The 120,322-nt window shown below is 35.1% G+C and overlaps 18 protein-coding genes, 1 non-coding gene and 1 pseudogene across 30 annotated transcripts in view; 12 read left to right on the top strand and 8 right to left on the bottom strand.

Moving 5' to 3' along the window:
* Nucleotides 1-5,860, top strand: part of LOC105156450 (ASC1-like protein) — a 14,759-nt gene extending 8,899 nt beyond the window's left edge. Inside the window, exons 3-9 of one of the 2 annotated variants that reach the window (XR_002286603.1) lie at nt 2-161; nt 1,627-1,856; nt 3,343-3,498; nt 3,737-3,922; nt 4,523-4,707; nt 5,266-5,348; nt 5,482-5,860. Coding sequence is in view for 1 of the 2 variants with exons in the window: in XM_020691987.1 (XP_020547646.1) it covers nt 24-161; nt 1,627-1,856; nt 3,343-3,498; nt 3,737-3,922; nt 4,523-4,707; nt 5,266-5,297 (927 nt within the window). In the remaining variant the exon portion in view is untranslated. The remainder of the gene's footprint in view (nt 1; nt 162-1,626; nt 1,857-3,342; nt 3,499-3,736; nt 3,923-4,522; nt 4,708-5,265; nt 5,349-5,481) is intronic. The other variant, XM_020691987.1, reaches the window with a different exon arrangement.
* Nucleotides 10,029-17,573, top strand: LOC105156449 (uridine-cytidine kinase C). 6 transcript variants are annotated; one of them, XM_020691771.1, is made up of 12 exons: nt 10,029-10,369; nt 11,622-11,977; nt 12,708-12,822; nt 13,297-13,492; nt 13,577-13,690; nt 13,928-14,101; nt 14,474-14,668; nt 15,508-15,630; nt 15,700-15,818; nt 16,546-16,648; nt 16,748-17,020; nt 17,118-17,573. In XM_020691771.1, the coding sequence occupies exons 1-12, from the start codon at nt 10,293-10,295 to the stop codon at nt 17,337-17,339; spliced, it is 2,067 nt and encodes a 688-aa protein (XP_020547430.1). In that variant the 5' UTR covers nt 10,029-10,292; the 3' UTR covers nt 17,340-17,573. The 6 variants fall into 6 exon arrangements, with proteins under 6 accessions (XP_020547430.1, XP_011070877.1, XP_011070878.1 ...); XM_011072575.2 differs by having other exon boundaries at nt 11,619-11,977; XM_011072576.2 differs by having other exon boundaries at nt 10,029-10,374.
* LOC105156448 (protein NSP-INTERACTING KINASE 2-like) lies at nt 18,030-21,582 on the bottom strand. Its single transcript, XM_011072573.2, has 11 exons — nt 21,152-21,582; nt 20,894-21,023; nt 20,717-20,788; nt 20,488-20,631; nt 20,306-20,377; nt 20,151-20,210; nt 19,962-20,059; nt 19,619-19,768; nt 19,177-19,518; nt 18,709-19,088; nt 18,030-18,623 (listed from the first exon to the last, which is right to left on the bottom strand). The coding sequence occupies exons 1-11, from the start codon at nt 21,252-21,254 to the stop codon at nt 18,303-18,305; spliced, it is 1,872 nt and encodes a 623-aa protein (XP_011070875.1). The 5' UTR covers nt 21,255-21,582; the 3' UTR covers nt 18,030-18,302.
* On the bottom strand, nt 30,505-33,386 carry LOC105156447 (S-adenosylmethionine decarboxylase proenzyme). Of its 2 annotated transcripts, XM_020691518.1 has the most exons (4): nt 33,216-33,386; nt 33,071-33,134; nt 31,989-32,138; nt 30,505-31,904 (listed from the first exon to the last, which is right to left on the bottom strand). In XM_020691518.1, the coding sequence occupies exon 4, from the start codon at nt 31,727-31,729 to the stop codon at nt 30,653-30,655; it is 1,077 nt and encodes a 358-aa protein (XP_020547177.1). In that variant the 5' UTR covers nt 31,730-31,904; nt 31,989-32,138; nt 33,071-33,134; nt 33,216-33,386; the 3' UTR covers nt 30,505-30,652. The 2 variants fall into 2 exon arrangements, with proteins under 2 accessions (XP_020547177.1, XP_011070874.1); XM_011072572.2 differs by having other exon boundaries at nt 33,071-33,386.
* On the top strand, nt 36,828-49,321 carry LOC105156445 (choline/ethanolaminephosphotransferase 1-like). Of its 3 annotated transcripts, none has more exons than XM_011072569.2 (20): nt 36,828-36,978; nt 37,237-37,485; nt 38,575-38,584; nt 38,670-38,720; nt 39,162-39,239; nt 39,503-39,578; nt 39,690-39,712; nt 39,795-39,895; nt 40,350-40,444; nt 40,562-40,630; nt 40,945-41,014; nt 41,463-41,526; nt 41,612-41,652; nt 41,731-41,815; nt 42,181-42,243; nt 42,595-42,653; nt 42,785-42,837; nt 43,001-43,073; nt 48,747-48,795; nt 48,927-49,321. In XM_011072569.2, exons 2-19 carry the CDS (start codon nt 37,349-37,351, stop codon nt 48,766-48,768), a joined length of 1,170 nt encoding a protein of 389 aa, XP_011070871.1. In that variant the 5' UTR covers nt 36,828-36,978; nt 37,237-37,348; the 3' UTR covers nt 48,769-48,795; nt 48,927-49,321. The 3 variants fall into 3 exon arrangements, with proteins under 3 accessions (XP_011070871.1, XP_011070873.1, XP_011070872.1); XM_011072571.2 differs by having other exon boundaries at nt 48,747-48,807; XM_011072570.2 differs by lacking the exon at nt 36,828-36,978 and adding an exon at nt 37,057-37,076.
* On the bottom strand, nt 50,300-54,451 carry LOC105156747 (subtilisin-like protease SBT4.4). Its single transcript, XM_020691958.1, has 10 exons — nt 54,371-54,451; nt 53,759-53,850; nt 53,588-53,679; nt 53,168-53,414; nt 52,360-52,882; nt 51,988-52,085; nt 51,700-51,912; nt 51,512-51,623; nt 51,214-51,427; nt 50,300-51,040 (listed from the first exon to the last, which is right to left on the bottom strand). The coding sequence occupies exons 1-10, from the start codon at nt 54,449-54,451 to the stop codon at nt 50,496-50,498; spliced, it is 2,217 nt and encodes a 738-aa protein (XP_020547617.1). The 3' UTR covers nt 50,300-50,495.
* Nucleotides 59,128-60,783, top strand: LOC105156444. Its single transcript, XM_011072568.2, has one exon. The coding sequence runs from the start codon at nt 59,600-59,602 to the stop codon at nt 60,572-60,574; it is 975 nt and encodes a 324-aa protein (XP_011070870.1). The 5' UTR covers nt 59,128-59,599; the 3' UTR covers nt 60,575-60,783.
* Nucleotides 61,396-63,258, top strand: LOC105156443. Its single transcript, XM_011072567.2, has 2 exons — nt 61,396-61,852; nt 62,220-63,258. The coding sequence occupies exons 1-2, from the start codon at nt 61,536-61,538 to the stop codon at nt 63,088-63,090; spliced, it is 1,188 nt and encodes a 395-aa protein (XP_011070869.1). The 5' UTR covers nt 61,396-61,535; the 3' UTR covers nt 63,091-63,258.
* On the top strand, nt 63,778-64,820 carry LOC105156746. The gene is made up of 2 exons (XM_020692090.1): nt 63,778-64,124; nt 64,744-64,820. The coding sequence occupies exons 1-2, from the start codon at nt 63,814-63,816 to the stop codon at nt 64,781-64,783; spliced, it is 351 nt and encodes a 116-aa protein (XP_020547749.1). The 5' UTR covers nt 63,778-63,813; the 3' UTR covers nt 64,784-64,820.
* LOC110011279 lies at nt 64,322-65,746 on the top strand (annotated as a pseudogene).
* Nucleotides 66,639-67,070, bottom strand: LOC105156745 (E3 ubiquitin-protein ligase RHA2B-like). Its single transcript, XM_011072963.1, has one exon. The coding sequence runs from the start codon at nt 67,068-67,070 to the stop codon at nt 66,639-66,641; it is 432 nt and encodes a 143-aa protein (XP_011071265.1).
* Nucleotides 71,637-76,490, top strand: LOC105156442 (HD domain-containing protein C4G3.17). Of its 2 annotated transcripts, XM_011072565.2 has the most exons (8): nt 71,640-72,042; nt 73,224-73,348; nt 73,574-73,611; nt 74,756-74,866; nt 74,952-75,031; nt 75,665-75,701; nt 76,045-76,086; nt 76,176-76,490. In XM_011072565.2, exons 1-8 carry the CDS (start codon nt 71,758-71,760, stop codon nt 76,259-76,261), a joined length of 804 nt encoding a protein of 267 aa, XP_011070867.1. In that variant the 5' UTR covers nt 71,640-71,757; the 3' UTR covers nt 76,262-76,490. The 2 variants fall into 2 exon arrangements, with proteins under 2 accessions (XP_020547807.1, XP_011070867.1); XM_020692148.1 differs by lacking the exon at nt 76,045-76,086 and having other exon boundaries at nt 71,637-72,042.
* TRNAR-UCU lies at nt 74,397-74,469 on the bottom strand. The gene has a single exon. It is a non-coding gene; the product is annotated as a tRNA-Arg (tRNA).
* Nucleotides 78,411-84,614, top strand: LOC105156441 (proline-rich receptor-like protein kinase PERK9). Of its 2 annotated transcripts, none has more exons than XM_011072564.2 (8): nt 78,411-80,363; nt 80,460-80,813; nt 80,961-81,047; nt 81,684-81,754; nt 81,824-81,900; nt 82,010-82,157; nt 83,579-83,740; nt 84,101-84,614. In XM_011072564.2, exons 1-8 carry the CDS (start codon nt 79,562-79,564, stop codon nt 84,320-84,322), a joined length of 1,923 nt encoding a protein of 640 aa, XP_011070866.1. In that variant the 5' UTR covers nt 78,411-79,561; the 3' UTR covers nt 84,323-84,614. The 2 variants fall into 2 exon arrangements, with proteins under 2 accessions (XP_011070866.1, XP_011070865.1); XM_011072563.2 differs by having other exon boundaries at nt 80,460-80,870.
* Nucleotides 86,992-89,048, top strand: LOC105156440 (probable calcium-binding protein CML15). Its single transcript, XM_011072562.2, has 2 exons — nt 86,992-87,734; nt 87,950-89,048. The coding sequence occupies exon 1, from the start codon at nt 87,229-87,231 to the stop codon at nt 87,712-87,714; it is 486 nt and encodes a 161-aa protein (XP_011070864.1). The 5' UTR covers nt 86,992-87,228; the 3' UTR covers nt 87,715-87,734; nt 87,950-89,048.
* Nucleotides 88,838-96,041, bottom strand: LOC105156439 (putative phospholipid-transporting ATPase 9). Its single transcript, XM_011072560.2, has 11 exons — nt 94,447-96,041; nt 92,466-93,808; nt 92,001-92,111; nt 91,612-91,888; nt 91,431-91,519; nt 91,237-91,345; nt 90,763-90,966; nt 90,532-90,657; nt 90,335-90,433; nt 89,946-90,137; nt 88,838-89,760 (listed from the first exon to the last, which is right to left on the bottom strand). The coding sequence occupies exons 1-11, from the start codon at nt 94,837-94,839 to the stop codon at nt 89,131-89,133; spliced, it is 3,573 nt and encodes a 1,190-aa protein (XP_011070862.1). The 5' UTR covers nt 94,840-96,041; the 3' UTR covers nt 88,838-89,130.
* Nucleotides 106,819-112,723, top strand: LOC105156438 (tRNA(adenine(34)) deaminase, chloroplastic). Its single transcript, XM_011072559.2, has 4 exons — nt 106,819-110,353; nt 110,428-110,515; nt 111,008-111,135; nt 112,268-112,723. The coding sequence occupies exons 1-4, from the start codon at nt 106,968-106,970 to the stop codon at nt 112,539-112,541; spliced, it is 3,876 nt and encodes a 1,291-aa protein (XP_011070861.1). The 5' UTR covers nt 106,819-106,967; the 3' UTR covers nt 112,542-112,723.
* Nucleotides 114,348-115,661, top strand: LOC105156435 (lysine-rich arabinogalactan protein 19). Its single transcript, XM_011072556.2, has 2 exons — nt 114,348-115,271; nt 115,359-115,661. The coding sequence occupies exons 1-2, from the start codon at nt 114,594-114,596 to the stop codon at nt 115,461-115,463; spliced, it is 783 nt and encodes a 260-aa protein (XP_011070858.1). The 5' UTR covers nt 114,348-114,593; the 3' UTR covers nt 115,464-115,661.
* Nucleotides 115,567-118,311, bottom strand: LOC105156436. The gene is made up of 4 exons (XM_011072557.2): nt 117,998-118,311; nt 117,624-117,756; nt 116,588-116,716; nt 115,567-115,815 (listed from the first exon to the last, which is right to left on the bottom strand). Exons 1-4 carry the CDS (start codon nt 118,192-118,194, stop codon nt 115,708-115,710), a joined length of 567 nt encoding a protein of 188 aa, XP_011070859.1. The 5' UTR covers nt 118,195-118,311; the 3' UTR covers nt 115,567-115,707.
* Nucleotides 118,876-120,322, bottom strand: part of LOC105156743 (SUPPRESSOR OF ABI3-5) — a 9,409-nt gene continuing 7,962 nt past the window's right edge. The window contains exons 16-18 of the mRNA XM_020691957.1: nt 120,043-120,306; nt 119,547-119,731; nt 118,876-119,218 (exon numbers count right to left, since the gene is read on the bottom strand). Coding sequence (XP_020547616.1) covers nt 119,036-119,218; nt 119,547-119,731; nt 120,043-120,306 — 632 coding nt within the window. The 3' untranslated portion in view covers nt 118,876-119,035. The remainder of the gene's footprint in view (nt 119,219-119,546; nt 119,732-120,042; nt 120,307-120,322) is intronic.

The raw sequence follows: 120,322 nt of genomic DNA, 5'->3' as shown, positions 1-120,322 counted from the left end.
ATTATATTTAAAAGTTATTGGAGATGGGTTTTCTTGAATTGATGAATTCCGAGGCCTGGGAGCAGGAATCCTACCCACACTATCAAGATTTGGTTGTACTTCCTTTTTTCGCTCTATTTTTCCCCACAGTTCGATTTTTGCTCGACAGATTCGTCTTCCAGGTATTTCTTCCCAAGCATATTGTGCTGTTTCTTGAATTTGATGGCTTTTCGTATCTCGTAATACATCGCCTGATGCGTTTTTCTTGAACTTCTTAAGTGGCCCCTTTTGGATTTCATGCTTTTCTGTGATGGGTTTGTGTTACTTTCATGACTTTGTGCATTGTATGTGTAATTGAAGCAAGTGAAAGTTTTCAGCTTTTATAAGAACGTGGGATATTGGATTTTAGTCTCTGCTGAATGTTCTTTGCTGGTCAACAAGCTTCAGCTAATTGTGGGATTAGGTGCCCGCGAGGCCCCCCACCCAAAAAAGAAAAAGAAAAAGGAACAAAGATTTTCAAAAGTGATGCTGGAAGTGTAGGTTCAGATGTTGGGTGTATCTTGATGTTAAGGTTTAGTGACTATGGAGTTTCCAAAGTTTAAAGTTTAGAGGTTCTAGAGCTTCCATGGTCGGAATTAGATTATTGGTTATACTAGAGAGTAAGGAGGAATGAAGGTAATATTATATGTGGTATAGAGGGAAGCCTCTGCCTCGAAAGTGGAGAGATAGGCGAAATTTGAAGTCTTCTATGATTCATTATGTTGAGATTCTTAAACATAGTAGAGATGAACTATTATCTGCATCAAGTTTCGTGATATAGCGTTATGGAAGCTTACTTAAGCAGTTTTGGTGCTTGAAATGTCTCATGAAGCTTGCTCTCTTCATTTCTTTATGAGAGGCTAAAGAGTCTTTACTTAGATTCTAATGATCCTCCTTACGCATCTACTTGTCTTCCGTGTCATTTTGCAGCATTCGATTTTTCTAACAAACTTGTCTATCTTCATTTGTTTTGTTAATTAGCAGTGTAAATGATCTCCTGTAGCCTCATGCGGTGTTCATTTCTTTGGCTTAGTTCTAGATTGCTGCATGCATGTCATAGGTGAAATGACATCATGCCTATGTGCCCACTGTTATTTGAAATTGTTGCTTACATCTCCAATCTTTTTAAACACTCTGGAGTAGCTTGAAGCAGACTTGCATAGAATCAAGGCACAACGCCACTTGTTGGACAAGTTTTAGTGAATGTTCAGTAAACTATTATGTCAGTCTACCAAGTTTAAGAAAACAAATGCATTTTCCCATTGATCCTCTGCTGTTTCTCATTTGTTAATGACACAACCCCACCCAGACCTTAAAAGTGACAATCTTCAATGAAATTTACATAGTATGTCCAGTTGAAATTTATTAAATTGGTAACCCTTTTTTAATAACTAAACACCAACAATTATGAGCATGTGTTTCTTATTTATCTGCCTGAGTAAAATCATTGACTAAACTTCTGTTTCCATTCTCAGAATTATTTCTCATGTTATCATACAACTGAAAAGTATTTCTGATCCTAAAATACTCTATAAGTTAAACTTTGGAATTTTTTCTCCCTTGTTTTCAAGAACTTCTGCTCAATTTAGATGGATTTATATTTTGCAGAGAGCTGGAAGGCGATTAATATTTGGAAAGGGAACGCATGTGGTGGCAAATGAGACTGAAGAGCAGAAAAAGAAGTTGGGCAAGTTCAAGGAGTCAGCATGGAAATGCATTTACTATCTTTCAGCTGAGGTATTGGCACTTGCTGTGACTTACAATGAGCCTTGGTTCACAAAAACAAAGTACTTTTGGGTGGGGCCTGGGGACCAGGTCTGGCCTGATCAAACATATAAGTAAGATTCCCTTCCTTTTACTTTTCAGTTTAGGTATCATCTCAGCTTTGTAGAAAGAGGAATGCTTTGAAGTCATGACCTGTAGGTGGTTGCATAACCCAGTACAGGGTAGGGGTGCAAGATGAGCCGAGCCGGCTCAACTCGAGCCAAGTGTTAGTGTTCGAAATCCCGTGAGCCGGCTCGCAAGCTTTTTTTTCTATTTTTTTATTTTTATATATTTAATTACATGTTCAATATTACATCAAGTTCATATGCAAAGTTCCTTGTATATTAGAATTATATTTAATCAATATCTCATATTTTTGTTTTAGATAATAATAAATAATTTATATTTATTTATATTATCTAATATCTATCTGAAAATAAGTTTAATCAACAATTGAGTATCTTTTGATTTTTTTCTGTAAATAATAATTTAATATAATGAATATAGATTATATTATATATTTCAAATCTATTTGTAATCTCTTGTACTTTTGTAAATTAACAAGTTCTAATAATTAACTTATAATTTTTTATATTTATTCATGAGTATATTTAATTATACCAAGATACATTATGTAATATTTCCATATTATTGCTTATAAGCCTATTTTGGAATTTTGTGATCCCCATGGATTAATGTAGAGATAATAATAACAGTAGTGGTTGAACAATTTTACTTACTATTTTCAATATTAATGCATTATGTATATGTCTAAAATGAGATCAATTACTGCTGGATTTAAGAAATTCTTCTTTTTATTTTTGTACAGTTGAAAGACATAAAATTTAAATGCCATCATCATATTTTAAAAATGTATTTTCATGACCATTCTCATTTGACTTTTAGAAAATAATTTATGTTTTTCTATTTTATTAAAAATTAATATATTATATAATTCAATAAAAAAAATTATCTGGAGAAATATATTTCCAAAAAGGTGTACTATATGCATCATTGAATTCTTTTTATAATTTATTAAACTTTTTATTGGGTAAATATATAACTGTACAAAATTATGTGTAAATATTTAGATAATTTGATGTATTTTTTCTATACTTTTACTAATTAAGTGACTACTAAACTAATATTGGATATATACTAAAGATATCATGAAATCATGTATTCATAACATTAGATTAACTTATTTTAGCATATAGTTTTAAGACTTTTTATAATTATGTTTAATATTATTATTTATAATTATATATTTTTATTAAAAAATAAAAAGTTAAAAAAAAATGAGCAACGAGCTCCAGCGCGAGCTTGAAATAGTTGCTCGAGGCTGAAATTTTTGTCGAGCTCGGCTCGAGCTCGCCTTGTCTACACCTCTAGACTACAGGCCTATCTTTTGGTCTTGTTTGTAATATGTCATGCTAATGATTGTTTAATTCAGGCTATAACTTTTACATTTCCTGATAGAACTTGCTCAAGTTTTGATTGAAAATATTTGGTATTTTGTATATATTTTACATTAGTTCACAACTGTCCTTCCGTATCCAGGCTGAAACTGAAGGGCCTCTATATGTATACTGGCGGGTTCTATACATACTCAATATTTGCTCTGATATTCTGGGAAACAAGGCGCTCTGACTTTGGGGTTTCTATGGGTCATCATGTTGCAACCCTCATTCTCATTGTGTTGTCCTATGTATTAAGGTGTGTTTCTAAAGAGGTGAGGTTGTGATATTATTTTAAATACGGAAGCTCATGAATAAGCAGGTTAAGGAGAAGGAAATCAGTTATATCTTGAAAACTTATTTGAATTTTGTGTTGTTCAGGCATATTAGCAACAGACAGGACCAACTGCCACAATATAGCATCTAGAGGAACTATGCAAATATAGTATTCTGCTTCTAACAAACTTCATTTGCCCAAATTTCTGGTTTTGTTGCAGGTTTGCACGTGTTGGTTCAGTTGTTTTAGCTCTTCATGATGCTAGTGATGTATTTCTTGAAATTGGAAAGATGTCCAAGTACAGTGGCGGAGAAGCACTTGCTAGCTTCTCATTTGTCCTTTTTGTGTTATCTTGGGTCATACTTCGTCTGATATACTATCCATTCTGGATTTTATGGAGCACAAGGTCTGTTATGATGTTCTTCATTCTTCCCCTTATCCCATTTTTTGAAATTCTTTGGACACCCCCACAAAATTGTTCTGTATATAATTTACACATAAGTTGGGTTATCTGATGGCATCTTATGCTCTGTAATTCATGCTTTAAAATCTGTTGATATTAGTTATTTGTAGTCTTATGCTGATGTTGGTTAAGCTCTAATGCGTGTACTAAGCTAGACTACTGATCCTGGTAATCATATGTATTTTGCCTTGTGCTTATCTCCGAGTGCAACAATAAACCCATAAAATTGGTGTGTTTTATTTGCTCTCTTCCCTGAATGTCAAACCAACTTATGACTTACCCCTGCTTTTTTCGCCATAATTTCCATGGAATGCAAAATGCAAACATCTTTTTTGCAAGATGTATGTGCTCTGAGAATTCCTCAACTGCTGGATGTTGATACAGTTATCAGTAATGCTGCATTATTGTGATTTCATTAGCAAGTTTTCAGTTGTTACTTTGCTTTCATTTCTTCTTTATTTCGTTCCTAGTAAGGCTTGTTTCCATGAAAAAGAGATATATATGAGACTACCATGTGTAATATACTGCTCTTAACATGTGCAGTTATGAAGTTATCCAGACCTTGGATAAGGAGAAGCACAAAACCGATGGACCAATCTATTACTATGTTTTCAATTTCCTTCTTTTCTCCTTGCTTGTTCTTCATATTTATTGGTGGCTGTTGATGTTCCGAATGCTTGTCAAGCAAATCCAAGCAAGGGGCCGTGTCAGCGAAGATGTTAGGTCTGGTAAGTGAGAATTGAATACCATTTATCCATTTTTCAGGGCTCGAATGTTGCAGTTGACTCTACAACACTTAAGTTTCAGTTTTCCATGTTGATAGCTGTTAGGAGAATACTCATCTTTCAGCATTACATGCTGATAGAACATTTAAGCTGAACTGCCCAATCCCTTAACATGAGGCATAAGGGCCCTAAAACTGCAAATATCGAAGTTTATCTTGACAACTGCAAAACTAGTCGGGATATTACCTGTTCAAGTCTATTCTAGACATGTTATATTCGTCATTAGACTATCAACCTACGATCCTTCCGTTAAAAGATTAGAATTTCAGGGAAGTTTATCAGGCATCTTGACTTTGCTTCCACTACAACATAGACATGGGGCATGTTCTAGTGCTGTGGTGATGGTGAAATATAACTGGTAGTCTGCTAGTTATCTCCCACTGAAACTTTGATGTCTTCTTTTCCATTTTACTACCTCCAAGTAAAGAGATCTATTCACCGATATAACATCAAAGAATGTGAATGGGAATTGATAAACTATATGCCTTGTTCCTTGTGCAGATTCTGAAGATGAAAATGAGCACGAAGATTGATAGTGGAAATTTTCATCACCGCCTCAGTCGAATGAAGGTGCCTCATAAATTGTAAGAAAACATCGGAATGGCCAAAGCGGGAATGCTTGAAAACCCACATCCATTTAGATGGTTGTGTTCCTGTTATGATAATAATAGATATACTTTCTGAAACAATTTGGCTTTTTGGTGTTTCCCATTGCAGATTCAAAGAGCAGGTATATTTACACAACACGAATTTTAAGTCAGTTAGTAACGACGAGAAGATTTACTTTCAAGTCCAGAAACTTGTATAAACTGGAAATTAGTGCAAAGAGGCTGATCGAAGAGGGCAGAAGGAAAAGGATGGACAGACAGATGATTCTTCACTGAGAATTTACGTGATTCACTATGTTAGAACACATGTGTTTTGCTTTGAACTGTTTTCCCTTTATTAACTACGTTGATCCCATGAACTGTACCAGGATTTCTGACATTCTGAATACGTATGCCTTGAGACTATTACTCGAAGAGTGCAGCAAAGATTACTTTGTACAAACTTTTCCAACTTTGAGAAACTAATACTAAGTTACTTCCATAAGTAATTTCCATGTTCTTGGATTTGCTGGTGCATGAATTTGTGATGAAGATTACGCATGTCAAGTTCATCGATGAGGATAACTTCGTTCGTACATACATTCGTTCGTTCGCATTTCTATCATCTTTTTGCCTAACTTTATCTGTTGTGGATATGCATTTGCATTTTATGGAGGAAAAGAAGAATAATTAAAACGGAAAGTTCTTGTCGAGAGAATGTTTGACAAAGAAGTTGAGGCTTCAAGAACAAACAAGTCGCTTGTTGAATTTCTTTTCCAGAATATCTTACAACATGTCTCATTTTTTTCCCCTTTTCCTGGTAAACTCGGGGAAAAAAAACATATGATATGAATCGAAATTATTAGGTTCTTTCCACAATCACTTTTTATCGGAATTTGTTCTCAAATTATTATTATTTCACTTTTATTTCAAACATATAATCATCGAGACGAAATAACTAATAATGTTCAGATTTTCAAGTGTCATTTTTGGGCATTATATCGATTCAAGTGTTAACATATAATAATAACTCACACAAAATCAGATAAATATCCACACGTCCGATGGAACTTGAAACAATGACCTCAATCTTGTTCATGGAACTTCAACTTTAGCCTCAACTATTAGGTTAAGACATCAATGGTAGGTTTTCAAGTGTCGTTGAAATTATGAAATGTACGGACCCTTTACTTGAATCATTTTTTACCGACAGACATAATTACAACAAATCCCTATAATGATGTGATTTTAATTCAAAATTTTATACATATCTATAAAATCTTTCTTCTTTAAAAAAAAAAATAAAAACAAAAAGTATATATCCATATTTCAAAATCGACCAACATACTATTACAACATTCACTGAGTAATACATTATTATTTCTAAATGAATCAACAACTTAAAAATAAATAAATATTATTATTAAGAATAGATTAAATGGGACCTCACACCCTGTATCAACGTAGGTAGAAGCAATAAAAGTGGGAGAAAAAGAATAGGAATGAATGGTCCACATATAATTGAGAAAGCATAAAAAACTAAAGAAAGTAGACTGATCGATCCCATCACGCTGCATATATTCTGCCAATGTAGCAACAAACCTGTGGCTCATTGTGTTGGACCCTCCAAATACCATCTCTATTTAACACTTGTCTCTCAATCATGAAAACAACAATCACATGATTACATTAATCTTAATATATTAGATTTATGCACCAATATAATAAATAATAATTAAACTTATATAGAATCTTGACATAATTAGTAGGACCGAAATCGTGATTTCAAACTTGTTCTTCCCAAGGTTGGGACAGTTGGGGTAGCTGTGGGTTAGTGAATTTTTCGAGAAGGATAAGGTGTCAAGTGTCGGTAACTACACTTTGAATAATGATGGATGACAGGGTGATCGGATTGGAGAGAAAAGGAGAGGGTTCGTCCCATCAAATAACAGAGAGATGGTTGACTGTACTGATCCTTGTACATGATATTGGCAATGCATGCATTTGCCATGCTGAGTTGTCCCATGTTCATTCATTACAGGAAAAAAAGGAATAAAAATGTTGTTCCATGTTCCATCAACTGCTTTCTGATATAACATCATAAATTTGTCCTAAACTTGTCAATTGGCTTCACCATAGATCTCTCCAAGTTCATGACTTTGTCATCTAGGGAAATTTTGGAATATTATTCTCCTCGTATTTCTGTGAATATGTCCTAATTGCTAATGATGCTTATTTTAAATTGCAAAATATCATAATTTCACCTAACAAATGTTGAATACTCTTGATTTAGGCAAGAGATAAAAGATTATTATATTTGTTAATATCAATCTAAGTAAGAGATATTAAAACTTATTTTCTTTCCTTTCAAAAGTTTCTCTTAAATTGTCTCAAATGTTGGAAATTTTATTTGCCTCTCTGAATCTTTGTTAGTTGGACTCGAGTCTTATTACAATTAATTGAAATTTTATTTATTATTATGTGTTAATTCTGTTATTGCATTCTAGTCCTTCTTGACGCACATTGGGCCACAAGATCGCTCCTTCAAGCTAATCAGCAATTTTTGCTGACAAATGCAGGACTTCGCAGTCTTAGAGTTTTAGACAAAAGTGTTTGCTCATGTAAATTTTTATGTTTGCTAATGGAAAACTTTGTGCCTACTGAGATGCGATTTTCAACTTATCAGTATGTAGTGATTTTGTTAAAATGTATCTTTTTAAGACTATTATAGGAGGAGTGAGTAATTGAAATTTGGTATAGTGTAGTGTGCTAATGTCCCCTTCAAGGCGATCCTTTGTGTTAGCATCGTTATACAATGTCTATTGCTTCACTTATTAATACAATCTAAATTCTGAATTTGTTCAATTTACTGCTTCCGTGCTACTCCTTATTTGCTTGTGTTGCTATTCTTGTCGATACCATGTGTGGGTATCAGTGAGAATTCAATTAATATTGATATCATACAGAAATAATCATTTATAGTTGAATTATTGACTATGCGGTATTAAAATCGATCGAAATCGAACCGAAACCGAATTGAATTAAATTTTCGATTCGATTAATCGAATTGAACATCCTAAATTCAACTCATAATCTATGCACGTATTAATAGGATGTTGAGTTTTTAAGTGTGACTAATAACTTCATTACTAATTAATATATGACTTGACTTTTTCCGAGTAGAAAAATCATCGTAATTTCCTTTTGACTATTATGCTTAGACAGTTTCATGGGTTGACTTTCATTTTGATATCATTCATTAGTTTACCTTTCTTCTTATGACCACATTGTTCTGAATTGAATTAATCTCAAGTGGTTTTTCAAATTATATGTGAATTGGGTTTGAGATATATTGTAGAAAAATATGGTAGTTTAATGTATATTTCTCTATAAAAAATATTTAGGACAAATCTGATTTTAAAAATTTTAAAGATTTGAATGTGTCTTGATTAAACTTCTAGAAAAAATGACGTAATTGTCAAGTCTCTTTCATTCATTTTTCTACGATGATATCAATAAATTATGTCGGTAGAATTTGAGTATATCTGTTTCATATCAATAAACATTAAAAGTACGTACTAAAACAAACAGAATCACAACAAACTGAATGAATGAAATTATTATGAAATGAGTTAATCAAGATACACGTATTTGACGTTCACAAGGAATTGGCCACTATGGACCAACGGGACTTTATCTGAGTGGGTATATAATCTACTTTTATAGCAGTCGTTTGTCATTTATTTCATTTAAATATTTTTATTAATTTAAAAATATCAATGTATTGAATCTTTATGTATAAATATATATATATATATATATATATATTAAATGATTACACAAATCGAATTCTATGAATAAAAAAAAAGGAATTGGCAATTATGGATTCTCATCAATTTGGTCTCAATATTTCCAATCATTTGAGTTGCTGGTTTTCAAAATGTTCAATTTACTATAAAGTGAGAGAGAGAAAAAAGAAATTCATAATAGAAACAAACAATTTAAACGGAAAAAACGTTTGTATCAAATCCTTCAGTTCCCTCATTTTCGGCGCAAGTGGAGTGAGTCATCTGACTCGTGTCAATTTCCCAACAGTTCCCAATTACCATGAAAGATCCACCAACAGATATTTTCAGAGGTCGTGTTTGGTTTAGTACTTATGTTGTTACACGATCTTATGCTGAAAAGATTAATGATTGTCACATTTTTCTAACGTTGGGGAGTAGTTATTATTTGCTTAATCTTATCAATTTGGTTCAAATATCTATCAATTATTTGCGGCTACCAAAATGATTATCACATTTTTTCGATATTGAACTAACTAAATAGACGTTTCGGGCTCACATTTATTAATAAAACTTTGGCCTAACAGTAGAGATTGGAAATTTATGATTTGGTATCATTTACATAAAAAATAAATAAATAATAAGGTTTGTGCTTTTTTTTTCTTCCGGAAATTTTGACATTTAAATGTTTACTTTTAAATTTATAGAGTAGTGTTTTTTTGTGTAAGAGCACATAATTGTATGAACTCAGACTATTCATACAGAACAACATTTTTTTTTTTCCCAGAAAGAAACCTTAAATAAAACAAAGATAGATGATATTAGTATGTGTATTTTGAAAAATAAAAAATAAAAATTAATATATCATTAAAAGAAAAGAGGAAATGAGGCATGAGAATGAAAGTGAGAGTGCGGTGGTCTGGTCTAGTTTCAGCAGATTATATATAAATAATGGTGGAGATTTGTGAAGAATTCGCAGTTTCCCAAAATCAAAAATCCCAGAAAGAAAACAATTATTAAAATTAAGAAAAGAAAACACGCAAAACAAGAGAGAGAGAGAGAGAATAGCAGAAATCAAGAATGGAAAGCAAAATGCACACGTAGTGTGTATACAAACAAACGGATATCGCATTCGCACCTCCCCATTAAGGAGTTGATGCCCGAAAGCTTCTACGCTTTTCTTTTGCTGAACCACACTTGTAACAGAAAAACAGAGTATCAGCACGGGAAGAGGTCAGGTCAGTCTTATTTCAATATTTTTATATTTTTCTTGATTATATATATAGATATATATTTATCCAGACCCACTTTTCTTTTTTTTTTTTTAATTTAATTTTCTCCCGTCTCTGTTCTCTTGATTTTTTGCGTCTCTAAGTGAACTGGGACTTTCTTGTTTATTTTTATGTTGCAAGAAGGTTACCTTTGTTCTATAAGCTTTAGTTTCTAGATCCAAGAAAATATCAAGAACTTGATTCTTAGCCTGAATTTGTGACTTTTCTTGGCTCAGAGTTGATTTTCCGCTTATTTTTTCATCTGGGTATGTGTTTGTTTGCCCTTTTTGTATGTTCTTGTAATGCTGATCGTGTTTTGTTCTTCTTGTGTGCAATGGGTATTGATTTGATTGAATATTGGGTCAGTGAAATGGTGAGGGTTGTGTTAAAAGATGTGTTTCTTGATACTGTTTTGGTGCATATTTTGTATGAATTGATTTGTTCTTTGTGGAGAATGGGGTTACTTGTTGGAGGAGTTGGCAGTGTATTAGCATGTGGGTTGGTACTAAACATGTTAGGGGATGCCAAATGGTTGAATTGCTAAGCTGAAACGACATAACTTGGCATGGTGATTTGACGTGGTACCAATAGGATGTTGGGCACATCGTTTGAGATTTGGTTCTATAGTGTACCATTTTTCTATTTCTTCTGCTATTAGTTTACTCCTTTCATCTAAGCTTTTGTCGTAATTGTGGATTTTGGCTGCAACAAGCTACTTTTGTTGCTAATGATCCTGGTTGTTAGGGCGATTCTGCCCCGTCAAACACATCAGAAGCTCTTGTATGTATGTACTGTAGTGACATTATGACTGAGCTCCACCTTTCATGTTGATGGGATGAAGTTTTGCTGTGTCCTGACATGGAACTAACTGCAGCTTAGGATGTCAATATCTACAACGTATTATAGTATATGATCTTTTTAACTAAGTCGTAGAATCTTTCTGTACTTAGCCAATATTTGTTTGCGGCATTGGATTATGAGAATATTTGAGCATCTTTTGTTTGCATTTCAGCTTTATTGTTGTATGATTGAATAATGATGATGTTTTAGAACACACAGAATACATGCAAGTGATTTAGCTAGACTCTGCTAGTTTGAGTGAAGAAGTAGAGAATACCATAATTATCTGTCTCCGAACTAATTTCTTGCAGTTAACTTTTTCTCTACGTTTTCATATTATCAATGTCATAATACCGTCCTTTCCTTTTCAGCAGAAAATCAATTATAATATCAATGGCTAAAGATACTTCTAACGTTGATTTAGCTCATCGGAAACCTGGTCTCTTGAAAGATCAAGTTCGGTTGATTAAAAGGAAGGACTCTGACCGCTATGAGATCGCTCCTATTCCTGATAATTTGTCTTTTGAGAAAGGTTTCTTTGTTGTAGTCCGTGCATGCCAGTTATTGGCACAGAAGAACGATGGACTTATACTGATAGGTGTAGCTGGCCCCTCCGGGGCTGGTAAGACTGCGTTCACTGAGAAGATACTAAACTTTATGCCAAGCATAGCTGTCATTTCAATGGACAATTACAATGATGCAAGTCGGATTATCGATGGGAACTTTGATGGTACGATATGTTCATTGATATTTCTTTTCCTCAAAGACCTCTTTTTGCACTACTGACTTTTTTTAGGTTAAGATTTATATATGCTGATTTGGCGATCGGAGCTTTTCTCTTTCTTCTGGAAAGCTGTTTTCTGAAATGGAGATAGATGTACTGCTTTTTTGCTGAAGCATTCTTTTCTTTCCCTTTTCATCTTCAGGATCTTCATTTAGTTTGGATAATACAACAATTGATGATGAATTATTTGCATTTGTGTAGACAACAATGTAGAGGACTGACCTTTTCTCCAGAAAGTTTGTACCAGAATGTTTTCATAGCATAGTTATGTGTTTTGAGTGAAGTGGGAAGACAAAAAATTATGAAAATGGTGCAGTGTCGCGAGTAATTACCTGCATTAATAATTTGTAGGCATAATGATAATATGAAAATTGTGTCAAATACACAATTTTCATGAAAAAGAGCTGAATCTAATCCTGCAAATGGCCTTCTTTCAGACCCAAAATTTTCTTTATACGTGATTTTTAACTACTATTTTTCGACCATTTTTTCTTTTAGAACATGTTTTGAACTCATTGGAACTTGCTGAAGTTTGTATACACTTACATTTTACCCTAAACCTACCCAGATTGAGGCCCTGGAGTGATTAATAGTTCTTTGCCATGAACTGTTAACACCTTTTCTGATGCACCAAGTACAAATAGGTGATATGTCTCTTGTCTGTATCATGTAACAGATCCACGCTTGACAGACTATGACACTTTGCTGAAAAACATTCAAGATCTGAAGACAGGGAAGCCTGTTGATGTCCCAGTATATGATTTCAAATCTAGCTCTCGCACAGGATACAGGTCCCAAACATTACTGTTGTGTCACCTTAGCTCTTATAATTAAGTCAAGTTTATTTGGGAGCTGTTATGCCTGTTCTTAGATAGCTGTGATGTGGTTATCCTTTAGCCTGCGCCCTGTCCGGTTACCTATGGATGTTAGTAAGTGCCCGTCAATCTTGGTTTCAATATTGACGATAAAAAAAGTTTCTTGGATATAAGTGGCACCCTATTGGGTTGGTGGATTTTAAAACCTTGGCCATCTTAAACTAATATGTTGTTCATAATCATCATATAATTCTCATTCTTTTCAAGTTCTTCCCATGTTCTTGGCATTTCTAGTTGTAATGTTTTTTTGGTCATGTTTGTTTTATGTGAGTGAAAAAGCACTTTATCGGTGCTTGGAATACAGAGCTGATGTTATATGTATCTTGCTTCATTTCTCCCTCTAGAATCTATTTTTTCAGACCTCATGAATTTATATGCTGATAATGGCAGGACACTTGAAGTCCCAAGCTCCCGTATTGTGGTTATCGAGGGCATCTATGCTTTAAGTGAAAAGTTGCGTCCTTTTCTGGATCTTCGAGTTTCTGTGACAGGTGGTGTTCACTTTGATCTTGTTAAACGGGTTTTACGGGACATACAACGTGCTGGACAGGAACCAGAAGAAATAATACACCAAATATCTGAAACAGTTTGTACTCCTAATCTCTGCGCTACATATATAGTTAAATACCTAATGTCCCTTCTGCAAGTTCTGAGTTAGACTTCTCTGCAGGTGTATCCTATGTATAAGGCTTTTATTGAGCCTGACCTCCGCACTGCACATATAAAAATTATCAACAAATTTAACCCATTTACTGGATTCCAGTCTCCTACTTATATACTTAAGGTAACCTTCTGACCTATAAGTTTCAGCCTTAACCAATTATGTGAATGATGCTTCAGTCAAAATTATGCTGATTGATGCTTCAGTCAAAACTATGCTAATTGATGCTTCAGTCAAAACTATGCTAATTGATGCTTCAGTCAAAACTATGCTAATTGATGCTTCAGTCAAAAGGTTTTCTTGATAATAGCTGATAATTGTAATTACGGCAGATATAACTGTTTGATACATGTTCTTTAGTCTATGAGGGATGTAACTGTCGAGCAAGTCAAATCCGTCATGTCTGAAGAACATGCCGAAAGTACAGAACAAACTTATGACATATATCTTCTACCGCCTGGTGAAGATCCGGAGACCTGCCAATCTTATTTGCGGATGCGTAATAAAGATGGAAAGTACAATCTCATGTTTGAGGTCTGCTTCTAATATTTCAGTCCTTAGAAGTATATGTTTACACTTTTTGCCACTTATTTATGCCAAAACACACATAATCATGTCTGAATTCAACAAACATCATAGAACTGCTTTAACATTTGCAAGAAGCTTTACTTTTGTTTCTTCCCCTGCTCATTTATCTATTTTTTGTCTCTCTTTAACACACATACTCCAGCCTAACATGCACAAATTATGCTCTAAGGATCTCATCCTGATCTGCTGAAAGCTTTCTAGGAAAATCTGGAAGCCTCTCTTTATATCAATTTGATGACAGTATTCTTAAAAAAATATAACATCAAAAGCAATTGTTTTCTAATTTTTCTAAAGAATACATATGCTTCTGAATTTTAGGAATGGGTCACCGATCATCCATTTGTCATATCTCCAAGAATAACTTTTGAAGTTAGCGTGCGGCTTCTTGGTGGACTAATGGCCTTGGGATACACAATAGCAGCCATACTCAAAAGAAGCAGCCATGTCTTTTCTGATGAAAGGGTCTGCGTGAAAATTGATTGGCTGGAGCAGTTAAACCGTCATTATGTTCAGGTAGTGCATTAATTCTCTGTCTGTCACTCCTTCCTCCTAAAATTTACTTACCCTCTATTATGGCGATGTTTTTCTTCTCTTCTATACTTGTGCCTTCTATATATCACATCATCTGCTTCTTGTATTCACAAATTACGTGGTGTAGCTGCTGTAGCAAGTCTGAAGTCTTCAAGTTGTTGACTACTGCACATAGTATATGTTTTCTTATTCTTGATAAATTATGTACTGGCTGGAAAACTGACAGCTCTCCTCAAGTTATGCATCTCTTTTCGAGGCTTAAGAATTATTCATTCCCTAGTTTGATAATCAGATATGTAGTTACTGGTAAATGGATTCTTTGTTACTGTTTGATTAATAGTTTCAACTGACTGACCTAACTAGACAAATTATTGCTTTTAGGATGAATAATGTGCAATTTTTGCTTAATTCGTATTCTCAGCATACTTTCTTTGAAGCACTGCTGCATCCTTCTCTACATCGAGGTTATGTACAAAATTTTCTTGTTTGCAAGCATATTGTAGAACACATCAAGCTGGAGAACCTCTTGGAATATGATATTCTTTTCTTTTAGAAAAATAAAAGGCTTTATGGTATCTGATTATTAGGATCCATCAATCTCGTGGACAGACATCAACTCGTGACAGACGTTCCAATTCCTAGATTATTGTGACTTATCCTAAAGGTTGCAAGATTGCATGTTCTTAAAGAGGACGCGGTTAGCAATTATACATCTGTATAGTGACCCTTGGTCTTTTGTTTGTCGAGTGTATTATCTGCTGGCTTGTTTTGTTTCTGTGATTCATTAAAGAAAAAGGTTGATACCTTTTTGTTTGAGACAGGTACAAGGTAGAGATCGCATTGTCGTAAAATGTGTAGCAGAACAACTGGGATTGGAAGGTTCATATGTTCCAAGAACTTACATTGAACAAATACAGTTGGAGAAACTCGTCAATGAGGTTATGGTATGTTAACTAGTCTAGTCTCCGTTGTTGCCTTCTTCCAGTTGTAGCTCTAACCAGAGATTTTGACAGGCACTGCCAGATGATTTGAAAACCAAGCTTAGCATAGATGAGGACTCTGTTTCAAGCCCAAAGGAAGCACTTTCCCGAGCCTCAGCAGAGAGGGCGGCAAGAATCAAGAATCTTAGAAGGTACACTTGCTATCTTGTACATTTTAAGCCTTGGATTGTGCCATTAGATTAATTCATCTTTTATGGCTTATGAGAATTTACTTTCATAACCAATTTTTTAAAATTAATTGGTGTTGAGTGGGATGGGTTTCACATAAACTTGGTATGAGATATGGTACATACCGAATGTATATGAATTTGTAGGTGAATATATGTTACTCGTTTGAAACATCATATACTGTAATCATTAGTCCCCTGTTTTTAAATGTGTTGAAAAATACGGTCTATTTAAGTGCTGGTATTTCCTCTTTTGGTGGTTTCTCTGCAATTAGAAGAAAGGAGCATTTACCCCTCAGAAAGCACTTCAACAGGATGATTTAGGGGAAAAGAGTTTATATTATCCTACTGAAACTTATCCATGCAACTGTCTTAAAGCATATAGAGAACTACATATGCATGTAACTGTCTGAAAGCCAGAGTATCAAACTGAAAGAGCTTGATGATAGGACTGGATGTTTCTTTAATCTTTTTCTTTGCCTGCTTTTGTTTATACTTAGCATATGGAGTATGCCTGTATAAAGTATTTGGATCTTAACGAGAATTCCACAAAATTTCTGAGTCAGAGGTAGCCTCCATATCTGCTTCTTTTACAACAATGTGATATTTGTGCTATCATCTGTCTTTTCACTTAATCAATTGTTGGTCTTTCATATCCTTGAACTTGTATGTAATGATTTGTTTATGACAGTGGCATGTCACACTCATATTCAACAAACAGAGATAAGAACCTGTCCAAGAACAGGAGGTTTGAGGATAGGACTGCGGACTCTTCAGCAACATTAGCGAATCAGGTACAGTTTGACCAGTTACGGTGAAAACGTTGTCTATCCTCTCATACATACTTGAATATCTTGTTTAGTCTTTGATCTTTATGTGCATATATTTGACAGGGGGCTGTCACACATCTTTCGGAACAGATTTCTACCCTAAATGACAGGATGGATGATTTCACGTCTCGCATTGAAGAGCTAAATTCGAAGTTAACAAGCACAAAATCTTCTCCTAGCTCACAAAATATAGCATTGCAAGCTGAAACCTATAATGGGTCGGCTCCAACTTCTTACTTCATATCAGGTTTGGGGAATGGATCTTTAACTGGACCTATGATGCCAAATTCATCATCTTCTTCCCAGCTAGCAAAAGAGTCATCTTTGTTTGACGAGGTATCTTTTCTAGTCTCTTGCATTGATTGCTTTATACCTGGCTTTGCTGTCTGATTTATCCCCCTTGATAACCTGTCTTATTCTCTTCCTTTTATAGCTATCGAGTATAGCAAGAGGTCAGCGCCAAGTTATGCATCAGCTGGACAACCTTAGCAATCTTTTACGTGAAAAATTGGAGGAAAGATCAGAACGTGACAGAAGACATAATACAAATGTAACTCCTGAAAATGATTTAACAAGAATTTCCATAATCTTAGCATCATTGGCAGTCAGCAGTTTGGGAATCTTTTGGTTCAAGGGTCTTCTATCCCGAAACTGAGCTCACGCCAGAACAAGTATCAGCTGACATGTAAATTAAAGTTTCTCTTGTCTCTCATTATAGATGATCTTTTATTGGGTTCCCCACCCCTATTATTTTGCAGCACTGCCCTTCTTGTTCGGGAATATAGACTTTGCATGGATCAACTGATGTGTGCTTTTGAGGCAAATCACCTCTTTTTCTTGTTTAAAGAGTTGTGAAGTGAAGGGCGTAATTTAGCAAATTTTGTAGCTTTGTGGGGTTTTCCTTTGGATCTTTTGCATTTCCTGAAATTCATAGGAGATAACACATAAGAGACATCTTATGAAATTATACATTGAAGGCGAAAATTGTGACATTTAACCAGAAAATTGCTCTGTTGTGGTCTCTGTCCGTGCTCGTAGTGTATGATTAGTTATATAACCTGTATTTCATGTATGTCAGGTTGAAGTATCTTGAAACATGATTATAGCTGTGCATATACCTTAGCTTTTGTCACTAGGACTGCTGTCAAGGGGAACTAAAATTCATTGCCCTCCTCAATACACTGTAATAGTTGTAAATTTGCAAGGTGTTCATATTTCAAAGGCATAGTTACAGACACTCATTGAGGTCGGGATATATTACAACAAACAACCTCATTTTGTCACAAAATGAAGTTGTTGGATGTCGGGGTTGGTGGGATGGTGAAGAAGTGGAAAAGCTTGCTTCTATGCAGATGTATGTGTATAATCAACCTCAACTTATTTTCTAGGACATTATTGGTTTGTACTCAACCTGTATTCACCTCTGAAAATTCTCACTCAAAACAGAGCACAAAAAACTTTCTGCTACATGTCAGGTCCTCAATACTGATACTATACATGCAAGTCTAAGTTTTCACTCAGGTGTTTCCACATCAATCTATGCACAGACTGTTTTAGCCAACTTAAGCTATTAACTTTCTGTTCATCTTTCTTTTCTTCCCCCTTTCAAAATTTGTTATCACCTGGGACCTGAGAGTTCCATGGCCTGAACCAGCAAGGATGAGTCATCTGTAAGATCAGAATATCTCTCCGAAGAGGAGAATTCATTGGCCCGACATCGAGTAACCTCAGCTCTTTGAGAAGCTTCCCATTTTTCAGCAAGCCCGTCTCCTTCAAGCATTCTAACCACTTCAGACATTTTTGGTCTATGGTTGGGTAGATACTGAGTGCATAACAAAGCTACCTGCACCATTTCTTCGAGCTCAATCCGGTCGTAGTTGTTCCTAAGGTCCTTGTCCACCAGCATGTCAAGCTTCTTTTCTTGATGAATTTTCTTCACCTGAATCCACAATTCTATTCAGAGAACAAGAAACTTGAATCCACTGCTTTTAAAAAAAATACCAAGTGCGGTTCTTTGTGCTTACCCAGTCAAGCATAGCTCCTTTCTGGTTGGCAGCTTTGCCAAATTCGAGAGCCCTCTGACCAGTGATCAGTTCTAGCAGCAGAATTCCAAATCCAAAAACGTCGGTTTTCTCTGAGGACTGGCCCGTTGACAAATATTCAGGAGCTATATGCCCAACTGTGCCACGGACAGCTGTTGTAACATGTGAATCCCGGTGATCAAGAAGCTTTGCCAGCCCAAAATCTCCAACCACGGCCTCATAATACTCATCAAGCAGAATATTTGCTGCCTTTACATCCCGGTGAATGATCTTTGGATCACATTGCTCATGCAGGTATAACAAACCCCTTGCTGCTCCCAATGCTATTCTCTTCCTAGTACCCCAATCCAGGGGTGGTTTGGCTGCACAGAACAGGCACAGACACAATTGAAAATCTGTGCTTATAAGCACAAAAATGGACTGTTAGAACTATACAGATCGAACTTTTACCTTTGAGACGCGAAGCAACATTTCCATTGGCCATATAGGGATAAACGAGAAGCCTTTCAGTTGGAGTGATGCAGAATCCATATAGGCGAAGGAGGTTTCTGTGAACCGCAAGACTGATCATCTCAACTTCAGTCTGGAACTGAATCTCTCCACCGACGTTACTTCCATCTTTGAGCCTTTTTACAGCTACAACTGTTCCATCTCGGAGGTAACCTTTGTAGACATTACCAAAGCCTCCTTTCCCAATGATGTTCTTGCTGCTGAAGTTGTGGGTGGCAATCTGAAGTTCTCTGAACTGGAACCTTCTCAAGTTTCCAAGGCAGACTTCTTCACGATGTTGTTCTGGGATTCAAGAGAAGCAGAATATTTTTTGGGATACATGAGCAGGTGAATGACTGTTAGAATTGCCAAACATTAGGAAGGATTATAGCACGATGTTTACCATGGACATCGAAAAATATCTGCTTGTTGTGCTTATGTCTCCACCAGATTAGAAAACCGAATCCAAGAATCAGTATGCAAATGCAACCGAGGCTCGAACCAAACGCCAGAGCAAATTTGTGACTGTTTGTTCTTCCTGATGGCTGAGGATCTTCAAAAGTAAAAACACAACTGTAGCATTTTAGCCAACTCCTAATCTAATGGGAATAGAACATTTAGTTTTTTGCTGTTGAAAACGAAAATTGTGACCAAGATAATGTAAGTACACAGATAGTAGAGGTTCAGAAGCACATATTGACACATGATTCGAAATTCACAAGGCATGTATAACTAAAAGCTCTTACTTTGTGCATTATTCAGAGAGAAGGATAGAGGTAATGGTGCAGTTCCATTGCAGTCCGGCTCTTTGCCCGTTGCACATATCATAGGATTTCCCAAAACACTATCATCGGGTAGAATATGATATAACTTAGTACATATTAAAGGAAAAATGGAAAAGAAAAATAAAAGTGCAAAGTTCCAGAAAATATTACTTGAATGTTTTGGCAAGAAGCTTCGGAACCGGCCCGCTCAAATTATTATATGACAAATCCCTCAAACATGAGACAAAACAGTAAAAGTCCTTCAGACAAAGAATCTTGCACTAACAATACAGAGTAACAAGAGTAAAATGGGGTAAGAATGTTACAGAAAGGTAAGCTGAGTCAAGTTGCCCAAAGCCAAAGGGATAGCTCCAGTAAGACTATTATTGTTCAACCTCCTAAGAAAGAGGAAAAAGCCAAAACTCATTATGGGATTTTAACCAAAAACAGCTGGAAATTCTTACATTTTAAGCACTGTTTTTCTGCTACAGAACATGTTGTTACTTACAGGTACTGGAGACTTTTCAGTTGGGCTAAAGAAGAGGGTATTTCTCCTGTAAGCAAGTTTTCGGAAAGATCAAGTTCTTGAAGTTTTGGGAGCTTTCCTAATTCAGGAGGAATAGGCCCTGATATATTATTATCCTGCAAGAGCCTGTAAAACAAGATTTCCCAGTTAAACCAGTTAAAGATCTCTGATATTATGTACCTTTCCGCAGCTTGATTGTTCAGATACTTACACACTAGTGAGATGAGTCAAATTCCCAATACTTGGGGATATCGTGCCGGATAAACTTTGACTTGGAATTGCTCTGCAAGATTATCATTCAAACTCCATCAGACAAAAATCATGCAAGAATCTGATAGATATCTTCGGCTTTTCTCTGACAAAATTTGTAAGTTTTTGATCAGCTTACAGAGTCATGACTAGATTATCCTTGGAACAACCAACCATAGTCCAGCCACATGGATCAACAGCATTTTCATCCCAATTAAGCACTCCATGAGGATCATTCAGTGATTTCTTGATATCCATCAAAGCTAGCACTGGAAACATGTTCAAAGACAATCAATTTCAGAAATTCTTGGAAAGTTAAAAGTTCCTGATGAATATATGTATATATAGGTAGAAGTAGAACTACACAGATTATAATCAACTGCATTAATTAGCTTACCTTCAAAGTTGACACCATTAGGGGTAAGCATAGCAGCAGCATAAGCCCAGAAGCTGCAAAAAGCTACCCCCCAGAAAATAGCTTCTTCACTCATCATTTTCATTGATTCAGAAGCTGAGAAGGAGAAACTGAGCAGCCCAGAAAGCAAGAAAGATGAAAAAGAAAGAGTTTTGGGCAGTGGAAAGAAACTCTGATCAAAAAAGCTGTTAGGAGTTAAGTTGTAGTTTGAAGAATTCAACACAAGTCTTCAACCAAACAGGGAACACAAAGACATCACATGAGAATTAGTACAAGTGGTGATGCCCGCCGTACCAGAACAGCACTGGCTCACAGCTTCTGTCAGGTCTCAAGAAAAAACAGAAGGTTCTTGGTTTGGCAGTAAAAGTAAGAAAAAAACATGCCTGCCACTTGCCCAGCAAAGTTGTAAGAAAAAGAATATATAGAAAAAAAAAAAGTAAAAAATAAATTCAAAATTAACCCCTACAAGATAAATTCCAAAGGTGGTGGGGAAAGAAAATTCCTTCAATCATGCTCTGGTTTTGAGGGCTGTTATTGGCTTCTTTCCTTTTTATTCCTCATTCCACAACTTTAAATGTAAAGCAATTGGCTTGCTGGCTGTTAACCACTATCAATATTATGTCAAAAAATTCTTATACAAATTAAATTTAACTGAATCAAACTAATCATAAAATAAATGAGATACATTTATAATGTGATTTATCACTTTACAATAACTATACACCAATCACAATACAAGTATATTATACATATCATATAATTTATTCAGGCTCGACCAAATTCAATTTAAATTAAAATATCTCTATTATACTACTAATTAATAAATAACAAATCATGTCAAAAGTTTCTTCTTTTATAATTTTTCCCTCGAACATCAACTTTTCAGTATTCATACATCTTTATTGATATTAATTAATACAACCCTGTATCATAAATCGATATTATATCTCATATTTTATTTAATATACACGCATTACGGGTATATAACAAATTTTATTTAAGTTGCATGTAAATATTAAATTCGAGCTGTCAAAATTCTGATTTTATTCTTATTTATACCGGCAAAAGTATTTGATGTATTTCGGACGCATAAACTACTAAATTAAGATACAAAAGTTACATAAATAAATTTAAATATTACTCATATAAAACAGAAAAATGATTTTTTGTAAATATTTATCCAATTGAAAGAGAAATAGCAGTGGAATGAAATACATGCATGCACACACAAGTCAAGAAATATCACAACAGTAGTATGTTGGGGTTTGCTGCTCAAGTATGGACTTTGCGTATTGGGATTTGGCGAGTTTCAATTAAGATTTTCAGAATCAGAGACCAAACATTCCCTGTTTCTGTCATCTACGTACTTAAATTAAATTGGCTGTTGATAGTGCCAGAGCAGAATCCATAACGCCGGACCAACTGGGCTTCGATTCTCATATTTGCCCTTATAAACTTTCAATTCAAAAAAGAAAATCAGATTTGCTTTCATCCCATTGGACCAAGTTTTAGTAATAACAAAATTATCAGAAAAATTCTAATATAACATGGTAATTACGTAATGATTACATTATCATCTTAATAAATTGAGCAATATAACAATATGACAAAATAACAGTTTGATTTTATAATAGAATTTATAAATAAATAGAGTAATATTATTGGAACGGAGTGATTAGTACTGCTAATAAAATTTTAAAAAATTATAAAATTTATAGATATTTTAAAATTTAAATCCACTGGTGATATGTAATTATTTATCAAGTCTTCATTATTCATTTTTACTTTTTTTTTTTTTCAATTATTGTTGTTAGTCTAGACTCTTACTTCCATATTATTAGCCAATGAGGTGTCGAAATTTCGCAATTTTATATCCACAACCTTTTCATTACAATGTTAATATATAGGTGAATTGTAAGAGAAGTTGGTCAAGATTTCGACCTAATTAGTATTCCTAAAGAGTAGGGTTAGGATCCCTAGAAATAGGTAATGTATTGGTTCCTCATGATATTCTCAGTTCTTTCTTCACATTTCATAATTATGTCACTTGGTCTTCCTATATTACATGATCAATGGACAGTGGAAACAGCGCCCCCCCCCCCCCCCCACACCCCAAAAAAAAAATTAAAATTGATTAGAAGCATTTTAGTCACAAAAGATAGTAAAATATCACTTGAAATTATATTATAATGCACTTCTATAAGTGCAAAAGTTAGAATTATACTATATATAACTAAAGAGTACTTTATGGATGTCTTCAATTTATTGATATGTTATTTTTTTATTTTTTCCCCCCCCCCCCACCCCCACACCCCAAAAAAAAAATTAAAATTGATTAGAAGCATTTTAGTCACAAAAGATAGTAAAATATCACTTGAAATTATAACAAAATGCACTTCTATAAGTGCAAAAGTTAGAATTATACTATATATAACTAAAGAGTACTTTATGGATGTCTTCAATTTATTGATATGTTATTTTTTTATTTTTTAATTAAATAATTATTTTTTAACTTCTCCACTCATCATGATTTTCATAATTACCTTCTGGTGGTTTTTTTTCTATCATTCCTTTTTAGCTTTTATATATATGTTTTAGGTAATTTTAACTATATACAAAATAAATAATATAATTTTTTTTAAAAATATTTTATCTTACATATTATATGAAATTATACACATGCATAAAATGTGTCACACATACTAATTTACAATAACTCATACAGTGATGATGCCGATCGCTATGCATGGCACCAATTGTAGGAACATTAATCACTATAAGAAAAAATGTTTCTAACTATCAAAACATTTACTAAAAGAAGAAATCATAGTAAAAAGCAATTATTAGCTACAAAAATGAACATGTAGTAAAAAATTAACCAAAACAACATCGTTTAATGTTCTTGTTATGTGTAATTATTGTAACAAAAAGTATGTATTCGTTTTTTGTGAATTGTAAAAACCTAAAACAATGCCGTTTCTGACTTATTTGGAGCCTGATAATGTTGGTCACGTTCAAGCACCTTTTTTGAAAAATGATAATACTAATTACTTTCTATGTCTATTGCAAACAAGAAATTTATGTAACTTATAAATCATAATAATCCCTTTCTTATTTCGATCAACCCCTCGCTTCAAGGACTAATGATGATGGCACACCAGTCATGGAAGACTGACCAAGAATTTACATATGATACAATCATAAAACTTGAAAAATCAAACCAAAATCAAAAAGAAACACAAAGAAAGTACAGAAACAAAGCAATGATTAAAGTGATAGCTAGGAAGATGATGCAGGTGAGGTAGTGGAAGGATCCCAACAAACAGTGACTTATGTAATGATGCATGGGAGCCAAGTGCTTGTGATGAGAAGAGACAGATCGAAACAGCCATGACGCTCTTAAAATAGATTATTATGGGGGTGGGTGGTGTAGTCAGTACCCCCAAACTGCACGTGCACAGTGGACATCATCATCATGGGGTTGACCGTTCTTCGGATCCCACTGCCTATCATATATATATATATGCTGTTCATCGATCACCACTCACCACACTCGAGCAGCGTACGTGGGATCCCAACTTTTCCATGCATGATTCTTCATTTCTTAATTGTCCAATTATAACTTGTTAATGATTGATTAGCCATCTATTGCCAATTTAGCTTTGCATATATGGCAACCATTACCGTTGCACTACAGCACCACCAATCATTGTCATCATCCCTTTTTCATATTTTAAGTCGAGATTTAAATATTCTTGTACGTATCTTATCGACTTTTTCTAAAACAAAATATAAACGTACGTATTCAAGACACTAGCTTGTTTGGTTTTTGTTTTTACTTTTATTTTCAGTCTTTAGCATTTTTAATGAAACGAAAATACTATATTGGATTTTTGTGCGAGAAATAAAAATATTTAGATTTATAAATGTGAGAAATGAGAATCATTATATTTGTTTTACTTTTTCTTTATCTTCGAGATGAGTCGTAACATGCTCAATATTGGGACTCATCGCGAGACACTTATCTTGATGTTTTTAGCTCATTGGCCCGTTCCCAAATGCAAGCCAATCACTCATAATATATAAATAATTCAATCCACCTACAAATTATATACACAATATATATGTACATATATATAATTATATATAAATACAAAAGAAGCATAATTTAATAATAAACAGTGAATTTTGTCTCTCTAACAAATGTTTTAGCCATCCTCGCAGATACTACGATCAATAATCGTTGCATGATGGTGGTCAATGATTATTTGCTACGGCTATTTTATTATTAACCATGGCAATTAGCCATGATTAAATATTATATCTTTTGTAGTGACTTTTTGTACTGTTTAACTTACAAATTTTTTTATAATTTATTTTTAACACAAAAACAGAAATTATTGCAAACACCCCTTGAATTTGAAGTAGATTGTATAAATATTTGTTTTTTCACCCACACAGACCTACTTATACACGCTCTCAATAAATTTTGGACTCGATATCTCCGTAATAAATTATGGAGCGATTTATGAGGTATTGATGGGGTGAATGAGCATCAGGTCCTTCAATTTGTTGTTGACAAGTACATATGCTTCTATCATACCAATCACTTGTTGGCTTTTGGCTGTTGGAAGGAATTTGCTGTACGGGAATATAAATTTAATTCTTCTTTTTATTTTTCTATTTGGAATTAAATGAATTTCCTACTCTGATTGGTCGGATCATATATATTCAAAGCCTCTTGCAATTACTCAACTAATTATTTAAGTAATATTTTGTCCGGTAGTTATGACTTAAATGAGATACTCTACACCTATATCACAATTGTATAACCTTCAATAATAATAATAATAATATTCCAGTGGCTTTTATTATAAAATAGTGATAAAATTTGTATTTTATTTAAAAAAAATATGAAATATAAAATGTAACACAGTATGAATTCAATTTGCTTGCTTGCTAATATAGGTAAAAGTGTCGTGTTTTTCTTTTTACTCCAAGAAAGCTAAAAATTATCTACGATAGAGAGGATTCGCCTCTTTTTTTAGATGACTCAATTTGAGTCAACCCAAGCAACCTAACGGCCTACAATTTGGGCCCTCCATGGCCTAACACGTGGCACCATATGGGAGAATCCCCGTTGTCGTTCGTACATTGGATGAAAGTTATAAATAGTTTTTAAAATTGAATATCCAAATACAAAAAATAGTGATTTTAGCTTTTAGCTCCGACCGTTGTGACGATATCCAATTTGACCGTCGAAGTGTTTTCATTCAGAAGATCTCAACACCTTTAACATTTATTGTTGATCACATGTCCTTCTCCAACTTTAATTATCAAAAAGAAAAGGAAATAAATTTGTTAAAAGCCTCAAAGAAGTAAACGTGATCCAAGAATGTCCTCGTTTGGTGAAATTCCGGATAATTGAAGCACTATAGGCGTAGGAGTAGTCGCTATTCCTATATACCGTTCTTTCATCTTTGTGGAAGCATGCAAAGATAGTGGTTTCTTTTCTATCAATCTCCCCTTCCCTTTATCCCCCACCTACATCTCTTCTCCTCTTTCCTTACTACTCATGAAACTTACTTAGTAAAATTCTTTTTTTTTTTAATTAAAAAATATACTATGATTTGTATTTTTCAAGAATAATTACACGTGAATTCTCTAATATTTTGTGCATATTATAAACAAATTTCTTAATTCTAAAAAATTACGTCAAATTCGTTGGACTATGTTTTATAGTATAAACTCTCATTGACGTAGAATATAACTATATTTTTTTAAAATTGAGGAGCTTTTTATAATATACCTAAATTAAAAGGGTGTAAGTGAAATTATTCTCATTTTTATGCATGATATCCTTGAACGCACACATAAAACATGGGATTGGAGCCAAAAAGTAGTCAAACAAATGTGGTGGGACAAGTGACAATAAACCTAAACAAGATTTTGGTCTGAGTGGGTGGTGGCCGAATGAGTAGGATTATTGTTTTCTTCACACAACATGGGTTTGGTCTGAATAGAAACTAAGAGCTGCCCATTCCTTACAACATTTACTACTACCAACTCCAAATGATTTATGTTTTTTGGCTCCAAACTTTTGTCCATTTAGTAAAAACACATTGAAGAGCATCCAAAATGAATGCTACACATCTCAACCCCACCATGTCTCATAACCAGTCCAACTTTCTTGTCAAATAAACTGGTTCCTACATAAAGAAAATATAGTATGATTGCTCAGTCTCTAATTTTTCACTATCTTCTTTCCTTTTCATCTTCAACCTTTTACCCCACACTAGCTTGGAACCATCAAAGGTTTTGGATGTCTTAGAAATGCTTCAAAGGTTGTAAAATTGAGGTTGTTTGTTGTTATCCACTAACATCTTAGGCCCATTGAGGTAGCTCTGCAGTGGCAGTCACCCAACGCTAAAAGTAGATCATCAAGTCCTAAATTCTTGAATATGTTCAATTGATAGCTGCTCATTAGTTTTTCTTGAGAGTTCTTGAATTTGGGTCATTTTGATGAATTGGATATATCCCTTTAAATAGATTCAGATTCTTATCTTATTCGGACATTTTTTTACTTAAATAGTGTGAAATGCCGTGACAAGTCTGTAATTTAATCGAATAATATTGTAAAACTTGAGTTTCACTTTCCCAACTCTTGAGGAGTGGAAAAGACAAGACAAATGGAATCAATCTCAAGTATAAAAAGATTTGCTTTATTTGGGAGTTTTGGCATCTAATTGGGCACCTAATTGAAAGGGATGGCTGCCCACCTCCAAAATATTTCTTACAAACATAGAATTTATTCCCAATTTAACTTTTGGAGAGTTGCCCTTTTTAGGATGCCTTAATGCCATTCCCATGCTTCCCATTCCTTTTTGTAGTGCATTTATAACCTTTCCTACCAAAAATATTCCTAAAGTATGTAAGGAAAAGGATGTAAATGTGGAAGCCTTAGATACCCATACACAAATGTTTATACTTCTTTCCTTCATAAAATGTTGCCTTATGGAATACCAAATATAGTAACTTAGAGAGAATCAAAATTAAAATATTGCTGTTTGAAATCTTTTACTTGTAAATATATGGTAATAATTAATTTTGTAGTATAACATACATTCTTATATATATTTGTCATATGAATTTTCAAATACAACACTATTTCGTAATAAAAGATTCGAATTGCTGCATTTCAAAGCTGAATAGCCTTTTTCCTTTTATTCTACTTTATTTGGTTTCTTGAAGAGAATTTTTGCCCTACTGAGACCTACACATGACGCAAACTTTAATAAAGACCATTCAACGAATGTTGTTCATATAGAATTTTATTGAACGGGTCCAAATTGAATTGAGAAAGGATTAATGTATCTTGCTCTAATTTTTGGACAGTATTTTATAGATGGGTTCAAACTAAACATGAATCAACTCAATATCTAATAAGAAATATTTACATACAAACTAAGATAAATAAATAAAAATTGTTAGATTTATTACACAAAAGTACTGTTATTTTAACTGAAAGGTTCAAATAATGCAGAGCCATCAAATCACAAACTTATATAAAACTATATATAAAATGATTAGACCAAGCCATTAACTTGATTGAACATTTATGGAACCATTGCCAAGAAAAATGCGAGGTAGAGGAAAATAGTACATCTTTAGAGGAAAGAAACAAACAATCTTTTCCATGTTGGATCACAGTTCTTAGTACACATAGTAAATCAGTCTTGTCAGATTTTCATCATATTGGTATGGTTTGGCATCCGTGGACTGGCCAAATACCATGTAAACAAGACCCCCAAATTATGGCGAATGTTAGGGTTTCTTTAACTGCATGTAAATTATCATAATTGTCACAAAATAGGGGTCATGGCTAGAAAATTAGGTCTACAACTGCAAAATTCTCATTGATTTAGATATCGGGTGGAATTGAATTAAAGCTATATTAATTTTCTTTCTAAGATTGGTAGGCGCAGTGGAATTTTTTCATAGTCTTTCAACGAAAAGTAAAACGCTAATTAATTAGGAGAGAGAAGCTAAGAGGGACGACTCACTTTTAGCCCTCGTCTAAAACCTAGCAAAAAAATCATTGTTAATCAGATGAATCAGAGTGAACGAGAGATTTTTGTTATTTACGATCAAGATCTGAGTTGGGTGAGTTGGAGTGTGATTGATTTATAAGTGAGAGCTAAAAGTTTTTTTTTTTTTGGAACACAAGAGATAAAAGATTGACATAGTAAGGTTTGTCTGGTTTTCTATGCCTGGTGCATACTATCAGATAGTTTAATAATGGTATAATGATAATTTTCTTTTTACTATTTCTAAATATCTATTCAAGTTCATTACATGATAGTATATAAATACCCATTTAAACATTTTAACAATTTTTTTTTATCCCATATAAGTTTATTTTTTTATTTTATAAATACCTACTTAAAAATTTCGTCATTTTTAAGTGGATCTCAAAAATGATAAAAAAAATATACATTTTAAGTTCATTTCATTATGTTATAAAGACCCATTTAAAAAAATTTCTCATTTTTTAATTGGATATTAAAGAATTAAAAGGATAATATAGTTACAAAAATTGAAATGGGTTCTAAAAAATGATGAAATTTTTAATAGGTCATTATGAAATATTGAAATGAACTTAAATCGATATTTAAAATTGTACAAAAAAATTAAATTGGTCTTTATTGATTTATGTAATGAAATTGAATTGCTATTTAGAAATAGTAAAATAATTAGTTTTTATACCACTATTTCCCTACTTGGTACTATACACCAAGCCTAGGATGGAGATCGGTTTGTCCTTTCATTTATGAATATTCACACTCCAAGAAATAAAAATGAGAATAAATAAAATATGTACAATATGTTTGGTAATAAATAAAAGTGTTTTATTACGGTTTGAGAAGGAAATTTTTTAGAAAATTATTTTAAGAGATTTCTCATTACACCAACAAAAGAACAATATCTTTCGGGGGAAATTTAACACGTTCGGCTACGTCATCGACCCGGTGGCCCATTCAAGATTGGTTCTGCTTTGTGGTTATTTTCTAATGCACATATGAAGTTGGTTTCTCTTCTGTTGTTAGTTGCTTCTGACAAAATATAATCAAAATAAGAATATTCACAATGTTTAATTGCACTTAAAAGCAACATGGTCTGATCCTTGTTAACAAACTTAAACATTTTATTCAGTAGATCAGCAGAATAATCGCATAAGAAATCAATCCATGAGCGAATAGCAGGTAGATACTCACAAAGCGGAGAAAAAAAAATGCACAAAAAAGTACTCATATAACGCGAATAACTGTAGCACCATGATTTTACTTTTTTTTATTTATTTATTTGGAATTTCAAACCGTTACAAATTCTTGGGTTGGGCCTGATTTGCCAAATCCTTTTGATTTCTAGAACATAAAGTCCAGCACCATGATTTTACTTGAAGAAGATAATAAACTCTGAATGCTACTCCTTTTCTACTTCATCCTCTTCTCTGCAACATCTGAGAATGGAACTAGGTGACCCACAGGTTGTAGTTCTAACAAATTTCTGGTACATGATCGATCCACCCATTCCAAGCTCTTTACAGCTTTTTTCGTTTAGAGAATAACCTTTCATATCAAAGGCATGAATGTCGTCAAGTAACTTAGCACCAAAATCAGCATGCACAGCTAAACAGAACTCCATGGGTTGGAAACACGCCAAAACCCTCTCACTCAGCAGGCCTAGATTAACTACTTTGAAGTCATACCCAGCAGCTTCAAAGCTTGCATAACTAAAACCATCTTCTGGTGTAACATGAATAGTTGATAGTGCAGCTCCTTCAACGGAATTCATGGAATAACCACAAGGCTCAAACTCAAAGTCGCATATGCATGATTCTGGCAGAATGTTTCTTATACCAGATTTGTTGGTCATGAGAGAAGCAGAGCTTGATTCATTCTTGTAGAAAACAGAAGCCTTCTCCCTATCCAAACCAGTCATACACATTTCCAATGTGTAAACAGGATTGAAAGCTTCAACAGAAGCTGCAGATGCTGAATAAACATGCCATTTCTGTCGTTTATCAGAACCGCCCATTACATAAGCCTTCGTGCTGCCTGGCCCCAGATTCCCGAAATATTTATCAAGAACAGCCACTTCTTCAGAGAAGCTGCGATGAGGATATGACTGAGCCCCTGGGAAAATAAAGCTTCCACGGGTATATCTCACAGTTCCAACTGAAAGAGAAAGACACCCAGCCAACTTCAGTATGGAGGGGATAGATAGAAGTAATTTTGTTGTCCCACAAGTTTTGATGATAATCTTGTACGGATACACAAAGAGGCTCGATTCCGAGAGGACATATGAGTCAACATGTTCATTCGATAATGATCCAACTATGGTGCATTCAGCAGGTTCTAAGATTTCATCTAGCTTTGCTTTGGAGAGAGATCGAAGTCCCTTCCCTTCAGGATCAGAAAAAATGCTTGGCTGAAAAAAGGAGATTTCAAGCCTTTTCTCAAAACCTTCAAACACAATAGAAGAGATAGACAGAGCCATTTCAATGTAGAATCCTCACAACCATGAAGAGAGTAGAGGATAAGGCAGTTGGAAAATGAATAAGAGGAGTGCAGGTAGAAAACTAAAAACTAAATAACTAAACAGTTGGTTTCAGACACGTCAAAGACGTAATTAGGACACCAGCAAACGAGTGTCAGGATGGTCTGCGCACACACTGCACAAGGAAGAACGGGACTTAGTGCCAGCATTATACAATAGAAAGCAAGTATATCATCAAAACCAGGGATAGTAGTCTTACATTGGAGTATGCAGCTGATCTGAACTTCTTAATGTCTCCATTTGGTCGGATGTCCTCAATGCTGTATCCAAGGGGAGCTTCATAGAATAAGGAGTTACTACTAGACTTCTTTTTCCCGCCTTTGGACTCCATTAGAACATCAAATCTTGGCTGCACAAGTACCATACAAAGTTATAGGACCAGATCTGAAAATAAGATGATTGGCACTTGGCACCGTAGATCAATCACGATACAACAGAAAATATCCACCAAGGACAAATGTCTTAATAGCAGCATAGCAGGGATATACTGCCAAACAGATTCTCCCAAAATAGAGCAGACTGGATTCTCAATTTTCACAAAATAAAAGTGAAAGCATGAAGGAAAACAAGGATGCATATCAGACTAGCAAAGTGCACGAGAAGAAAGAGAACACACAATGTGTAGGAAAAGCAGAAGTAATTCTGAAAACTATTGAAGTCATCATAAAACTACATTCACTTCATCTAGGAGTCACCAAGAGAATATGTTGATGAAAATCATCAGCTTTTTATTATCACCAAAGATTTGCTCCAGCTAGAGCAAAAACCATTGAATTTGTGGATAATTTTTGGTCAACTAACACTGATTCTGCTAAAAGAACTATATACTGAAATTCATGACCAACTAAACTGTTTATGTGATCCAAAACCAAATCAGACAAAAAACATAATGTCATAAGGCACATCCAGATTCATAATTACTATATGTAAAAACAAAAGTTCATTAATCAATAAATACTTGAATAGTATTACCTTTTCAAAAAGTGAGATGGGGAACATCAAAACAACATTCGAAACTAAACATGCATGGGACTATATACATAGACGTACACAAAAACCCAACAAATATGAATCAATGCATGGAAACATACATGAAAGCCAGAGTATATATGCTGTGTATTTTACTTCTCGAGGTCGACCAAATATAAACTATATTAGTACAAAATCATTTCCAACATTGAAAACTCATTAACTTTCAATTCAAAGACACAAAAACGATATAAAAAAACCTACATTCCTGATCACACAAATCAAAAGCCAGAACGAAAAGATCATACTTACAACAAAATAAATTCGGTTTACAAATAAATCCAAGGAAATATATAGAATTGACGTCCAAAAATTCCTGCAAACAGAACAGACAACAAAATCAGAAACAACAGACTAAAAACAGACTAGCTCATCACACAATACCGAAAATAATTACAGAAAAACTATCACTACGGATGCTGAAGAATTCGATGGAACCCTAAAGTACGTAGAGCCCGTTCGAATCTGATGGAGAATTCGACGTGAAAGTTGGGATGAGGATGAGGGGCGACAGGGTTGTATTTATGTAGCTCTGTGCCGTTGAGTAGTTACTACTTACCTTGTTGCCGCGATACTCTCGGGATTTTCTTCCCTATTTTATTTGTTTGATTTAAAGTTTGACAAAGGCCGAATTACTTGCCAAATTTCGGGGAATTTGCGCTTTTAGTCCCTGTATAATTACTATTTATATTTTTGATCCATAAACTTGCTCTTTTTTTCTTTTAAATATTTTGATCATATTAATTGATTGGCTGTTAAATCAAATAAAAAAATCACGTGCCACGAACGTTAAAACTGGGAAGGAATCATGAAAAATTTTAAATAATATAGTCCCCCTCCCATCCTCCAAACCGTAGCCCACAAATACACGATTTTGTATGTGTATCTTTCTTAGGTACAATTGACAGCCCAAATGGCAGTAAGTAGTACGCATGTCATAAGATTGAACGAATAGATAGAGGAGCATTTGTGTCTGAGCTGTGCATTTTCTTGTTCGAATTATTCTCTTTAGAAAATCGTTCTTTTCATTACAACCTAACAAACCAAAGATTCCTTGATTCCCAAATGCAATATTTGTGTAGGTAATCAGTTTCTAACCTCAACTATAGTTGTCCAATTTCTGGCCACTCGTTTTCTGAATTTTTGAGGCTTTATTATGCCCTTCTTCTCTTTAGATTTTGACTTTAATTAATTTGATGGTTGATAAGAGCAAATGAAGGTATAAAGGGTGTTTGCAAGGGTTTGAATTAAACGATTATCAACTTATTATAAAAAAATATTTTTTAAAAAAAAACAGCTTTTTTTTAATTGTTTAAATTAAAAATAATTTAAATCAAAAGTTATAAACACCTTTCTATCGGTTTTTACAACTTATTAAAAAAATTATAAATATTAAGTTGTTTTTTTAAATAATTTAATTTTATATATTTTTATTCCAAAATTTTATTTTCAAATACTCCCAATCATTACCATTGTTTTAACTTATAATCTTTTTTACAATTTATTTCAAGAAAAAATAAATAAAAAACTATTGCAGACGCGCTGTTTTGATTTTGTGTGGTATGGATGTGTCCAAACTCCAAAGTGCTAATTCTGTCTTTGTTTGTTCAGACAAGAGGGGGTCTGATGGGCCAAGTTACCGACAGAATGGGCTGCACTAGTATCTACATGAGACGCCTCAATGATGGAGTCCATAAAACCCTTTTCTCCACAAGTTTGTAAGAAATGTCGACACTACTTTCAAATTGTTCTGACTCAGGACATCAATGTCTATTTGCATGTTTTTTCGTCCTCAAAAGCCCCTTTGACTGATTTAGTTTCATTTATTGTTACAATAATAATAAAAAAAGTGAAGAGAGAAAGAAGAAAACATTAACTGTGTGGGTTTATTCACATCACCTATATATTTATGAGATGAAAAATATTGATATTTCATAGACGCCCAAGTTATAATAACCTTATAAAGAGAAAGGATGAAATGTAATTTATCTCGTGATATATGAAATGAACAAATACTTCATATGAGAAAAGAAATTAACTAATTATTCTTTTGTGTTTTAAAAAATGAAGCAAATTACCTCCAATTTAAATCATTAATAAAAGAATAATTTATTTTATTTTTTAAAATATAGGGATAAGTTGCTAAAAATGTTGAGTTGGGGGAGACAAAGGGCCGAAGATAGATGCAGATTGTTGGGTGTGCATGCATGCCCACATGTAATGTAATCTATCTACACTATATATAATCATATAATAATATTGTGAGTAAACAACATATCGACATGCACGTCCGTACATAAACAAGTGGCAACATGCGACACCACTCGCCAGACACACATTTCTTGTAAAGAAACTGTATCAGTTCAGTATTATTGAGTATTGGTGTTTTGAATGTATTATCATTCATGCAAATTTACGAGAATTGAAGTTTCGATGATCCAATTTGAAAGATATAAGTGAGATACTCAACAATAACATAATAATAAATCAATAATTAACTCTTATATTTCTCAGTTATTACATTAACAACAAATAATTAAAAAAAAGTACAAGGACGTTAATCTAATTAAAAACATCCCTTTCATATTTATATCCGAGTGCGAAACGTGTAACAACATTAACTAATGATTTTATTGATGATGGTAAATCATGAATCAATATATATATATATAGAAAAATGTAAGCAACTTCATTATAATTTCACAAATAGGCAAATTACCTCCTTATAAAAAAATAAATAGCGATTTACATTCCTATATTTTTTAAAATACAACAATTTACCTTCCAATGATTTTTAAAATAAAACAATTTACCTTCTTGAATAAATTGCTAATTTTTTTTATACGAGAGTAATGTGCTCATTTTCAATATCATATAGGATGAATTATATACAGATAATCATCATCTTATTACAAAAGACACTTTCTTATAAAGTAAGAAAATACGTTAGAGTTGCTTAAGCATTAAGAAGAGCCTGCGCGCACTAAAACGTATAGTACAAAAGATAATATTCATTAACAAAACTCAGCAAAATTTCAGTGTTCATTGCACGCAACCCAATGTTTTTGGACCCAATCAAAAGAATGTTCATTTGCTGCTAAAGTTCCATATAATAAACCTATTTCATAATTAACTTATTTAATTTATATGATATGAAATATATATATATATGCCGACATAAATAAATTAAAAATCATTTTAATTTGGAGGGCATCCACTTGAGAAAAGAAAAAGAGATGCCAGAATCCCAGCATATATATATATATATGTGTGTGTGCCACTTAAAAGGTTAGTGGTCATCAAAAGTCAGCAAATTAAATAATTTTGACTAATGTGCGTTGGAGTTTCTTGTCAATTTTCATTAAGCCTAAAAGACAGGTGGCGGTCTAATAAAAGTTAGCTACTTGTGCACTTATCATTCAGTCTTAATTGCATTTGACCATTTTGGGTTTGATTCAGACTAATTTATGTTTCGTGACATGGCAACTATATCAGGTTTTCTTTCCTAAAACCAGCTTTAAAATTATATCTATATTTTTATGTATGAATATTAAGCTTTTTTCCGTACATATATATTGATACATTATCCAATTTGATTGCCACAATTTTTAATAAAATATCCGATCATTGTTTGAAAACTTACAAACACCTTCTAAAATTAATAGTTGTCTAATAAATGTCTCATTATGATAACCTATTGTTGGAGATATTTGTTAAACGACCTTTACTTTCAAATAAATATTTGTAATTTTTTAAATAATGAAAAAATATTTATAATTATGACAAATTAATTCAAGTATTATAGTCCATCTACTTTTATGTATAGTAAAATATGATACCAAGAATTGAATTTAAATTGCATGATTATTTACAATGAATTGATTATATCAAAATTAATTATTGAAACGTAATCCTTACATTTCTTGGATAAAAGAAAGAAAGAATTATTGCTTTCAAGTATTTCAATTTCGCTGCTGATCGGGCAACTAAACAAAAAGCGTGTGCACTTTCTTTAGTTATAAGAGCGCCTTTGATGAACCGAGCGGGAGCGGAGGAAAAGACCATTTTCTTTTGTTTTTCTCGTTAGGAAATATATATATTAATAAGAACTTAGGACTCTCTTTCCTCTCTCCACAGATCACTCTGCAATTCAACCGAAGGTGAAATTGCAGAATCTCTCTCCTTTTTGTCGTTATGGTTTCCCTTTTAAGCCAGAAAAATCGGACCCTCTTGAATTAATACACATAAATGTTTAATAGTATGTATTGTATGTATACATAATGAATTCCCATTCCTGTCTCTCTATGCGCTCCTTACAAGATTCGTTATTCGATCTACGGCTCCGTATTCTTGTTTTCTTGGTTTTGAAATTTCGTATTTAGGTTTTCCCAGAATATAATCTCGTTTTCTTGGTGCAGGATATTCAGATTACAGGATTTTCAAGAATTACGCTTTGAAGTGGAATCTTATACTACAGTTTATAGAGATTCTTGGGGGGGAAAGAGAGCGAAAGGGAGAGGGAGAGAGAGAATGGGATACATAGGGGCGCATGGGGTTGCGGCTCTGCATAGGTACAAGTACAGTGGAGTGGATCACTCTTATTTGGCCAAATATGTGCTGCAGCCCTTCTGGACTCGCTGTGTTAACTTCTTCCCACTATGGATGCCGTAAGTTTTCCTTTTTCATTCCGTTTTCCTAGTTTTGTTTTGATACTTCGGTTTTATGCTTTTGTTTTTCTGAATTTTTAATGGTTCTTGTTTGCGGTTCTTTTTTAGTGAAAGCCGTTTTTTTTTTCTTGTGTGTGTGTGTGTGTGTAAATGTATGTTGGCTGGTTTGCGTTTTACACGATATGGTTTCTTGAGTTGATTGGATGGATGGGGCGTGTTAGTGTTGTTATTGCCAATGTTATTTATGACTATTTATATACCCAAAAGAAAGGTGGTACAGTTTGCTGCTAAGTTCTGAGAAAATTGAAGTTAAAGTTGTGTAATTGGACCAGGACGTGATTTTTGCAGACAACTAATTTTGGTTTCCAAAGCTTCTTTGCTAGACTGCCATTGATTGAGAACAATCAAACCATTAAATGGTTAACAGTCATAAAATTTTAGGGATGAAACAGTCATAAAATTACCTGGTGTCTGGAAGCTGCAAGAGAGATGTTTAGCATCAATCATTTAATTGCTTTATAACATGATTATCAGAACATTAAATTTTTTAGAAAAGTCAGAAACTTGAGTTAGCATACTGTCCATCTTGTTTGAGAGTTTGTGATCAGCATCCTGCGGAATCTCCTGACGTCGGCAAATGATGCAAATAGTCGTTAACAAGATCAAAACCAAGCATATACAAAGGAAGCATATGTGTTGATTGGGTCTTGATGCAATTCTATACCAGTAGCCCATGGTCATTTTATGCCTATTAGTTGATTCCATCCTTAATGTAACAGATCTCTTCCTTGCAAGTTGCACCAAAATGAGAGGACTAAATTAATTCTATCCACTTCTCTTGATTCATTTTGAAGCAGTGCAGCAAAAACGTAGTAGTGACATTTTCTATTGATGCTGGATATAAGATGAGATTAGGAGGCTGCTACAGGGTTGTGTTGCATTTATTTAATAGTTGTTAAATCAAGAGAGAGTTTATGTACCGGCATGTGTGCCAGATTACTCTCTTGAATGCCTTTCCTATGTGATATTTTTGTTCCGTTGGCGGGCACTAATTATTTTTGTTTCGCTTTGTGCATGGACTGGATACAGGCCAAACATGGTAAGCTTTCTCTGAATAATTTTCTCTTTTATTTTTTTCAGCCTACTTGCATCATTGCTTATGCTGCATTTGTTTCCATTTTCAGATTACACTTATGGGATTTATGTTCTTGGTTATGTCTGCATTACTTGGATATGTGAGTGAACTGTCTATCTCTCTCTCTTGAGATATTGCTCCCACCCTCCCTCCCTTTCCGTTTCGTAACTTAGGTGTGGCAGGGTGCTTGCTAATATTGAAACTGCAAATGGGATTTAACCTACTGAGTTTTAAGTATAGGGTAACATAAAAGGAGCCCAAGACTGAATAAAGTATCTGTTCCATGATAACACCAATCAAAAGCTTGACTATAAACGTGTCCAATATTATCTTGTGTGCGAACTTATGCACTCAGTTAAGCTTGAAATGCTTCGTTACTTTGGCACATACATAAGCCTCTGAAGCCTTGAACAAATAAGTGTATGGAAGCTTATAAGAGTTTCTCTAGTCCGCTTGCCAACTTTGGAAATCTTCTCTTGATCGTCATCTGTTTTTAGATATTTATCTTCTTTATATCTGACTGTCTGGACTCCTGCTCCAGATATATTCACCTCACTTGGACTCGCCTCCGCCAAGATGGGTTAGCTTTGCCCATGGATTGTTGCTCTTCTTATATCAAGTATGCTCAAGTTTGCTTAATTCTGATTCAATATCTATTTAGGGTTCTAGCACTGGTATTCTTGAGATGCTTTCTGTTTTGGAATTAAAACATATAAAACAGGATAGGGCAATTTATGTTTTTCTTTTCTCCTCTAGGTTTTAAGTTGGGTTCTGTTTTAAACTCTTTGCTCTGCCAATTAAGAGTTCCTCTCAGAAATATTTGATCGTGAGTTTCCTGACTATTTTTCTTATTTCTGTTTTCCTTCTGAAAATTCACACTAGACATTTGATGCTGTTGATGGAAAACAAGCAAGAAGAACAAGTTCCTCCAGTCCATTGGGAGAACTTTTTGATCATGGTGAGGCTTATGCATTCTCTTTTCTCTTGTTTCTTCTATTAACACTCTTTTGCGCTTTTACTTATCCTGACCACAATCTTCTCAAATTTCATTGCCCCAACAAAATTACAGGATGTGATGCTCTTGCCTGTGCAGTAAGTTTTTGAATTTTTCGTTGTTTCTTTTTCTAGATTTTGTAATGGCAATGCTTGGAGTTTTATTCTGAACTGTTTCTAGTTCGAGGCGTTGGCCTTTGGGAGCACTGCTATGTGTGGTCGGCATACTTTTTGGTTCTGGTTTATATCAGCGGTTCCTTTCTACTTGGCCACATGGGAACAGTAAGTGGATTTGCTGCTTAGTGAAACTAGTATTTTGCATGAATTTAAGCATCTCATTTTTAAATTGATTACGGGGATGGCTTTGTTTTATATGTGGCTCTATGGGCCTTTGTTTTGCTAGGAAAATACTGCTGGTGGTGATATTCTTTTCTCTTTCTCCTTTGCCCTGAAAAAGCTTCCCCTGTTAAATTGCCATGGATGAAGTTCGTTTTCTTTGATGTTCCTTATTATTGTGCTATTGGATGATTAAATAGATTGGATATCCCTGATAGAGATCTCCTTGGCTCATGATATAACAGCAACTATATTTTTATTGTACTATTTTCTTTTTCTTTTTCTTTCTTTTGGTTTTTGTAATATTTCAGGGTGGGAGAGTTTTTCTCATCCTGTGAAGCCGCTCTCCAATTGCTATATTTTCTTGTCTTTCATATTTGCTTTTATGTTTCTTGTACAGCTACTTTACCAATACTCTCATTCTCCCGGTTATAAATGGACCGACAGAAGGGCTTTTGTTGATATATGTGATGCATTTCATCACAGCTCTTGTTGGTATCATTCTCTGACTTTTCTTCTCTATCTCAACTTTCTTCGTCATTTGAATGTTTGTATGTGTACAAATCTGCAGCTAGATGCAGTGAGGGTTGAACTGAATGGTTTTATTTTCAGGTCCTGAGTGGTGGGCTCAACCCTTTGGGAAATCTGTTCCATTCTTGAGTTGGATTCCATTTATAAATGGTAAGTATTGCAAAACGAAGAAATAGGAGGAAATTGATGGTTGGTAATATTTAACAGGCCAAAATAGGTTTATCATTGAAGTGTTGTCAGTTTCCAGGTTAATGTAACACGTTCTACCAAATGTGGTTGCCCTTGGCATATGACGATTGCAATTTTTCAACATCTGTAGCTTGGCTTCTGTTTTTGGTTTTTTAGCCTTTCTTAACTAGTTTACGAACATGATTCTCGTGGTTTAAATTATTGTTACCTCATCTATTCCTATATATCTGTTTGGTTTCTCATAAGCTTCTTATTGTTTCATCCCTTGCATACAGAAATCACGATGTACAAAGCTGTCTTGTTGATTATGGTAGTCTTTGCTGTCATACCAACAGTCTCAAGCAAGTGAGTACGCTTCTGTTCTGAATGGTTGAACTTTTTCCCTCTTTTCCTTTAAGAAATTAACAAGTTTCATGCTTAATATATCTTAAGGGTTCTACTTTTTGTGGAACTGTTAACATGACTCTAAGATTTCACACAAACAACGGCATGTGTGCTACCAGGAACTTATGAAATATTGTTTGAAAATTAGAAAGTTGACTCTGTCGTTGTTGCTGAAGTAATATTTTTTTATAGCAGAAACATGATATCTAGTGATTGAATCGTGTTCAGTTAAACATCTCTATGTCTAATGATTGAATCTTGTTCAGTTAAACAGCATTTGTTTTTTATCTGTAATAATTACTTAAGTATATCTTAGAAGGTTGTCCCTGCTCTAGATTGCAGCTGCTTCCACCTTAATCTTTTGATGTGAAATCGTATAGGAATTAAAATATTCATTGCTTGTGTGCAGTGTGCACAATGTTCTTAAAGTTGTTCGAGCAAGAAGAGGAAGCATGCTACTAGCTTTGGCAATGGTAACATGATTGATACATGATACTAGCTCTTGTATTGTTTTTCCCAATATTTTAAATTAATATATCTCTCTTATTTTTCTGGCAGCTTTTTCCTTTTGTTGTGCTAGTGGGTGGAGTTACCATCTGGTATATTTCAATTTGCCATAATTTAAATGTGTTGGTTCAAATTTTATTTATGGTCAATTACTTAGTATAAGTGCACAGGGCTTACTTATCTCCCGCCGATATAATTGGCAACTACCCACATCTGCTCGTAGTGGGTACCGGGCTTGCTTTCGGGTTTCTTGTGGTAAGATCTCTATGTTGTGTGATGTACGTTTTCAATATAACATAATTTAACTGCAGTTGTAGGTTTAGTTTCTGCAAAAATCTTACTCATAGTCCTAGTTAAACCTCCACTCCTTTTGAAAGATTCGTGTTGTCGAATTATCATATATGTAAAAATTGAAAGTTCTGTTACATATTCTGCACTTTGTGCAAGTGTTCAATTTCTCTTCCTTGCAAGAGCTGATTGTGGGCTTTTGTATTTGGTGAAATTCTATGGCTTAGACATGCTTCACCATGGTTCATGCTATAAACTACCTGTCTAGGTGATCTTGTTGTAGCTTATGCTGAAAGAGGTTAAATGTTTTTGACCTTGAATTTGTTTGGCAGGGAAGGATGATTCTCGCTCACCTATGTGATGAACCTAGGGGCTTGAAAACAAACATGTGCATGGTATGAACTTCGCTTTTATCAAATCATTCCTACTGAGCATTATGAAACTGAAGATCATATCACTATATTTGTTTGTAGAAAATTTGTTCCATTAATGATCAAAACATATTATGGTTTTGTTTGATGGACTTGGATTTCATACAATATAGCATTCCTTGTATATGCCTGAATTTGCATGTGTTTTGTATGGGTTGCTTCTTACATTCTATAATGATAGCTTCATCCTATATTTTGCAATTAATGGAAAAGTTTAGGTTCTGTTTGTTTTGGCCCCATGATGTTTATACAATGTAAATTGCCAAAGCCATCTAAAGTCAGAGCAAGTTATGATTTTATTGTTGGCAATTGCAGTCCTTGTTTTATCTGCCTTTTGCCATTGCAAATGCTCTCACAGCCCGGCTGAATGATGGGTACGTGGTGACTTTGATAAGTTGTTGGTCATTTACTTTACTGCTATACTTGCCCATAGAATGTGAATTATGGAAGTATCATTTTTCTAACGTCGAGCTTTAATACTTATGAGATCCTCGTATCATGGCAGAGTTCCTTTAGTTGATGAGTTTTGGGTTCTTCTTGGTTACTTTGCATATACAGGTATGCATTTTTATGTTTTATAATACAGTTCATGCATGCTGGTTTACTACTTGGTTCTAAATCAACTAATCACTGAGATTGTATTCTTTTATATTCATTGTCCATTTTCTGATGAATCTTATTTATAACGCATTGGGATTCACTTTTACTTTGGTGTATGCAGTGGTGCTCTATCTGCATTTTGCCACATCGGTCATTAATGAAATAACATCAGCCCTGGGAATCTACTGTTTCAGGTAAAGAAGTTAGCCACTTTGTACATGCCAATTTGTTATAGGGCTAATGTTGTGAAATTTGACAAGGTGTATGAGTTAGTAAAATTTGACACTGCTAACATCACATTGTTTTTTTTTTTTTTGGGTCAAATGTAAGTTTTCATTCATTCAAGAACATTTACAGTGTACTCTGGGCATACCCGGAGAGATACAAAAAACCCACGCTATGGATTAAGGTACATTAGAACCGTGTGGGAAAAGTGTCAAAAGAAACCTATACAATGTGATCTTGATTGAAATAATAAGCCCCCCGGGACAGGGCATTGAGCCCTAAAAAATGACTTCATTACGGTGCCTCGAAGGTTGTAGACCGTGCATGCCAAAGCGAGGTGCCGGTTGATGCCAAGTCATTGTCCGATATGAGACCAAACGAAGTCGCTGAAGGGATATTCAAAGAAAAGGTGCTTGGCTGATTCCTTGGTGTTGATTCACAAGGAGCACAAATCTTCCTCCTGGAGGAACACAAGTCGGTCACGTGTAGCCAGTCTGACATAAATGAGTACTTCGGCGGAATGAATGCCTTCCAGATAACCGCTTTTCAAGGCTGCCTTGTGAGTTTCAGCCTGAAGTACTCATAGACTTTCGATGTTAGGAGTCCCTTTGTGGTAGACTATCCTGCCATTTGTTGGATTGCTGCATGGGATGACCCAAATGCGGTGACCACTCTGTTGCGAATTTCAGCAAGCCGTTGAAGGAGTGGAGAATCCCCCTTCTTCGGTTGCCAGTCCCAAACTGAAGCGCCTTTAAGGTAGATATTGTTGACCTACTGTAGCCAGTATGTGTTTGCCTTGCGATGGATGTTCCATAAAACTCGGGCAAGGAGTGCAACGTTCCATGATTGATGTGTCGGATACCAAGATCGTCTTCTTCTTTAGGATGACAGATTTTCTCCCAAACAACTGGTGCTCTCCTAGAGTTCAAGAGAAAATTCTTGCAAAGTCGGTGAATTTTCTCGATGACCGCCGTTGGAAGTGGGAAAACTTGGAGCCAAAAATACTCCACCCCCTGAATAATTGAGCGAATAAGTTCCAGTCGGCCTACGAATGATAGGGATTTAGCCGTCCATTTGGATATACAGTTGCAATCTGGTTCACAAGTGGTGAGTAGTTGGTGATTGAAAGTCGTTGTGCCGCTAGGTGAATGCCAAGATACCGGACATGCATCTCTCTTCTTGCAAATTCTGTCCGAACAAGAATCCCGTCAAACTCCTCATTTTGGATGCCTGCTGTGAATATGCATGATTTGGAAGTATTGACGGTGAGGCCAGAGCCATCCCTGAACTCTTGGAGGCATCCTATCAAGATGTGAATAGATGGAAGGTCACCTCGGGATAAAGTATAAGATCATCGACAAAGAGGTGTGTAATCTTCAGCTTCTCGCACTTCGGGTGGAAGTTGAAGTCGGAAATGGACGTTTTCCTCTTGATCAGCCAAGAAAAGTACTCCATACTAAGAAGGAAGAGGGTCGGCGACATTGGGTCTCTTTGCCTTAGGCCTTTCTTCCTCGAAAAAAACCTATGGAGGGGAGCCATTCAAAGCCATTGGAAAAGATGAAATGCAGACGCATTTCTTTATCCATGATATTAAAAGTGGAGGAAAGTCATACCCGTGAAGCACTCGGGGGAGAAAAGTCTATGAGACCGAGTTAAATGCTTTGCATAGGTTGACGTTAATAGTACATCGAGGTGACATCTACTTCCTCAAGTACTACCCCTCCATTTATTGGGTCAAGAAATTATTGTGTTTGATGTTGCGGCTCCAAACAAAGGCAGTTTGGCAGCGGTCAATAAGGTGCTCCAACGTGGGGGTGAGCCGGTTTGAGATAATTTTAGTGATGGCTTTGTAGATGACGTTACAGCATGAAATCGGCCAGTAATCCGCTACAAAGGTGGAGTGATCTGATTTGGGCACAAGGGCTATAATAGTGTGGATGAGTTGTCGTAGCATTCGCTCACTCCTAAAGAAATCCATGAAGGCCTTGTAGACTTGATCTCCCACAACATTCCATGCTTTCTTGAAAAAGCATGATGGATATTTGTCTGGGCCCGGTGCCTTGTTGTCACGAATCTGGAAGATGGCTTCTTTGACCTTAAGTGGCGTGACTGCCCTACAGAGGTCCAAGGTATGCTTGGAAGAGAGTTTAGGGCCCCATTCTAACACACCATCATCGATCGAGAGGGTGTGAACCTCGGTACCTAAGAGTGATATGTAGTAAGCAACGAACTCTTGGGCAATATCCTTGGCAGCAGTGATAATAGACAGGTCCTCTTTAGTGACTTATTTAGTGACTGCCAAGATGGAGTTCCCAGCAACGTTCATCTTCACTATATCATGGAAGAATTTGGTGTTTTGGTCCACCTCTTTAAGAAAATAAATGTTTGCTTTCTGATAAAACAAGTGTCTTTCAGCCTCGGCAAGGAAGAATGCCTTCTTCCTGAGGTCCCTTAATGAGTCCCGAAGCGCTACATCCCTAAGGTTAGATTCAAGCTGACGCTGCGCATCTTGCAGAGCGAGATCCGCTTCTTTGGCCCTGATGGAGATGTGGCTGTAGTGTTGGTTGTTAAATGCTTTGAGTGTGCCCTTGAGTGCCTTCAGTTTCCTACAAAGACTGAATTGTGGCGTTCCCTCCACATTCACAGTCCATCCCTTCTCAACGGTTGCCAAGAAATCCAGGTGATCTACCCACATATTGAAAATCGAAAGGGTTTGGGCTTAGGGGGCGGAAGATCAAAGATAGAGACAATATCCAGAGAGTAGTCAAAGAGGGATCTTGGTGGGCTGAAATGGGCACCACAATGCAATTCGGCCTCAAACCATTCATTGTTGTAGAGAACTCAATCAAGCTTGCACCAAACGGGGTTGCTTTCATTGTTGGAATACCAGGTGTAATAACAGCCTGTTGTGGGAGCGTCAAGCAGTCTAAGTGTGAGGCAGCAATACACGAAGTCTTTAAGTTCATACCATGTTGGGCCAACACTAAGTTGCTTCTCCTCGGGAGATTTCACACAATTAAAATCGCCCATTATGAGCTATGGTATGCTCACGATTGCCCCAATTCAACGAGTTTCTCCCACATGCTCCTTCTATTCACAACAGAGTAAAACCCATAAGTAAACCAGATATAAAAGGAGAGTTGAGAAGACTTATTCGTGGCACGACAGTGGATTACTTGCGGCGAGGGTGTCAAAGTTGTTAGTTTGGTACCATTCTGGGAATGAGTTTTTGAGAATCTTAGGAATTGGCGATGCTGCAAGCTTTGTCTCCAAAATGCCAAAGAGGCAAAGCTGATTATTTTTGGTGAGGTGGGCCACCCCATTATATTTAAGAGGCCAGTTAGAGCCCCTCACGTTCCAAAAGCCGATCTTCATGGGGATTGAGGGAGGGTCTCCCCTCTTACTGGGTGCTTCACTTTTTGGCTTTTTGGAGTAATGACGGCTGTCTTAGGCCCCGACATAGCATGTTGAGTAGATGTTGGGGAATTCAAATCGGTAGATGAACCCAATGAGTCTGTCGGCAAGTGAGCCTCCTTTTCAGTCTATTGGTGTGGTATGGTTTGACCTTGCCCTTTTAGGCTTGGCTGCAGGGTCGATGTACCCAGCCGTCCCTTATTGTCCGTACCGACCATTGGAGAAGTCGACTGCTGCACGCCCATTGCCGGCTTAGGAAGACTGTCGGATGATGGTTGGTTCTTATGATCACCTTTATTCCATCGTTGGACCACCGTCTACCCAGTAGGTTGTACCTTCTTCATTGCAGTCGGTTTAACAGTTGCAGCAGGGGTGGCAAGAACGGCCAGCGGGTGGTTGCCTTGGCAGGATTTCTATAGGTGGCCGAAACGGTTGCAGTTGGTGCCGAATTTTGGTGTGAATTCATACACGATCGGCTGTTCGAGGCATTAATTTCAACCAAAATTCTGGCATACGATGGAAGGTTTAGCATAACAAACTCAACTTGGTCCACCAGCTTCTTCGAGGCATTAATTTCAACCAAAATTCTGGCATACGAGACCCTCTTCATCTTCATCGTCAATGAGTCCATGGCGATGGGTGTGCCTAGTCTCGAGCTAATCTTGCCTAGAGCGTTCGGGTGCCAACAATCAAGTGGCAGCGATGGAAGGGTGGCCCAAATCGGAGTAAAGTTGATGTTGTCCTCCTTGAATTCGAAACAGTTCCGGCATGTTCTTTAGTAGGAAGGGACGTTCGTAGATGAAATACGGTCCACCGGCCAAAATATGTTGCCTATCTTCCTCCCGAGTGAACCTGATAATAAGCTAGCCACTTTCATTTTGTTGGAAGCTGGTGCCCGATGATTGAGATAGTGCACGTATTGCTTTAAGCCCCGAGAACTTGCCGGCGATGTAGCCGACAAGGCAGTATCCAAGTTTACTTCGGACATCTATCAAGTGCTTGACCCTAGCATATGAGAGGGCCATCATTAAGCGCGAATTTTATGAGCTTGTTGTCCTCTGTGAGTTTGTGGTTGCTGCTGAATAAAGCCGCGAATGAAACCTTTTTCATGCCGGCAGTTTCAGGTTTAGCGTCCTTGGCCGACAACGTTTCCTCCGATTGGGGGCTGGTTGTGTTGGGGGAGGCTTCCAAATCAGAAATAAATCCATTAAAATCAGGTTGACCAACCTTGGTAGTGCCGGCGACGTTAGGCGGCTGGGTGGCTGGTTGTTGCAATCCCTTTGCCGGTAGTAGGTGCAGCAAGCTGCTGGCCGGCGGCCTTGGTGATCTGGTTAGCAACAGGTGCAGCTGCAGGCTTACTTTTCTTTGTCTTTGCCATGGCAGCTTGTAAGAAGCTTGCAGGTTGCTAGAGGGATTGGTGCAACAACAGGTCAAACAGGGCTACAGGCTGGCTATGCAGATTGTGCAGTAAAGACAGACTGTGTAGCTGATAATGCAGACTTTTGCTGACCCAAAAACGGAAATATCCCACCTACCTCCGGCAGCTGAAGGTGGCCGGAAAAAATAGAGGAAACACGCCACCAGTAGCAAGATGAGCATCCAGCAAGCTTCAGGCTGCGAACTGGACTCCTGCTTGCAGCAAAACGTCCACCAAACAGCAAGGAAATTGCTGCAGCAGGCTGAAAGAGGGAAAACTTGCAGAATGTGTTTCTCACCTTTGGTAGAGGTTTAACAGTTGGCAAATCACCCTCAAAACCACAAAAACAATCGGTAGAAACGTAGAGAAGCACTAGGAGACGCGTTTAATCGGACCAAAACTTGAAGGAAAATCATTAAAGAGCAAATCTATGTTGAGGCACTCTAGAGAGAAAGGGAGAGCATTCTTTCTAGAGAGAGAAATCTCTTGACCTCACTGAGAGCTCTTTCTTCTAACATCACATTGTTGTGCAGACAAATGGTGGTTTCTTGCTTGCCTTTAGTTCACTTGTGTTTTCAGTAGAACAATTTTCCACTATTTATTTCTATCTTATCTGTTTTTGAGATTTTGATCACTTCTGATTGCAATATGTGAATTCCATATAGTTTCTCTTTCGTCAGATTGAAGTTTTTCAAGCAAAGCATGAACATGGTTTTATCTTTCTGTATTGAAAGCTAACAATGTGATTTCCAGCAACTGTTTCTTAGTATTACATCTGTCGAAGAAGTGATTCCTGCTAACATTAATGCAGGATAACAAGGAAAGAAGCTTGAGCTATGACCAGTGTGTGTCTGCACCAGGTACCTTGAGAGGTCAACTTCCCCTACACAAAAGATGGGACAATTGTTATTTCTTTCAATTTCTTTGTACTCCATTATAATATCTTTTGTATTGTTTCATGTCTGTCGTCTGATCTTATTATTATTTCTAGATAGCTGATTCATCTTTGGCGAAACAATTCCTACCTGCCACTTTGCGAATACGCCCAATATCGGTGACCCCTAGCAACAATTTTTGGGACTGAACATTTATATAGGGTTTAGTTTTATAGCCTGCGACTAGGTCTAATTAATACTTATTCACTGTAATTATCTAAGTTGTATTCAGGAAACTTGTTGCCTTTCATTTTGTCCAAATTGCTGTGTGGGAGCTATTCAAATGCTAGAGACGACAGTGGCTCGTTTACAGTTTGCATACTGTAGCGTTTAATGGGATGCAATTGATTTGAGCAGCATCAGATTTTGTAGGCTGATGACAAATCCTACCCTTTGTTCCCTTGAACGTCAAACTGTGTTTTTGGCCTGATACATCAACTCTTTTGTTGCTGATTGCTGCTTTGATGTTGCTGGTGAGCAGATAGCATTCATCTTGAGTTGGCATCGATTAGTAGTTACAGGTGTCATTTACTAGGTCTGATGATATTATAGTGTGATAGGATGATGAATAATAATATAATGGGTTAGATAAACATAGTATCTATTTATTTGATTAGGTTAATTGTTGTGTTATTTTAGAATTGTTTTATGCAGTGGCAATTAGAAATTGTGATAAAATATGAAAATGGCCAAATGCCATGAATAAGGCAAAACTGATGCTGTTAGGCGTTAGCAATGGTCAAGTTGTGGCACGTGCATAAAGGAAATCATGTTGTCCGGCACACCTTTTCGTGGAAATATGAAGGCATTGCGGATCAAGACGTGGATTGGGCTTCTTGATATTAAAATATCATCCAAGATGTGGTACTGTAATCCACTCTACAATCATAGTTCGGGCTTCATCATTTTATTGAGGGCCCTCCAATTTAAAGTAAACGTTCGACCATTTCCTGTCCAATTTGACACCCAATCAACAAGGTCTTGCATTCCCTTATGAAAATCTTCCCCCAACAACTAGTTAAAATAAATCTTACATATACTGTCAATCCCTCCACCCTTTTCCTTTCCTTCTAATCATAATGTGCATCTCCTTATCTCAAGAGCCTTGTTTTCCCCCTAATGAAAAGCTTTGTTTTTATTTAATTTTCGTAACTGTTGTTTGACCAGACAGTACTGCCTAACTTTTTAAAACTTTAAAAACCACGGTACTTTCATAAATTTTTAGTTTTCTAACATTATTTAAATTCCATAAATGCTAATTTGTGTAGAGCAATTTGTTGTGAAACTTGGTGAGGTTTATGAGTTAGTAAGACTATTTCTGCCTTTTAACACTACTCCAGAATCAGATTTACATCTGTTGTTGCTAACATTTAAGTTCATGTTCAAATTTGGCTTGTCACTCGAGTTTTTAGAACAATTTGATGAGCCTTCGACCACTTCTGGTTGCATCAATTAAAATGGTTTTAGAATGCTGTATTGAAAGCTAAAGAATGTGGTTTTCATGGCTGTCACTGTTTCTACTTTTTTGCAAATACGGACAGCATGCATCTTCGTCATGTTTAGTTTTGAATGATATAGGGTGCTAAACTACATGCATGGAACCAATAACCAGGTACACAAGTGTTCTAACTTATCTTGGGTGACTTTGTATATATGACTATAGGACTTCTAACATTATGGTTGCCATCATTCCACTCCAATGAAGCTGATAACACCCTTACTGCCACTTTTCCTCCAACCTTCACAACAAAAGACTTCTTCTCGTTCAATTTCTTTAAGGGGAGTTCCGGCGGCTGCACAATCACTTTCAGCCCTGGCGGTGCACTGATATTAGCACGATACGTTGAACTTGCATCACCAACATTTGTGACGGTTCTTGAAAAGATAACGGTAAAAGACTCGTTTCTACGGACAAGAGAAGCCATGGCAGGGTAATTTAAATCCTTGGGACTCCAGTTACGGTGTTTGAGGCGAGAGCAGTTGCTTCTCTTGTTGCCAAATAGCTTCCTGATAGTAGGCGTTGAGTATCCTTTGTAGCACAGCAGTTTCACGTACTCCTCCTCAATCGTTTCGTATACTAGTCCTGGATTTGCAGCTTTTACAGGGTTTATGTGCCCAGCTCCATAGGAAAATTCTGTATGTTTACCTTTCGCTGAAGCCATAGGTCTTGCTGAAATTAAAGATTCGCAGGAAAACAGGTTTATTGATACTGGTATTTGATTTTGGGATTAGTGGAAAGAATGGTAATAGTTTTGCCACTGTTAGCCATGCCACAGAGCCAAAATCGTCTTAACATACTATAAATCTCTTTTTTTCTTTTTTCTGTGATTATGAGCTGATTACCTGTGGTCATAAGAGCAGATTTGATTACTGAGGGTGACCAGTTGGGGTGCATGGATTTAACATAAGCAGCTGCGCCTGCAACGTGTGGGCAAGCCATGGACGTGCCAGAAACTATAGTGTATTTAACTGATCTATCATCAAAATGGTAATTTGAAGGGCTCTCTTTAGGAGAATATGCAGCCAAGATTTCCACCCCTGGCGCCGTTACATCAGGCTGTATATCGACAATTCTTGTTATTTTTGCGTCAATATGACATCAAATTATGAAAAAGCATAGATGATTTGAAGAAGTAGATACCTTCATAATTTCTGGAATCAACAGATTTGGCCCTCTAGAAGAAAATCTGGCAACTATAGGAGCATCGGATTGTTTTGTGGATTCACTGGTTAATATATTTGCTACGGCCATTCTGCATCGATAAATAATTAGTTCAAGAAAGAGACATATACATACATATATAATGAAGTAATTAGAATAAGTATTACATGGTATTCTTGGCATAGTCCTGAATCTGTCTTATGTTTTGGAGACTTAAATCTGATGCAGGCAAAGCAGTAACAGATGAGAATTCATCGTCTGCCATTTCTATAACTCCGTAGGCACCAGCATCCATAGCCTGACGCTGTCGGTTGGCATCTTCGCAAATTAAAATATTTCCCTTCACTAGACGGCTATTTAAACACCCATCTTCGCACAACCTGCATATCATGCTATTGTTTTTACTTGTTCTCTGTGTTATTAGAAATAGACAAACGGGAATGTGGTTAACTTACTTGGCCGCTTTTTCGGTACATTTGCTTGCTGTTGCATTCTTTCCATGAATCAAAGTAAATTTCTTACTGTTCTGTTTGAAGGAATTTACTCCCTTCCCCTGTTACATTACATGTGAAGGTAAAACAGGAAACATGAAACAGGTAAAAGACACTAGTTTTGAGAAATTATATGATACCGGCTGCAGTCATGTTTTACATTATAACTTCCTCGTTAAAGACCAGAAGGCCGGAAGGAATCTGTAATGTAAAACAGGGCAACAGAGTTGTCACGGTAATTGTTCAAAATTTTGAAGCTTTCTTGTTAATATGTCCAAATCTTTTTGGTGTCTATGTTATTATCTCTACTTATTACCTTACTATCAGTTATGATTAGGAGAAAGACTCGACGTAACATACTATAATCGTGGCCCCGTTTCCTAGAGCAACCTTGGTGACAATACGACGATCAGTAGTACTAGCTGCAACAGAGAACAGCCATGGAGCCACACTTGCTGTAATTGATTTACGACCACTACCATGACCGGAATTTCCACCTGCATTCACGGTCAGTATACCCTTCTGCATAGCATGAAGCGCGCCAATGGCCACAACATCATCTTTTATGTCAAGTATGCCTCCGCCTAATGATAATGAAATGATGTCCACTCCATCAGCTATAGCATCATTGAACGCGGATAGTAGGTCCACACTTTCGCAGCCAATACCACCACAAGCTTTGTATGCTGCAATTCTTGCTGCAGGGACCCCTCCCCTGGCAGTGCCTTGTGCAATTCCATAAAAGCTTGCATTGTTCACATAATTACCAGCTGCAATTGAAGCACATATAGTTCCATGGCCACTTCCATCCTTGACAGAAGCGTCAAGCGCTGTGTACCATCGAGCTCCAATTATCTTGCTGAAAATAAGCATTTAGGTCAATGTACATGAGACAAGATTCCATTAGTTTTATGAGGAGGTAGTGATCATGTTCAAATCTTGGACGGTTTTGTGGGACGACGAATTACCAGGCTGTCAGAATTCAAGCGCTAATTTTAGAGCATATGATTAGAAAGAGATGCATTTATTTGGTTTTACTAAAATCGGGCTACTGAATACTTTAGTACAGGAATAACATACTGACACGATCACCATAGCCTAGATATTGTTCCATTAAACATATAACCAATGTGTAAAAGCTTACTTGTTGCAGGTGAAGTCTTCGCCGCCATTACAAGCTCCTTTCCATTTTTTCGGAACAGGGCCAAAACCTCTGTCGCTGAAACTTTCTGATTCAGGCCAAATGCCATCGTCTATGACGCCTATTATAATATCACTCTCAACAGCAGGATTTCGGCGTACATTTTGGTGAAACCCCATGAAGTCCCAGGATCTTGTAGTTTGACGTTGGAGAGTTGTGCTTGGGAATACAGACACAACATCATCATGGCCTGCACATTGGTGAGAATGGTCCATCATCATATCTTATAATCTTGAAATACTTAAACATAAGAGTTAAGCCGGTTCTTGAAATCTAACTTTCAGTTTATGTCTTTTGATCGATCATTCATCGGCAGAAGATAAATTTACTTGATTCACATATTCCTAAGAATAGTGAACTCACTGGCTAACTTCTTTTGCTCTTGGTCTGTGAGGTTGGCTGCGAAGGCGTTGAAACTCCTTGTGTAACTTCTAACTAGTGATTTCGTAGGGAAACTTGAGAGAAATTAAGACAAAAACATCTGAGTACTGAGTTTTAGTAAATTCGTCAGTAAATCAGGTGCGCAGATTCTACCTGTCACTAACAACTTCTTGCAGTATTTTTGCATGGTGTGATACCGGCGCGTAGTCTCCCTGTGGAAGGGCTCCGAGGTATACGATATAAACCTATGCCATGGGAAAAGTAAACATACATGTAACAACGTTCTTACATATGTAAAACATCTATGTTTGGCAGCTCAGCAAATGACAACTGGTGGACGCTTGATACAGTTCACCAATTACAAGTTTGATACATACTTTAATTCAATCACCAATTGCAAGACGAGTTATCATGTTTGTTGTGTAATTGGTCGATATGCACCAGTTTTCGAAATTATAATATTATGTTTCTCCCAATACCTGCATATATTTACATGAATGGTTGTACCTAACTCAATTTTTTAACCTGACAAGAACTCAAGTTTCTCAACTCATTACGACCTCGTGCGACCCAAAATCTCGATTAAGTAACACTCATCTGATCGATTCAAGCGACAACTATGTCATAGACATCCTCGTATCTCATTTCTAGAAATCTGAATTGCCTTCATAAGTGACAATTTCATAGAATTGTGACATACTTTTGTTATTACATAACATGCAGTTAGTATTAAAATGAAATAGAAACAAACAAAAAGCAACTTGCCTGCCTTTCTTCCTCGTTAGCATAACTCAAACTCACACAGTTCATGTCCAAGAAAAACAAAAGTAACCAGAGTACAGCCATCGTTTGCTGTTCAATCTAAACTCAAACTTTGGTCTGAAACTACATCCTCATCTTATTTCATCCTTAAAAAAAGTGTCCAAGTTTGAATAAATTTTCTTTCCTTCGTTTTCTGGAGGGGCAGAAATTAATTGAACCTTCTCTATGATCCTTTTTGGTGCTTCGCAGTGAATGCTTTTTTCTCACTATATGTCAATCTCTTTTTAGTACAAAAATATGTTGTTCTTACCACTAAGCAATTTTACTTTATAAATTAGTAAAGTATAGATAGGGATGTATTCATGTCAATTGGTTCACTTCTCAAAAGTGCACAACTTTTTGTATTAATTATATTTACAACCTCTTATTTATGATTTATTTGTGCAAATCTTTTATATTATTTCCGTAATAATAGAAACTACCCATCCTGACAGTCAGTAGTTTGTATATTGATATTGACGTTTTTTTATAATGTATATACGATTTTTTAAAAAACAATAATAATTTTTGTAAATAATGATAATATTTCTGTGTTGCTTATGTGAATTTTTAAAAATTAAGAGTAATTTTGTATAAGAAGATCACATATTAGAGGTAAAGATATAATTACTCCTAATATTTTTTTTTTGAGTGACTTACAATGCACATGATGTGAAAGTTCATGTCCCGTGATTTGAAATAAAACTTAGGGATAATTCTATTTACACCCCCTCACCTATAATTTTTTTATACAAATTATTTTTATCTTTTCAAAAATTATGAAAATTACCCCTGATAGTCTTTGAAATTTCAAAATGCCCCTATTGACTCAGTCAAATTTTAATTTAATTTTTCAAGACAGAAATGCCCTCAGCGTTGTTTTGTAATTACCAAAATGTAGAGGGGGTGTCAAATTAATGTTTATGTGGATGAATAATATGATTCGATATTTTTTTTATTATTTATAGTAATTTTTAGTTTAAATTTAAATTATTTTATTTTAACTTTTTTATTGATTTCTATATAAATTTACACCTCTTAAAAATTAATATATTAACTTATTTAATTATAATAAAAATTAGTTATTAGCTTATAATTCAAATTTAAAAAATTATCACACTTTTATAAATTATTTTAAATTATTAAAATTAAAAGATTTAATTTTTATTTTTGTTTATATAACTAAATTTTATTAAAATTAATAAATTATAATCCAAAATAATTTATCAGTTTATACAAATTATACTCGAATTAATAAAATAAATAATTTATTTATTAAAATTTTAAATTATTAAATTGTTTTTTTTTAAAAAAATATTCCTTCTTCATAATTCTATCGATATGTTCACCCTCAACTTTTGCCTGTGCCCTCATTCCTATCGCCCCATTACAGCCTACGGCCTCGCCACACTTGCGCCTAGCCTTTCACCCTCCTCCGCCATTACTGGCCATCAAAATACGTATGTCTAAATGTATAATATCTCTAATTATATATATATTTATATATTTATATTGCATAAACATATATACGTATATATGTATAATTTATTGATTTTAATAAAATTTAGTTATAAACAAAAATAAAAAATAATTTTTTTAATTTTAAGAATTTTAAATAATTTTATAAAAGTTTGATAATTTTTAATTTGAATTTATAAGCTAGTAACTAATTTTTATTAATATATTAATTATAATATTTAAGTATTAAAAGGTATAAATTTATATACAAATTCAATTAAGAAAAGCTTATAAAATAATTTAAATTAAAATTAAAAGATAGTATAAATAATAATAAAAAATATATGGGGTGTAAACATTAGTTTAATATAGCTTCTATCTTTTGATAATTACAAAATACCCAAAGGGCATTTCTATCATTTAAAAATTAAATTAAAATTTGACCAAATCAATAGCGGTATTTTAAGATTTTAAAGACTGTCAAAAATAATTTTTTTAAAAATAAAAATAATTTATATAAAAAAATAATAGATGAGGAGTGTAAATATAATTATCCTTAAATTTAGTATCATGTATGGTGTGGAGCAGTGGAGCCCACTAACCTAACATAGGTTTTAAAAGTTTTCTGGGACAAAGCCTCCAAAACAGGCAATATTTGTACGGCAGATCAACTAAAACAGTGAATCAAAGGTGTCGGTAGACGTAAATTAATGGTAACCCTGACTTGAGTCCTATCAAAGTGTTGTGAGTAAATGTCATAATAATGGTAAGAACATGTGCAAGAAATTATAGGCCATGATGTATGAATATAGATACCATGATACCAAGAAGATAAGTTATTATATTGAGATGATTATAATTTTTTATAAAAGTAAACTATATAATATCATAAAAAAAATTGAAATTCAATATTAAAATATAAATAAAATTAGCACTTTTTATATCCAAATTCTTAATCAATATATATTCATTTAAAAATATGCATGATCGATTCATTTTTTTAAAGTAGTAAATAATTATCAATCTTCAATTGAAATACGCAATGATAATTTTATAATTATCCTATGATTCTTCAGTAACTTCATTCATACCAGCTGTATTTGTATTTTTATTTGAGTTAATTAATAAATATCTTGTTATTATTTAAAAAAATTAATAATATTTCTGAAATAGGATATGGAGTGTGTGTGGAGGCGTGGGTTTGGCCATCTTGTCTTAAATTGGGACATGACGAGTCCCCATAGGTTGTCGGTCCTATAAACTGCCCCTTCAACTAATCATAGTACGAATGATTTATTAATTTGCTTTAATGATAATAATAAAGGAATTGATCTATGAATTATGTCGTTAATCATTAATGTTGATGGAAGAGTTATGAAAAGATTGTATAAATATTACTTAAATTTTGAGCTTTACAAGTTCTTTTGTTTATAGTAAACTATGATTATATGTTGAGTAATTGTATATGCATCAAATTCAAATTATTAAAGTTTTTAATTGTAAAATGTATTTGAGTTTCACTCTTAATCACAATTCGTCTGCCCAGATCTGTACTTTTTCGTGTTGATTGATAGATTTGAAATTTACTTCACATAAAACGCCACCTCAATGGTTGAAAATTCAATATTATTATTATATAAAAAAGAATGTGTAGTCTGTTGTCGTCATCCTGAACTCACCTTTTCATATTACATCAAAACACGAAGACATATCAACTACTCCCACACACGTTTCATGTCATGTAATGTCATTTCAAAATCAAATGCATGCATCTCTCCCCTTCTTCCAAATGCCTACACACCAAACATCTCACTCTAAAAACACTACAAAAATAAATATATTTCGATTCAGGGGTATTTATGTAAAAGTTTATCATTAAATAGGAATGCACTTGTAATTACGATTATATTTGCTGATAAAGTCTAATTCAATTGGCGAAATCGAGACCTCATAATTTTAAAATCAGAGTTCGAATCCCACCAACATGTGTGATATTATTATACTTTAATAGTAGATGTTGATTAAATATAATTATGTGATATTGATGATTAATATATAATTATTATAATTGTCGATAGTTGTTGATATAAATATTTAATATTGATGATTGTAATCGAATTATTCAAAAAAAAAATAATAGCATTAGTTCATGCTTTCACTTTTAATTGATTGATAGGAAATACGAAAGAAACATAGTTTAATTAATATATATATATATATATATGTATGTATATTCTAGCTAATTAAAGATTATTAGAATAATGTATAACTCTCAGGGAAAAAAGGGGGGAGAAATTAAATACTAATTCTCGACATCTTAATAACTTTTTTTTTTTAATTTTAAGTATATTAATTACACAACATTGTTATTAACCAGTTCTATATTTCTTTTCCCAAATTATTGAATAAACTTATTTTTATAAGCTATAAATTATTATGTAAAATTATTCAAAGGTAAAAGTTCAATTAAATTTAACCAAAATACCCTTGTAATTATTCAGTGATAAAAAGTTTCTTATAAGTTCATGCCAGTTCAATATCTATATATACTAAAAATTTTAATTCGGACTCGATTCGATCGAATCGGAACCAATTATATAGAAAGTACAATTCACTTACTGTGTGATTGATGTACAATTTAAAAAAAATAATTAATTACAGAATAAGTATAGATTAGTTTGGTTTGTACAAACCTGATCTGAAAAAAAAATATTAATAAATCTTGAAGTAACAACCATGGCTCGCAAAATATGGGTTGTCTAAATATCCTTAATTATACATATCTTTTCACAAATGATCATATTATTTAATTAATTAGTTTTATTAATAATATTCTTTTCATATACATTTAAAATTCATTGATTTTGATCAAATATTCTTTTATTTAATTAAATAAAAATAATAAAAGATTTTGTATTACGTAAAAATCATATTCTATTGCTAATTTAAATTATATACGGGAAGACTTTGTATCGAGGGAAAATTTTACCCAAATCAGATTTAGTCATATTAGGTTAATCACAAAATAAGTGTAATATATTTATTATATAATTAATTATTTTTTTTAAATTATACACTAATTATATGTAAATATATTGTATTTATAGTATAATTAATCTCAATATAATTAAAATCCAATTTAAATTAAAATTTCTAGTATCCCTGACTAGATTTGACCCCAATCTCTTAGGAAAGAGACGTTTGTGGATGGTAAGTAGATGGATGGTTCATTCTAGGTTAACAAATCGAAGACAACAATGATATATCAAAGAGGAGAATGAATGTTAATTACTTGCACGATTGTGTCAAGAAAGTGGCAAAAGAAAATCTTGCAAAATTTCAACGAGATGACTAATGAAAGACTGATTGATGCGCCCCCACAGCTACGTACGTACTGAGACTCATAAACAGCAGAAATTCATATGACAGTTACTTGGATCCATTGCTTTACTCAACTGCACCCACAAATCCCCAATGATAGCTGCAGAAAGGTAGAAATACTCATCACTCTTGCTTAGTGATCAACACTGTGTTCTTGAAAAGAAAACGTAAAGCTCACGCCACTTTTTGCCACCACCCTTCCCTCTGCATGCCACCCTTGAGTTTTTATGATTGAAACTCGATTATATTCTCTCTGGTAGAATCCCATCAAGAACCTACTTTCTTTTCCTCGAATCCCTTTTTTGCAATTCTTGTATTCTTAGCTCAACTGTGCAAAAACAAAGTTTCCAAGGCATGAATGAGAGAGGGAAAGCTATGGAAACATACAGTAATTTCCCAGATTTCAACTACTCTGCATCAGAAATGCCCTGCAAGAAACACCCCAATTCATCTTCCGTCGGCGTATGTGCTTACTGCCTGAAAGACAGGTTGGAGAAATTGGTTTGCTCGGAGTGCGGAGAACAGCGCATTTTTTCATGCTCTTGCTCTGATCGCATTTCCTCCTCATATCGCAATTCTTGCAGTACGGTGGAGGTCGGAAGGATCTCATTCTTGATACCCCAACAAGGTCATCCACATTCCAAGTCCAGAAGAAAAGATGAGGGTTCAGAGCAAGTTGTTTTTCTCAGAAGCAGCAGCAGCAGCTGTGTGGAAGTCAAGAAAAGCAATGGGTTTTGGAGGATAAAGCGGCTATTCAGGAAGAAAACACACAAAAAGGGGTGTGGAAAAAACAGTGAATTTCCTGATGACGAAAGTGAGATTGTGGTTTCTGACATAATGGGGTGGTCGAGGTCTAGGTCCCTCTGCAGTTTCCGGGGTGGCAAGAACAATGATCTCGATCAAGGAAGTGATCACGCCTTCTCTAGCGCCAAGATTTCTGATGTTACAAATGGGATCTTCTTCGATTCTGATAAACAATATGGCTTTCTCCAAGAATCTGAACCAAGAAAATGTGGATTCAGAAGGGGAACAAATCAAATGGAGCTTGATAGAGTTTATAACAGGAGTATATATCCAGTCAAGGAAAGTGATTTCAGTGCCATGGACGACTCAGCTTTCATCGATCTAAAGTTCGATTTTTCATCCGATTGCAAGCAAGATTTCTCTGCTGGTACCATCAGCGGAGCTTCTGATCATGGAGAGAGTCCTGCAAGTTCGAAACGTGATAGGATTTGGGGGGATAGGGGATCTTGCAGGATCACAGTGAATGAAAGAGGAATGAAAAGGGAAAGCAGAAGCCAAAAGGTCTGGAAATGGATTTTTAAGTAGTAAATAATAGCATTTTGAGTTCTGCTGATAATTTCTACAAGCAATTAAGTGGTGTCCACTTTAATTACCAGTACACAATAACCTTTTTTTTCAGTTTCAACTCTCTACAGGTTTCATTGCAGAAACTGTTGTCCTGCTTTTACCTGATTGGTGATTATGAATTGATGTACGAGCAAGAATTTAGTACACAATATTTCTCTTCTTTCTTACTCTACTGTCATAAATCAGGGTTTGGTTTCCTAGTTAAGCCCGAAAATTGAAATGTTAGTTCCATCTACTGATCACAATCCTAAAGGTGCTGTACAGCCATAACTAATGAAAACATGGTTTATACCGATCCAACTACTGACTGAAATAACTGAAGTCGGGCTTCTGTTTCAATTTTCAACAGTCATCCGTCCTGATCTACAAGAAAACTGCCAAAAGACAAAAAAAACATGAACAATATGAATGACATTAAATTTCTTTTATTATCTTCATATTCATATTCCCTCCACAGGAAAAAATTTAGTCTTACGTTGCCGATTGTCCAAGACCAAGACCCTTGAATTGTGGGGTCACATATCTTGATCTAAGACTTAGAAATTTTCATACTATTTTAAAATGTGGAAAGTCAAATAACATTAGTTACATTACCATATCATCAGTGATTTACAAATTCATTTGAATATTAATATTAAAACAAATAGTCCAACATGATATCAGCTCTCTTGATCACCACATCAGTCGCATACATATTTGTATATAGCCTAAGCATCTAAAACTAGAATAGTCAACCTTTTAGGGAACATGAATTTCCACGATATTACATTACATAAACACTTGCACGTTTCCATCTATATCCTCGACTGAGCTATCAAGAAATGTCTGAGAAATTACCTACGAACTCAGTCATACAGTGTCTATCTATTTCGTTGAGCAAAGAAATCCTGGGGGATAAGGTTTTGAGTTTGAGGAGAAGATGTACGTCACTAGGCCTCTTTCTCAGCTGCTAAAATTCCCCGAATCTCTTGCAGCGCCTCCTGAGGGTCCGAATTCTGGATTCCTGGTAATCCAGGATCAAGAATCCGAGACATACTCGTGTTTCGGGTGCTGCAAGAACCGGACCCTTAAGGATTTGCCTTTCCCTCAGAACAAGGAGTTGACTGTCAAATACACAACAAGCTCAGGAGATAGCACCCATGTTTCCCTCGATCCAGTTTTCTTAATCCCCGTTCTCAATCAGCCATTGTCGTCTAATCGCTACTACGCTATTGTTCCACACCGGAAGCACAAAGGGTATGTGCATTTGTACTACGTCATGCATCAAGCATTTTCTTCGTTGAAGCAGATTTCACATGTTCATGAGTTTATGGATCACCTGATCTTGGGAACTTGGTATTGCAGCTATGTATAATTCATTAACTTGCTGTCAGAATAAGATGAACAAGAATCCAACCTTAGTTCTGGTTCTGGAAGATAAAAGATGAAAATAACTGTTGAAATTACTTGGTACTAATACAAAGTGTCAGGTTGATTTAGCAGAAACATAATCGAACCTCAAGAATTTACTTCTGATGTTACATCATAGATTTCAGATATTAATCAGCAACAGGTATATATGTAGATGAGCTTTGCATAAATGTGGTTGAATTGGATTTTTCAGGGAAGCATTCACCTGCTCCAGGGAAGAAGATAAGGCCACCTGCTGTTTCTGTCGTTGCGTTAAAGACGTAAAACCAAGGCTGTTAGACCCTCACAATATATATCAGCAACTTGAGATAGTTCCATACGAAGCACTCTGCAGCACAAGGGGGAGCTTCTTTGCCAAATCTGTAGCACCAGATGGTTTCCCCCCTTACTTCTTCCGACGAAAAGGGTGGACGATCTACACCAAGACTCCTGACAATTTCAGTCTAGATACAGCACAAGGGCTCGACTTCAACCTTCGTGCTCGTTGTCCAGGATTTGACTTCCCTCCATCACAAGAAAGTTCAGAAACGTTAGTCGTGGGAAAATGGTATTGTCCCTTCATGTTTGTCAAGGAGGGAACGGTAAGAGATCAGGTGAAAAGATCAATGTACTATGAGATGACAATGGAGCAAAGATGGGAGCGGATTTTCGCTTGTCAGAAGAATACTTATGGCAATCAGGGGAATTCTGTGGTGATTGATGCTTTAGTCGATAACGAAGAAGTGTTTGTTGGTGGGAGCAAAGCTGTGTGGAACGAAAGAAGTGCGCAAGATGGGGTGATCTGGTTTACGAGCTATGGACTGGGGGGAGAGCAAATGAGTGTGGGATTGAGAGTTGAAGTAATCGAAAGAATGAAGTGGGAGCAAGCCAGAGGTGGTTGGGTGGGCGGGGGAGAAAGGCAAGCAAGGATTAATAAAGTTGAGGAATTGAAAGAAGGCGCTGAATGGAGTGAGTTTGGATGCTATGTTTTGGTTGAGAGGTTCAATATGAAGAGAATAGATGGAAGTTTGTTATTGTCTTACGATTTTAAACACTTTCATCAGATGAAGACCAAATGGGGATAGATCAATGCTTAGTTTTGTTTCTTATAAGCTTTTGCCTGTTTGTATGTGGAGTTTTGCTTTGTCGTGTTGGTTTTTTTTTTCTCTTCCTAAGTTTGATGATTATGTAATTGAGTGAATCAGTTTTCATTTGACATAAACAAAGTATATGTTTTAATGTTTTACAGACTCCCATATTGGTGGAAAGAGGGTGCTGGTTTATGTTTACTCTGATATCAACAATAACATATGATTATAGGCAGGAGCGACGCACAAAAAATTGAACCAGCACATATGTAACACAAAGCTCTTTGTCTTTATTGATTGAATAACACAATACACTCTGAACCTCTTTTTCCTGATAATTACTCTGACCTTATTATTTAAACCAGTACTGGGTGGTCTAAACATAGAAGGTGAAACATTCTAGGCATAATCACAAATATTTTGGTTAGTTACAGATTATTCTGTTACATGTTCGATGAAAGCTAAAATATAGGGAAAATGTTTGAAAAGCATTATCGATTATTCTCATGCATTATTGCTACCAATCTAATCAGCTTCTGACGTATTATAATACCTGAAACTCTTTGTAGGGAACACATAAAATCTAATCCAGTTGTTTGAGAATTTAGCAAGTTTGATCAGGTTTAAAAGATTTCTGTACCTTTACTATATAGAATAATTTATACTAGTACTGATATAGGAGAAGCGTGAAGAAAGAAATCCAGGGGATTTTGAAAAAAAATGTATGTGACGAGGCCTCTTTCTCAGTTGCTAAAATCTCCGGAATCTCTTGCAAGACCACCTGAGCATCCAAATTCTGGATTCCTAGTAATCCAGGACGAAGAATATGAGAAATATTCATGTCTGGGGTGCTCCGAGAACACGATCCTTAAACACTACTTGCCTTTTCCTCAGGACAAGGAGTTGACTGTGCAATATACAACAGGCTCAGCGGACATTGCTGTTACTCCAGTTTTCTTAATTCCTGTTCTCAATCATCCCTCGTCTCCAAACCGCTACTACCTACTGTCCCACGTGGAATGTGCACAAAGGTATGTTTTGCTTTCTACTATCTCTTGTTAAACTATTATGGATTTTTTTTATCCCTTTATGATGGTTTTATGCCAAGAGTTTGATATTGCAGCTATGTTTACTTCATTTAACTTGCCAGGTCAAGAATAAGATGAAATATGATTTCAACATTTGTAATTTCTACAATTGATGCGTTTTTAGACGCAAAATGCCCAAACAAGACAAGGATCTGCAACCTTTTGTATTGGTTCAGGTCATACCAACCCGCCTGATCAGGTTAACTTGGAATACAGGCCCTTACAGGACACATGGCATAATCTAGCAAGGCCTGGTGTAGTGTCTGAGAAACTGAGTAACATTCATGAGATACCCATCAACCAATGTTCGACTACAGAACGACCAGCTAGCTGAATGACCGTCTAGGTTTGACCATTAGACTTAGAGCTCGAGCGTTAGCAAAATGCATCAGATCAGGGAAGATCTGATGACTCGATCAGATACAACAGTCAAAATATTGTAGTACTGACATGCTTAGCAAAATAAGAGTCCTAAGATACTGCTAGTTAAGTTAAACATATTATCAGTAGATATATGATTGAGATGAGCTTTGTATAAACCTTGTTGAATTGGATTTTTCAGGGAAGAAGACAAGGCACCTGCTGTTTCTGTCACTAGTTAGAGACGTAAGACCAAGGCCGTTAGACCCGCACAACATGTATCAACAATTTGAGATATGTCCATGTCAAGCACGTTCCAGCACAAGGTGGAGATTCTTTGCCAACTCTCTAGCACCAGATGGTTTCTCTCCTTATTTCTTCCAACAAATCGGGTGGGTAATCTACGCCAGGCCTTGTAAATTCAAACTAAGTATAGCAAACGGCCTCAACTCCAAACATCGTGCTAGCCTTCCAGAGTTTGACTTCTCTCCATCACAGAAAGGTTCTGAATCATTAGTCGTGGGGAAATGGTATTGTCCCTTATGTTTGTCAAGGAAGGAACGGTTAAGGATCAGGGGAAACGATCATTGTACTATGAGATGACGATGGAGCAAAGATGGGGGAGGATATTCGCCCGTCGGAAGAATACTTATGGTGATCAGGGGAATTCCGTGGTGATTGATGCTTTAGTGGATAACGAAGAAGTGTTTGGTGGTGGGATCAAAGCAGTGTGGAATGAGAGAAGTGTGCAAGATGGGGTGATCTGGTTTACGAGCTATGGGCCGGGCGGAGAGCAAACGAGTGTGGGATTGAGAGCGAAAGTAGTCGAAAGAATGAAGCGGGAGCAAGCGAGAGGTGGTTGGGTAGGCGGGGGAGATCGGCAGGTAAGGATTAATAGAGCGGACGAATTGAAAGAACATGAGGAGGGTGAGTTTGGATGCTATGTTTTGGTGGAGAGATTCAATTTGAAAATAATGGCATGGAAGTTTGGTGATGAGTTATGATTTCATGCACTTTCATCGGACCAAGACCAAATGGTAATAATGGACCAAAGCTTAGTTTTGTTTATTTACGAGTTTTTCCTTGTAATAACTACACTTTAGTTTTGTTTGTGTTGGTTTTTTCTTCTCTTTCTCTTCTCTCTCTCATGTACTGGCCGGTCTGCTTATGAACAAAGTGGGTTCAATGTTGTAGTAAATACCCTACGTTTGGTCGAAAGAGAGGGCTGGTCTCAGTCTAACATCAAAATTGGCATTTGGCTGTATGCAAGAGAGAGACACAAAAATTTGAATAGTTGGTAAATCAGAACATGGGATTTCTTAAAAGTCGGGAATGAACGTAGGATGATGACCTCATAACTAAATTTTGAAACAAACACATTTTTATTTTAATCGAATCAAATCAGTCATAAATTTTAAATTAAAAAAATATATAATTACAGAGTCACGTACCCTGTTGAGGTGCATTTCAGCTTAAGTTTGGATTTTGGATTTATAAAACTGAATCAAATTCTAGATGAATTTTGAATTTTGTCCTTGTCCTGAACGTGCCACTTCAAAAAATATTGGAAAGTATGATCACATATTAAAATATTTTAATATTTTTTTTAATATATGTATTTACAAAATAAATTGTATTTAACGTAATATTAATAATTTGTTCAACATTGATAAATGACATGCCTATATTTTATTCTAATTATATAAATTAATTTTTATTGTTTGTTCGTTTTATATTTTTATGTAGTCAATCAAATTAACTTTGAAACGGTGGATATGTTGTGAATTGTATTTCTAAAAGAATCAATAAGAAATAGAATGAAATTGGGATGAATAAATTTGTAATATATGGACATGCTTTCTCAATAATCATTTTATTTCTCAAGATATTCTTTGCGTTCCTTTCATTAAGATTTAAGTTCCAAACATATATAAAATTAGAGAATCATTTAATTATAGAATTATGTTATTGCACAACATTTCATCCTTAATTACATCAAGAAATACATAATTGAACACTACCCAAAAGAAAAAAAAAATTAAAAAAAATGAAGAAATGATGAGTTAATCACTTTATAAACAGCACCACCAACCAACTTCACCGCAGCCACCACGTGTAGCGCTCACCACCCGATCTAACGGTGCAGAAGTCGAACACAATCAACTCCCGGTGTAGCTCCGCCACGAACTTAGGCTGCTTCAGATTACTCCGGCACAACGGGCACGTCCCGTGCCCACATCCGATCCACCTATCCAAACAAACCCTATGGAACAAATGGCCACACCTCAGTTCTCTAACCTCATCTCCTTCATCAATCTTGCACAGACAAACAGCACATTCTATTACATGATCTTCAGGATTCTTGCTCTCAAACTCCCTTATCGACAGTTCATCCACGTATTCAGGCAACCTAGTTGCATGGTGCTGGAAGAAGGACTGATGGAGAAGATAATCCCATGCCCATTTAAGCTGTGTAGCGATCAAAACTACGTAGTTTAGCAGGGTTGATTGTGGTACAATCCGAAGCATTTTCGTGGAGATTAGGATGCTCTGAAGCTGCAGGATTGTGTAATTAGGACAATCGTGTTTCTGGGATCTCCGAAATTAAAAGCGTATATTTATAGGCATATTTGGAGGTTTTGAGAAGAAAAATTGCATGTTGAGGTGACGAATTTTCTTGTCTTGTATTAGACCAAACAGAATTTTCCGTTGATGAGTGCACGGATTTTCCAGTTCAAAGGCCGTCACCTGACTTCTAACTATAAAAATTGCAGTCAATTAGCAGTATATGATTTCTGGGCTTGTCATTTTTGGATAGGTTGGTGGGGTTTCTTTTCTATATATGAGTTTTATTACAATCTTGTTGATTTGCTTAATACTAATTAAGGAATGGAGTGTGTTAAGAAGAATACTAGAAAGTTCAATCCAACGCTATCGTACGTCAAATAGTTAGTCCAAGTTTCACTAATTGTTATTAGGGTCAATAGTTTTTAATAGGAGTCATAGCACGCAATATATACCTGTCTTTTTACCTTCACATCATCCCTTAATATTTAATGATAAGTTAAAATTATTGACATAGTAAATCATATCAAATGTATTTTAAATCTTATATATATCATATATATACAATAAAATCATCTTGACAATTTTAGTCATTTTTTAATCAAATTAATCAGAAAATTGCATGTGGCTTTTACATGATCTAATTGAGTTGGGGACTAGATCTGGCAGAAAAAATGACTAAAAATTTTTGTCATTTTTGCATAGATTTTGTTTGACATGGTTCACAATAGTTATTCATTTACAAATGATTCTTAGTCATAACTATTAATATTGTAATCAATAGTTATTTTTTTTAATGTGTGGAGAATTAATTATCATTTCTCTTTTTAATTAATTAAAAATGAATTTATTGGGGGTAACAAGATTAGCATATTTATGTAGTGCAGGCTTTAATATTCTATTTGGCTTTCAAAATAAAACCTATCATATTGAGCACTTTCGTGGATGCTGAGGAAGAACTCTAGAGACATATTCAGGTATGACGACAACTTGGCTACAAAAGAAATGGGGAAATTAAGACTGTCTATATGTAAACATCAATTGAATTATGTCATAATAAAATGACACAAAAGTTTTAAAATTCCACCTCTATATGTCTGCGAATTGATGAACTAAATTAAATGATGGAAAAAGAAAAGTATGCAACTGAAAAAGCATTTTATATACATACATAAATATATATATGCAGCTCAAATGAGTTCTAAAGAAGAAAAAGGGGAAATCGTGATAGTGACTTGAGTATTTTTATTGCTTCGAGATAAATTGATTGGTATTTACATTATGTATACTTGATTCGGAACAGAAAGTCAAGGTGTTCTCAATGATAGTCTAATTTCGAAATACTTGAGAATCTGATAAGAAGGATGGACAGATTGTTAGGTTTAGTAGAAGGTTATCAACAAAGACTATTTGATGTCTAAATCAGTTGATGTGAGATCAAATGAAAAATAAAGAGTGGTTTGTTCAAAATATTATTGATGTACCTTAATTCAAAATAGCTGTGAATATCAATATTTACAGGATCAAATATTTGTAATTGCATGAATCCATGTAATATGATCTTAAACTTTTAAGCACATGATTATCGATGATGATAGTCTTGGGTGAACTCAGGCAACTTGATCGACCCAAAAGAAGGGATTCTATACATAAAACATGCACACGGAGTTTCAAATCCAAAACTCTCAGCCACAATGAAGTATCACAACTGCAAGATTTCACATCTTCCATGGCTACAAACCTTTGGGATCTTGATACTGAATTTCAAAATAATACATAACTTGTTCCCACAAATTCAAAAAAAATTACACATTTGAATCGAAAAACACCCTTTCAGTCCTTAAATCACAATTTGAATAAAAGAATTGAGAAATAATTTTTACTTTCAAAGATTATAATTTTTTATTTAAATTTATACAACATTTATCTATCTGTATATTTTAATCTTGTAAATATTATTCTTACACAGTCAAAATTTGTACGAAGCCATATAACAATTCAAAGTTCAAACTAATTATGATGAAATATTAAAACAAGATAATATATATATATTAATTATAAGAGATAGATATGGAGAAATTGGAGGTGGTGGAATGTGTTAGAGAATGCAACTTTCCTTGTCCAGCTTTGAACATTTGAAGGGAAGAAAATGTACATACTTGGGTGTCATAAAATTGATCTAGAAGGACATATGTTAAACATGGTTTATTTAGACTTTGACTAGGAGAGGAGGGCTACAGCCTCAAATCAGACACATTTACACATCTCCCACTAGAGATTTTCTTTCTCATTGGTCTTCACTGTCATCAATTTTTATGAAGTTTTGGTCCATCGCATGTTGCTCAAATCACATGTCCTTAACTGTTAGCTTCATTATGGGCTAAGAGTTTTGGTCCACTGCATGTCTTGGTAGTCTCATGGTCTCTCACTATACGTTTTATCTTTTTTGTTAATAATAATAATTCATTAATCGTTGGTTGTTTTTAAATATAAAAAGTTGATCAATCGTATTAATAATTTTAAATTAAAAATTGTATTCAAATAAATATAATAATAAATTATTATAAAACAGACAATAATTCAAAACTAGAACCTACAAATTTTTAGATTATAATGCCTCAATTTTATCGATATGCACAAAAATGGATTAATTCGTATCTTTAGCTTGATACTTAAATTGACTCGTGCCCAACTAAAATTATTTCAACTTATATAATGATGGAGGAAAAATAAATCGTATTACTGAAAGAAAAGAAGAATATCTCCTTAAAAGGAAAGCTTGTAGTCAAATCTATCAAATCATTGTAATAAGGTAGATTACTAAAATAGCCTTGGTAGACAAACTGTAACCATGTAATAAGTAAGGGACGAAATGGTACTTCACCCATACATGTTCAAAATAACGTAACTTTGTAGTAGTGTAAATACCCCATTCATTTATAAAAAGGGGGGAATGAAATCACTTATATCAAACTCTAGCGAAAGCATGTTGAATAATACCCCTTTAGTCGATATCGTTATTTTAACAATATCATATAGTAAAAAAATTACAATTTAAATTTGAAAATTAACTAAAACTTAAATATTCACACCCATGGACACATTAAGTGCAACTTTTCCAGTTAATATTGCTTTTTCCTTTTTCAATACATCCCATTTCTAAAGTAGATTCTTGAATTAAGATTATCAATTGGTTTTTTTTTTTTTAAAAAAAAATAAGTATATAATTATGTGAATATGTCAATAATTTAAGTAATACGTCAATTTGATACAAGTACTTAAAAATTCGAATTTGTTTATGAAATTTTAACTTTAACAGTTAAACCAAAATATTATTTGTATTATTTTTAAGAGTTGACTACACTAAAATAAACATTTTCTAAAGGGTTAATTGCACTTTGCACTCCTTAACTATGCATAAAATGCATTTACACTCCTAAACTATATATAACAAATAGCCCCTCATGATATATATATTATTTTGTTTACGGAAATGTCCTTATTATTTACACTCCTAAAATATATCTATTACAATCATTCTCATAAATATAATCTAAATTTATTATAATTTTTATTTAAAATAAACACTATCCAAAATTTATAATTTTATATTGAGTATAGAATCTGTATAAGATCCATAAATTTATAATTCTTATATTTTTTTTACAGAATTGATAAAATATTTACCTAATTTTTGCATGTGTTGTTATATATATTGAACTTTTTTTAAAAATAAATTATCAATACAAATTTAAAATATTACATTGAACATATATATACTGTAAAGTATATAAATCTATAATATAATTAATACATAATATTTTATATTTTTTTAAGCAAGGATATGATATATTTTTATTATGTAGACATGTAATTGAATAAAAATTAAATTATATAACATACTTTTTTATAATATTATATGCATTATGTATCAACACATCTTTTAAATAACATAATTTATTTGTAAAATATATTTACATTATATTGAGTTTATAAATATTTTTTGTATTTCATAATTTATAAAAAATTATAAATTATAAATGTTATTTTTAAATAAAATATGAATAAAATTTTAAATCACTAAAAATAATTTGGAGGAGATATTTAAATAATACATATTTTAGGGAGTAGAATAAAAAGTATAGAGGTAAGTGAGAAGGGTATTTTTATCTTATAAATGCCGAATTATATTTTATCAGGGGTGTTTTGTTATTTTTATATTTTGGGATGTAAATGAGACAAAATATATAATTTAGGAGTGCAAAGTGTATTTGACCCTTTTCTAAGATATTATTTTTAGAAAACAATATAGTATAAGAATTATGTTGTTTTTTTTGGAATATAGTATTTATGGAGTAGTAAAAGTTATGTTGTCGTAACAATATTTATAATTTGTAATAAACTATTTCATATGCATAAAGAAATAATAAATCTGCCCTTGTTCTTGTGTCTTACTCTGTTTTTTTTTTTTTTAAAGAAAAATGATAAAAAAAATAAAAAATAACGAGAGAATGATATATTGGCATTGTTGATGGTAGAAAAGGAAGAAGAAACAAGAAACCAGAAAGAAAAAGCAGCAAAATAGGGGAAGCTGTTTCGTACTTTTTCTTTGTACAACAAAAATTGTGTTCTATTCTCAAAGCTAACAACAATGGCATCTGCTGCGGCAGCTAGAGCAAACTCATCTTCACTCTCTCACACGAACTTCCAAAGATTAAATTCTTCCCACAAATTCTCTATCAAAATCCCATTTTTCTCAGACCCGCCAAGCCCAAGAATCGTTTCCCTTCATTCCAACAACCCCAGCCTCGATTCCATGAAAATGGATCGAGCTGTATCCGGGTTCGGATCGGGTAGCGGAAGTTCGGCCCATGCGCACTCATCTTCATCCCCTGCTTCCGCCATTGATTTTCTCACATTGTGCCACCGTTTGAAGGTACGTGGGAATTTCTCTATTTGCGTGTTCTTGCTTTTTTTCCGGTAAATGAATCTTGTGTTGTTTCGGTGATGTATATGATGAATTTGTTTTGTTTAGTGTTTACTTCTAATGGTTCTTCGCTTGTGATTGGCGGAAAGGGGTTGAATTTGAGAAGGTTTTGACGTTTGAGTAACTTTTTATCGTGGTCAGTGATCTTAGAGTAGGTGATATCTTTGGTGAAGTATCACTTTTCCATGTTGGCATGTTCAATTGTAGGTTTTTACTACAGAGCCTAACTAAATTGAGGAAAAGGGTATAGGAAATGATGGCAGAGGGTTGTACGCTGGACAATTATATGATAAAAAGTAGATCCGAAGTTGGAACCCTTTTTTTGCTTGGGGGGGGAGGGGGAAGTCTTTTCTGGATATAAAGGAGAGATGATGTTGTAGTGTTAGTATAATTTATTGCGGGTTTGCATTTATAGGAACATTATGTAACCACCTTGGTTAGAATTTGTTTTGTCAATTAAAACACTTCAAAGATTGTATGTATTCTTGTTGTGTAAGCGAACAGTAAGAATGAACTATGCAAATGTCTTCTGTCTAGCATATTTAATGTTGCATATGGGTGGCCGGGTGGGGATCTACTGTAGGATGATATGTGTAAAGATAAGAAATATATGAGGGCAAAGGAATTTGCTTTTCTCAAAGTAACTGTGTACTTAGTTTCTGCCCTTACTTGGAGTTTTCACTGTTGAATCTGGCGGCATTGAGAAGTTTCAAAATTCATATGTCATATGATAAGAGGTGTATGGTTTTTGCTTAGTATTCTTTGGTGCCTTTAGATTGCAAACATTTCTAAAAACTAAGATTTGTTATTGTTGGAAAAATCATTATCAATATAAATTCATCTGGTGGATGTATAACCTATGAACTTGGTGTCGAAGTGCTTAGCACGAAAATAAGGAAATTAAACGGGAAAGAAAAAGAAGGAAAAGGGTCAATTTTCTGTTTCTTTACATGTATCAATGTCTACTTAGAACTTCTTGTAAGTTCCAAGGTATCAGCCACTGAGATACCGTAGTTACTTTTTTAATGGTTTATATCTTGAGAGATTGAAACAGTTAGCTGTCAAGTTATTTGTGTTTCAGTAGGGATGGCTTTAGCCTTGCTCTCTCTCTCTCTCTCTCTCTCTTGCAGTCTACAAAACGAAAAGGATGGATCAATCATGGCATAAAGGGTCCTGAATCAATAGCTGATCATATGTACCGTATGGCATTGATGGCTTTGATTGCTGATGACCTTCCTGGTGTTAACAGGGAAAGGTTAGACTTGTATTGATTTTTGGGGTCATTTCATTTGCTGCTTTTGTAGTAATGTATAATTTGAGATTATGTTAACTATTATTTAGGGGCTGATAAATGTAGCATGTTGCATACAAGGAAGCCCCAATATATGTACCTATTTTCTAGTCGAACGCATCAAAATTACTTTATTCATGTTCAGCTTGTGGTATGACTTATAAACTTTGTTATTAATATATGAAACAGGTGTGTCAAGATAGCAATTGTTCATGACATTGCAGAAGGTATTTCATAGTTCAATTGTATTCTTGGCCATATATTCCTATCGTTGCAAAATATCACTGCCCTTTTTCCCTTTTAAAAGGATAACTTTATCCATCTTTTCTCCTTCCTACACCCCCTCCCCACTTATCGACATATAACCTTCTTGCCTTGTGATAATCATTCAGCATTTTTCAGCACATTTATTTATTTATTTAGTCTTGCTCCAGCTTTCTGTTCTGTCAACATATGTTCTAGCAGTTGACAACATGCGGTTGCTTTTATAATTTTCTTGATCAAAATGCTTCCTGTTGGAACCCAAATATGGTTAGATTAGAAAATTCTTTCTGAACGGATATCATTAGGCTGGGATTGGATTTGTTCTTAAAAGTCCATAATATGTCATTATTCAGTAAGATAATATTACGGCTGGAAGACATACGAGTATTAATTACTTTTTGATTATGAGAAAATGATCGTCGTAAAAGAAATACTGTATGGAGGAGAGTGGTTGGAAGAGATCGAACTTGAATTTGGTCCAGCTGCTGGAGGATGTGTTAAAAAAAGAAGAGGAGGTTATGGCCACGTCCAGTGGGACTTGAAGTTTACTGTATGGAAGACATACACTAATATTACGTCTGGAAGACATATGAGTCTTCATTACTTTTTGATTATGAGAAATGATCATCTGGAAACTTTACTATATGGAGGGGAGTGGTTGGAAGACATACGAGTCTTGAATTTGGTCCAGCTGCTGGAGGATGTGTTCTAAAGGGAAAAAAAGAAAAGAAACAAAGAAGGTTATGGTCATGCCCAGTGGGACTCGAACCCACAATCGCCTGATTAGAAGTCAGACGCCTTATCCATTAGGCCATGGGCACTTCGATGAGAACTTTATTTATCAATTTTTTATTTTCCTTTGTTATCTTTTTGACAATTAAAGAAATCACATAATAGATTAACAAAGGGAGGATAGTGTTTACGGCAACCATAGGGGCAATGTTTTTGTTAACCATATCAATAATACAATTGAACTAATACAACCATTCTAGTTTGCATGAAAAAATTCATTGTATCAATTCATAAGAAGTGGTGTTAGCTTGTTTTGAACGCAAGTACTGTGGCAGTTCTACAATGTTGACATACACGTCATATTCTATTTTGCAGCTATTGTTGGAGATATAACTCCATCTGATGGTGTGCCCAAGGAGAAAAAGAGTAGAATGGAGCAAGAAGCGTTGGATGAAATGTGCAAGGTTCTTGGTGGGGGAATGAGAGGTTTGACTAAGGTTTAAGGTCCATCAATAATGTGAATTCCATGTTCTTCTTGTTGTATCAGTTGGAAAATTTGTCCTTTTGGCAGCTGAAGAAATCAAAGAACTGTGGCTAGAGTATGAAAACAACTCATCTTTAGAGGCCAATCTTGTGAAAGATTTCGACAAAGTATGTAATGCTGCATTTGTTTTCCAATCTTTAACTTGATTCAATTCCTAAAGCGGTTTGTTCTAATTCCATTAGGATTCAAATCTATGTGTCCTCGTGTTCAAGTTCCTCAACACATACCTGTTAACCTTTCAGCAATTTTCTGATAATTTTGTACATTTTACCATGAGTTTAACTGAAATATGCCTTTTTGTGTCGCTTTTACAAGTTCTGGTTTATCCTGCTCGGCACCCTAAATAAGTTTTCTTCAACCCTTTGGAACATGTCACTGCAATTGCAGTCACCTTCAAGAAATGTAACTCCTATCTCGCATCGATTCGCTGGCAACTAATTGTACTTCAAGGATAGTATATAAAGTAAAATTTGCATCATTATCTGTTCTTGTGGTCTCTATTTAATCCTTTGAAGCAGAGGAAAGATCTTAAATGTTCAAAATAGCAATAGCCTTTCTTTTTTCTGTTTGATGTGTAGAAGATAAATGTTCATTAGCCTAACCTGCTTTCACTTCTACCTTGCCATTGTTGAATGCTGCTCCTGTGTGGTGTGAATAAGACTGCATGTGCATTGATCTTAAAGATTCCTGACTTTGATTAACATTCAAATGGTATACTAAACAACTCTATGCGTCTTCAGGTTGAAATGATTCTGCAAGCATTAGAGTATGAAACGGGTAAGTTCAAGCCCTGAAATATTACTTTGGACTAGTAATAATAAGAAATCGTTTGTGAGATTTACAGTGATACCTTATTTATATTGTTTTGTCTTTTATCACTGTACGTTTGCTGTTTATGTTTGTTGTCTCGACAATGTTATTAACGAGACAATTTAATATGACTATAAGCTCAAGTCGGTTCGTTGGATTTGTTATAGTAAATGCATGTTGCTCGTCTTTTCATATGAACATCTCTAATCGATATTCTCTGTGCACCATGTAAATATTTGGTGAAATAAGCGTACAATTTCTCTATAGCTTAAAGCCAATTCTAAATTGTGTTATTGAAACTCTCCGGCAGAGCACGGGAAGGTCTTGGATGAATTCTTTTTGTCAACTGCAGGTAAACTGATGAATTATTGACTCTGAGACTGAACTACAAAGTGTATTGAATTCGTCAGTGACTTGTGTTTACGTCTTTGTTTGATGAAGGGAAAATTCAAACCGAAATTGGCAAAAAGTGGGCAGCAGAAATCACTTCAAGGAGAAATTCAAGATCAGCGAACCGGCCTAACTAGTTGAGTTTTAATGACATGTAATCGAGTAATTAGTCGAGGGCTGTCTCCATTTTGACGTAATCCCTGGTCGTTTACCGTATTTCAATGTCCGAGTAATGCTAGGAACGGGGACTAAAAAAATCATACTGTAATGAAAGCAAACGTACATCACTATTTCCAGAATACTGGACCTTACACTCTCCTGTTTTTTTTACCTTGTTTTTGTTTTTGCTAATTCCATCTTCGTACACGTTCGTAAGTTGTTGTGAGAAACTCTGTATCTTATCCAGATCATCTCGCAGGAGCAGTTGTTGCCAAACTTGGTTATAGATATACAGTTGTAATAATCTTGCAGGAGAGTAAGATTAATTCTTATGTGTTATAGACAAACTTGTTCCGCAACTTTTGAATTTGTTCTTGTTGTGAATTCAATCAACGCAACAATTGAAAATTATTATGGTTGAAAGAGTGAACAAGGGATTCTAGTCGGACAAAAAACTCAAGTACAAATATTGTTGCAATCTTTAAAATAAGTAAAAGGACCTCCTTTTCAATGGACTGATTTCTTACTGTAGCGTTTGAAATTTTGACCATCTTGAGATGTTTCGGACATCATCCACGAACACAATGCAACATCTTCCACGTCAGATCATCTTTTTGGCTCCAAAAAAGTTTTACTACTGGGCAGTGGCACATGCCAGCCACGTGTATTTTCTATCAGTTTTTAATATTTGAGTTGACACATACTCAAAATTATTCAAATATTTTTATTTTGGTACCTACCTAAATTATGAAGAACTGACTATGCATATTCATATTGTGAGATTAAAAGTGGAACTTTGTCATGATTGTTGTTAACCACGGTTGAACTAGGACATGTTTGTCCAAGGTTTTGGGATCCCTTTCATTTTAGAATTAGATTATTTAATAGAAAAATATAATATCTAAGTCATAACCCCAACTTGTATTAATGTCCACCACTTCTTTTTTTGGTTAAATGTAGGTTTCGTTAATAAAATAATATCATACAGTACAACAGTGCTCAACTGATGTTTTCTCCCTCGACAAGCCAAGGAATGCGGTAATGTCCTCCACTTCACTAATTAAGTTCTTGAACAACAGGGTATCAGGACTTTATTTTAAAAATACAGCCATTTTAGCAAGCCCTTTAAGTGCATATAATAAGTAATTTTTTATATTTTAAAATTATATATATACATATAAGTGAATATATTATATTTTAAAAAAATAGAAAGAAAGAAAGAGAAAGAGAAGAAAATCAATTTAAGTTATTATCAACATAATAAAACAGTTGTTGTAGTGGTCTTAAAATGACGTGGAGTCATTTTTATTAAAAATATATCTATATATATAATTTTTAAAATTATCTAAATATGAGTATAATTATTATATTTAAAAATTGGTGAAGCAATATCATTTATCATAGTTTGTTGGTGTAAAGGGCTTTTTTTTTTTTTATATTAGTATGAAAAAGAAAATCCCGACATTTAGTTTAAGAATAAGAAAAAGAATATAAAAAATTCTTGAAATAAACTGTTATATCTAAAAGATCTCAATTAAATACTTTCATTCAAGAAATTCATTCCATCAACTTTTCATTTAGAAGAATTTAATTACTTCTTTTCCTTACATCATGAGTTATTTTGTTTATTGATCTTCAATTTTAAAAATAGGTCTCCTATTAATTGCATTCATTTATTTTAATAATTTCTTTTAGTTTAATCTTTGAACATCATATAATTTGTTTTCCAAAATATTCCATCAAATAATTTTCTATAAACTTTCGCAATATTTAGCTCCAATCACTAAATTACAACAATCGATGAATTCATTTATTGTTCGAAAACGAGCAATTTTGATAAAAGTATTCGAAGCATTAAATGTCTCACAAACTCAAAATAAGACTGTTTTTTTATTTAAATCTTTTCTCCTTGTTATTTTCAAATTTCTGTTACATCCTCGTAACATTCAAAAAAATAATTTAATTTAATTTTAGGGAGTAGGATCACAAACATTAGACTTTGAAGATGATAATGAATAAAATAATATATGGTGAATTATTAAAATTGTGTAGTAAAACTTGTTGAAAACTGAGATAATAATGAGAGTAGAAGAAAGATAGAAATAAGATGAGTGAAGCGGGTATTTGTCGCTGAGTTTGATGGAATGATCACACTTTAAATTTGACGTTCAACTCAAGCAATAATGCTCTCCACAGGCGCAAATTCTCATAACGACCAACATTCTATTATTCCTCCAATCTCACACACATACACATACTATGAAAATTCCAAAAATTATTCGCATTCCAACAATTGATTGCGATCAGTTTTCATTCGCATTGCTGCAAACCTCAACGTCACTGCTCCTCTGCTGCCGCCTTTCTCATTCGTTTTCTGTTTTTCACCGACCCCATTTTCCGTGTGTCGCCCTTGATCTTCCAACAATTCGGAGAGGAAAGGAATTAAAAATCAAGGAAGAAAATCCTCGTCTGCGTCCTTCACTAGAAACTAGCTGCACCCGTGTTGCGGAGGTTGTTGGTGGAAAATGAAAGGTGAAATTGTGCGCCTTGTGTCCGGTATATGTCCCTCCCGAACGTGATTCCTTTTGCTTGATGCGATTTGGATATTTGAAGGCTTTTGTTTGAAGAATTATAGAAATAAAAAAAAAAAATATGGGTTCCTGGTTTCTGGTGCCAAAGTTGTGATTTTGCTGCTACCTATAGTGATTGTGGGATTCTTGGGTTGTGCGTATTTTTTGTGTTTAATGATTGGAATTCAGTGCGTGATCGAGATTTTTCTTCGCGATGGAGGTTAAGCGAGATGTGGGCGGCTGGTATTTGTTTTGGGTTGGGAATTGATTACTGGGTTCGGTTGCAAGAATTGATTTCTGGAAAGTTTCTTGGCGTTCTTCAGTGGATTTCATTAAAGATCGAATATTATTGGCAATTTCGATGATTTTTAGTTCTGTTAATTGAAAAGTAAAATTTGCTCATGCATGATTATTGATGTACCGCGTAAGATGTGTTTTAGTTTGGACGGAATTGTATCCTTGTGAATATTTTTGGTTGCCGGAGAGCTCAATTTGTGCCAGTACACCACTTTTCATAGGATTGTCAATGCTAGGATAGAAATGGTGAAAGTAGATTAAGAGGATGGTTAGACATATCCCTTCCCAAATTCTCCATCAGCTTCCTCACTCTCCACCTCCTAGTGCACATATAATTATTATCTCTCCGCTCTGACAATCCCCTCCTCCATCAGTGTAAGCCCATATTCTCCATCTTTGGCCAGACCTACCATGGGTGCTGCATCCCCAGCATCATCGCCACCCGCAACTGCAAACTCTCCACCATCTTCAACCAATACAACATCTGCATCAGTAAGTCCACCATCACCTCCACATTCTAGTCCACCGCCACAAGCTTCTAGTCCTACTCCAACTTCACATCCGCCCTCCAAGTCTGCATCAACCGATCCACCAGATAATTCAGCACCGCCTCCAAAGGCTTCTCCTAATTCACCACCTCCACCTCCACTTCCGTCATCTAAATCCCCTGGAAGTCCACCTCCATCCTCCCCTCAGCCGCTGAATAATGCTCCACCTCCGCCTGCTAAAATGTCCCCAGAAAGCTCCTCTCCACCACCACCTAAGTCCCCAGGAAGCTCCCCTCCACCACCAACATTTGTGCCTCCCCCTAACTCGGCCGCAACTCCACCCCCTTCACTTTCTCCGCCACCATCTTCAAATTCAGCTCCAACATCACCATCTCCACCATCTTCAGATTCTCCTCCAGCATCACCAGCACCACCTGGGGTACCATCTCCTCCCTCTATTGTGTCAGCACCATCCAAAACAACTCCTTCACCAGGTACTCCAAGCACCCAAAATTCCATTGGTGATGCATCACAAAATTCAGAACCCACAGATGGTGGACACATTACTACTGGAGGCACAGTGGCAATTAGCTTTGTGCTTGGCCTCATGCTCCTTGGTGTCTTAGGATGTGTAGCATTCTGTTTCTGGAAGCGAAAGAGGAAAGATACACGACATAATGGTGGTTACATAGTGCCAACCCCTGTTGGTTATTCTCAAGAGTCAGGTGAAATTTCTAGCACTATTATCAGATTTTCAGCAGTACACATATCTCTTTATGTATGGAAAAAAAATTTAGGAAGTTTTATGGACATGTTCGCAGACTCTGCCTTACTGAAGGTGCAAATGGGAGCAACCGCACCTAGAAATGGAAGCTCTGGCAAGGGTATGGGCCATTCACCCGGCGACCCTGGTGGATTCAGCAGTTCTAAGTCATGTTTCACCTATGAAGAACTAGTTGAGGCCACTAATGGATTTTCTTCCCAGAATCTCTTGGGTGAAGGTGGATTTGGGTACGTGTACAAAGGAATCCTTGCAGATGGTAGAGATGTAGCAGTTAAGCAGTTAAAGATTGGTGGAGGACAGGGGGAGCGGGAATTCAGATCTGAAGTCGAGATAATAAGTCGTATACACCATCGTCATTTGGTAGCACTTGTCGGTTATTGCATTTACGAAAGTAGGCTGCTTGTGTATGACTATGTCCCTAATAATAACCTTTACTTTCATCTTCATGGTAAATTTACTGCTCCATATTGAAGGAAGAAGTGTGATGAAATGGTTCTTGATATCTCTATAACTCATTGTCACAACTCACATGTTTCAGCTGAAGATAGGCCTCTTTTGGATTGGACTACACGCATAAAGATTGCCGTTGGTGCGGCTCGTGGAATCGCTTACCTTCATGAAGATTGTAAGCTGATTAAGTTCTTCTTTCCCATTTTACATCTTTAAATGTATCATCTTTGATAGAACGAGTTTTTATTTTCTTTTCTTCCTTTCTCTTGGATCATGATAGGTTACCTATTCGCGTTGACTGCCTTCTATTCTGTCAGAATATGTTAGGCGGTTGCATATTTGATGTATGATTGAATATGAACCCAAAATAAATGGTAGACCCATGCAAGAAAAGACCATTTCCAAAACACTGAGAAGAACGAGACATGTAGTACTGATAATGATATTTGTCTAATTATGAAGCAATTTATGTCTTGGTTGCTGCCTTGTGTACTCTTGGTGATAAGAACTTACAGGGAGCCTACTTTATTTGGTCAATATTTCTCTTCTATTAATTCCTTAGTTACTTCTCCTTTTTGGAAGAGATGCCAAAGACACTTGAGGCGTGTTAGGAATTAATGACACAGAATATGATCCATCATTCTAATAAGCGATCAATTTGTAACGTTAGAAAATTCTGAATTTTTGCACTGTTGCATTTCCGATCTCCAATTTATTCTGGTATTCTGATCTTTTAGATGTTGATGACATTATGTGTTATTTGCTTGAGAGAAGGAAATTAGTTTTCTCTAACATATTGGTTAATCTTCAGGCCACCCTCGTATTATCCACAGAGATATCAAGTCATCAAATATCCTTTTAGATAACAACTTTGAAGCGCGGGTATACCTCACTTACAGCAAATTCTATATTTTTGTCTTTTGGAATATATATGTAATATCTACTTTTCAGGTGTCTGATTTTGGACTTGCTAAATTAGCTATGGATGTAAATACACATGTTACGACACGCGTAATAGGAACTTTTGGGTAAGTAGTTGTCGACGACTTGTCTTAATTTAAAATGCAAGCAAGTTGAAGCATCAAAGGACTTTAGTAGTTAGCTTGTCCTTATTTCTAACGCTATTTTGGATTTCAGATACATGGCTCCTGAATATGCATCCAGTGGCAAGTTGACTGAAAAGTCTGATGTATTTTCCTATGGAGTTGTGCTCTTGGAGTTAATTACTGGACGCAAGCCTATAGACTCATCTCAACCCCAAGGGGAGGAGAGCCTTGTTGAGTGGGTAAGTTAATCATACATAATTCTATTTATGATTGCAGAGCCTAGTCATCAAATGACCTATTGATACCTTAAAATGCATGACTGGATTGGCCATTTCTGAGATTAATTGATTGAGCCATTCTCATGCATATGTCTCGTAGCATGAGTTTGATTATCCTTTAACTTTGGCGCTCTTTCTTCGTTCCTGCCACTTAGTTATTGCTAGTGAATGTTATTTTTTCAGCAGTTGGACTAAGGTGTTTCTGTTGTAATAATTAGCGGTCTAAACTTTCTGATAGTTTTTCATCTGAAACAGTTTCTATATATGGACTTGGTTGTACATTAGGTGAAGTCAAGATTCAAACATAGAATCAATAAAGATGTGTAATCTGGATTCATCAATGGGATGGTCACCCTATCACATCTTCAAGCTTAACATGCAAGTTGATAGCCTAATATGTCAGCTGTGAATAAGGGAAGGCTTCTTGAATTGAATGTTAGTGATGATCTTAAAAACCTAAAGAAATAAGGAGAAGTGAGAGTGTCTTGCCTGCTAAACTTTCAGCCTTCACTGAGATCCAAAATGATTATTAGACTTCTGACCCCCAAGCAGAAGCTAGGAAACAATCCTTATGAAAGGTTCTGGACTTCTGTCTTATGGAAATAAATGTTCGAAATCTTCAGCTTAGTGACTATGCATAAATAATAACTACTCAGATGTAAATTACCTTTTTCAGGGTGTAACATCTCCATCATCAGTACAAACCACCGTTTCCTGTATTTTTCCTGTAATTGCTAACCACAGTGTATTCCCAAGATCAGAAAAATCAAGAATGTAGGTTTTTCAATCTTTGTCAAACTGGGATCTCCTTTGAGGCTTTTTCTTTGTTTCAGCAATTATGACAAGTTACCTGAACGAACATATGTTTCCTATTATAATTGAGACGAAGATCTAGAATATACAGTAGACCTGACTATGGAAAAATCTGTATCAGTGTGTCCTATCTCCCAACACAAGTCAGACACACAACACATAGAGTTTTAAAGTTTACATCATTTTAACACTTTAATATGCAGAATGAAAGAATGCACTTCCGTTGGTTTGGATTGTATATTGGATTTTATTGCTAAATAAACGTGTTCACCGTAGTGCTTTTCTGGTACTGGTCTTCTCAGCCCTGAAGCTGCATGATTGTCCATGTCAATTTCATGGATTTTGGTACGTTCAATCATGAAGAAGTCCTACCTGCTTTTCTCATCCTCTTTTAATGTGATGATAAGTAGCTAAGTTATAAAATCTTGTGCTTGGTGGTTGTTATTTTCATCCTAATCACCACCTAGCCTTAAGTTGCTCTTTACTGTCACACAGCTGCAGATTGGGAGCAAGTCATAATATAGTGCTAGAAATACAAATATTAGCCGTCTAAGTTCTTTCTCTTTCAGGCTCGACCTTTGCTAAAACATGCTCTCAAGAGACAGCAATTTGGGGGGTTGGCAGATCCAAGGCTTCAAGGACAGTATGCTGATGCTGAGATGTTCCGGATGGTTGAAGCCGCAGCAGCGTCTGTGCGCCGTTCATCTGTAAAGAGACCCAAGATGGGACAGGTAAAACAACGTTTTTGGTTGATCAGAGTGATCCCCTGGGAGATTAGTGTCATTATTACTGATTATATCCTACCTTGAAATTACAGAGGTCTCCCTTTTCAAATGAAAACCTTATAATTTACCTTCACTTGAAATTAGACAAAAAATAATTTGAATAATTAGACCCCTTTATCTTCTAAATAGAATATCAACATCTCACCAAATTTCAAAAAATTACCACTTGTTCAACAAAGCCTTCAAGCTTGGATGGCTGTTGTAATGTAAATAACCCTGTTGCTCTCCAATTTATATTTTTGTACACTTGGTTTTTTTCGGTTATATGCACTGACAGAGTTTTGCCACTTTGTCGACACTTTCCAGATTGTGAGGGCTTTAGAAAGCATGGTTACCTCGGATTTAATAAACGGGATGAACATTGGGGAAAGTGAAATGTTCAGCCTTGGAGAACAGTCGGCAGAAATTAGATGGTTTAGGAGGATGGCATTCGGTAGTAGAGATAATAGTCCAGGTTTTTACAGTCCAGATAGCTGGAGTAGCGGGAGCAGTCATCGTAGCGGGAGCAGTCATCAGCACAGCAGTTGAACAGAATAAAGTCCAATGAAGCTGAATATGTCGATGCGGATGAGTAGATTCAACGGCAATGCATGTGGGAAGTGTCGTCTCACTCAATTCTGGGGTATCTAATTTTGGAGATTCGAGTTAGGTGTTATGGGGGGAGGGTTGGTGATTGTGTGTCATGTATCATGCGAAGTATGTGGTTTCTTTTTTTCTTTTTTCGGGGGGAATATTTTGGGTGTACATAGTAGAAAAATTTTGATCTTGTGTGGTAGTAGTGTGTATGTATTTGATGAAGTTTGTCCAGTTTTGCTCTCAATCAGCTTCAGCTCTCAACTCATTGTCTGTTGGAAAGCCTTTGTATTACAATAACCCCGACTCTCATTAATTACTAATACATCCATTAATACCACGTATTAGCCTGCCTAAATTGTCTCTACAACTCTGCCTTACTACTGTTAATGGATAACCATAATACATGTTAATTTTTGAATTATAAATACCTTTTTTGAATTAACAATTGACTAACAAAAATTCGCTCCTGACAATCCATCATAGAGTATTTATATTAATTTTTAAAAAATATTTATAATTATAATTTACTCTTACTTTCAAGTTATAGTTTCCATGATATTGTCCTTGATGCGATGCACATGCATAGTCGGCTCCTCAGATCTAATGCCTACATTCTGCTTCTCCTTTTCTTTTTATTTTTATTTCAAAATTTAAAAGCAGTCACACCCCTCACTATACTCTAGTTAAAGGAGGGGGTGGGGGTGGGGGGGTAGGTGCGGTGCAAAAATAATAATGAGTGCATGAAGTAATAGTGGGTGGCGTGGGAACGAAAGGGGGTCATGAACTTGGTAGGAACCTTCTTACCACTGCCGCTGCTCACACACTTCTAATTTTAATTCTTTATTATAAAAAAGATTCTCTTTTACTTTTAAAACCTTTGAATTTTAATTAATATCATATTGATGTTTTCTCATATATTTATTTGAGCTTCACTAAAATAAAACTATCATATTATTTACTTATTTAAGTTGGAATATTAATTTTTTATTATACAGTGGTAAAAAATGCTATATAACCTATAATAAGAAGTATAGCGAAAAGTGAATTTATTCTTTTTTATGTTAAAGCATAAACTATTAAAGAAAAAAAAAAAAGAGTCTATTTTCGTACATGTAGGTAGAATTTTCAAAATCAAAAGAATAACTTTTACAGATTTTAGAATGAAATATTTTTATTATCAATCTTATAGGGGTTAATTAACTAAGAACGAACCATTTAATGGTGCAATTAATGCATTAATTTTCTTACCTAATTGTTCACATTAAATTGGTTGTTTTCTTACATAATAAACGTAGGAAGTAACTGTAATAATGTATACATTTGATGATTTACTTCAGAACATTTAAAAGCGCTTTTCAAATGTTTTAAGAATTCAAAAGAATTATATAAACAAAATATACCGAATAATAATGAGAATAACAGAAAAAAAAATAATTTGCTTATTTGATTTTAGCATCCACCACGATTTTTTATACTATTTTCAATTTTCAGTAAATAGCACGAAATACACTTTAAAACAACATTATCAATTATATTAAATAAAATACTTACAATAGTACGCGACTATTGATTGTATATTTTTTATTTTATGCCATAAAGTGTCCTAAAATGTATTGAATTTTAGACCAATCCTGCTTTCAACTTGTGATTGCCGGTAGCTTGGAAAAATTTTGCATACAGTAGGATTTTGAAAACAGAATTTTTCATTAAATAGATTGTTCCTATTCATGTGAATAGAATGGGGCCTCACTTCCATCAAACTTTCAAGTTATTATTTGAAACGGGTGTATCACACCCATTAATAAAAAGACCTAAATATCTCTTTTAGTAGGCAAAAATAGTCCAGGATCCGCGTCTCTGGCTGGGGTCACCCTTCTCGACCGAATGATGACTTGCTCGGTGACCCGACCCAAGAATATAAGATCTTGACTGCAGGATGTCTGATAATTTGAACTTTACAATGACGTCACATAAACCAAGCATGTATGGATATGGTCTATAAATTGCCCTATACTACCATATTTATGATAAGATATTTTTATTGTTCACAACCTCATTTACTACTTGAAATCGTTATTCGCCATCTCAAACAAGAACCGACTTAAACATTCGAGAGTTGTTGCTTTGGACACTCCCGACAAACCTAACGTGCTTCCCACTTCTTAAGAACCAAAAATCATCTGGGATACTCATTTCAGGTCATGGGATACCACCTTCAGGGAGATCGCGTATCTGATCCCGGATCATTATTGATTGTATCACGATGTGTCTTTTTATTTTACTAGTAACGGATAATAAATTACAATAATTTAATTTCAATAGCAATACGTCAATTAAATCAAAGTATTAATATGATTCACCAAGACAAATAAGCTGCAACAATTTAGATAAAATGAGATAAACACTTACATAAAATGAAATAAATATCTATATGTCTAATAGAATTCGAATTTATAACTATGAACTTGTTCATGAAATTTTCATTTTTAGTCATAACCACTAGGTAAAATATCATTAGCAATTGTCGATTTTAAGTTAATATTATATTTTTGAGTATTAAAATTTTACCAAGAATAGGTAAGAGGAGACAACCTTAAGATTGGGTTGATAATTGGGGAAGACTATAAATTTGAGTGAGTAAAAAGAACGTCCTTTCCTTCTCCTTTCATCTCATCACATGTCGATGCTACGCGCTTTCTGTTTTCCTTCCTTCATTCATCATCGTCGTCCTATTCCTCTCCAAACCTAAAACCAAGCACAACCCCACAACCTCACACGCTCCAAATACCCATTTGAACCAACAAAAATCTATTCTTGTCGCTTTATTCATCTCTCCCTCATCCCTTTCTCAAATCACTATGATGGCTAAGGTCCAATCCGATCAGCTCAAACAGCTCAAAGACATCTTTAACCGCTTCGACATGGACCGTGACGGCAGCATCACCCAGCTCGAGCTCGCCGCCCTCCTCCGCTCCCTCGGTGTCAAGCCCACCGGCGACCAAATCCACGTCCTCTTGGCTAATATGGATGCCAATGGTAATGGGTCCATCGAATTTGAGGAGTTGGTGGATGCCATGTTGCCTGATATAAATGAGCAAGTTTTGATGAACCAAGATCAGCTGATGGAGGTTTTCCGGACCTTCGACCGCGACGGAAATGGCTACATCACGGCGGCGGAGCTAGCCGGACGGATGGCTAAGATGGGACATCCGCTTACGTACCACGAGCTGAGTGAGATGATGCGAGAGGCTGACACAAATGGGGATGGAGTTATCAGCTTTAATGAGTTTGCTAATATCTTGGGGAAGTCGGCGGTTGATTACTTCGGACTGTCAATCGCCTAGGCTTTGATTTCCATGCTAAGGTTGATCTCTTTTTTAACTCTTTAACGTTGTACATGTTTGTGCTGATTCGATCAATCTTGCCTGGAAAAATATTTGGCAATGGTTGATGGATGATAATGATGGACAAGGGATGATATGTTGACAAATTTCTTTAATCTGTTATTCCTAATGTAAGATTTTAGTAGTTTGTTTTTGTTTGTTAACATGATAGGCTTTGGTGTAAATGTCTTTTCAGGGAAAATTTGCCGGGATAGCAAGTTGTACCATATTATATTATGGCAAGTTGTTGGTATGAATTTACATGACTGATTCAGAAGGGCAAGAAAAAACTGAATTGTCTTTTGCCATCCTTAATTCCGATTTTTTAATGACATTAAAATGACATTTCGCCTGTCGGCTGATCAGACAGAATATGATGTATTACAGTGATGATTCTTCCTTGTTTCTTCACATAATGGTCCTCTTTTTTTTAGCAGCCCACTTGGCTGTTTTAACAAGTCAGAAGAATTGTTTTGTTTTTCTTTAAGAATCATCAGTGTTTCCCTTATTAGCTGTTATAAGATGTTTGTGTTTCAGTGGAGATTCTCTGTTGGGACATTTTTCTGCTGTTTTGTCTCTAATCTTATACTTGTACATAGTTTTACAAGGTATTTGATGAAAGAAACAAACAAGCAGGTTTATTTCTTTGTCTGTTATTATGATCAACTCTATGTTTGGGTTGATATTTGTCGATGGAAATGTCATTGGAAACATTCCTCCTTGCCATGACACTTTACTGGGACAAATCTGTTACTTTTTTCCTTTTCTTATGAATTGATTAATAGATCTGAGTTGGAACTGCACATGGACAAAATTGTCCAAAAGTTGTTGATCTTATCCGACGACATTAATCCAATCAAAATCAGCTTCACCTCAGCCCATAAACACTGTCATTTCATAGGAGAATTTTGTGTATAAATGATAAATCTGACATTTTTTCACAGGTTGACCTGGTTGTCTGAGTCAACATTGATATGATGATGTTGGTTTGTAACTTTGTCTGTAGCATTTCATTAGCAGTGGACTTGTTCCTTGAACTTTGTAAGCAGTTTCACACCTCCTGAAGCTGAATAGTAACAGAGAAAACCCTCGTCTCTTTCTCATACTTATTCCATAAATCACAACATATCTTATCTATTACATAGATGTCTAATTGTACAAGGTAAAAAACTAAATGAATATCCTTCCAATGCTAATGAATATCAAAATTTACAAACTAGTAGGGCCAAGACAAAGTACGGTGCAACAGAATACATCAGAATCATGCTTCTGTAAAGACCTTGCGGTCCTAAGTGCATCTTCAAAAAAAGGACGAGCCCAACGATCATGTACAAAAGGGGCAAAGCTCCGAATTTACACTTTTAACACCTGCAGATGTTATCTGTGATTCTGTATTCCATCTAAAGGGTTCGTTCGCGCCAACGAACGTGCAGTATAACCGACAGTTGTGGGCCGTATAGATCTCTGCCTCACCATGTTGCAGTATTCAGGGTCCTCGGAAAAACCCTCATACCTTATCCACTGTATGATTCCATGGTACATTGGGAAGAACCTCATCTGAATAGCTTTGTAGACAAAGTAAGGTACCAGGGCCGAAATAACAACAAAGATTGTCACTATATAGAAAGAGGGCGTTGGGGCAAGAGACTCGACAAACACTTTGTATGCAGTTGTGGAAATAGACTGAGGCATAGCCCCATATGCCAAGAGGAAAAGATACCATAAAGCGATTCCACCCCAGATGAAAATATGCTGGATTAACGTGAAGTAACTGATGGCAATGGCCATCTGGCAGTTCACGACCCAGACGACGCAGGTGTACATTGTCGCTCCAAGAATTTGGTACTCGGCAATCTTCCCATCCTTATTGAACCCCTGAAGATTTAGCGCTCGTACGCAGAAGAAGAAGATTATAGCAGCACTACAAACTCCGTTGAGCATCCAACCAATTATACGACGCCAACGGAAGAGGACGTTCTGCACTCCTTCTTGGTACAGCAAAGGGAACTGCCATGTGAAGTCAGAGCGAAATATAAAAAATTAGTGAGACATTCTTGTAAGTGGAGGGTGTATAGCCAAACATCGGCTTCCGCAATGGAGCCTCCAGGTTGGTTGGTAATGGAGGGGAAAAAACATTCTCCGCTCATTTAAACAAGGTTTCTTAATAAACATGATAGTATATAACGGCATACCTTTAGACAAAATCTAGCTGATACATCCTGGTCGAAGACTCCCATAGCAATAACTGGTAATGACGTGAAGAATACATTGTAAAGGGACAAAAACCAATCATTATACGCAGGTTGTCCGGAAAATGATGCATAAGCCTCATACAAGAAGACGGTGAAGCCAAAGGTGACATTCTTATAGAAAAAGTAGCAAATCTGCACAAAAAGTATATAGAAAATCAAAAGATGCCCATGAAGTTGTTCCATTGTATGTAATATAAATGTTGCCACAGCAATGCAATGACCAAGCTCAGTGTCACTAATCTAGTATAATCATTCGTATTTTCCAAGGATGAAGATAAAACTTTCAACTGTGATTTGAAGTCCGATGAATTCAAGAATGAAGTTATTACCATTGAAGAGATCCTTCTGTAACACCAATGTCCATGCACCAGAAGCAAGCGCTCCAAAAATCTGAACTGAGCAATTGCGATATCACTTGACATGACAGCCTGGTAAATTTGCAAAAAAATAATACAAGATATGAGGCAAAACTTGTTTTCTGTCAAACATTACGAATAAATGATAAATAATCCATAATTTGTTCCACCTGCATTCCTTCCACACCACTGATTCCGATTCCAATATCAGCTTCTTGAAGCATACCCACGTCATTGGCTCCATCACCAATTGCCAGAGTCGTCTTCTTCGTTCCTTCTTTCACCAGTCTAGTTACCTGTATGAATTTTAAAAGCAATTTTACCTCTTGCATAGAAAGTCAAAAAAGTTCTATGAAGGAATGGAAATCATCTAAGAATGTTTCTGCAGTCAATAAACTCACCAGTGCCTTCTGTTTCGGTGACGAGCGGCAGCATATTACAGATGCACAGCCAATTGCAAGTTCAAGAAACAATTTTTTCACATCATCTTCTAATGCATACGCAAGGGATTTCCCATCAATGATCAACGCAAAGGCCTCAGTGCTTGTTTTGGCAACCTGGTTCTTCCCTTCAGTTATCTGTCTGAGAACACTTTGCTTTGAAGCCTAGTAAAATAATAAATAGACATAATCTCAGTTTCTCAATTACACATATTGCTTAAGGAGTGTTTAAACTATACTAATATCCAGGATACCAAGAAAACAGTTCATGCCACCCAGGAAATCAGATCAAAATGCTTTGTCAGGGTTTACAGTTGACAGTAAACAATGATCCAGCACTCCAAGTTGTTCATAATATAACAACCTACTAGGTTCTTAAGTTCATCGGCATTTCAGTTTCCAATTAAAATGGCAGGGGACCGTAATTCCTTTTACCTTGGCAATTGCATCCTTTTCTCCCATTTTCTCCAAAGCTATGATCTCTGGAGCATCCAAGGTAATAGTAATTTGCTTCATTCCTTGTCTGAGTAAGCTACAGGCATAGCTGCAAAGTTGATTCATACTGTCAGAATCTATGGATGTCCAATGTTGTTTCAGATAAATTTACAAGAGTTGGACTCAGAAAATACCCAATATTGATGGCAGTTTCCATCTTATCCCCAGTCAAAACCCATATCTTTATTGCCGCTTGTGCAAGCTTGTCAATGCATTCAGGAACCTGCTCGGAACAGCAGCAGTAAAGTAAATTCAGCATTTATTAAATTTGGAGACAGGTGCGTGACTGATGTACATGATTGCTCCCTAACTCACCCCTTGTTGAAGCTTGTCCTCAACGGCTGTTGCTCCTAGAAGAATCATATCTTGTTCAATTTCTTCAGTCACTTCATCAATCAGTGCCTCTCGATCAGCGCTAACTGAGTTTTTAGCCTCTGAAAATTTTTCGTTGAACACCTTGTATTCTTCTTCACTAAGTTCCCGATAAGCAAGTATCAAGGTCCTCAAGCCTGCATCAGCATACTCATGCACATGTTCTCTGGTTTCCTCTTCATATTCCCTTCCAGTTTTAGCAAGCCTCTCAAACATAACGCTGCAGTCAGGATTAAAAAAATATGAGCAAATTCAATTGCTTAAATCAGAGGAAAAGAACAGAGAAAAAATTGCCCAATAGCAAAACTCAATGTGTTACAAAAGCAACCGACCTGTCAGCACCCTTACTGAGCAATAGTAGCTTCCCCTCCTCATCCCTTACTATTACTGACATTCGCTTTCTTGAACTGTTAAATTCTAAAACATTTAGCAGCTTGTATGACCTGGATCACCAGAAAATCTTTCAGAATGTGAGGATTATGCTTGATCAAATATAACGATATAATATGACATGTCTGTTTATCCATACAGACCATGTTCCCACACAGAATACTATCTAATAATACAAGTTTTTTGTCAATTATCGTATGGAAGTGATCAAAGGGTACAAGATATAAACAATAGCTGGAAGAATATTCCTACTTCACTGGACCAGTCAGATGATAGATCGTCGTGATATTAAGTGCAGGTGCATGATTGATTGGGAGCATCTTGCACATATGGAATGAGTGTAAAAGAACTGGTGAAAGTAAAAAGGGGGGGAGGAAAAACAAGGTAGGGAAATTAAAGATACTGACCTTTCAATGAATTTTCCGGAAACAGGATCCAACTCCTTCACATAAACACTTGTTTGTGTTCTTTTGAAGAATTCAAAGCCGAGCTCCCTGGCTGCAATGACAAAGGCAGCCTCATCTGGTGATTCAGCTTCATATGTGACCTTCCCTGTATTTTCATCAATATCAGGTATTGCTGTATGACAGATTGCGAGCAAACGGAAGAATTTCTGGATAACATCGGAATGGGGCTCGTGGACCCAATTCCCATTCATGATCCTATCATCATCAAAATTGAACCCTTTAATGGATGAGTTTTTAGGGCTACCAACGTGATGCTCAATATCATCTTTTCCTTTTACTATCAAAGGAGACCCTTTTCTTTTGGCCATAGCCTTTTCAACTTCTGTGACACCATATCCATAAGCAGTACCAGCCACAGAGCACTTGATGAACTCCATGGAATTACAAGTCAATGTTCCCGTCTTGTCTGAAAGTATTGTATCAACTTGGCCTAGTTCCTCATTCAGATTCGAGGTGCGGGCGTGAGCTGGTTTGTCAGCTTCCTCATAGTACATATGAACATCTTGATTGATAAAAATGCTTTGAAGGACTTTGACGATTTCTATCGACACATATAAAGAAATTGGAATCAAGTAGCTGTACAGCAACAAGGCTGTCAAAAAGTGATATATAGCAGCAACTGGGGCTCTTTTCGGATCAAAAAAGATTGTAGCATCATCTGGTCTGAGATACCACCTTTTGTGTCCACCTTCTAAGTCATCTTTGGTTACAATGCCAAAGTAAACTGACCCAATAAATGCCATCAAGAACAGAACACCAAATAGAAAGTAAACAATCTTATCCATTTTCTTCTCAATCTTGCTTCTCTTGGATGGAGGATCTGTCGAGTTCTGAATAACCTTAGTGTCATGACCTGTGAAGATAACAGCTCCATATATGTGGTCCGTGTTCCGCAGTTTAGAGTCTCTTAGTAGCAATTGTTGAGGAGAAAGAGGATAGTGCTGCCCTTCAAATTCCATACTTCCAACAAAACTGTACAAATTAGCATTCGGATCTTCACATCTAACAACAGCCCTGAAATCATTGAGGTCCTCCTCGTTTAATGATGAAGTGGCTTCTAATGCTTGTTTGAGTTTCAAATTTGTCTCCCCGTCAAGGTTCATGGTCTCAACGTAGCAGACAGAGTCTTCATAACTGGATGAAAGCAAAACTAAATCTGCAGGAAAAAATTCATCCTTTTCCACCTTTACTATATCCCCCACTTTCAGATTTTTCCATTCAGTTTGCTTAAACTTTCCACCTCCTTCATGTACCTTGACCAGTCTATTGTTCATCTCAATATCCTAAAAGTCACATATCAACCAGAGCATTAGGATCAGAAAACAATAACAATAAGCATGCAGCATAGAACCACCAGGAAAATTTTTTCTGGAAACAAGAATTCATATAAAATATGCATCTCATGTGCTTAAAAAACTAAATACTCAATTTTTAGAGGTTTAAGCATTTCTCAGGAAACACAATCACAAAACTTGAATCTATCTCATCAAACTCGTTTCATTCCCTGATGACGCAAAACTTATAACATGTCCCAGATTCCGGATGCCAAAAACCAGTCAAATTATTTATATTGCTTGAATAGCCTCTGACAGTAACTTATGACTAAAACCCATTTTAGCACATAAGAACGATTAAAGCAGCTTCCAGAATTCATGTTCTTGGTTATCTCAACTGCGAAAAAAGGCAAAAAATGTCATACTCTACTCATCATTTTGCTATTTTCTGGAAAAATCTGAGAACATCCCAACTTCCTGAAACAATTTACAATTACATCAAAAAAGTATAAAACTAAATATCAACTTTCCACACTCTCAATAAATCCAAGCCAAGAAAACAACAGTTATATACGCTTTAATAAAGCAAAAAAGCAACAGGAAAACGGAAAGCAAAACATGTATGTATAGATCAATGTTAAGAGTACCTGTTGCTTTCGACGCCAGTCTTCAATACCTTCTTTAACCATAGTTGCTCCAATAACTATAATCAATGGAACGATGGCGCTGACTGCAGAATAAGGTGCAAGGGAAGTGAAAGACAGAATACCAGTGACAAGAAAGTAGAAATTAGCCACTCTCCTAAACTGCTCAAACAGAGACTTGGGCAAGAAAGTTGCAGCAGTGTACTTAGTTGTCCTAACGTAATTCGTAGCATAATTCCTAAGACTGGCTTCCAGACCATCTGGCTCATTGCAATAAACCACTCTTGAAAAACCTGGTCCCCCAATCTGTGAGTGGTCATCTCTGGATGATCCTTTCCCACATTTGAATGAGTAGATCTTGCTGAAATTAAACTTCTTTTTTCTGCCAGTTCTCATTCTATTTCACCCTCCGAAAATCTTAAATCTCCAAACACCGACACAGATACAAATCTCGGCTTTCTTACAGCAAAATGTACTCTGATGAAGGGAAAGCTGCTTCTATCAAACACCCAGAACCGAGAAGAGACTTACTTGAAATGAGGCCTTTCTCCCACCCACCACACAATAAACAAATATTTCCAGACAAACAACCCAGGTAGCAGTCCTCAACCCCAATAACTCTAAAACACAGTTGTCAAAAGAACTATTATAAAAACCTTAAAGATTCAGAGCACAGGGTGAAGAAGAATTTCACCAAATATAGCTTGGAGAAGGAAGAAGCAGAGGCTCAAAGACAGAAAGAGTGACATATATAAGGATGTAAGGAATGAGAACCCCTCAGAAGATTCAGACAAGAAAGACCAAAAGACAGGCAGAACCCACAAAGTCCCGTTGGGACAGTCCACCTCTAAATCTCAAAAAGATTCAATCTTTGTAATGCCCCTGAACCTAAATATGATCTAAGCCCACTTAATTCAGCTGAACCAAATGAAAAATAAAATACAAAGACCAAAAATAATTATAACTTAGATATATATAAGAACATATATGCTGCATATAAGCACATATGAAGGAAGAGAAGGAGATGTTTGTGTAGGAATGATCCAGGTTTTTGCTTTTTTCCATGGCACAAAACCTTTGAACATTGACTTGGATCTCTCACTTTCTAAGGTTTGACTTTAACAACCCCTGGATTTGGATAGACGCGCAATGTAAGAACGAAACTTTCAAAGCCCAACTACTACTATTCCTTAAGAAACTAGAAACGGTAAACAGAACACTCCCTACAACAATTTCAACGACCATGAAAACAGCGGTGCATTAGTTATTACCAAGAAAATGGTATGGAGACTGCAAAATTAAAGAAAACGCGAGGAAAAGATTGAAAAGGGTTGGAAATTTTCGCGGGAAGACGATTTCTCCCAAGAATGTCTGTAGTTTTTTTCCCTGTATCTGGGGTGGTCGTCTCTCACTCTCTCTCTCTCTCTCTCTCTCTCTCTCTCAGTGAAAACCAGCTTTACGGAAGAACAGACAAAACAGGAATGAACTGTTGTAGTAAAAACCTGTGCATGCAAGTATTTACTCCGAGATTAAACTGGTTCAGGGAAAATCATCAAGAAAAGTAATTTCTTGGAATAACTAAAAACAATACCCCCAAAAATTTAGAACGTTAGAAATCATAAAAAGAAAATAACCAAGTAGTTTTTTTCTTTTTGGGGTTGAGACAATTTATACTTCTTTAAAAAGTGAAATTTACTAGGGCAGGAATTAGGACAGGGTGGGGTGGGAAGGGGGGGGGGGACGTATGAGCTGACATAACTACAGTCCATGTCTTATTGTAGTTCCAACTGCTCGATTAATGTGATCTTTTTCAAATAGCCCCACTCTCGGGGTGGAAAAATATTTAAGTGGATATTATAAAAGGTTAAGTACACCTTGCCCCTTAAATTATTTTTTATATAGTATTTATTTCTAAATTAATAAATTTAATACTTGCCCACTAAAATTAAATTATGGACACTATTGCCCTTTAATTATATATATGTATATTTTAGTTCAAAAAATTTCTTTTTTAATAATTTTGTATTTTAAGTTTAACTAAAAAAAATCAATTGAAAAAAATATCTTTTAATTATAACAAAATAAAATATAATTAGTGAATTAAATAGTTGAATTTTTACTATATTTTACAGGTTCAAAATTAAGTAATGAATGAGTACAATAACTACACAAAAAAAATCATAAAAAGTTTTCATTAATTTGATTATAAAATTAAGTTATTAACTATTTATTCTTTAAATAAAAATAAGTAATTATATATCAAATTTTTAATATAATTTTTTTAAATATGATAAAATTTATATTTATTTTTTTCTACACTATGGAACTCTTAATTAAGTGTTATATTTTTTAATTTCTTTTAAGAAAAGCATACATGATTGTTGATTACATTATATTTATCATGTATCTACTATATATATATATATGTTAATTTATACTCTATTTTTAATTTAAATTCTTCATTTATTAAAAAAATTTAGTTAGATTGTAATTTTATAATAATTGAATATGCAAAATATTAAGATATATAAAAAATCTTACCCTATTATAAATTTTCTTTTTCTTTTTTGGTTTAAGATCTTTACCGTGTAATTTCTGATATGGCAAGATTTAGAATATTCTTATATATAAATTCTTTAATACAACTCATGTCAAAAATAGAAATAAAAGCGGTTAATTTTTCTATTAAGGCGCCTTGTTGTGCAAGAAAATTACTTTTATTTAGGGAGTAAAAGGGCAAATAAAAATTTTTTATTTTAAATTTTATTTTATTTAATATATGCACAAATTATGCATACAAAGATTCCATTACTTATTCTATTTCAAGATATTTTATATATAATATGTATAAACTGATTAAAATAAAAATACAGTATTATTTAGGCCAGAAAATTCAATTAAAAAAGAAGGGTCCCACAAGCAAAAGTATTTAATTGCGGGTACTAAAAATGTGCAGATTTTGTGTGGATTGGGGCATACAGTGTCACAGGGTGGCAGCATACTTTTTAATTCATTTTTTCTTAAGTAAAAAAATTGATCTGATTTGGTAGGGTTTGTTTCTAGAAACATCCCAAAGTGATTTCATTCTCGTGAAATTTTATCCACAGTCAATTACTTCTTTTCGTAATATCTGGACTTTGCAAATTGATCTGCATTAAGATTGTTGTTCGGTGTAATTTGGATTCAAATAAAACACACACAAATTTTGATCTTATTTGGATATTTTTTTAATGAATAATTACACTTTTCTCTCGTAAAATTTGGTATAATTACACATAAATTTCTGTAATTTGAGAAATTACATTTAGCACTTATTGGGCTTGCTTCCGTCTAACAAATAAATCATCTCATTAGTTAAAATTCGCTGAACTTATTGATAGTAATGAAAAAAGTTGAATGAAAATTGATATTTACTTTTGATTGACTTAAAACTAACTTATTGTAGGTCAAATAATTTATTTCGGACTAAATTACCCTTATAGCAATTAAAATATACCGTCTCACATCCATTAACGCGTGGTATGAGGGTAATTTAATCATAAAAATATTTATTTGACCTGCTATAAATCAGTAATAAGTGAATCAGGAGTAAATATAAAATTTTTTCGATTGTTTTGTTAATATCAGCAAATTTTGTCTACTAATGAATGAATTTATTTATTAAAGGGAAGCAAACATCAGGAGTGTTATATGTAATTTTTCAAATTATAAAAAATCTACGTTGAATTCCACCAAACCTCACGAAGAAGAGTATAATTATCCCTTCTTCTTTTTTATTCCTTATGAGATATCAAACGAGTTTTTGTCTTTTTTCATGAGAGTCAAGGGGACTTGTTAGTTTGAAATTTGTAAAATAATGATAATAATAATAATAATAGTTTTAGATTGAATTTCTAAAAAATTGTAAAATTTAAATAACAATTTTTAAATTTTTAATAAACCCACGCGAAAGCGATTTCAAGGTATAATTACCCAACTCAACAAATAACTAAATTGTTTCCATACATTTGTTTACAAAATACTAACATTCATTTCACATTTGAATCAAGCATACGAATTTGGACGAACATAGGCATCTTCTGCATGGCAACTATTAACTAGCAAGGTACAATCACGCCAAGCTTCATCAAATTTGATCCCGGTTGCGTTTCTGGATAGCAGTTACAAATAAGTGTTGGGGTTTGAGAAAATAAGTAAATATTACGCTTGGAGGATATTTCCAACTAAAACTTTTTAATATTTAAATTGGTTTGGATACGAAGAAAAAAGTAAGAATATTCTCTTAATAATTACGTACATTAGCCTCAAATGACTATAAAATATTATACAAAAATCCACGTGTCGATATACATCTCCATCTTCCAAGTGTGAAATAATCGACAGTGGTCATGAAGAGTTGCCTGGACCGACCAAAATAAAAATACATGAATTATTGATCATGTTTAGACATTTAAAATCCTACAATCGTAAATTTTATCCTTTGAATAGCTACCCCTACTAGACCCCATCAAAATTGCACCTGAAGTTCTAAAATGATGATAATAAAGTTCTATCCAAGTTGTAAAATTGACTAAAGACTTGTGGATATATATTCCTTAATAATTAATCTAATTTGTAATAATATTTTATATTCATTCATTTCTTTATTAAATGTACATTTTAAATTGAAACTGTTAACATAATTAAAGAATTTTAATATCTTGATATAAGCTGTTCCCTATATAAAATAAAAATAAATAAATAAAATGATGAACACAATAATTGCATGGTAGATTATGAGATAACCAGGACACGAAAGTCCGCGAGAGAAAGTTGACTTTTTCAGCGTCATGAAGAAGACAGCTTTAATTGTTTTGTTTAATTAATTGAATAATGACATTTTAACTGTACTAATTACGTGGTTGAATAGGAGGAGTTGGTCATTTCGTGAAGACAAAACACGAAGAATCTTCCTAATATATAAATGCAAGCAACCCGGTTTAAAATTAAGTATATTCTTCATTAATTAGTCAACAAAAATAATTTATTCACTCCATTTCTGATATTAAATTTAATTAGCACCAAGTTTTCTCTAGTATTTTTAATTTTATTTAATTCCATAAACTCAACAAATGACAGCTTTTGTATTTTTTTTTTTTTTTTGAAAATTTGATTACAATTATATTTGCAAACTAATAACACTAACAAAAATTATTCAAATAAGAAGAAATCATATATTCATAAATTTTTATGTATGCAATCATTGTGCGAGAGAATTCCCAAGGTCGCGATCATGAGGTAATAAAATTGTCTGTCCACGTTTCGAAATAATTTTTTAGAAAAATTATCTGCTGATTAATTTTTCTTTTTTCTTTTCTTGGCTTTCAAAAAATTAAATGAGCTCCACCCCAGTGAGGCTTTTTGAAAATTTTGTTTTTGCTTTAGATAGTCACAACTCTATATTTTTTTTAAATAATACATTCGTTCAACTAATATATAAATATAATTAAAATTAATAAATAAATTATATAAATTCAACAATAACCAAGAATCCATGTAACTCGGAAAAATATATTGGAATTGATTATACAATAATACCAAACAAAACCAAATGTGTGTTGTGAACATATTTGAAATTATGGGTTTGAGTCTCACCAAGTATTTGAATATTTATATCATTTTATATGAGTTGTTGTAATTTATTTATTATTTTTAATAATCGATAGGAATATATCATAGTTATTTATCAAAAGACAATAAATACCCCATTTCAAAAGACAAAATGCCTCATTTGTGCAAGGATGCACGCCTTTTCAACTTGAGCCAGCCCGCTCCCGACTAACCCGCCATATAGATTACCTGATAGCTTTTAGAAGAGATTTCGCCACGTCGCTCTGCCAAGTGGACATATTCGGTCCTATAAATATATTCATTATGGATATATATATTTATGGCAAGACATATTTATTACTATCAACCACATAAATATCATTTTCTGATCTTGATTTCGAGTCGACTTAAGAATTAGAGGATTTAGTTGGGGACTTCCCAATAAGTCTAACGATATTTTCTTTTTTCAGGTTCCAGACTTTACTCGGGATACTTTTTGAAAAATCTCAACCTACAACCTAGATTAATTATATTGATGTATTAATTGATTAATTTTATTAAAATATTAATATGACAATGTAATTACCACTTAAAAAAATGTGTTGTGGACAGGAGCATTGCATTATTGCTCAATCGAATGAATCACTGATTAACCACTGAATGCCATATTAACTTTTAACTAATTAGTACTAAGCAATCATCATTAACCCCTGAAATACTTACATCAACACTCTAATTACGACTTTGTAGCTGCATTAATCAGACCATTATCTACTTAAATAAAGTAATTAACTAGCATCAACCGAGCAGCCGCCCAAAATTCTATTTCAAATCGGAATTAATTAAATTTGAACCAATTACATGATAAGTGTGATATATTTGTTGGTGTACAATTAAAAAAGAATAATATGTACATATCAATTATATTATAATTCATATTGTGATTGATTTGATTAAACTAAACTTGATTCGAATAAAAAAATTCCGTTCTTCACCTCAATCTATCATCTCTCTCAACTTATTCATATTTACTTTAGGGTATAATGTTTGTGTCCAAACTTAATTTAACAAATATAAATACTCAAACGAAAACATTCAGCTAATTAAGTTGGATCTGGTCAAATTTAAATAAAATATTTTGTATCATATCAATATTCATAGACAAAAAATTTATTTAAATTTGAAATTATGGTCTTTAAACATGTCGTGACTTGGATTGATCTTAGAGCAACGTAGGTAGAAAAGAAGGTGCATATACATGTACCTAGTTGGTCGCGAATCAATCAAGATCATAGCTTACCCGCCCTTTCCGTTGCCCGTGTTGATTTTTGAGAGATTTTAATCCTATTGCTCCACACACACACTTTAGAGCTACACTTCACTTCATGCCTAATAATATTTCATGCCCACTTCCTTATATTTTAATGCGATCGAATAAGTCACAAGACCTCATTTTTCTACCGAAATATTTTTTTAGAATAATATTATAATATTTATATAGAGTTAGAGTGGACAATATCTCGTATAATGAAATTCTAATTGCATTGCAGGCCACGTCAATTAGATTAGGCTTGCTTACGGTAATTACATATGAAAATGTAGTTTTACCAAATATTGGACCAATGTATGCTATGAAGATGGCGGTCATTGTCGTTGCGCATCAATGGACACATTTACTAACAAACACGTCCATAATTGACAAAACATCACTGAACAAGAAAGCGAAAGCTTGTGTTTGAGCTAAATTAAACCTTCTAATACTGATTACTAATTAAGTTGTGAATAAGAAATTCTACAAATCAATGACCCCATGATCAAGCTTTAATTTGATTTATACATGCAAGTACGTACGTAATATAAGTGATATGATCAAATAATCTTAATTTGTTCGATCGAATTAATTCCAGCAACAAGTTGGTCCATTTTTCTTTGTTTTGTTCCTTTTTGATTTGTTCATAAGTTGTAGTAATCAAATAGAAGAAGGGACAATACAGAAAGAAAGGTTGAACCCATTTTATTCCTAGTAAACAAGAATACATATAGTGTTACAACTTGTAGAATATAAGTGAAAAATATTCTTACCAAACAAGGGATACTCGAAAATAGAGCGGTCAAACAGTACGATGAATGCAGAGGATGGCCCTGATCTGTGTGCGCGCGAGAGGTTGGGGGGGGGGGGGGGTGGTGTGTTGGAGCCCCACACATAGGTTAGGCTTCCTTCATTAATCTCAAATGGGTAGGGGTATTATTGCCATCCCAAGTCTTGACTTCTTACTTGATCGCCTACACCTAAATTTTTTTGGCCAAAATAGACTTTTCATTAATTGTTCTCCACTGAACTTTTCTTTTTTTCAGACAAGATTGCTTGTCCCACGAATTTTCCTTGACTTTTTATTTATTTATTTTTTATAAGATTGCTCGATTATAATATTATTCGATTTATTAAAAATTAAAAATTAAAAATTACAAATTACAAATAGATAGTTTGATATAAAATATACACAAAAAAAAAAAAAAAGGCTACAGAAACAGATAAACACCAGCTCCTAAGTGAGACTCCAACTTAAAACCTATCCCATTATTAATTTATAGCCTAAATAAATAAATTCACTTTTTTTTTATTCTAGATACTTGCAATAGGAGCGGAATTAATTTTTATTTCCCCGTATGGACGAAAATATTAATATCCATTAAGATGGAGTTTAATATTTAAAATCAATCACAAATAAATAAACCAATTTTTTAATTTGTTTAGGGAGCAAGACACAAGTGGCCTTTCTTTATTAAAAATTACAAATACATAATTATATCAATATTTCAATAAATTGAATAATGCGCAGTTAAATTAATACACCATATAACTAAACATAGATTAGCAATACGTTTACAAAATAAATACCCACACGTATTATGGAACTTGAATTTACATATGAGTTGATTATAATTTTAATCATTAAGTCAAGACTCCATTCATCTGACCTTTCTTGTTTGAGAGAATAAAATAATTAAATTATTTACCCAATTCTTTGGCTTTTAATAGAAAGACAAAGAATATCCTGAAACCAAGTGCCAAAACCCCAGCAAGGGAAAAAAGACAAACGGAAATGCACTTTTGTTTAGGCAAGTGACAGAGACGGTTTAGGTATTTTATTTTTGGTCCCTTTCATTTCTTGATTCCAAGTTTCATATTTTTAGCATATCCATGCAACTGTACACCTCCACTTTCAAGTATTGATTTTTCATTATCGTCATTCAGCTCTACTTTTGGAATTGAAAATCACAATTTTTAGTGAGTGATTTTGTTGTGAGTCGTGGTGTGGTTACTTTCATGATTGAGGTATGGTGTGGAATGGGATGGAATATAATTTATTAAGACAACTTTAAGCATGCTTAGTTCAAGATTTTGAATCATATGTGTATGTAACTAACAAGTTTGTTCTGTAATTATATGTTCTGATTCTTGATCCTTATAATCATGTGTTACGGTAAGAATTATAGGACGATCATAGGAATCACAAACTGTTGATGTTTTCACGCGTCTCATTTTTATTATAGATAACAAGTTTTAGTGTCTCATAAATCCTCAAAACGTCATTGTTTTAGCTAAGTTTGTTTTCAAAAACAAACTTATGAGATTTCACCAAAGTGGATAATATATATCATGTGTCACGGGCAAATGATGTGTTATTTTATATTTTTATTTTTGTTTATAATATATTTTAATGCGTGCCACAACTGCTAGTATGTTAATAAAAACTTGTCAAAATCTTACCTCTAAGTTTTTAACATGTACACTCCACTCGTTCTCTTTAAATATATGGTAATACTAAGAACTTTCGAAGAAAATAATATTCTATTTCTAAAAAAATATGGGACATCATCGTATGATAAAAACGTATCTTATGAAGAATATTTGAGATGAAAATTGAAAAACAGATCTCCAACAACAATAAAGCTCCAAAAGCAAATCTCGGACAAAACCCATATAAGCACCTTGTAGCCCAAGTAAGGAGTAATTCTCTTTGAGAAACATTAACCACAGTAGATCTAAAAAGGAAAATTTGAAGATATTTCATTACAGATTACCAAGGCGTAACCACAACACTACAAATAGGAAAATACTAGGAAAAGAGATAAAGTAACTAAATAACAAAACCCTTAAAAAACCTATTTATCGTTAAATCGCTTTTAAAAGAAAAGTTTGTAATTAGAAACATTTGTACTCATTAAAATATACAAACCTTTACGTACCGACATAAAAATCGAAGAAAGATTATAGATTCTTTTACAGGTAGTAATCATCTCAAATACAAAATAAGATATTATCGTATTGTTTTATTATTTATGTTACAAATAGAAAAGAAAAATAAACCTGGTCTGGTCTTTAAGTTCCCATTCTTTTTCCAAGTCCTCTGAAAAGATATTTAAAATAGATTGCATTGTCGCGTACTTTCTAGAAAGTTTTAGTACAATTTTAGAATTGACAAAATTTCATGTTGGACGTGTATGAATGAGGACGTTTTGCTAAACAATGTAAAAAGAGAAAAGTCTGGTCAAGTGTTTTAATTTCCAGAACTCCAACAACGTGTAATTTTATTAACATTTCCTAAAGTTTGATTTCAAGTCTTGTATGTTCACAATTTGTCACATGCTACATGGGAAGATGTTTCTTTTAGTAAATTCTTTGTTCATTTTAATGTATTAATTACATTTTATTCTCAACTTTGCACTTCTGAATTTCGCCATTTGATCATTACATAAAACGTGTAATTACATTGTTTTTAATTCTTAGCCACTTCGTACAGTAACCTTTTATATATGTATATATATACACGTTGAACGCTTTTTGTGATATGTGGATAAATAGGTCTCCTGTTTGTTAGTAAATTATTCGAGTCTAATCAAAGCGTACGCATTATTATTCAAGTTTGTTTGAATTATTATCTACCACATAGGGTCTCTATGTAATTACATCAAACTTCAGGAGAAGGGAGTGTAATTATCCCAAGAAATTATATTCTAGTTTGGTTTGTTTGTCTAATAAATCAAACTTTTATAGATTGATTTCAACCGAGTATTTCATAATGTGATTTATTTCTCGATACTAATTGATGCCATGTGTAATTACAACAAAGATGTTAAATACCACAAACATTCCTTCACGGACAAAATGAAGCAGTTAAAAGTATCACCTCAAAAAAAAAAAAAAATTGTAATAAACAACCAAATTATGCTAATTAAAATATTATTTACTGTTAGCAATAAAAAATAGTGAGTATGGACGAATCCACAAGAACTAGTTTTAAATCAATCTCTTCAATAAGATGGAAAAAAAAATTAGGTTATGTTAAGATCAAAATTAAGACTATAACGTTGAAGGGTGAAACAAATATGAGGACAACTTTTCACTTAAAATAGAATCAAATTCGATATTGCTGATAGTCAATAAAAAGATAACATCAATTCACAACAAATAAATTAATTATGATCATTAATACAAGATAACAACGTACCATGAAAACTGTGCAATTCGTCCATACAAGACATTTTGGAAACATTAAATGAGCATGGGGCGACCACCCTTCTTAAGTCATGTTTGGTTGGTAATGAGCCTCACATTTGTGGTGGGTTTGGCATGAACATCAACATGAAGTTGGTCTTGGTGGTACCACTAAACATAATTCTTGTGGTCCTTAGGACATAATATTATTTTCCAAGAACTTGACGTACGGTGTGCGGTACTAATTCTGACATTCAGACAGCGAATGTGTCTTAATTAAATATAAGTGGTATTAATCCCATTATTTGTCATTGTCAATCATTATTATTAACTGAAGTTACAAGAAACATAATATTTAATCATGATTTATATTGTCATGGTTAAAGATTATTAATCGTAATAAAAAGTTATTGATCACGGTCACACAATAGCGATTGCTAGTAATTTTTTATGAATGTGGCTAGTACATTTATCATGACTTTAATTTATAACTAAAATTATAGGCAATATTAATTTGTTTTCTATTCTGATGTTTTGTCTCCATTCCAAACTCCAATTCTGCCGGTACAGTTGGCAAATTTCAGAAGTGCAAATGAAACACAAAATTAGAATTAAAAACGTTGATGCATGTGTGCGTTTTTGACTTTGTGGATTTGCTTTTTATGCAGTTCAACTGTGTACAAAAGAATTGGGTCAGAATAAAAAAGCATAGAGTGGACTTATGGGCCAATGCAAAGGTCCAGAGAGCAAGTTGTGGGTTATATAGATTATGGGCTTTCCATTATTACCTTTTATCAATTAATTTTCTGGGCCTTGACTTGGGTCGGAAATGTATGTCCACTATTTATTATTTGGTAATTAATTAATCAGGAATCATAAAAAAATTATTTAATTTATAATAAATTTGTATTAAGTTAATTGAGAGTATATATCAATTTTTATTCAATACTTTTGTTAATTTTAATAAATTTTGTAAATTTTAATAAATTGAGGGCCTATTTATTAAATAAAATCAATTTTTTAGAATATTAGGTTTATTTTTTAAAATTATAATTTTTTTTTTGTATAATTATATTAAATTTTAAGGAAAGACGGATTATCTCAAATATTACTATCTTTATTGATTTTTTTAAAATTAAATTAAAAAACAAAATAAATAATTCCTTAAAATTTAATTAACTATGCTACTGAGTAGTTGAAAGAGTGGAGCAAAAACGAAATAAATTAAATAAAAAGAAATTTAGAAACACAGAAAAAAGAAAAACAATAAAGAGGTTCAGTGTAGCTTAGCCCGAATCCTCAATTTCTGTGTGCTGTTACTTCACAAGCACAAGAGATCAGCAACAAGACTTGGCACTTCTTCTCATTTTTTCTCAAGGTAACTTTCCCCTTCAATAATCTTCTCTCTCTCTCTCTCTCTCGCTGGATTTGAGCTATGCACAACACTTGTATAACTTCAACAATTTCACTAAGAACAAGAGGCTCACTTTCATTTGCATACAATGATTGCTCACCCCGGTCCAATGAAAGATATCATTTTGCCTATTCATCGCCAAGAACTTGCTGTTGTTGCTGTTCTACTTCAATGTATAAAGTGCCAACAAGCCCAAGTTATTGCTATAGCTTGTACGGGTTGAGGCAATCCTCTTTAATTCAATGGTCACCTTATAGAAAAATGATTTCGGGTGGTCTGGATCGGTGTTATTATGCGCGATTACCAGTTTGTGATGCTGATAGAAGTTGTTATTGTGATAAAGCTTGCACCTTTAAGGAGAAAAGTGTGGGTAGGAGGAGAGGGGGATTTAGGAAATGTATGGTGTTCGAGGAAAGGAGTGAAAGGTATGATCTTGGGGGTGTTGATGAGGCCGAGGCTGTGCTTAGTTTGTTGACTGAGGATATTGGGGAGGAGTGTTTTCGTGTGAGAAAGGAGGCAAGAATATTGGCTAAGAAACCCACATTGGAAAAGAGCGAGGATGGTGGGGTAAGCAATAAGTGTCGAAATGAAAAGAAAAGAGTGGATCTGGGTGTTTTGGAGAGTGAGTCGAGATGTGAGTATGCTTCGATGGCTAGTTTGAGGAAGAAGGATAATAGAAGGAGAGAGGAGAGGACTCGGAGGGAAGAGGAGAGGGAAAAAAATAGAAAAGCAATGTTACAGGAGGAACACATGGATGCTTTGCTGAGAAATAGAACAGCTAGAGAAAAAGAAGAGAGGGAGACTATGTTGAGAAATGCAAGCGAAAAGGCCCAAGAGAAACAGGAGAGAGAATCTATGTTAAGTAAGGAGAATTGGAAGGTGAGGTCAAAGACAGAAGAGAGGGAAGATTTGTTGAGAAGAGAGGAGCACAGGCAGAAGATGAGGAGAGATGGTTCTAGTTGCTCATCATATTACTCCTTGTCTTCAACTGGTGAATATGACAGTGACAATGAAATTGAGCTGAGCGAAGGCAGATTTCTGGGTGAGTCGTCGAGTTATCATAAAGGGAATTCAAGCAGTAATGTCTACCAGGAAGCTAGAGAAGAGGATCATAGGCGTGAGGATCATAGAGAACACCAAGGGGTTAGTTTGACAAAGAAGAGCACCGAAAAAGAACACTGTTCCGGATCAAGTATAGTTGAGTCAGACTTTAGAAAGAAATCAGAGAAGAAGCTTGTTGATGTAGTAGAGAAAAAGATCGATTTGAGACAAGAAACCTCACAAGAGGAATCAAAGTTTTCAATGGCGCATGAAAGTGACTATGGACGGTCATCTGATTATTATGTGAGCTATGATGATAGGAAGGAAAAATCAACTAGAACCACAAAAATTGATGAAGAGAGGAAAAACCAGCTTATGCAAAGAGGTGATGAAGTTTCAAAACAATCTGAGACTAGACTGAAGTATAAACACTTTGAGGAAAGTCAAGATATCCGCAGTGAGGATGTTAGAAGATCTTATGGCTCTCAGCAAATATACAGCGGCAAGAGTGAGATGTCTGCTAAAGTTGGAAGTTCAAGTCAGGAAATAGTTGAAGAACATCAAGCAGCAGTTGGAATTAGCACCAGAGAAGATGAATATCAGAGGCATTCTCGTAAGGTAGCTGAAGTATCAGAAATTCAAGAGACTGATATTAGAAAGACATCCATTTCTCAGCAAAGGTATGAAACTAGTGTTAAAGAGGAAGCTTACTCAACTAATATTCTTAGCTCGATAAATAGTGCAGCAAAGCAACAACAGCAATATGATCAAGCAAGTGGCCTAGTGGAATCAAGGGGGAAGTCCCAACAATTGACCAAACAAGATGGTAAATCAATTTTAGAAAGGCCATCAGATAAATTTACAAAACAAGAAGAGAATGTGAAGTTAGCCTATGGCTCATCTTCAGAATCCAAAGAGCTGCGTTCCCAGACACATGCCACAATTATCAAGAGAGATAATTCCAGAAATATATCTGGTCAATCGAACCAAACTTCAGTCCCTTTCTCTGGGGATTCTAGTGCGATTTATCTAGAAGATAGAAATAAGAATAAATCACAGACAATAGTAAGAACTCAGTCTCATTTACCAGAAACAGGTGAGTTGTCTCTGGGGTCAAAGGTTGGAAGTGCTAATGAGGTCAGTGAGGGAAGTCAACAATTTGGTTCTACTGCATTACATGGTGGGGCTAAAAGCAATAGTTCTCATGGACAGTCTCCAGAGTTCATGTTACATGAAGATATGATTGGATCTGCTGCTCAATTAGAGAGATCCTCAGCACACTATGTTGGTGAGTTTGTTGACCAGGTAAGGAATGAGATCTCGAGTTCTGAAATCCAGAGAGAGAAGGCAACTAATGAAGCTAAGTTTGTGCATGAGGAGCAACACCACCAAAAGAATCTAATACAATACAGTTCTGGAGATTCTCAATCAAAGGAGCATGAGTCAAGGCATGATATTCAGCAGTCTGGAACAGAGGGGCCTTCAGATGAAATGTGGAATGTAGATGAATCGTCTGCTCCTGAACTGTCTAAGGCAGAAGTCCAAGATGACACAAGCAAAGCTGGCAATGCCATTGTTAAGAGAACTGGAAGGTCCTTATGGAATATCATTGGGGATATAGTTCGTCTGCGGTGGGCTTCACATTCTGAAAGTCACAGCTCAGGTAGAAAGACAGGCGGAAGGAGCTCACCCAATCAGTCCACAAGTAGTGAAACATGGTTTTCTGGTCATGAAGCAGAGGACAATGAAGAGGTAACTGGAGAAAAGGAAAAAAGAAGCATTAAACAAGTATATGGCAGTCATCAAGAGGACAATACTCTCTCTCAAGTTGAAGAGGGTTCCAGCTCATCAACTTCAGAGGGCCATCTCAAGGAGGTGAGAACAAATGCACCATCTTCTTCAGTTGTTCCAGGAAGCGATACACCACCCATCAGCATTTCTTTGCCTTCTGAAGGAAATTCTCGAGCTGCCTCTTCTGCAGCAACAGTTGACTCCTCAATTCCTTCACCTGCACTACGGCTGCGAAGATCTCCTATTGTGCGAGGGGTTTCAGAGACTGGAGAAGCAAATGCATCTAATAATAGCATGAGTGTGCAACTAAATACGGGATCAATGGAGCAACCAGAATCAGCGGTTAGTGAGGAGGAGGCGAAACGAAGGAAGCTTCAGCGGAATAACCAAGTTGTAAAAGATAGATTTGATGAATGGGAAGAAGCATATAGGCTCGAAGCAGAGAAGCGAAAAATTGATGAAATGTTTATGAGGGAAGCACTGTTGGAAGCACAAAAAGCTGCTGACAACTGGGAGGTGCCTGTAGGGGCTGTGCTAGTGCACAAAGGAAAGATAATTGCTCGTGGATGCAATCTGTAAGTTGTCTTCATTTTCTCTGTTTCTTGTTTGTTATATGAAAACCATGTTATTTGTTATTGGATTATTTCAGGGTGGAACAGCTGCGTGACTCCACTGCCCATGCAGAAATGATTTGCATACGGGAAGGTTCAAACATGCTCCGAACGTGGAGGCTTTCTGTAATATCTCTGTTTCTGTTCATTTGACACACTTTATTTGGTGACATATGAATCTTTTGATGATGTTTGGTAGAACAGTTGCCTTGATATAGTTGGATGAATGTGATATAGGTAGTTTCATCTTAGCTTGCTTAACTCTGATCCAGGAGCAGTTTTTTATTCTATTTGTTCCAGAACTGGTCAAAGTATGAATTATACATCATACTTGTCTAGAGTTAGAACTAACAGAATCCTATAGATTTTAACCAACAGGAAATGGTTGACATATTTGTGAAATTACCTGGTGATAATTTTTTTCGTTTGAAACCAAAAGGAGTTATTTCAATGTATTTACTTATTGCTGCAATTATTTTTTCAATTGTGTCAATTTCTGGTCCAACAAAAGCAGGCCACCTTAATCTTGTTTCTATTATACAATTTGCGTCTAGAGTTGCAAAACCATGTCTAATACAATGTTTTTTGCTAAACATCCAAGTTCTTTTTCATCTACAGGAAACTACACTTTATGTAACACTTGAACCATGTCCCATGTGTGCTGGAGCAATACTTCAAGCTAGAATAGACACTGTTGTATGGGGAGCTCCTAATAAGCTTCTGGGAGCTGATGGCAGCTGGATTAGGTAAGCAGAAGTTGATAATCGGTGAATATATTTTGAAGCATGCTTTGCCATGTTTTGTTTGGTTATGGTGTTTTCTTATGCTAATATGGATTCTTTTTTTTTTCCATTTTGGTTTTGTTTGCCGGTTATATGCTGATCTGGATTTTGATTAGCATTACAATAGTGCTACTTTTATATTGAAGGAACTACTATTTGCTGATCATAAATGAGAACATTTTTGTTCCAACATGCCTGCTGCTCATTTCGCCTTTTACTATGTTTCTTCTATCTGGCTCATACCTGAGTGGTTGATGGAAGAAGTGATTTTTAAATCAGGGTTGCATGCTACATGAAACTTAAATACTTAATCGAGTAGCTCTACACGTTTTTGAGACTACAGAGACCAGATCATAAAATATTGCCTCTTTGAAATAATCTTCGAACTTTTTATTGAACTATGAGATATTAATGGAACTTAAGAGTCTTACAACTCAACAGTCAACCAGCTCTGTGTTTGTAATTTGGTTTCTAATCCCCCGCCTCTTCGAAAGCTTAAGCTTCTTTGTAGTTTTATAGTACCTCAAACTTGACTCTAACATATAAGTAGCCAGGGGTGAGCTGAGTCCAAATACCAACTGATCAAATAAATTAATTTCTCTACTTTCATTATGACTCTTATTATTTCCCTATTCATGACAGACTAAAGACCACCAGAAACCACTCTGCTGAAATTGACCACTATTTACCTTAACATACAGAAGCCGTAATAGCTTTCCATGTTCATAAATCAAGTTCTTATTCAAGTGCTGCCTATGGAAGACCTGAAATGTTAACTGTATCTGTTGATCAATCTGCCACCCATTTTCTTATTAGCCCTTCAAAAGCAAATGATATTAACATAAAGGAGTTATCATTGTCAAACTCTAGTAACAGACATCATCACTTGAGATGCATTTCATGACACTTCCTAGAGGTGCAGGGCATATTAGAAAAGAATATTGCTCGCATCTGGCTAATCCAAATAGTCAGCTGGTTGGAATTTCTGATCCTTAGCTGAAATTATTTAAAGCATTTTAAACAACACATCGTTAAGTTCTTTCTTGAGCATGCGACACTGACTTCTTTGTCCAACAACCTTGATCAACATTTGCAGGCTTTTTCCAAGTGGAGATGGAGGAAATGACTTGGAAGAAACTGATAAGCCAGCTGCTCCAGTTCATCCTTTCCATCCTAAGATAATTATCAGGCGAGGCGTGCTGGCAGCAGAGTGTGCAGATGCCATGCAACAATTCTTCAAGCTAAGGAGAAAGAAGGATAAGAAACCTGAGGCTCCCTCATCACCACCTACTTGCCTTCCCATTTCACACCGTCCATCAAAGTTCTTCACAAAGATGCATGATGCCTTTCACCTCATGTTCTGTTTGTGATTGACAGGAAAATGAATTTCTCTTCAAGCTATAAAATTGCTCGTCAATAAGAAATTCTGCATTCTGAGTAGGCAGATTTCTCCTGTACAAGTTCCTTGCTCTTTTATTTGATTTTGTTATCTATACATTCCTTTTTTCTGGAGGATCAATTTTTTTGGTACACAAATGACTTAGCAGCATATCTTTGTTTTCTCTTGCACTTGATTTTCATTCATTTGACCGTCTTTATCAAGTTTCAATAGGCACCATAATCTTTCATATGTTTGTGTGTTCATACTGAATGTTGGGGGATAATGAACCTCCAAAAGGGCTGTTATACAAATCGTTGGACTTGATGCTTGAGGGGATAATACAGAGAATGCTTGAGGGGATAATACAGAGAAACCGCGAACAGATTATCACTACACGGGCACTCTTTGAACAAGCATAACTATATCAAATCCCATAAGAGCAACGAGTATTTGTTTGAATGATAGATAGTACTGATCAGACTATTATGCTATTGAATTATAATTCCACTTTTTTTTTTTTTTTTTTGTTGCCGAAGATTCTATCAGACCGTATAACTTAGACGCCTTTTCTTTCTAGAAGGCAACATGTAGAAGTTGGTGTACATTCAAGTTCTTTTTCTTGACCGTGAGGGCCTCACAGTCACTGGAAATTCTCATGATTCCTGATGTCTATTTAGAGACCTCTCTCTTCAGGAAAAACGTGTCTATTGAGTCTAACGACTTAAAGCTCCAGATTTGGGGCGTGATATTCCGACGATCTTGTACCATAAACCAAAAAAGAGGTAGAAAATGCAATGGGAGGAACTTATTATTTATTAGTATTAATTGGGACTTAATACCAAAGTCTGTTCCTTTGTCATGATCTGGATTTCGTTGAAACAGACAATTTGGTTTAAGGTATTTGCGGTGCGGTTGATGAGTCTTGATCGTAGCTCTCCAGTTTTTTCAACTACCTTCCAAATACCGTTAGAAATATTAATGCTCTTAGATACATTAGAAAGGTAGTTTATTCAACTACCTTTCTGCTGTCTTATTTTAAGAATGACCTTAAAGTTAAGTTTAAATACACACACCCCTGATCTTTTGCAAATTATAGATATTGCCCCTTAAGAGCTGTTATTATAATGTACCTTAAAGGATGCTAGTGTAAACTTTTGTTACTAAATAATGGTACACTTGTAATTACAATTACAACCTACAAAGGACGGTAATTTTACAAAAGACATGAGTTATTTGTGTAATTAAACCTAACATCAAAAGATGTCAATATAATTTACCTCGTTTTAATTGACAATCCCTTTTGATTTTTGCTTTCATTGCTCGTCACATTTCTTCTTCTTTTATTGGCTGTATTTATCACCTTTTTTAGCGGTAATTTATCATCTCTAATTTGGGTTTGCACATCCCCAAAGGCCAAAACTGGGAAAAGCAAACAAACAAGAGAAGAGAAAAAGTTTGACAAAATTGAAAGCAAGTCCCGTCTGGATTATTTATTTGCTATTTGGGTCCTCTGCCTTTCAGTTCATAAAAGAGAGTTGCTTCAGTAATATCATGATGGCAAATAAAGTTGCGTTCTGAAAATACAGGCACTTTTTCTTGCTCTTCACAACTTTCCCTTCATTTTCTTGCATGCTTATAGCAGAAATTCATTTTCCTTTACTCCAAAGGAACTTCTCCAAAGTCCTTACATTTAAAGTGAAATAGTGAAAAGCATGAACTAATGTGTAATACCTCAATATGATTACTGGCTGTCAAGCAATGATTTGACCTAATCAAACCCCACACGGAAGATTGTTGACGGCAACATGTGACCAGTAGCACCAATTTTCAACAGGGAAGAAATGAATACACAAGCTTAATGCATTCATTGATGCAAAATTTGGAGCCAGTAAGGTATTACCATGATCAGCAATAGCATTGATATGAATGAAAACTACATTTCCCCTCATGACATATCACCAAACTCTTACCTCCAGGATCCATCGCTTCTTAGATATATAAATACAGGTGCAGGTTGTAATCAACTCCAACCATCTCCAAAATGGCAGCACTCGTATGGGTTTGTATTTCTTGCTTCTGCATTTTATCGATGACCATCAATGCCCAAGCACCAGCAGCTTCACCTTATAAGACACCATCCACATTTCCTCCAACAACTACACCACCGCCATCCACGGTTCCTCCACCAACTGTAACTGTAGCCGTGCCGGTAGCCACCCCAACAACTTCTCCATCACCCAAAGGTCCACCAGCTTCAAGCCCAACCACCACACCACCACAACCTCCACCAAGTCAACCAGTGGCAAGTCCAGCTCAGCCACCAGCATTGCCACTTCCACAGCCGCCTGTTTCATCACCTGCCCTACCACCAGCTGTGCCCCCGCCACAAGCATCCCCAACACCAACTCAGCAGCCACCACCAGCACCAGCGCCTTCAACAAAGGCACCTGCGCCGGCACCTGTGGTTCTGGCACCTGTACCACCACCTAAGGCAGCACCAGTGCCGGCTCCAACACCATCAATTGCGTCCCCTGTCCCAGCAGCAGAACAGGTTCCTACACCCGCACCAGCACCAGGCAAGCACAAGAAAAGGAAGCACAAGCACAAGCATCATCATCATGCACCAGCACCAGCACCCACTGTTCAAAGCCCTCCAGCACCTCCTAAAGTTCAAGATACTGAAGGAACAACACCAGCACCGTCACCAACCCTAGATTTGGTAACTAATAACTGGAAAAGTTTTACTACATGATTTTATAAATGTATAACGTGGTACAGTTGCTGATTCCTCATCTTTCAATTACAGAATGGAGGTGTATCACTTGATCAACAAGGGAGAAGAACTAGAATGCAGGTGACCGCTGGATTGGCAGTTGCTACCTTTTTGGCCATCACTAGCTTCTGGTCCTAAACTTTTAGGGACGTGCAGTCTTCCATAGATACGCACAAGGGGAACATTTTGTTATGGGAAGAAGGTGTATTGGCATACAGAAGAGGATCAGAGCATCACTCCATTTTAACCATATGATATTCATTCTTTTTGCTGAAATATTGTATTATCACTACATAAATATATAAAATTGTTTTATTTGCCGTCGTCCTACAAAAATATTTTTGTTTGAATGAATTGAATGCAAATCAAATAGAAGCTCTCTCTAGACTTGATCTGTACTTGCATCCAAATCAATTTCCTCCTGGAAGTTGTACTCAATCACAAGTCCAAGATTGTCAACTAGCTTGTGATACTTAGAGCATCCTGAACACTGTTGCATAGGATAGTCAGTTTAACACTTATAAAAAAATTACAGAAGCACAGAAAGACAAAGATAACTCGAAGGATATAAAAAGTGAAACCTGGGCAAGACATTTCATTAGAAGGCTATAAGCATCCAGTCAAAAAAGATTATGCCATGATACATTGGGAAATATCAGACAGTAATTAATAAGAGATTTATTCATGCGGCTGGAAGCCAATATGACTACTGCTTATTCATATATAGTTAATAAGGCTACATTTTACATCATATCAAACACTTTGTTAAAAGTTCAGTATTGTTAATATTTATATACTACATATCTTCACCTCCAATGGTTTCTTTAAGCTGAGAAATCTTCTGCTAAATATACTCTTTTGCCTTAAATTTTACTGCCTCAATATAAAATTACTAGTTCTCCAATTTGATAACAGTAAACCCGAATTTGCACTTTGAGAGTCCCAGCATATATAGAAAGAGGATGAATTCTGCCAATTCCGCTGAGTGGCCAAGTGAATTGCATATATATGTATTGACCAAATGAAGGCGAGGAACATGTTAAATCGCCTACTGTACAGTTTGTTGAAGACACTTGCGAAGAAATCATAGGGAACAAATTGGTAACAAAAAAATCCACAGAACAGATCACTAACTACTGTTTCCGATAAACAACAACTAGCAAGTGAAATCAGGCACAAATTGACATGACTATTACAAAAATGCAAGATACTATCGGCAGAATAGTCAATAGTGAGACCTGAATAGATCAATCTATAATTACCTGTACATAAACTAGGCCACGTTCATAAGCTAACCTATTTATCAACCTTTGTGATCTTACACCACAAGCACCACATGTAAACGTCACTAACAGACTTCTTCTTGGGAGCTTCAGATCAATTGCAGCTTCCTGGAAGGAAGAATTCAAGGAGCAGAGCCAAGCACAAAATACTTCATTAAGATAGTATTTAATTAATAGATACGACATATTGGATTGGATAACTAGTTATGTCAAACTGTTAACACGTGTTTCAAACCCACTAAAGTAATAAAAGAATGCCCCATACAAGTGCTGGTTAATAGTTTAAGAGCATTCCCAAGTTTCTTTTCATGCAATTTATGAGAGAAAAATCCTATTTAATGTGATGGGAAGAATCCAAGCATCACTTGCAGGTAAAAGCTATATCATCGAGTTCACAGGAAATTAAAAACTCCAATTTCCTCTGAATTTTCTCATTCAAGATGTCAAAAAATATGAACTAGAAGGAAAACTTTCTAGCACTTCTTTACGATCAATCCGGTCATAAGACAATAATCAAATTGCATCATCCTATCTTTTGTGAAGCATAACGCTGAGCCATTCCAACTCACTAGTCACTAACTAACAAAGAGTTAAAAGAGTACACTTTAATTACTTATGTAGTTCATAAAAATCAAAGCTTCGATAAATAACTCCTAAACTAACAGTCGCTGAAGCAGTCATTTTATCACCTCATATCATGTACCCCTCAATGTTTGAGTATCTGTCCCGTATCAAATAATTCCCAGACATACGAAACAACAAGCTTGCTGCTTGAGTTTTCCCCACACTAAGAGCGCCCCACAAGAGAAATGCTCTTAAAAATGCTTAATTACTGGTGATATTATGGAATTGGCCCACAATTGACAACACATTCTAAAAGAATGAGACAACCAATTGGCAACACAATTATCACATAACAATAACAAACCCGAATAGCAAACGAGCAAGTACAAGAACATGACTAAAAATTCTAATCCGAACAAAAAGCAAAAACTAACATAGAAAGAAAACACACCTGTTGGGAATTCTTTGAAACAGACTGCTCTGTTTCTTGGTATTCTTCATAACTGTCTTCCAACAAAGACGAAATCCTTGGCACCCTATAACATTGCTCCAGCGCCTTATTTCTTCGGTGAGAAATCCGCAACCTGCTAAACAATAGGTACTCCAATTAACAAAAGAACACAACAAGAGAATTTAAAAAGGAACAATTTTTTTCATACAACTATACGAAAACAATAAATAACGCCCCACTATCCTCCACGAAAATGATCACTTTGGACTTAAGAAAAAGCTAATGAAACATGAAACCCAGATGAAAAATAAAACACAGATGAATCAGGAGACCTAAAAATGTACAAAAACAATTATAAATGTTAACGAAGGGACCTGGGGAGTGTAAAGGATTTAGAGCTGGAATCAAGATTAGCTCTGAACAACTGAGAACAGGGATTAGAAGAAGGTGGGGGCTTGGTTTTAATGTGGGCACTGCGTGTAGAGCATAGAGAAGAATCAAAGCCAAGAATCTTGCAGCTGTTGGCGGCGGCCATTTTCAACGATAAAGAAAGGAACGGAACCAAACCCATAAATCAAAAAGGGGCTGCCCGTAAACCTGTTCTTTATTTTTCCTATTTTCTTCTTCTCTTTCACTCTGTCCGCTGAATTACTAAAGCGACAGAAAACTTGAGTTTGATGTGTTCCTAATTATTACGACACCGATTCATATTCTGTGCTCCAATTTAATTTTCTATTGTGTTTATTAAATTAAAAAAAAAGATTAAATGAATTATTGGATCGAAATGAATCAATACTAACTTAAAATATACTTTTACATGAATACAAAAATTATTTGTATAAACAATCAACCCAAAAATTGATCATTTATAAATATGTAAAAACATTTTAATGAGTTACGCTAATGGTCTAAGTTGGTAGAAATAGACTAGGCGCAGACGCATGAATCACCAATTGATAACCATTCTTACTTCTCCAGACACAGCCCAATAGTTCAAACTTCTATATGGTACATCTCATGTTCTAATCTTGGGAGAACCATGCATACTAAAGGTACTACAAGAAAAACCTCCTAACTACCTCAGAAATCTATTTGCATGAGAACTTGCAATTGAATGGGTAGCCGATTAGCATTTCCCTGCGACACTTCCAACAGTCTAAACTAGGAACTGGAAACAAATTCAGACTTGTTATTCCACAACATTGATGAAAACAATACGTTGTGAGATAAAAACATACAGTTATTGGAATAGGAGAGGCAATCTAATGATTTACATTTCATTGGATTTCATGTCGTGCTACAAAGTGCAACTCGAGGGGAATATACGACAACATGAAATGGCACCGCTATAACCCAAAACACTCTTACAAATCTCTTAATGTTCTCTTCTGCCATCTCCTCATCGACTCAACTCATGACATTTCTCGAAAGCGAGCTATGGCCTTCTTCTGAATAACAGCTTTGTAGCTATCTCCAGCCTGCACCTCCAGGCTTGGATCCACTTTCTTTGGCTGATGGCTCCCTAGTCCGGCTCTAGTTTCTATGGCCTGCGCCTGGACGGGCTCTACCATACCACTCCCATCTTTCCCCAGGCCCTGGACAAAGAATCAACACACAAACCAGACAAAAATTTGGCACAAAAAGGTCAGATCAAGATACACATTAATATTGCATCTGGCCACTACATCGATATGTTTCAACAGCTTATACGGTTGTTGATGCTCCAAATAACAATTGAGAAATTGCAGTGTTGGGCTAGGAAAATTTCTGGACTTGACAAATGAAGATGGGTACCTACTTCGAAAAACTATTGAGATCACATGGAAGGTAAAGTATTATTATAAACGCAATCTGCAAAATATGCATTTGATTTTTGCATAGACCAATATGAAAGGTATGCAAGTGCAGGGTTAGAGTTGGTACCGAGCCTTCATGCCAGCCCATGTTGCGAAGCATCCGGTTGCCAACATTGCTCTCATCAATAGCCCTGTCTGCTGTGATCACCTCATAACTCTGACTATTTGCATCTCCAGTACTTCGTCCACCACCAACACCAGGAGGGAAAGGCATGGAATCCAAAACACCCCTTCTAAGTGTTGGATCTCGATCTTTGAAGTCCCCGATAAGAACATAAATTTTCTCACGAGTCAATACACAGTACGTAGAGAAATAAAACTAGCAATTCGACCATTGGAATCTTATCCTTCTCAGTTTTACACATAATTGCAGTAGTCAAAGCTTGAAGCTAAGGCCAAGCAATTCCAACTATAGCCTACCCCTTTCACACACCTAAATTCTGTCCAGTCCCATAATCATACAGCAAAAAGAAAAGCTAGCCACAATTTATTGGAATATAGGATTTAATCCAAGAGAGAGAAGAATAAGATAAAATGTGTCATGTATCACAATCAAGACTTACTTGGATCTCCAATTCCTGCATTTGATAAGTCATCCCCAAAAGCAGATGATGAACCATACAAACTTCTCCGCTCAGCCGCACGATCTCTGTAGGTAGTTTGGGACTGTTCTTTATTTGCAACGGAAGTGGATGGCATCTCAGAGAACCTTCTCTTACCAGTTCCAGCAGTAACAGGTGGTATGTAGGAACCTAAAGCAGATGCATCCGTTCTGAATGGCATCGCTGTTGTGGAAGCTTCTGTGTATGTCAGTGAAGAAGATCCTGCTTAAGACGTACTAAA

This window comes from Sesamum indicum, linkage group LG2 (assembly GCF_000512975.1).
Source record: "Sesamum indicum cultivar Zhongzhi No. 13 linkage group LG2, S_indicum_v1.0, whole genome shotgun sequence".
In the NCBI taxonomy this organism is placed as follows: domain Eukaryota; kingdom Viridiplantae; phylum Streptophyta; class Magnoliopsida; order Lamiales; family Pedaliaceae; genus Sesamum; species Sesamum indicum.
Note: the sequence above shows the minus strand (reverse complement) of the source record. Positions and strands in the feature narration are given on the sequence as shown.

What these genes read in the sequence shown, in the direction of transcription:
- LOC105156436 (XM_011072557.2), bottom strand. Translation starts at nt 118,194, where the DNA reads ATGGGTTTGGTTCCGTTCCTTTCTTTATCGTTGAAAATGGCCGCCGCC. An exon ending in AAATCCTTTACACTCCCCAG is followed by an intron (nt 117,757 to 117,997) that starts GTCCCTTCGTTA and finishes ATTGTTTAGCAG; the next exon opens with GTTGCGGATTTCTCACCGAA. An exon ending in TTTCAAAGAATTCCCAACAG is followed by an intron (nt 116,717 to 117,623) that starts GTGTGTTTTCTT and finishes TCTTCCTTCCAG; the next exon opens with GAAGCTGCAATTGATCTGAA.
- LOC105156443 (XM_011072567.2), top strand. Translation starts at nt 61,536, where the DNA reads ATGTACGTCACTAGGCCTCTTTCTCAGCTGCTAAAATTCCCCGAATCT. An exon ending in CCACACCGGAAGCACAAAGG is followed by an intron (nt 61,853 to 62,219) that starts GTATGTGCATTT and finishes TGGATTTTTCAG; the next exon opens with GGAAGCATTCACCTGCTCCA.
- LOC105156442 (XM_011072565.2), top strand. Translation starts at nt 71,758, where the DNA reads ATGGCATCTGCTGCGGCAGCTAGAGCAAACTCATCTTCACTCTCTCAC. An exon ending in CCTGGTGTTAACAGGGAAAG is followed by an intron (nt 73,349 to 73,573) that starts GTTAGACTTGTA and finishes TATATGAAACAG; the next exon opens with GTGTGTCAAGATAGCAATTG. An exon ending in TTGTGAAAGATTTCGACAAA is followed by an intron (nt 75,032 to 75,664) that starts GTATGTAATGCT and finishes ATGCGTCTTCAG; the next exon opens with GTTGAAATGATTCTGCAAGC.
- LOC105156439 (XM_011072560.2), bottom strand. Translation starts at nt 94,839, where the DNA reads ATGAGAACTGGCAGAAAAAAGAAGTTTAATTTCAGCAAGATCTACTCA. An exon ending in AGGACAAGCTTCAACAAGGG is followed by an intron (nt 91,520 to 91,611) that starts GTGAGTTAGGGA and finishes TGTTCCGAGCAG; the next exon opens with GTTCCTGAATGCATTGACAA. An exon ending in ACAGAAGGATCTCTTCAATG is followed by an intron (nt 90,138 to 90,334) that starts GTAATAACTTCA and finishes CTTTTTGTGCAG; the next exon opens with ATTTGCTACTTTTTCTATAA.
- LOC105156445 (XM_011072569.2), top strand. Translation starts at nt 37,349, where the DNA reads ATGGGATACATAGGGGCGCATGGGGTTGCGGCTCTGCATAGGTACAAG. An exon ending in GGGAGAACTTTTTGATCATG is followed by an intron (nt 39,579 to 39,689) that starts GTGAGGCTTATG and finishes ACAAAATTACAG; the next exon opens with GATGTGATGCTCTTGCCTGT. An exon ending in TTTCATCACAGCTCTTGTTG is followed by an intron (nt 40,445 to 40,561) that starts GTATCATTCTCT and finishes TTTTATTTTCAG; the next exon opens with GTCCTGAGTGGTGGGCTCAA.
- LOC105156745 (XM_011072963.1), bottom strand. Translation starts at nt 67,070, where the DNA reads ATGCTTCGGATTGTACCACAATCAACCCTGCTAAACTACGTAGTTTTG.
- LOC105156440 (XM_011072562.2), top strand. Translation starts at nt 87,229, where the DNA reads ATGATGGCTAAGGTCCAATCCGATCAGCTCAAACAGCTCAAAGACATC.
- LOC105156441 (XM_011072563.2), top strand. Translation starts at nt 79,562, where the DNA reads ATGGGTGCTGCATCCCCAGCATCATCGCCACCCGCAACTGCAAACTCT. An exon ending in TGGTTATTCTCAAGAGTCAG is followed by an intron (nt 80,364 to 80,459) that starts GTGAAATTTCTA and finishes ACATGTTCGCAG; the next exon opens with ACTCTGCCTTACTGAAGGTG. An exon ending in CGCGTAATAGGAACTTTTGG is followed by an intron (nt 81,901 to 82,009) that starts GTAAGTAGTTGT and finishes TTTGGATTTCAG; the next exon opens with ATACATGGCTCCTGAATATG.
- LOC105156746 (XM_020692090.1), top strand. Translation starts at nt 63,814, where the DNA reads ATGTATGTGACGAGGCCTCTTTCTCAGTTGCTAAAATCTCCGGAATCT. An exon ending in CACGTGGAATGTGCACAAAG is followed by an intron (nt 64,125 to 64,743) that starts GTATGTTTTGCT and finishes TGGATTTTTCAG; the next exon opens with GGAAGAAGACAAGGCACCTG.
- LOC105156747 (XM_020691958.1), bottom strand. Translation starts at nt 54,451, where the DNA reads ATGGCTGTACTCTGGTTACTTTTGTTTTTCTTGGACATGAACTGTGTG. An exon ending in TGATTCCAGAAATTATGAAG is followed by an intron (nt 51,428 to 51,511) that starts GTATCTACTTCT and finishes GTCGATATACAG; the next exon opens with CCTGATGTAACGGCGCCAGG. An exon ending in ATCTGCTCTTATGACCACAG is followed by an intron (nt 51,041 to 51,213) that starts GTAATCAGCTCA and finishes CTTTAATTTCAG; the next exon opens with CAAGACCTATGGCTTCAGCG.
- LOC105156447 (XM_011072572.2), bottom strand. Translation starts at nt 31,729, where the DNA reads ATGGCTCTGTCTATCTCTTCTATTGTGTTTGAAGGTTTTGAGAAAAGG.
- LOC105156444 (XM_011072568.2), top strand. Translation starts at nt 59,600, where the DNA reads ATGAATGAGAGAGGGAAAGCTATGGAAACATACAGTAATTTCCCAGAT.
- LOC105156435 (XM_011072556.2), top strand. Translation starts at nt 114,594, where the DNA reads ATGGCAGCACTCGTATGGGTTTGTATTTCTTGCTTCTGCATTTTATCG. An exon ending in CGTCACCAACCCTAGATTTG is followed by an intron (nt 115,272 to 115,358) that starts GTAACTAATAAC and finishes TTTCAATTACAG; the next exon opens with AATGGAGGTGTATCACTTGA.
- LOC105156438 (XM_011072559.2), top strand. Translation starts at nt 106,968, where the DNA reads ATGCACAACACTTGTATAACTTCAACAATTTCACTAAGAACAAGAGGC. An exon ending in TCCGAACGTGGAGGCTTTCT is followed by an intron (nt 110,516 to 111,007) that starts GTAATATCTCTG and finishes TTTCATCTACAG; the next exon opens with GAAACTACACTTTATGTAAC. An exon ending in GCTGATGGCAGCTGGATTAG is followed by an intron (nt 111,136 to 112,267) that starts GTAAGCAGAAGT and finishes CAACATTTGCAG; the next exon opens with GCTTTTTCCAAGTGGAGATG.
- LOC105156449 (XM_011072575.2), top strand. Translation starts at nt 10,293, where the DNA reads ATGCCCGAAAGCTTCTACGCTTTTCTTTTGCTGAACCACACTTGTAAC. An exon ending in CAGCAACATTAGCGAATCAG is followed by an intron (nt 16,649 to 16,747) that starts GTACAGTTTGAC and finishes TATATTTGACAG; the next exon opens with GGGGCTGTCACACATCTTTC. An exon ending in AGTCATCTTTGTTTGACGAG is followed by an intron (nt 17,021 to 17,117) that starts GTATCTTTTCTA and finishes TTCCTTTTATAG; the next exon opens with CTATCGAGTATAGCAAGAGG.
- LOC105156448 (XM_011072573.2), bottom strand. Translation starts at nt 21,254, where the DNA reads ATGAAAATGATGAGTGAAGAAGCTATTTTCTGGGGGGTAGCTTTTTGC. An exon ending in TTGACTCAGCTTACCTTTCT is followed by an intron (nt 20,211 to 20,305) that starts GTAACATTCTTA and finishes CTCATGTTTGAG; the next exon opens with GGATTTGTCATATAATAATT. An exon ending in TGTTGCTTCGCGTCTCAAAG is followed by an intron (nt 19,089 to 19,176) that starts GTAAAAGTTCGA and finishes TGTTCTGTGCAG; the next exon opens with CCAAACCACCCCTGGATTGG.